Source organism: Natrix helvetica (genome assembly GCF_964273705.1).
Source record: "Natrix helvetica genome assembly, chromosome: 4".
In the NCBI taxonomy this organism is placed as follows: domain Eukaryota; kingdom Metazoa; phylum Chordata; class Lepidosauria; order Squamata; family Natricidae; genus Natrix; species Natrix helvetica.
The window spans coordinates 102446113-102558559 of record NC_138550.1 but is presented as its reverse complement, the minus strand read 5'-3'; the positions used below and the strand labels follow the sequence as shown (position 1 = coordinate 102558559).

Genomic DNA, 112447 nt, shown 5'->3' with positions numbered 1-112447 from the left:
ATCGAAAGCCGCCGAGAGATCTAAAAGGACCAGGATAGAGGAACAACCCCTATCTCTGGCCCTCCAGAGATCATCAACCAACGCGACCAAGGGCGTCTCCGTGCTGTGCCCGGGTCGGAAGCCGGACTGGCGCGGGTCTAGATAATCATTTTCCTCCAGGTGACGTGGAAACTGTTGGGCCACCACACTCTCTACAACCTTCGCTAAGAAGGGAAGGTTGGAGACTGGACGATAATTGGCTAACTCCGTCGGGTCCAGGGAAGGCTTCTTGAGTAAGGGTCTCACAACCGCCTCTTTCAAGGCGGCCGGCAGAGACCCCTCACCCAATGAAGCATTCACTAGGCCCAGGAGCCAGTCGCATGTAACCTCCCAGGATGCCAGTACAAGCCAGGAGGGACACGGGTCCAATAAACATGTGGTAGGTCGCAGACGTCCACGTAACCTGTCCAAATCCTCGATGGCAACTGAGTGAAACTCCTCCCAGAATGGTCTCTGAAGACTCGCCTCGGGCGTCTCCACTAGAGCACTGAAAGGGACCCATTCCCTCCGGATTTGAGCGATTTTATCCTGCAGATATTTCCCAAATTCCTCTGCCCCTCCTGTCGCTCCACCTCTAAACTCTTTGGGAGGGGTCACAACCTTAGCCAGCTGTCCCTACTTCCTTCTCTGACGTCTTCTCCACAGCTGTTCCTTTCTCCTCTCAGCTCTACGCACACGCACATCAGGGACAACCTCCCTCTGTTCTGACTCAGATGCCACCTTGTGGCCAACAGGCCTATCTAGTTCCTGCTCTGACTCCAAACACCCTCCAGAATCTTCCTCATCCTCCAGAGCAGTCCCATAATGGTCTGAGCTGTCAGAGTCCACCGACAGCTCAACCGGCTGCTGCTGGACCACAACAATACCAAACCGCCATGCCAGTAGCAACCCACCCGTTCACAAGGAATGAAGATGTATTCCTCACAACACAAGACACACTGCTGTTGCTGTTTTCTTAACAAGAACATACAAATGATTTTATGGGATGAACTTTAAAAAATCTGCGTTAGCAAATCATTTCCCAATTCCTGGGGTGTTAAAAAATGCAGCACATTGTTCATTGGTTAATCTGGTGGAATTTTACTCTTTACCTAGCATCCTTATGTACATTAAAATTGTTACATATGAAAAACTCATGAGAGGCTATAAAAACATAATATTCTTGGAAACGCACATGGAAAAAAATACTGAGTCAAATGACTGAATTGCATCCAGAGTTCTTCTGAGTGGAGGAATAAGGAAGGCAATATTTGTCATTTTCCCCATCTCCTTTATGCTCTGGAAGGCTGGGACATTCCCTTGAATAGAGAAGCACTAAATTAGGACTCACTGCAATGTATGCCCCATCCCCTACTCTCAGAGCAAACTGTTGTTAAATCTTGGTTCCTTCTGCCAATAGAAGAAAACATTTTGATTCTCCGGAAGCTAATTCTGGATCTTTCCCATGATTTGTACAAAATTTACCATCTGGTATGTTGTAGTTAGAAAAGGAATGGAATTTGAATAAAAATAATATTGTCTTTTTTCCCCTTGGTTTTTGAAGAAAAAGTTGGCAGTCAAGTATCCTCACTTACTTCTGGCAAAAAATACGTTTCACATCAATACAGACAAGATACTGTCAAAAAGGTATCTCCATGTTCATTTACAGAAGTAAAGCTATACGCATCTACCAAAACTGACAGGATTAAGAAGTATTTTCAATACTAGTCATGCCATTGGCTCCATGTACTGAAAAAGTAAAATAAAGATCAACAAATGGACTTTATGAGGCAAGAGAAAGGTTTGTACTGTACACAGTTTGGATTAGTGTGTACATATTGCCCAAATTCACAGAACATGTATTCTGGTTATTTTTAAAATAACCTATAAATAACCACAGTAGCATTTGATTCATTTAATAGCTCTGGGCCAAAAGAGATGTGGTGCCAGTAAACTGAGTTGGATCTCTTGAATGTTGTTTTCATTTTAAGTCATGAGGTTTAATTTTCATATTTCTGCCTAGGAAGCCTTTCATTCCAAAAATCTATTCTATATGCAGGGATAATGAAGTGCAGCCTTGAATCATGTTCAATGGGCCAGCATTCCTATAGTTGTGGCTTTCAGAGTCCCCCAGAGTAGAGGGGAACCAACAATATTACCTCTTTTAAAAAAATTTGCAGGCAGGTAAGGAGAAAAAATATATCTTAAAACACAGGGAAAGCTTAAGATACCCATTGCATGCCACAATGTCTCTTGCCTACTTCCCTATATTGGGAAAAAGAAAGTTACACTTTTTGGAATAAGATTCTTAACACAAAAATTACATCAAGCGTTTCCTTTTTCATCTGCCTGCTGTAACAGGGTGGAGAATCTTTTCCTGTCCAGTACCCATGGATTGTCAGTAAAAATAAGCACTAAAATTGGCAAGGCCACCCTTTACTTATTTTATTTCTCTTTCTGCTATCTTCCTTTCCTTCCTTCCTTCCTTCCTTCCTTCCTTCCTTCCTTCCTTCCTCCCACCCATCCTCCCTCTTTTCCCTTTTCTCCTTCCTTCCCACATTAATAACAACACCAATACTCACACCAACACTACTGCCCCCTTTAGTTTTCTTGTTTTACTTTGGTTTTTTGCTGCAAAAGAAGTACATAGCTAGAAAGTTAATGGAAAGTTAATTTAATGTTATTTTCTCAAAGGAATTCCCGGTTGTCCTCACTTAACAACCACAATTGGGACTAGCAACTCCATTGCTAAGCGATATGGGCATTAAGAAAGACATCACACGAGCACCACAGATTTATAACCTTACTTCTACCTCAACCATTAAGTGAATCATTTGTGATTGTTAAATGAAACATCACAACTGCAACTTTCAATTTTACTGCCAGATTCTCCATTGACTCCGCTTTGTCAGAAGCCAGCTGTGAAGTTCACAAATGGCAATCACGTGACTGTGGGATACTGCAAGAGTCATAAACACCCATCAGTTGCAACATGTTTGAAACTGTCATAGCTGTAAATGCAAGTATTGGACATAAAGTTACTTTTTTAACACCAACATAACTTCAATTACTTGCTAAACAGGGCTGTCCTTAAGTGAGGACTACCTATAAAATACATTCCACCTTGTATAGTATGACATATATTGAACTTATTAATGTAGTATACACCAGAAAATTGCCTTCCTTTGTCACATTCTTTACAAAATTATACTTCTTGATTAAAAATAATGTTCAACTTTGATGCAGGTCAGATGTTTCAGGGTAAGATGACCTAAATCCATCACCAAACATTGCAGATCTATTTTGTATTTGAGTGAAACTATTTGTAATTTTGCAAATGGAAGGAAAGCTAGCCAACGAAAAGAGAATTTCCTGTCTCCCATCAGAATCCCAACTTGGACTTGCTCAGCTGATTGAGCTAACGGGTCTGTTATTATTCTTGCATTGTAGATTTGATTTTGAACTGACTTGAAATGAGAGTGGAAATCAAGCATGTATAGGACACAACAGGCAATGGAAAAGACCCTTACAGAATTTTTAGAAGGAGCCAAAAATGGCATCACCTGTACACATTTCCCCATCTCTCCATTATCTTTTACATTTTAGAAAAACACACCGAGAGGTTTTTATGGACTTGCAAACTGCATATGGGACAAATATTATCTATTTTTTGCCTTCAACGAAAATAATAAAACTTGATAAACTTTCTAAATAATGGTACACTATTCAGGCACCACCATTTCCAAAATTTAGGAAACAGAGAAACGACATATTGGATGGCTTCCTACAACATTCTACACTAAGCTAAAGTGGAATTTGATTTGTTTGTTGTTTTGAACACTGCAAGAACTTAAACCTTTTCTTTTAGCATGTATGAGAAAGGCCAGCATTTAAGCCATAATATTGTTTAGTTGACTGTATGAGACCCAGGTTTTAGTTTTAATATGTTGTGTGAACTCCTCCATTTAAAAACACCCTTGCAGCTATTGCTCAGAAATGGTCTCCCGGAAGAGGGGGTAAAAGAGGGCACAAATGACGAACAGGAAGACAATATGGAAGAAAGAAGAATTGAAAACAAAATGCAGATAGATGATTTCACTGGGATTTACAGTCACAAAGGAAAAGCAAACAAGGGGGAAGTCTCCCCCCCCCAAAAAAGAAATCACCAAACAGTAAAGAAGGGAGGAGAATAGGGAAAAACCTGGGGAAAAATCAGAAAAATAAAATTAAATACCTTGAAGAAAAGATACAATAACCATAAAAATAGGAAAAGAAAAAGAAGTTAGGAGAAAGGGAGAGAAGAAAAATGATTAGAAGTAGAATTCTTGAGAGCCAAAGAGAAAATGGTTAAAAGAGGAAGAAAGGGAAAAAGAGTTATATTAGTAGACTAAAGGGAATAGTAGCAAGATTGTTAATATGTAACTAATTAAGAAATAAAGTAATTATAGTATATTGTTAATTGTGGATACAATAATGAAAGAAATGCTTTCTATGTTAAAATTGAATTAGAGGATATATGTTGTTTATAGTAAAATAGACTAGGAGAAAATATGAAATGAAAATTTGATGCAACTTTGAAGGGGCAATTGAAGATATTGATGATGTATTAAGAAAAAATAAGCATCAAGATGCAAAATAATGGAAAAGTATAATTTGGCAGAAAATGAAATCGTATTATGATGTAAAATAGATTATGTAAACGAGAGGATGTAAAAGAAAGAACCCGGACAACACTTCATTTATATAATATGTGAAAAATTGTATTAAAAAATAAAAACCTTGACATAAAAAAAAGAAAAAAAGAAACGGTCATCCTTTATGGATGTCCTCTTTTTCCAGTTCAGGGACATCACAATCACATGGTACACAATGTAGCAACATGGTCTGCTTTGTTCCAAATGTTTGCACAGGGCAAAATTAAAGTCAGAACAAATTGCAAACAAAATCCTGCCTAAAACATGATTGTATATAGAGTGTAACATTGCTGTTGCAATACTTTTACCTCAATCTGTCTCCCTCTTCATGCGTTCTAGTGAAACAATCATCCACGTTCAAGAAACGAAGATCATTAGATTTTTGGAATCAACAGATTGTTTGCTTAGGTGATGATGCTGAACAAGGGGAATTGATTCCAGAAGTTCTTACAAAATAAAGCAACCAATATCTGGGCCAGTCTACATGCTACATTTCTGCTAATCTGGGACAAATGTTGTACCTTCTGTGTACTTTTAGCATGCAAGTTCTTTGGCAATTCTCCAACTCTGTTGTGATATAGGAAAACACAGTAGAGAGTTTTGCAGTGTTAATGTTGGAGTTGTAAGACTTCCATCAGGAACTCTTTATCTTATCGCCTTCCCTCCTTGTTGAAGTCAAAGAACCATAGTGCTCCATCACTCTTTTTGTGTTCCTTTTTTCCTTCATTGGAAAATAACATTGAGACAGAATGTTAACTGGACACTTGACTTTATATATTTATAGTGCCTTAATCGATGCATCAGATTTGTTCCATTCAGGTCATCAGAATTATGATAGGAAACCATATCCCTGGCGATATGTTGCAATAGAGGTGCTTCTATCTTAACTAAACTTTCTACTGGTCAGATGCATAGAAAAATGTGGTTCTATTATTTACACCAAAATATATTTCTAATTCCCTTTTACCTTTTTCTAAACGTTGGTCCATCAATTTTGATTACAACAATTGCTTCTTTCTGCATTTCTTTACAACTCTATAGAATCCTTTGTAATATACTGTATATTCTAATTAGAACTGCACACATTCTAACTAATGCATTCCAACTGTGGCCAGTCTAGAGATTGCATAAAGGCAGTGTAATACTAGGACTTATTTTATTACTTTTTTGCATAATTTTATGGAATTGTGTGCCTATTATGTAAGAATTCATTATTTTTATATAAATCTACAATGATACACTAATGGACTTTCTGTTAACGGAAAGGCATTTTAGTTTTAAACAAGACTTAAACATGTAGATTATCTTGAAATGCAACGTGCTATGATTTGTACTGTCTGTATATGATTTCAGAAAGTGTCTTTGAAAATTACTGTATATATTTAAGGAATCTGTCCTAAATTCTTAAGCTTTTTAGATCTTGGCCTCTTTTTGTCAGGAACCTCTGGTTTCAATTCAGAATCCATGTTCATAACAATGTGATGGGGATGTGTTTCTTGCATACCAGACATTCTTTTGTCATAATGATGAAGATTGGATGATTTAAGGAGGGGCAAATAATGGAAGTCTTGTTTTCTCTATAGTTCACACTAATTTGTGTTGAATATGTCAGAAACTGAAAACGGGTTGCTAATGGTTTTGTAGACCAAGCAGTTTATCTTCCAGTTCCAGAAGAGAAATTAGAATTAAAAGTGAACAGAGTGAAAACAATGACTACCCAATTAAGCCTTAATCATTATGCTTTGCAATAGAAGGAAATAGCATAGTGTCAGTTTCCGTATGCTAATTTCTCACCCACACTTACTTCGTTGACTGCCTATCATAAAGCATACCACCATAGAGACATACAGTATATGGAATTGCCATAGCCGTGATGCAAACCTATGGCACGCGGGGCACAGGTGGCACGCAGCACCCTGTGGGCAAACTGTTGCCCCAGTTCAGCTGCACCGTGCATGCGCGCACGGCTCCTGTTGGCTCATGCTGCTTATGTGTGGGGGGCTGGGCCCAGGTGGGGGGGGGCTGCGCATGCATGTGTGGGGGTATGGCATGTGCACAGGGACCACCTATGTGTGCACAGGGGGTGGGGGACATGTGCGTGGGGTGCATGCACGTGGAAGGTGGGGCAGGGCACGTGCGTGGGGCCATGCATGCATGCAGAGGGAGCGGGGCACATGCATGCGGATCCACAACACATGTGCAGCATCTGCACGCGCATTGCATTGGGGGGATTCAGGCGCGAAATGGTTAGCCATCACTGTGCTATGGTATTGATTAAATAACATAACTTTTCCTATTATTTGAGAGAATGATGTATGTATTTGTTTTAATAAACCACAAAGCCCAAACTGAGTTTCTTCCTCACCAAAATGCATGGCTTCAAGGGACAAACGGCACCCATGTGTTTTAATGACTGTGTCGATTTTTTTTTTAAAAAAACTACAATGTACTGAAAAAGCTCTTGTGGTTTTTTTCATCAAAAAATAAGCTGTAATTGGGGTAGTTAGTCAGTTTGGTATAGTGGTTAAGGCACCAGGCTAGAAACCAGGAGACTACGAGTTCTAATCCTGCCTTAGGCATAAAGCAGGCTGGGTGATCTTGCACCAGTCACTCACAGATCCAGGAAGGGGGCAATGGCAAACTATTTCTGAAAACTTGCTAAGAAAGCTGCAGGACTCGTCCAAGCATTTGCCAGGAGTCAAACTGACTCGAAGATTCACACACACTCATAAGCTATAGTCAGATAATACAGAACCATCAACAAATCAAAACACAGTGTACAGTGGGCAGACCTAGTCATTGGTTTAATTCCCATACTGTGCTATGACATGTCCCATTGATGGCGAAGATCAAAACAGAGAATTTGAGGCACTCTGGAATTTTATTAGCCATGGAACAAAAAAGAAAAAGATTTTTCTTAAAATGTTTAGGGCAAAAAATGGCATAATAATTACTGTAAGGGTTAGGGTTCAGAAGGGGTGTAATTTACTCTACAACACAGCAACCTTTTAGCTGCATGCATGCATTTAGGAAGGGAACGAATCCACAATCTTCTCCCAGTATGTCAGAATTGAGGGCTAAATAAGAGGTATACAGGCAGTCCTTGACTGATGGCAATTCAGCCCAAAATTTCTGTTGCTAAGTGAGATAGTTAAGCCAGTTTTGCCCCATTTTATGACCTTTCTTGCCATACTTGTTAAGTGAACCACTGCAATTGTTAAGCTAGTAGCACAGCTGGGAAGTGAACCTAGCTTTCCCATTGTCAGAATGTCGCAAAAGGTGATCTTCATGACCTCTGGACAGTCCAACTGTCACGAGTCAGTTGCCAAGCATCTGAATTTTGATTATGTGACCACAATGGTCATAAGTGTGAAAAAACAGCCATAAGTCCATTTTTCCACTGCCGTTGTAACTTTGAGCAGTCAGCAAATGACAGGACTTCCTGTATGTGTTCATTCATTCATTCTGCTATTAAAGATCAATAGAAAGCCCATCCTGTACGTCAGGATCCCATTCTCCCTTCCTTTAAGCAACTTTACCAACAAGGAGAAAAAGGCTTGACAGCAGTTAAGACACAAACATTCCTTGTGCGATGAATAAATAAAAATAAAATAAATCCACCCCTTTCTGGCGGACGGGGGGGAGTTGATCACAAGAAGCAGCGGACCCAGGAGGAGGAGGGAGGCTGACAAGTGAAGAAGGAGGTCAGAGAAGAAAGCAGAAAAGGGGACAAATTATTACGGCCCCATTGTTGCAAACAGGGCTACAGGTGACTTCGTGATCTCCAAAATTCAGACCAGTGCTGCACCCCAATTTCTTAAGTGAATTATTCAATCCTTACAAGTCATAGCTCAGTGTTTCTCAATCTTGGCAACTTTAAGACCTGTGGACTTCAACTTCCAGAATTCCCCAGCCAGCATGGCTGGGGAATTCTGGGAGTTGAAGTCCTCAGGTCTTAAAGTTGCCAAGATTGAAAAACACTGTCATAGCTGAAAAGAAACAAAGAGTGCAGCAGATGTGACCTGTGTCCCTTTCAAACGACAGGTAGTCCTCAACTTACAACAGTTCATTTAGTGACTGTTCAAAGTTACAAGGGCACTGAAAAAAGTGACTTAAGACCATTTTACACACTCATGACCGCTGCAGTATCCCCATGGTCACAGGATCAAAATTCAGATGCTCAGCAACTGACTCACATTTATGACAGTTATAGTGTCCCGGGGTCACGTGATCCCCTTTGCAAGCTTCTGACCACCAGTCAATGGGGAAACCAGATTTACTTAACAACCACGTGACTAATTTAACAACTGCAGTGATTCAGTTAACAAATGTTCACTTTTAGCATTTGAAAGTCGTAAAATGGGGCAAAACGCATTTAACAAATTTCTCACTTAACAAAATAGGTTTTGGGCTCAATGGTGGTCGTAAGTTAAGGACTACCTGCATTTCACTTTCCACGCTTTCCCTCCGCGCTGGCAATCGCTGCCGCGCTATTTCACGCCCGTCCATGTCCCCGTCTTTCACTGTCCGCCAAGGACAACCCGCAACCTTAAACTTGCTGCTCCGCCGGGTGGCTCAAGCTGTACCGTCACCGCCCGTCCCACTTTTCAGTCTTGACCCCTCCAGAAGGAGAGAGGAGAGAACACGACACCTCGTCTTCTACCCTCGCCGCCCCCCCCGCCCCCACACCTTAGAGACGCGCTGGACTGCGCTTGCGCCAGCCGCCCTCCCGGCTGGCGGCCCTGGGAAACTTCGCGCATGATTTTTAGCCGCCCTTTTGGCCAGTTGGCTGTGCCGTGGAGTCTCCTCCCGCCCCCCTCACCCGTCGCTTCGCTTCTCAGGGGCGAAGTCGCTCGGGTATTTCCGACAGCGGCCCACGCTGCCCCTCCCCCCTCCCCCCCCCCCGAAATCTCCTCAGGGCAGAAGGGACTGAGGCAAGAGCCGCCGCCGCCGCCGCCGCCGCGGAAGCTGGAAGATGGCGGTGGCGGGGGAGAGGAGGAGGAGGAGGAGGCGGCAGAGGAGCTTGTCGCGCAGGCGAGGCTGAAGCGAGGCGGCCGCCCCGGCGTCTCTGGGAAACTCTTCTCCCGCGGCCGCTTCTCCTTCTCGACCTTCGCGCGGCTCCCCCCACCCCACCCGTGACTCCCACCCCACCCCACCCGGGCCGGGATGAGCCTCGTCGGCGCCGCGCTCGTCGCGCTGCCCGGGCGGCCGCGGGAGAGTCTCTGCGAGCGGCTGCCGCGGCTCTGAAGGGTCGCGGCGAAGGGGGAAGGAGGCGCCAAGACCTGCGTTCACTTCTGCGGCGAGGATTCACCCTCGCTCGCCGGGAAAGATGTCGGATACCAAGGTGAAAGTGGCCGTCAGAGTCCGGCCCATGAACAGGCGAGGTAATAAATCCGATGGAAGAATTAAAAATCGTGCTCGTTTCTCCCTGAAACGGTCCCCTCTCTTCCTCCTCCTCCTGTTATGATCCTCCTCCCTGGCCAGGCTCTTTGCAGAATCCACTTGTTTGCAAAAGGGGTTTTTTTTGGGGGGGGGGGAAAGCAAAAAAGGGCTGCAGAGTTGCAGCTTTTGGGGAAGGGGGGTGTTTGTCGTCCCACCCTTTCAGTAAAGTCTTTGCAACGGCGGAAGGTGGTGGGAAGCGGGGTGTGGAGAGTGCGAACCTGCGAAAAACGGAGCTCTCGGATTGTGCGGTGTGTGCGAGCCCCGAGCGTTTTACAAGCAGAAATTCTCGAGTGTCTTGCTGGGCTTCACCCCGCCGCGCTCCTTTCAGCATTTTGGAGAACAACGCCCATCTCGTTTCCTATACTTTTCTAGTCGCAAATGGGAATGGTTTTTGCTAGGAATGAGAAAGAATCGGGGAAAGTTCGGCTGGCTAGTGTATCAATCAATCAATCAATCAGAAGAAAGCTGGAAGGGAAGTATGCCTTGTGGGGAGACAAAAGTTCTGAAGTGCCCTGTGTTGCATTCTAGAGTTGGAGTTGAATACCAAGTGTATTGTGGAAATGGAAGGGAATCAGACTGTCTTGCATCCTCCTTCAAACAACAAGCAAGGAGAAAGCAGGTAAGGAACAAATCCAAACTTGTATTCTGGAGCACAGCATCTTTTGTTATCTGTACATCAGCTACTTCCATAATCTGCCTTTAAAATGTCAGTTTTGGGCATGATCCCCTTCTGGCTCAGGCAGGTGCCAAATAGAAATAAGGTTAAGTAACCTTTAACTTGAGGAGTATTGAGCTGCATGAACAAAAAGTTAATGCTGTCTTCTAAATGATTTGCACTACAGTAGTATGTGCATGATGTTTGGGGTTGATCTGAAAGATAGTTAGAATTTCAAGCAAAAATGGATGTTCTTGGTGCTTAAATGCAAAAGTTCGTAAATATGTGCAGATGCCTCTCCTGGATTCCTTATTAATTGTGGTTTATTTCAGTTGCGAAAATATATCAGAGATTTATTTATAAATCCCTGAAAAGAACAATTGGAAATGATCCAAAATACCGAAATAACTTTAAAAATAGTTGGATTTTCCCCCATTCATTTGAGATTTATAAGGAGGACTTACACAGCAAAGGTACAGAAGGAAAATTTACATTTTTCTACATTTTGAGAGTGATCTCCTGACTACAATAAGAATCTGTGTCTCTTGTGTGTTTTTATTCAGTGGACCTGAGTTACAGCTTTCTTATAAAAAAGGGAGCTTATATTATTTGAGCCTACCTTTACATGTCTTAATTATGGACATGAGAGATAAGTGACTATTAGATGTGTAAGGGATACTTCTGTATAATTTTAGAGTTTCTTGTGTTACTTATATATTCCAGTATTTTATATTATCAAGACACAGTTCCAGGGAATTAAAGGAAATATTAGGGCTGTAAGAAATTTGGATTCAGAGATTTCATTTGAAGGTTATTAATTTTATTCTCCTAGTTGAATTAGCTTTCCAAATCTAATCAGAAGGCCAAAATGGATGGCTTTAAGGTAAAGGTTCCCCTTGCACATAGGTGCTAATCGTTTCTGGCTCTAGGGGGCATTGCTCATCTCTGTTTCAAAGCCAAAGAGCCAGCGCTGTCCGAAGACGTCTCCATGGTCATGTGGCCGGCATAACTAAATGCCAAAGGCATATGGAACACTGTTACCTTCCCACCAAAGGTGGTTCCTATTTTTTTCTACTTGCATTTGACATGCTTTCGAACTGCTAGGTTGGCAGAAGCTGGGACAAGTCATGGGAGCTCACTCTGTTATGCAGCGCTAGGGATTCGAACTGCCAAACTGCCAACCTTTCTGATCAATAAGCTCAGCATCTTAGCCACTGAGCCATCTTTGGATGGCTTTTCATTTATCTAAATTATGTCAAAGCCTCAGCATATGCCCAGAAATATTTTTTTTTAATTCAAATGACAATTCAAAGCAAATTGACCCAGTTAAGCTCAAATAACTGAATTGAATTGATTTTCTGAATCTCTTTGATTCATCAAGTCAAATCTGTTTTCTAAATCAGATTCATTTGAATTGAATCAAGTTGATTATATTTTTGAGCAATTGAGACTCTGTCCTCTATATCAATGCAATTGTATATTTAGTATGGATTGCTGTTACTGATTTACAACATACTAGGAATGTGGCATTGACATCTGAATTTATTAAACAGTAGGGCTCCATATGGATAGTTTGCTTCAATGAAAGATAAAAGAAAGCTCACTCTGGAATCTGTTTCATGAAGAAACGTGGCTCCTTCACTTTTCAGAATAAACTGAAGTGGCCATATTGCTTTGCTCTCTTCCGCAGCATCCTGCAGTTCCTTTGGCACTCATAATTGGTAGAAGTCTTCCAAGTCAGCTAGTAAAACAATTAGAAGAAGTTTCTGCACAAGTACAGTATCTTACAAAAACTGTACTAACTTTTGCAAGCGCTGGAGGAAATTGCAAAGGGATGTGTAATGCTTGTTTGTACAAATGTTAGTTGCTACATGTTACTAAGTACGTCTGCAAATAACTCGCCAGGTAGCTTATACTGTGCTGAAAACATATACACGTAGTCCTCGACTCATGTTCATTTAACAATGGTTCAAAGTATTGACAGCCTTGGAAAGAGTGTGTCAGGTGCAAGAAACCATAATCACTAGTGAATATACCTAGGTAAATATTTTTGTTGATCACTTATCGGAATCTTGTCAGATTGACTGCATTCCCTTGGGAGTGGTCAGAGAAAGCTTCGGGGATTCTGAGATAGGTCAAGTCTGTGGAGATTTCTGCATTGCAAGGATTCTAAGCTTGGCTCCCTCCACCATACTAACGTTTTGACCTCAGACATTTTCTCTCCCAAACTGATTCCAAGCTGGAATGTTTATTCCCCCTAAAGGGGCTCCCTCTCCTTCTGTCTGTGATTCCACCATACTTATAATCTATACTCCACTTAAAACGGTTGTATCACCTCTGCAGTCACGTGGTCATAATTCAGGCAGTTGGCAGCTGGCCAACTGGCATTTACAACCAGTTACAGTGTCCTATGGTCATGTAATCATGATTTGTAGCTTTTTTTGCCCATTTCTGGTAAAATATACCTTTTACGGAAGCTGGATTGACTCAATAACTGTGTGATTTGCTTAACCACCACAAACCCTGTGGTAAAATTGGGCCTTATTCAACCTATGACCACAACAAAATGAAAATTCTGGTCCCAATTCTGGTCATAAGATGAGGACTATCTATACAGTATAGTGCAGTCTAATAATTGAACAATGAAACTATTGTGAAATAATGCAATAGGCAAATTAAATACTCGCTTTACAGCTTTATCAGATGAGAGACAAAGATAAGACTCTTGCAGTAGGTAATTGCAGAGTCTGCTGTCCATTGATGAGAAATATTCATCCCCTCCTGTCCATTGATAGAACTTCAAATGGAAGTAAGCTATGAACAGGCATTTCCAGAATATCACAACAATATTAGGTCTGGCTGCATTTTGTACCAACCACGGATTCCAAATATTTCTGAAAGCAGACCTGTGATTGATGATAATATACTTGCTTTAATAACAGCTCTAGGTGTAGTATCACCAAAAGCTGAGTGGAAATTTTTTGAGCCAAAGTGGCTATTAGCCCAGGAGTAATGACGGTTCCAGAAGTGCTCTCAAGATTCTCATCTATCCACTGACTTTGTTGTAGTTCTTAATTTGTTACCAATGAAGCCCTAGCTCAGTCTCATCTAAAATTAGATATATCCAAAGATTGTAAAAGTAATAAGCTTCAATATGTCCAGTTTTGCTATCAAGATACTACTACTTACTCTTTCTCTTGCTTAGTTGCATGGTCCATTTCTTTTGTATTTCATATGCTCTTCTAGTAAAGCTTACAATGTACAATGTGAAAAGACGGATTGTTTATCAGATAGCTGACATTGATTTGGCTTCTATGTCTAAGAGAAGACTAAACTTGGGTCTTTCCGCTCTGAGTTCATTATTAATCATTGCACCATGCTGGCACTTACATAGAATCAAGTTGATAACAACCAAATAAGTCCAATTGTAACACAACAATTTATATGTCTTTAAGAATTAATAATAATTTATGTGTGCTTAAGTCCTAATTGTTTTCTGTAGACTCCAGTGCAGATTGAAATGATTACTATATTTTATGTAGGAATGTGCAAAACATTTTAAGTTGAAACCCCCAGTATGAGGTTCAAAGTAAGTTATTCAGACCAATCTGAAAGTGTTTCAAGCTCAGAAGAGTTATTTCCACATTCAAAATAATTGCTTTAAGCTTGAAACGAGGGCTTCTAAACATTTATACGGTGATTAATAAAATGTATTTTGGACATGAAATATTTTGATTTTAAAATGTGGATATCTCTAATTTTAATCAGTTAAATAATTTGTATTTTTTCATAGAGTACATGTTATGCAGATATTTTTAAAAGATATATTTAGATAACATGTTTAATTATAACTTTTTAAAACCACTTTTTCATTAGAAGCAATATATGACATTTATAGTGGCTGATGTGGTTATTTATCATAGCTTCAAGCTTTAGACCAAGTTAATAGGTAAAAGTTTTAGCTGTGGTGAGTTGGTAGGTCATTGTAAAACCCTCAGTTTCATCTTATCTAAGTGGAGTGTCTGGTGAAATGAGACAGATACCAATTGTTTCTTTATCCAACGTATTATCAGCCAGATAGAAGCTGCTATGCAAGCCCTCTTAAAATCACCTGCCAGAAGCAGCGGATGGAGTAACAGCTGACTGCATCCTTAGCCTTTATTTATAGAAAACTAAAAAAAAAGTTATTCTGATTTCTTTTAAAATGTTCATCCTGTTCATTTCTTCAGTTTATAAAATATTAAACTATTGTTAAATATAAACTTTTCCCCATTAACCATGTTACATTTGTTTCAGATGTTGGGTGAGATACTAATTACAAGGATGTTATTCTAAAATTATGAATTATTAAAACCCTAGTCCTAAAATGGCATATCTACGTCAATACTATTAAGATATTAAAATAGGGATCCTCTGTAGAAAAACTTTCTCTTCTGGTAGTGGCCCTTATTTAGAAACATCACGGTAGATTCCCCCCCCCCCCCCCCAGCATCTGTGGAGGTAAATCTCAGTTTAAATAAATTATACCTTCTGATATTATCTTCTGGGTTTAATAGATCAATTTACTCCAGAAATTACATTTTTGGCTGTATGGAAATTTGATTCATTGAAAGAAAAAATGTTTTACAAATGTTGGAAATGCAGTTTAGTTATGAAAGAGCAAGCATCTCACTTTTAATAGTGTTTTTCAATATTTATTTGCATTTAAGGATGAGTTTGGTTAAGATACAGTGAGATATAAAAGCAAAAATGATACATCAGCCGGGACAAAAATATCTTACATAGCATAAGGATGATTCTTTTAGGGATATCTAACTTGCAATGATGCAGGGTATTTGGCAATAGCAAAACACAAAACAAAACCTTACAGGTAGTCCTTGACCTATGACCGCAATTGTTCCTAAGTGAGACAGTTGTTAAGCCAGTTTTGTCCCATTTTATGATCTTTCTTGCCCCAGTTGTTAACTGAACCTCTGCAATTGTTAAGTTAGTTACACAGTTGTTAAGTGAATCTCGCTTCCCCAATGACTTTATTTGTCAGAAGGTTGCAAAAGATGATCACACGTCCCTGGGATATTGCCACCATCATAAACATGAACAAATTTTGAACACGTGACCATGGGGATGGTGCAACAGTCATAAGTGTAAAAAACAATCATACTGTAAGTCACTTTTTTCAGTGTCGTAGCTTTGAATGGTCACTAAATGAATGGTTGTAAGTCGAGGACTACCTGTAATTTGTAAACATTCAAAAAAAAAAATTGAAGTACTGCTCTTCCATTATGTCTTGACTCTGTCTTGAATCAAAGGGAAATAAGTTTTAAATTTTTCTGTTGAAAATATAGTAGCATATGAATAACTACATCTGTTACTTCAGACTTAAAGTTTCCAAATATAACACTATTTTCAGATAGAGATTTTGTGGATCTTCAAGAGAGGTTTCAGAAAAGTATTCAATCAATCCAAACTAAAAACTTTTGTTGAATTCTTGGACATCTTGCTGTACATAAACATCTTGCTGTAGTATCTCTCTTTTTGACCAGAAATTTTAAATTCAGATTTCATATATGTCTTTTCTTTAAAACCACTCTGGCACTCTCTATTCTTAAAGAAATTAAAACTTGGATTGAAAAACTAGTGATAGATATCCATCATAGAGAATGAAGCATATATATTTGAAACACAGACATTACCAGCACATTTCCTTTGTGCCATGTTTTATGACAAAATTAGTTATGTAAGGACTGGCATTTCAGGAACAATTTAATTTTTGATATCAGTAAGATATCACAGACTAAGACTAAGACTGTGCCCAGGTGCCCCTCGTTAACCACCAACATCTTTGTACAACTACCTGCCCACTTGCCATTTTGTTTGTGACTATTTACATCTGATTCTGAGCCAACTACTGTGTGCGCCTGCGTGATTACCCCCACCATTTTTTCATCAACCCACTAGGAAAAAAAAAAAACTCATCAAACATCTATTTAATTCGTCTGCCTACTTACATCATGGACTGCCTCCCGGCCTCCATCTTTTTTACCATCTTCCTGCTGTCTTCTCATTATTCCTTTATTTACCATCTATGTGGAACCTGGCCTGCTGCCTCATTTTATCATCTATGGCACCCTGGCCCTGATTGCATCGCTTTTAGCATCATTATATGTACTCAAGAACAGACCTCATCCTACTGCGGGAGTCCCCCCTCTCGCAGGTGTGGCCCTCCGCCCTTTCGAGGGCCCACCTTGATGACGGATTTATTAATCTCGAGAGGTGGAGGAAGCGGAGAGCTAGGGGTTTTTTAGTTAATTGTTTTTAAAATTGTATAGGGGTTCCGGGGTTGGGGGGTGGGTGGGTCAGGTCAGGAGCGAGGACAGAGCCAGGTCACCAGGTGTGGTCACGAGCAGAGGGGGCAGTAGGGAGGAGGAGGGGGAGGATGTCGTTCCTGTGCAGGGCTTTTTGATTCCAACGGTCGTAGGGAGGGGCAGATATGAGGACAGATTGAAAATTCGCAGTCGGTTGGGAGACCGTGGGTGCTGGTTACACCCGGTCGCTTGTACCAACCCCCGCATGCTAGGTGGTCAGGAGCTCCAGACCCAGGGCCTGAGGCTGGTGCTATGCAATGCGAGGTCCGTTGTTAGCAAGGCCCCCCTCATTCACGACCTAATCTCGGAGGGGGAGCCGGACCTCGTGGGAATAATGGAGACCTGGTTGGGCCACGAGGGAGGTTTACCCCTTGTGGAAATGTGCCCGCCAGGTTATCGAGCATTTCACCAGCCCCGGGCCCAGGGAAGGGGCGGTGGGGTAGCAGTGATTATCCGGGAGGACTTAGAGCCGAGGGAGTCCACTGTGCCACAGACATCCGGATGTGAATCCCTTGTTGTGAAATGGGGCCCTGGGAGACAGTTGGGCCTGCTGATAGTATACCTGGCTCCTCGCTATACATCAGCAGCCCTGCCCGAACTCCTCGAGCTGATCGCATCGGTGGCGGTTGAGACCCCCAAACTTTTAGTGATGGGGGACTTTAACCTGCCATCGGTGGGAGAAGCATCCGAGGGGGTTCGGGAGTTCATGGCCTCCATGACAGCCATGGACCTTACTCAATTGATTCAGGGCCCGACACACGAGGGAGGTCGCACCGGAAAATACTAGATGGTTCCGCCCCAGGCGCCTGATGGAACCAGAGAGGTTCCAGATGGAGCTTGGGCCACCTTCTGCGGCCCTGACCCGCCCTCGGGTAGAGGACCTGGTGGTCGCGTGGAACAATGCGACTACCGGGGCCTTGAACCGGGTGGCGCCTTTGCGGCCTCTCCGGCGGCAACGCTCCACCCTGGCCCCTTGGTTTACCGAGGAGCTAAGGGTGATGAAGCGCCGCAAGAGATGCCTAGAGAGTCGTTGGAGATCCTCTCGTTCCGAATTTGACCGGACACAGGTACGAGCCCATTTAAGGACGTACCTTGTGGCATTGAGAGTGGCCAAACGTCAATATTGTGCCACTCTCATTGCACCCGCAGAGAACCGCCCTGCCGCCCTGTTTCGGGTGTCCCGCTCCCTCTTATTTCAGAGGCCGCGGGAGGCCCCTTTACAGGGTAGAGCAGAGGAATTTGGGAAATATCTGCAGGATAAAATCGCTCAAATCCGGAAGGATTGGGTCCCTTCCAGTGGTCCTGTAGAGGCGTCCGTGGCGAGTCTTGAGAGACCTATCTGGGAGGAGTTTGACTTGGTTGCCATCGAGGATTTGGACAGAGTGCGTGGACGACTGCGATCCACCACATGTTTATTGGACCCGTGTCCCTCCTGGCTTGTACTGGCATCCTGGGAGGTTACACGCGACTGGCTCCTGGGCCTAGTGAACGCTTCGTTGGGTGAGGGGTCCGTTCCAGCCGCCTTGAAAGAGGCGGTGGTGAGACCCTTGCTCAAGAAGCCTTCCCTGGACCCTACGGAGCTGGCCAATTATCGTCCTGTCTCCAACCTTCCCTTTCTGGCGAAGGTTGTAGAGAGTGTGGTGGCTTATCAGTTTCCACGACATCTGGAGGAAAATGATTATCTAGACCCGCGCCAGTCCGGCTTCCGCCCTGGGCACAGCACGGAGACGGCCTTGGTCGCGTTGGTGGATGATCTCTGGAGGGCCAGAGATAGGGGTTGTTCCTCTATCCTGGTCCTATTAGACCTCTCGGCGGCTTTTGATACCATCGACCATGGTATCTTGTTGCGCCGACTGGAGGGGTTGGGGGTCGGGGGCACCGTTTTACGGTGGTTCGGCTCCTACCTTTCCGGCCGGACGCAACGTGTGTTGACAGGGGAGCAGAGGTCGACTCTGTGCCCCCTTACCTGTGGGGTGCCACAGGGGTCGGTCCTCTCGCCGCTCCTGTTCAACACATATATGAAGCCGCTGGGTGAGATCATCCGTGGTTTCGGGGTGGGATACCATCTGTACGCTGATGATACTCAGCTGTACATTTCCACCCCGAACCACCCCAACGAGGCCGTCGAAATGATGTCCCGGTGTGTGGAAGCCATACGGGTCTGGATGGATGACAACCGACTCAAGCTCAACCCCTCCAAGACGGAGTGGCTGTGGGTTCCGGCCCCCCGGTTCAACCAGTTAATTCCATCTCTGGCCATCGGGGGCGTTCAACTTGCCCCGGTGGAGCGGGCGCGCAATTTGGGCGTCCTCCTTGATGCTCGGCTGTCCATGGATGACCATGTGACAGCCGTGGCAAGGGGGGCGTTCCACCAGGTTCGCCTGGTGCGCCAATTGCGCCCCCTATTGGACCGGGATGCCTTGCGCACAGTCACTCATGCGCTGGTGACGTCTCGCCTGGACTACTGTAACGCTCTCTACATGGGGCTTCCCTTGAAATGCACTCGTAGACTACAGTTGGTCCAGAACGCGGCCGCGTGGGTAATTATGGGGAGTACAAGGTACTCCCATGTGACACCTTTCCTGCGTGAGCTGCACTGGCTCCCTGTGGTCTACCGGGTGCGTTTCAAGGTCTTGATAACGATCTTTAAAGCGCTCCATGGCTCAGGACCTAGCTACTTGCGGGATCGTATCCTGCCCCATACATCCCTGCGACCAATTCGCTCGCACAGAGAGGGACTCCTCCAGGTGCCGTCCACCAGACAATGTCGGGGGGCGGCGTCTAGGAGTAGAGCCTTCTCTGTTGCGGGCCCAGCCCTGTGGAATGACCTTCCCCCGGATATTAGGACTACCTCTGACCTCCGCGCCTTCCGGATAAAGCTCAAGACGCACCTATTTCAAGTAGCTGGCCTGGCTCAACCATAGTTCGTTCACACTGCTCCTGACGGGTTTTTTAATTTTTGTGACTTTTAGACTTTTATTAGGGGATTTAAAACTATGTTTTAACTGTCTTTTCTTATCTTTATACCTCCTCCATGTACGCGTGTTCGTTTATTCTGTGTGTGTATTGTCCATATTGTTTTTTATGTGTTTTATTGTACGCCGCCCCGAGTCCTTCGGGAGAGGGTGCGGCTAAGAAATAAATTTATTATTATTATTAGTAGTAGTAGTAATGTCTGTCGGCATGAAAAGTACAGATAAGTCCTCACTTACTAACCTCAGTTTGGACTGGGAACTCCATTGCTAAGCAACGTGATCATAAAGTAAAAAATGTAGACTCTGCTGACTTACAATATCAGTTCCAGCCAGTGGTGGGTTCCTGCCGGATCGCACCGGATCGCGCGCTCCCTTTCGGCGCTGAACCCGGAAGTACGTTCTTGCCCCGCCCCTGGCGACAGGACGACGCTTGCCTGCGCTCCACCAGCTCGGCTGGGACCGCAGACGTTTCTCTGCTCAGCAATGTCTTCAGTGGAGCGGTGGCAGCCTGACAGGCTGAGCCTGCGTCCCTTTCAGGCGCTCCGCTCCGCTGAGGAAACGTCTCCGGTCCCAGCCGAGCTGGTGGAGCGCAGGCAAGCATCGTCCCGTCGCCAGGGGCGGGGCAAGAACGTACTTCCGGGTTCAGCGCCGAAAGGGAGCGCGCGATCCGGTGCGATCCGGCAGGAACCCACCACTGGTTCCAGCTATGGTCATTAAGCATGATTTCATGTGACTGCGACTTTTGACTCCCTGCTGGCTTCCCCATTGATCTTTGCTTGATAGAAGCCAGCTGTGAAGTTGCAAATGGAGATCATGGTCTACACGAAACTGCAGCTGCCACTTGCTGGTTGTCTACTGTCTGAATTGTGGTCACATGACTTCAGAGATTTTGCAGTGGCCGGGTCTTCGAGTACTGGTCACAGATTTCCATTTTCAGTGTTGTCTTAACGGTTGCTGAATGAGTGTCGGTAAGTGAGGTCTATCTTTATGTAGACTTATGTATTTGACACTCCATGTACTTTAAAAGGAAATTTGACTTTCTATTACAAAACAGATATTAATATTTTTATATCTCAGGTATTTTTAACATGAAGTTTTCTTTTTTCTTCAAAATTTCATGATTTGTATCAGCAACGCTGGAAGCTTTTTACTTAGAAAATTTTAACCTCCATAAAATATTATTTCATTAATTATTCAAAGATTATGCCCATTACTGTTGTAAAATCAGGTGTAACTCAGTTAACTATTGCATTGCAAGTTCCAGTCCCAATTGTGGTCATAAGTAGGGGATTTCCTGTATTCAACTTTTCCTTGAACCGATCCAATGAAGGAAAGTCTACTTTTCTGGGTAATTAAGCTACATTAGAAATCAATTATCTTCTCTTAAGTATTTTCTCCATCTTCTTATCCAAATTGTTTATGAAATGTTAAAGGGTTCAGAATCTGACTGAGCTTTGTGGCACCCTATATTATCAATTCTTCCAAAAATAATTAATTACTATTGTTTGAATAATAAATTTAAGTCTGCTATGTATTACCTGTCTGAAATTGCAGAATTTCATGCCAATTAATATAAAATTGATCTAAAATTGGTGGAAATTTAACTTAGAAAAACTTTTCATTCAGCAGCAAATAATACCAACAATCTATAGTCTCCTTTTGGATAGTGAAGTTTTCACTTTCCCCATTGTAATCTTTTACATGCAGTTGAATATAGACATATTAAGATATTGTAAGTCAGCCATTCCCTAAATCCTTAAAATAATTTAACCCACTAAAAACACAGTGGCAACAGCAAATGGCCTATTTAACAAAAAGAGACTTGGATGCACGCTTAAAATATCTTCCAGTGTTATAATCTTGTTTCAGTATCCTCTTGTTTCAAGTGTACAGCAACTAAATGTAGCCCATAAACTTTGGACCTTGAACTTCCACAAAAGCATTATGTTCTCAATTACATAAGAGTGTGGCCCAGATGGACACATGCAGTAAATAATCACTCCCATACTGACATGAGGTTCATTAAATAATAAGCAAAATATAATGTTAGTGGGACTACAACTGAACAAAATTAGGCTTGAAGGAAAATTGATGCTTCCAGTGTTATCACCCATAGATGGCAGTACTGACATGCTAGAAGCTCTGATGTGTTCTTTCGCTTTAGTTGGCAAGAGGTTAGTGAGGGGAAATTGCTATTATTTGTGAAATCGAAAACTGTAGTGAGTACTTGTCAGTTGCTTCAGTGATATGCCATGATTGAATTTTTTATTGCCAAAAGAGGCTCTCTTAATGATATTAATTGTTGAATGCAGGTTATTTATGGTGTGTCAGCGTTCCAAATATCATGCAGAATTAAATCAGAGTCCAGGGCAAAACTATCCTTAAAGTTCCAATTTAATAAGTCAGACATGTTTGCACATCTGTGGAATCCCAAATCTAAAGCTTCCTGGGATTCCACCCAGTTGAAAGTTCATGGTCTTATCCTCACGCCCATAAATCCATCACATGGTCCAATCTTCTTTGGCCACGCTGGCATCTCCACCCAGCTGGTTCCAGTTAGGTGTAGAGGTGCGGAGACAAAAAGATGACCTTGGCTTCCAAAAAGGAATGACAACAACAAATCCCACAATTCTACTCCTTTCTCTTCCCCCTCCCAATTACTACACTAATGAAAGGAATATAACTGCAGGCCTGACATGGTGATGATGATGAGTACTGTGCACTACTGGGCCAAAAAATAAAGACGTGAACCAGGAAGAGCTGATTTGTGTGATTAAGAATCAAGTGGAAGACCTATTATGACAGCTAACAAGTTTCATGTGGAAAAAGGTTGACACGATTAGACAGTCAGCAAAACAATCAAAAGAAAATTTGTGTCTATCTTGGTATTTCACAGAAAAGTAATGTTTCCATTGTTAATGTTCTTCAATATTGGAAAGTCTATGCAAGATAGGCTCTTCACATGCCTATGGTAGAGATGAAAGCTTTACAAGTTGAAATTTGCTCATAATTTTTGTCATATTATCAGCATAAATATGAGGAATTGTTGATAGAGAAAGAGAAATAGACCTCAGGTCTAATTGCATATGGGAGGTATATTGGATATTTTTCACATTGATTTCTTTCAATCTGGCACAACAGTCAACTCAATGCTATATTGTAACACTCAGAACTTTGAAACAACAGTTTAATAGCATTCAGAAATACGAAAAAGAAATTTTTCTGCAGCATGAAAACACTGTGCCTCACAAGTCACTCAAGAGGCAGTTGTGATGTTAATTTTCACTGCTACATTATGCAGACTGGGTGCTTTACAAATTCTACCTTTTTGCACAATAGAAAAAATACCATTGTGGGTATCTTCTTTGACTCAAATGAAAGACTGGAAGGTTTGTCAGGATCGGGTTGAAAGGGCAAAGTGTGGAGTTCTTTCACTATGGCTGTAAAAAGTTTGTCCTTTGTTGGCAGAAGTGTGGAGCAGGTGGTTGTGATTATGTGGGAAAGTAAATACAGCAACAAAAAGCTTATTTCAAGAATTATTTTCCTGTTTTGTTTATTAGCACACCCCAAATTAAAACTAAAGATATGGAGGTGGAGCAGTACTTTTCATTCAACCCATCATATAGTAGTATTTTCTTCTTCCTTTAAATCATGTCTGGTTTTTGTTCAGGCTGCCTGGACAAATCCCTGCAGTTTTCTTGACAGCATTTTTGGTGGTTTTGGACAGCATTGAAGTGGTTTGCCATTGTCTCCTTCCTAGGTCTGAAAGAAGTTGGCTGGCCCATGATTACCCAGCTGCTTTGTGCCCAAATCAGCACTAGAACTCATGGTCTCCTGGTTTCTAGCCTGCTGCCTTAACCATTGTACCAAATTGGCTCTCAGTAGTGCTATAGTTAATGCAAATGTTTAAGCACCTCTGAATTTTAGAAGGGCACAATCATAATGGAAAGCAACAGTATACCCTGTTTTCTCAAAAATAAGACCTCCCCGGATAATAAGCCCAATCGGGCTTTTGAGTACATGCTCTAAAATAAGCCCTCCCCAAAAAATAAACCCGCCCTGAAAATATTGCAACCCAGCAGCAGCCATGAGGTGACTATGCTTGCTGTCTCCTGCACCTCAAAAATAATAAGACCTCCCTGAAAATAAAACCAGGTGCTTATTTCAGGGGTCAAAAGAAAATAAGACCGTGTCTTATTTTCAGGGAAACATGGTACATTCAGATTTACTGAATCACAGCTTGAATATAATTGCTGCTTTGGTAGGTTTCACAATTGCAGCTAATAATTGAAGATATATAACATGGATCCACATGGTTTTTCCCAAGCAATGCGGTTCTCTAAATTAGCCATAGTTACCGAAAGTTCTTGCTGCTCTTTCATTTTAGAAAGCTAACCCAAAGTATAGAAGATAGTAAGAAAAAAAGCTGGCAAAAGCAGTAAGAAAATAGCATGCTTGATATGCACACGTGTACACAGCTTACAGTTCCTCTTTTCCATTTTATAACCTAAAAATATTGGACTCCGACCAACTGGTTTTTATCAGTCTTGCCTTGGAATAATGTTACAATTTAAATTTTATAATTTCAGGTGGGGTCTGGCTCTTTTTAAGCAGTTCTTGTATCATGGAAGTTCATGTCCTAACACTTGGCACTTTAATCCATTAGTCATACCTTGACCAATTTCTGGTTTGTGAATATCATTGTTTTTGTCTACCCTAAGGTTAAATGATTATTTGCTGGACAAGGCTGCAAAGAGGTTTCATTATTCTGAAACATAAATTCTCTCTGGTTGGGCTAGCAATGTCCAAAGTACCCTTCCAACTAGAAGAAGCTGATGCAATGTCTACATACAGTATCTCTGCAAAGCTGAATGCAAACTTACTATTTACTATTTCAGATGTTGAATAAGAAAATAATGAATATGAAATTGCAAAGTTTGAATGCACTGTCAGATAGTATACTGTCTACTACTCAACTGAGCCTTTCAGATCTTTTTGTTGGATTCCCCCCTCCCCCAATTTTAGTTGCAGAAATATTCTCTATCTTCTTGGGTGTACCACATGTTGAGATTGCACAGATTTTCAGTAATAATCAAAAAATTTCAAACTCTTTACTTTTTTTTCTTGTAAAATACTTCATGTAGATGTGGAGGCATCTTTCACCTATTTGACTTCTGAAATATCTAATACCTTTTCAGCTTCAGTTTCTTCACTGAGTGTGGGACATCAGCTTCTAGAATAGGTTTATATACATTTTAAGACACTTTTATTTATCTGTGAAAAAATTTGGCCAAGAGTTTTCTGCCAGTTTTCTGTTGAATTTACTATTTTTTTCAGATTAATTATTTAACCACAGAGTACCCATTATCATAGCATTTTTTATAATACACTGTTTCCTTCCATGGAAAAGCTGTCTATCACATTAAATGCCACATGACAAATCCTTCTTATGTTCCATGTGATTCATCTCTCCACGCAAAGTACATACAATATGTACAACTCATCACTAATTTTTCTTCAGAAGGAACAATGAGGAAAAAAATGGTTGATCAAATATTTTCTCCATCTGTTAAGCAATCATTAAAATGTAGACTACAGCAGGTCATTTTATTGTTCAAAACCTGAGTCTGAGCTTTAATCAGAGGTTCCAGATAGAATAGTGTATTAGGGAGATCTGAAGCGCCTATAGGTAGTCCTTGACTTACAACTGGTCATTTAACTGTTCAAAATTACAGTGGGTATGTGAATGAAACAGTAGCAACCAGTGATCTGTGCAGCATCTCTCTCCCCGCTTCTCCCTCCCTCCCCCCTCATGTGTTCTATTAGTGACCATTTTGTTTCTTATTTAAGAAAGGAATTGTGTTCACCAAATGAGGAGAGGATGTAATGTTACTAGGGTGCTAAGCAGTTATTTTTTGTCTAAATCTTATTGGTGTTACTTTACCCTAACTTTTTTCCACTATCAAAAACCATGTTTCCATTATCAATAAATATTAAATTCAATTATCTTTCACACTAGAAAAAGTATATTAAAGTGATTTAATAGTTACCAACACTAATCAGATTTCAATTCTTTTTAATGCTTACTCATCTTCCACTTGAATTTCCACACCACAGAAAATTACCAAAGGTAAGCAACTTATTTCTATTCTCTTTGATTTTGTAATTCCAAATCAAGATCATTTGCTTACAGTGATACATAATACAGTTCTTAGTTTTAAGCACTAATAATGTCACTTTGCTCTTAGATCAATACTTTGGTAATCTAATATGATGTAGTGCAGCTTCCTGTATTTTGTTAATTTGTTAAATAGGAACAGAGAAAGGGCTTCAAGAGTCTGTGCTTGCCAATGAACAAAGTTTCAAATAATAGTAGATATTGTGATATTTTTTGAGGTGAATGTTCAACCATGTCTCCGTTTGTTCAGTGTATGTACTAGATTATATATTATTGAAGGTCAGTTCAGATGGAATAGCCTCTAGATGTATGTCTATATTTGATGCAGTGTTCTATGGTATATTTAAATGATTATATGAATAACCTTGATATGCTTTCTTTTCACTTTTGTTTAAGAGATGAAAAATGGGAAAATACATACATTTATACGTATGAATTGTGTTCTCTAATAAGCAGAAACATATGTATCTTCTACTTGGATTTAGTTTTCATTTATAAAATAGAAATGAGAGGCACTTAAATTGGAAGAGCAGACTAGGGAATAGGAGTATTAATTTTCAGTTCAAATAATGCCAAACCTCTGAAACTAATACTGAAAATATTTTAAATACATATACAGTGGTATGAAAGAGTTTAGGCACCTCTAGCCATATTCCACGTTTTAGCTAGTAATTTTAAAATGAACAAAATCTGAGATAATCTCATACAATACAAATTTTAATATTAAATATCTCTAATAATAGTTTTGGAATGCATCTCAGAGGCCACAGATGTGAATATTTTGGAGATTTATAGGACGATCCCAGACACACAGTATATACCAGGAGTACTAAGAATCTTTTAAGCTAGAAGATTTCTGGAAGTAAGAGTGGGGACAATTGCACAATCAGGTATAGAAATTTTTTTAGGAAAAGTTTGGAAGCTGTTATTTCTACAAAAAGAGATGTGGTGTAAGATACAAATTTAAAGGAGCCTAAACTTTGCTTGTCATATCAAACTTTCTTTCCTTGAATTTGCACACAATTGCACATAAAAAGTAAATATATATTCCAAATTGCAGAAAAATGTTCTGTTTAACTTTATGTCATGAAGATCTTACATTCTGTTCACATATGAATTCACTGAAATACATAGTTTTGATTGGGAACTGGATGCCTAAACTTTCACATACACCTGTATTCATATTAACCTCTAAGTATGAAGAATCTTATCACTATCACCCTATCACTGTAGCGATTTATAGAAGAGTATAGGACTAATATGAAATCTTCACTAGGAATAAAGGATATTAGATTGGATTTTAGTGTCTTATTTTTTATAAGAAATCAGTTGAAATAAAGGGAAACTAAAAACTAAGTATGTAAGCTTAATTATCTTTTTAAAACATGGTTTGAGGTTCATTTAAGTGTAAGTAGTGATCTAAAGTATATTTACCTACAGGTATTTGCCTTTGATTACTGTTTCTGGTCTATGGATGAATCAAACACTGCCAAATATGCAGGTATGATTTTTCATTACTACTATCTTTAGCTGATTCAAACATTTCTTTTCCATTCCTGTTTAACATAAAACATTGGTTTCTTGCTTTCTCAATTGTTATGATATTTGTGCTAATATATTTGGGCTGTACAAGTAATACTCATTTAATGACCACTTGTTCAGCAGCTGTTCAAAATTGTAGTGGCGCTGAATGAGTGATAAATTGTTTCTCGAAGTTTCATTCATTACAATGCTGCCACAACCACATAAGTGTGATTTGGGAACTTGGCAACCAGCTTACATATACAATGGTTGCAGCATCCTGTGGTTATGTGATTGCCATTTGTGACTTTCCCTGCTGGCAAAGCAAAGTCATTAGGGAAGCCCAAAAGGAAGTTTGCAAGATGATCTGTTAAGTTCTATCAGCCCTCCAATCATTGGCCACACACCTTCAGCCAAGTATCAATCCTAACAAACTGTCATTTAAAGCCTCAATTGGAACAAAATTGCAAGAACAGTTGCAGGAACTGGGTATGTCTAGTCTGATGAAAAGAAGGACTAGGGGTGACATCATAGCAGTGTTACAATATCTCAGGGGCTGCCACAAAGAAGAGGGAGTCAAGCTATTCTCCAAAACACCTGAGGGTAGGACAAGAAACAATGAGTGGAAACTAATCAAGGAGAGAAGCAACTTAGAACTAAGGAGAAATTTCCTGACAGTTAAAACAATTATTCAGCGGAACAATTTGCCTCAAGTAATTAATGCTCCAATACTGGAAGTTTTTAAGAAGATGTTGGTTAACCATTTGTCTGAAGTCATGTAGGGTTTCTTGTCTAGGCAGGGGGTTGGACTAGAAGACCTCCAAGGTCCCTTCCAACTCTGTTATTCCGTATTCTGTAACTCATGTGCTAGCTTTGCATTAACTAAATTTTGGATACCATTAAATGAACTGGTATCAATGTACAATTCACACTAAATTGTATACTACATTATTTGTACTTGTTCCTTCCATATATCAACTAGACTAGCCCAAGTTTTCTGCCAAATTTCCCTCTGCCATCTTTAGCCTTTTTATTAAGCAGGGACAGTGAGGGTTCTATCCTTTTCTTCCCACCAGGCAGTGGGAACATATCAACTTCAGCCAACAGAGCAGCAAGAGACTATGGTTGATTCTCTGACATGTACACATCAGTAAAAATTAAAAACAAACTAAATTATAGCTCAACAGAATCTAAGTCACTTAGTTGAAATAGGCAGCATAGAAATACAGAGAGTTCTTGACTTTTTTTGACAGGTTAGTCTTCGACATGACCACAATTGAACCCAAAATTTATGTTGCTAAATGAGACAGAGTTTTGTCTCATTTTAGGACCTTGCTTGCTATAGTTGTTTAATGAATCACTGCAGTTGTTAAATTAGTAACACAATTGTTAAGTGAATCTGGCCCTATTGACTTTGCTTGTCATAAGGTTGCAAAGCGCGATCACATTACCTGGAACACTGCAACTGTCATAAATATGAACCAATGTGTTCCAACAGTTAGAATTGCTTTCGGTGAAAAGCAAAAGTGGTAGCTCCATGAATGATTGATTGATACAGAGGGGACAAAGTGCATCGCAGTATAGATAATTGCATTTCAGTTATTCCCCCCCCCCCTTTTTTTTTTTTGTAGATCAACAAGTTGTGTTTAAGTGCCTTGGAGAAGGAATTCTTGAGAAAGCCTTTCAGGGATATAATGCTTGCATTTTTGCATATGGACAAACAGGTAAGAGTTATATTTATAAGTTCCAAATGGAAATGATATATTTTGCAGAGGTTGTAACCATCTTCTGGGAAAGAAGAATCACTCACCAGTGTCTTCTTCACTGTGTGAACCTCTCCTTAAGGGCAGGATTTGACTTAGGTACAATAATTTCATCCTCCCTTCCCACCATTCTGCCTTAATAGGGCTTTTTAAAAATATATAAACACAAAGGCCCTGTTCTCTCTTGAAATCTCCTTGGTCCAGTTTTTTTTTCTGGATTTCTCAACCTGCTTTTCTATTGTTACCTTGCTTTAACCCTGGTGGTTCTCTAGAATGGGCCCCCAACTCACGGTCTGGACTGGCACCGGGATGCAACATGCCAGAAACCAGGCTGCACAAACAAGCATCCATGGGATGTAGGCAGCATGGGAAACCACACTCCCTCTGGTCTGCTGAAAAACCTCTCTCCACAGAACTGGTGCCCGAAGGTTGGGGACTGCTGCTCTAGAATTCTTGGAAGCTTTCAATACAATCAGGCATGGTAATTTTCTGAGTGAATGGTCAGGGCTGAGTCTTTGGGGCATAGGTTTGCCTTGTTTCTGATCTGCCCTGTTGGGTGGTAAGGAAAAACTGTTTGGCAGGGTTATGTGAAGATCTGGAACTAAAAGGTAAAATGTGATTGTGAGTATGTGTGGACATACATGTAACATATTTTGGGAACACTTTAAAGCAGCCATTTTTCTTCCTGAGCTTATGAATCTTCCCTTTGTAGCTAACGTCTATTCTTGGGAAATGATACTTTATTGAATGCTACCTCCTTAACTCAAATACACGTTTTTCCTGAGATGGTGCAATTTGTACTGTTTATTATTTGTGACTTGTCATTTTTGAAAGAGACAGCAATTGATAACTTTTCCATTTTTAAACATAAAATGCATCTTTACATTTCTCTTTTAGGCTCAGGAAAATCCTTCTCAATGATGGGAAATGCAGAGCAGTTGGGTCTGATCCCACGCCTCTGCTGTGCTTTATTTCAGAGAATCACTTTAGAACAAAATGATTCACACACTTTTAAAGTAGAGGTGTCCTATATGGAAATATATAATGAAAAGGTCAGAGATCTACTTGACCCTAAAGGGTGAGTGACCCTTCAACCCTTTTTAATTCTAAATGTATAGTATATTTGAGGGAATTTTGGTACATATTATTTAGTTTCCCTTTATGGTTTGTATTTTTCATTGTTTTTCTAACAGTATATAAACATTAACAATGATAATATTTTTTACCCTGCTAGTTGCTGTGGCAGGTTCAAAAAAGAATTTCTTTTTAATTTGAGAGTCAATTACACACCATGGCTGTGTCAGTCCATCTTTAAATTTAACTGTTCTTAATGAGGAAAATATATATGGACAAGAATGGAAACTATTTTTTTAACTGATAGGATTTTCATTTGTTCCCCTCTACCACCACTTTATCTAAATTGTGGAAACCAGTTTGAAGTCACATCTCTGCTGCTGGGATGTGTAATGTAAGCCTGACCCTGTTTATTATAGAGAGCTATAACTATTCAAGCAGAATTGCCAAGAGTCTCTAGTGAGTAATGTTTATTAAGGTTGCTAGTTGTAAGATTTTGTCTTAAAAAGAGTATATAGGCACCAATTTTAATGGAACAGTGGGATTTTTTAAAACATTTATGGAGATGTTAGAAAGGTTACTTAGTACCTTTACAAAATTTGTAAAGGAACCAGATTTTTTTCAAGGAGGGTGTTAATGTCATTGTTTCATTTTCTGTTTCATATCTTTTTACCATGTAAATATGAACATATTTTTAATGAAAATAATATTTCTGTTAAATGAATATTTATATTTCTGTTAAATGAATTTTCCTTTTGAGAACAAGTTTATATGTTCAGTGGTCTATAATGAGTTAATTTTACTGATTCATTTTCCTAACAAAGTTTAAATTATAACAATATTTTTGTCTCAAAGGAGTCGGCAATCCCTCAAAGTTCGTGAGCATAAGGTTTTGGGTCCATATGTAGATGGTTTGTCTCAACTAGCTGTTACTTGCTTTGAAGTAAGTAAAGTGTAAGAATTTGGTCAATATAACGGTATTCTTGGGTTGAAGAATTAATCTGCACTTCTATGCTTGTACTGCAGGGTGAGGAAATAACAATGGGGGCTAATTTATATAAGGACAGTATTTGTAAGAAAGTTATTTGTGGTAAGACAGATTCACTTGCATAAAAATATGCATGTGTTAAACATATTCTTAAAAAAACAGACAAGGAAAATGTGCATTAGAGGAGAAAATACAAGTTATTTATAGTAATGAGTATTTAAACACATTAGCCACTAATACATTTTAGATGTACTGATAACCAAACAAATTTTGTTTAAAAATTTAATTTATATTAATTTATACATTTTAAGTTAACTAAGCTATTTTGGAGGTACGTTTTGAATTAGGTATATCAAACATTAAACTATTTTGCAAATCGTATATGTACAATTGAATTTTTATTCTATACTTGTGGAAACAAAAATATCTATAGTTGCAATAACTTGGAGCCAGTTAAATGAGGTTAATATTAATGTAAGTGGGATGACACATTGTTTTCATCTGAAATGATGAAATGGGTTTGTGTTGGCCTCTTTGATCTATTTTGGAATATGCACTTGGAGATGATTTATAAGTTCAATTAAGGACAGGCAAAAGTGTTGTGAGTTTAAATTTATTTATATAGCACATTATAAGGGCCTAGGGCAAGTGACACAACTCTCTCTTTCCAGTCAGCATAAAATTATATTTACAAACAGGGAAATATCTCCATCTTTCTAGGGTTATTTTGAACAACAACCTCAGATAATAGATCTTAACTGTGCTGTTGAAAGTACTGTAGATGAAACTTTAGCAAGTGTAGAGTAGAAAGGCATTCCATAAGAGTAAAAATATACACATATAATATGCATATAATGTTTTAAGTTGTATTTGTTTGTTTACATCTAAAATGATAAATTGCAAATGTTGCAATTGGAAAAAGGAAATTATTGTGTCCAATATTTTATCTTATTCATCAGGATATAGAGTCACTAATGTCAGAAGGAAATAAGTCCCGGACGGTTGCAGCAACCAACATGAATGAAGAAAGCAGCCGCTCTCATGCTGTATTTAATATTATCATCACTCAAACACTTTATGATCTGCAGTCTGGCGTAAGTGAATTGAACATAAAGATATGTTATTATTTGGGTAATATGTTGAAAAATTTAAATCTTATCCAGTTGATTTCAGTGGCATTTGCCTAAAATTGTATAAATGACAATTTAAATTAGAGTGTTGGTCAGTAATCATATCTTATGTCTGTGATGCAAACCTTTTGGACTCTACATGTCAGAAAATGCTGTGAGTTTTTACTTCTGTAAATCGTAATGTCCATTAATAAAACTTAAGCTTTTTTCCCCTCCACTTAGAACTCTGGAGAGAAAGTGAGCAAAGTTAGCCTGGTTGATCTGGCTGGTAGCGAGAGAGTATCTAAAACAGGAGCTGCAGGAGAACGTTTGAAGGAAGGCAGCAACATAAACAAGTAAGGCATTAATGAAACTATATTATCCAAGTAAATTGATTCTAGCTGCATTTATAGGAAGGCCTTCAAATCAAGTTTCTGATCATTTTGCTACATGCTAATTGTATTTTTATATCGTGGATGTCTTAATTTTTTTCTGCATTTATTTTATATTGATGATCTAGAAATATAATTTAGACAGGATCTTCTGCCTTGAAGCAAATTCACTGAAATCAACCCGAGCAGTTTTTGGTATAGCAACAAGGAGAAATTAGGTTCATGAATACAAGAGTTTTTCAAACTATTCTTTCTAGGGGTTTTAAAATAAAATTATAAAATATAAGAATAAATAACTGTTGGTGACGTAGAAAAAGTAGACGCAGACAGGAGTAAGGTTGTGCTGGGAAGGCCACCCGATGGAAGGCACCCCGAAGGGCACCCACCCAGAGCATTGTTCGGGGCTCCCTTTTATTGTCAAACTTCTCAGAATAGCAAAAGCTCATTGGACAGAAAATACACTTGGCAACTATTGATCGGTTTACAGATGCATGCTTTCCTCATGGACAACTCATGGACACTTCATGACTCTCTACTTAGTTAATGTTTTGCTGCATGGATTGTGATGTCTACATGTAGATTCCATCGTACCTTTCTTGTAAGCAAAAGAGATTAAGAGCCAAAGGATTAAGAGAGGAAGGAATGTGGATTTTGACTGATTAATCAATGAGGTTTTCCAACTACTGAATAACCAATTAACCCTACAATAACAGAGTACAGAAACATGTTTTCAAAATGTATAGCTGTTAAATAAATGGGAAGAATCATAACTGAAGGGCTCCTTCACACAATTAATGTACTTTTCAGAAACAACTAAATAAAAGAAACAAGTTTTAACTAAATAACTTTTTTTTTCAAAAGAAAAGATTCTGATCCTAAAACTTTCTTATTTGATTCCACTAAAGCTATTCGTACTGTGGTCTTTTTTAATGAAATAGAGGATGGCTGATTAAATAATTATTTCTTATATGCTTTTTAGCAGACCTATTTTATTATATATTTGAACGTACGTGCCTATTTCTTCTTAATTCATTTTTTCCCTGAGCAGTGTTACCGTACATTTAGAATTGTTGCAGAATTTGAAAATAGCCACAGATCATGTTTTCTGTTTCTTCAGCCCTGTCTTGTATGAAAACCTCTCTCCTTCTCCTTGTCTGGGTTTGTTACGATGGCACATTTTATCTGGATCAGCACCGTCCAATATTTTGATCAGTATAAGGTTTCTAATCAGGCTTGTAGCTTCTGCCATTATTAGAGGCATTTTCCAGTAACTTGATCAAGCAAGTATTTTCACAGTATAATTCCGTGTGTAATTACTTGAAAATAAGTCCCAGTGAGCCCATGCGGGTTTTTTTTTTCAGGTAAGCAATTTTATACTACATAGGATTGGAGTATTGCATTGTGAAGCATAGTATTTGCCAAAAGGCCTGAACTGCTTTAACTCTTTGAGTTTCTAAATTGCTTATGTATGTCTTGATTTGAATTTTGATTTTATGATACTTTTTTTTGCAAGACGAGACAGTAAGTCTTTAAAAGCCTTTTCCCATAATTATTCTTTAATCTAACTTGAAAGTACTTCAAGTCAGCCACAGTAATTAAACTTGAATTATTGAGTATTTATAGCAGATCTTAATATTCATTTAGTTCTAAGGATATAATGATAACTGTCCTGGGTTAGCTTAAGGGTATTTTTACCTACTTTGCTTCTTTGGGAGGCTCATAAGCAATAGGTGAATGTATGCTCTTCTTTTGCTGTGCTCCCACTCTAGCTGATATTTGAGGGCTGCTACTACCCCTCAACTGAAGGTAATGTTGAGGTTTCAGAAACGATAGTCCTCAGTACACTTGTGTATCTTTCCAAAGACTGTATTACCAGATCTTCTTTAATACCACAGGCTGATTATATGCTGTATGACAGGCAAAACATTTTTTCCTGTTTTAAATTGCTTCCAGTCAGTTAGGGTTTTCTTAATCTGCTACAGATCACTGACACAAAGAGCAAGTTTGGGGTTCAAAACCCTCCTCCCCAAAAGCTGCTTTATAGAAAATTAAACTATTATATTTTACTTCTACTCTTAATGCTAATTCTATGCTTGTTTCTATTTTCCTACCTATCTTAATCTAACAACTTCCCTTCACTATTACAACTATTTTTTTACCTCTGCATACTGTCTCTATGTTTGTAGCAATACATTTTTCTGCCTTAGCTATTTCCTGTTGAAATATTTCCCTTTCCTCTAGCTCTTGTCACAGAGTCATTTGAAGATCCTTTCTGCTCCATTCTAAACTTATAAATATTTTTTTCTCCAGGATTCAATCTGGGTTAGTCACCGGGACCAGAGGTTTTGTCTTCCAAGCCTCTAGACTCATTCTGGAGACCATCTTAAGGGAATAGCAGAGTGTGTGCTGTTTTTTTCTCCACACCCCCAATCCTCAGAGTCCTTACTTTCTGGAGCTAATTTGTGGAGCTCTCTGCCAGGTCGTTGCACCTAATGGGCTTCCTCTGAGCTGTTTCTTTTGCAGAATCTGGTCACTTTTCCTTCTCCTTTCTTTCCCCTCTGTCTCTCGGCAGGTCTTGGGGCATCAGGAGTTGCAGTTTTGTTTCTCTATCTGGGGGCTGCCGCTGAGTTGTTTGCCTCAGTGCTTTCCCCCCACTTCTCTGCTGTCTTCCTGGCTTGATTCCTTTTTTTCCACACCCACACACATGCCTGATTCATCTGATCCATTTTATGTACAAAGTCTCCCAATTAAGGAAGGGTTGGGACTGTTTTAACCTTCCTTCCTAGGCAGCCCCAAAGCACTGGATCCCAGGAGGAAAGGAGTAATGTCTGCTCACTCTGGGTGGTGAGTTCATTCTCCCTCCTCAGACAATTTTTTAAGTTGATTTCTGAGCCTAATATTTTGAGCAAGCAAGACATTTTCCATATGGTTTTATATGATCATTGATTTGTGATATGGCCTCCCGTCTCAAATATAATACAAATGAAGATGAATATACGTGTCCCAAAATAATGTCGGTCACCCGAACCAGAGGTTTTGTCTTCTGAACTTTTGGACCCATGCTGGAGCTCATCTTCAGGGGACTTCTCTCTATCAGAGTCTGCGAGAGAGACTCTACTAGATAGAAGTTCCCTGAAGATGGGCTCCAGCCCAAGTCTAAAAGCTTGAAAGACAAAACCTCTGGTCCCAGTGACAGACCCAGATTGGATTAAATATAATAATTTAACAGCAGTTGCAACAAATACAAATAACTTTAATTGATGCAATTCAATGCCATTGAGATCTGAATCAGCCCCTCTTCCTCAGATGTACATCATAAAACCACGTTTAATTAACATCCTGGCCAAGGCATAGGGAGACAACTAGTTCTTAAGACTTTGCAAAAGACCCACAATGAGAGACCATCCAGATCACAGGGGAAATGGTGTCTACAGGGCAGGCAATGTGATGGAGGAGGCACACTTCCAGGATCCCACATTTTCATGGTCACTTTCTTTGGGTCACTCTCAACAGTCTTTAGTTAGCTTCTCTATGGACACAGTAAGAGTGGAAAAATATTTACCTTTTGCTACCCATATGGCCACAAAGTAAGCCTTAAGAAAGGTTCTTATCAATGCTTGGTCAAATTTATTCTTCATCTATTCTTCATCTTCTCTCAGTGGCATTCTAGAGCCAGGTTTCTCAACCTTAGCAACTTTAAGAGGTTTGGACTTGAACATCCACTAATACTGTTCTAAGCATTTTGATATAATCTAGGGACTTGGACAGATCACTGCTTACCCTATTTCTTAATTCTCTCCATTAAGGAAGGATTCTCAGGTGGATGGCATTTCAGACCCAGGGATTTGTTAATTGTGTAGTGTCTCTCACGATATCCTAAGATATCTTGTTATTTTAATTTTCTGTCATTGTTCCAATTCCCTCCCTGAAAAAGTCAGAACTAGTTCAAGAATCACAAATACTAATGCTTTCCATATGTATTTGAAAGGATATGCATTCCAGTGTATGATGTGTCTTTCCTCTGTTCTATGACACGCTTATGTGTACAGGAATGTATTAGCTTTACATTAAATATAACAAAGTTTTACTTGGTCAAAAAAAGAGAACAAAATGCGAAGTCTTAAAAAGGCATTTTTAAAATGTGACTGGTGTTATTATACTACAAAGAATTTTTTTCTTATTGTATGCATGATATATGACACAATTTAAATTACAAATAAACACTATTGGACATCACACTCTACCAAAACTAATCATATTTGTCAATAATTCATAACATTACTACACTTTAAATAATTGATGTTAAAATAGATTAAAATATTAAAATATTTAAAAGTCTTTAAATAATTGATCTTAAAATAGATTCATTTGGATATTTTTTTTGTTATAAAGAAGTCTTAAATTTGCATGCATGAATAACGTCTTATACTTCTACAGATTCCTGTTCCTCTTCAAAAAGTTTATTACATATGTTCAGTCTGCTTTTTTAGACTAAGGCATTGTTAATTGTATACATTTTTCTATTCCAGCTAGCCGGCTTGGCCTAATTCCATCTTCCCACCTCAGTTTTATTTCTAAAATTTTTAGGGTCTGTTTTTAATGTTTTTAATTTTTATAAATTCGTACAGGGGTTGTTTAATTTGATTTTTAACTATGTATATGATTGTTTGTATGTTTTTAAATTTATTCCTGTACACTGCCCCGAGTCCCCCCGGGGAGAGGGGGCGGTCTAGAAATTTAATAAATTATTATTAATTAATTATTAATTATTGAATCATAGGCACATGCTCAAACTGATCACATTTGCTGTTTTCTTAGGTCCCTTTCAACACTAGGTTTGGTTATTTCATCCCTTGCAGACCAAGCAGCAGGAAAAGGGAAAAATAAATTTGTGCCTTACCGAGATTCTGTACTCACGTGGCTTCTCAAGGTAAACTATAAGAATAGAATAACAATATTCTATTCCTATTTAAAAATGGAGATATCATTTATTGCCCTCAAATAACCTTTCACATAGGTATACTTAGTAAAAATGGCTAGTATTAGTAAAATGAGCATATTTAGTAAAGATGAGAAATACTGCAATAAGATCTCTTCTGGGGTTTGTTTGTTTTTCCTTTATGACCTTTGCAACAAAACTTGTCATTCTAATTTTTACGTAGTCATTTCTAATGCTGAACGTTAAAAATGTCTAAGGGTAAGAGGATCAATAACAATCAAAATAGATTTTAAAATGGCATCTGTTAAGAAGAAATAATATATTTCAGGCGTAAGAATAATTTTGTTTACACATTTTATCTATTCCTTAATAAACCTTCTAGGACAATTTGGGAGGAAACAGCCAAACAGCCATGATAGCAACAATCAGTCCATCAGCTGATAATTATGAAGAAACATTGTCTACATTGAGATACGCAGATAGAGCTAAAAGGATAGTAAATCATGCTATAGTGAATGAGGATCCCAATGCTAGGGTTATCCGAGAACTACGGGAAGAAGTAGAGAAGCTGAAAGAACAACTTTCTCAGGCAGAGGTAAAACAGATAAAAATTTAGTTTTGTTCAGTAATATGTATATAAAATGAGTAAAATGGAAATAAGAGAAAAGGACAAATGCATTTGCATTCTGAAATTCGTTTAGATAAGATTAATTATTTAGAGTTTTTTGTGAACTTTGTATCAGAAAAGGGTTTGGTTGAAGATTGCTGTTTTGAGGTTCTAATGCAGGGCGTCAAACTTGATTTCATTGAGGGCCGCATCAAGGTTGTGTTTGACCTCAGGGGGCCGGGGTAGATGTGGCCAGCTCGACATCACTCGTGTTGGGGATGCCTGTGGTGGCCCAAGGAGTCTGCCAGCGAAAACGGGCTCCTGAGCTGCATTTTTGGCTGCGATGGCCTCCTGCAAAGAATCCCATTTTCAAATCCCGAGCTCCATTTTCACTGGCAGAGGAATTGCAGGCAGGTCCTTTGCTGTTTTTAGGGCAACCCTGCGGGTCAGATCTAGGCATCTCCCGGGCCGGATCTGGCCCCCGAGCCTTGAGTTTCACACCCCTGTTCTAATGGAAAAGAAAGAGAGAAATGTAATTCAGTATTCATTCTATGATTCTATGAAGGAGAATGAAGAGTATTGTCTGCAGTTTACAAATATACCCTAAGAGAGTGATTTGATCTGTGTTCTCTATTTTCCAATTTGTTTAATTATAATTTTGAAATGAAAATATTTTGTATAAACCATTCTGGAATTTTGAGAAAGTTGTAACAAGTGTATTTTGAATATTAAAGTCTATGAAAGCACCAGAATTAAAGGAAAAATTGGAGGAATCTGAAAAACTAATAAAAGAACTCACCATTACCTGGGAAGAGAAATTAAGAAAAACTGAAGAAATTGCACAGGTATTTATGCATTTAGTACTTAATTGAAATGGACTACATTTGTATTCCTAAACATGCTCCAGGCACAACATATTTTTAATTTTTGTAATAATATTATAGAGCCAATACACAGTGCTGGGATTGAAGAGGCTTTGAATCTTATATATGTTGTAGGTAGTCACAGCATTTTGAAGGCAAGTTTTTCTCATTATAACAGAAAAATGCAACTGTTCATTCTACATTATATTAAAATTAGTATTTGTACATGTTCTTCAAGGAAAACTCTGCACTTTTAGTTTCTCCACATTTGCTGCTGTTCTCTTTCTGTTATTGTCTTTGAAGAACAGTGATTCTGCTCTTAGCAAAATTGGGTGTGCGGGTGTGTGATAATTGAACACTATACCAAAAATGGTTCTGCTCGAATGGCAAATTAATACAGTATCTTACTCAATACCCAACACTGTACTGCATGAACTGTGGCATAAGTATTTATAGAGAACTATTAGCAAGTATATTTCTTCCACTTGCGATTTTTTTGGACACAGTTTATAATATTTAAGTTCATTGTTGTGAAGATAATTAACGGCTATTACTTCAAACTTTCTATGAATTTTACAGGAAAGACAAAAGCAATTAGAGAGCATGGGCATTTCTCTTGAATCTTCGGGCATCAAGATGGGAGAAGACAAATGTTATCTGGTGAATTTAAATGCAGATCCTGCACTCAATGAATTGTTGCTTTATTATTTAAAGGTAAAAAACAATAATAATTCACACTTACAAGTTCTTTAAAGCTTCCTTTTATTGATGTTTGTTGAACAGGATTTGGGGGGAGGAAGATTACGATGACTACTGCAACCAGGTATTACAGGTATTCTTCGACTTAAGATCACAATTAAGCCCAAAATTTATGTCGCTAAGCAAGACATTTTAAAGTGAATTTTACTCTATTTTACGATCCTTTTTGCCATGGTTGTTAAGTGAATCACTGCAATTGTTAAGTTAGTAAATGGTTGTTAAGTGAACCTGACTTCCCCATTGACTTTACTTGTCAGAAGGTCACAAAAAGTGATTGACTGACGCTGGGTGGGGCACTGCAAGCAGCATAAATATGAACCAGTTGCCAAGCGTCCACATTTTGATCACGTGACCATGGGGATACTGCAGAAGTTGTAAACGTGAAAAACAGTCATAAGTCACTTTTTCAGTGCCATTCCTTGGAATAGTCACTAAACAAATTGTTATAAATCGAGGACTACCTGTATTTTGAAAGTATGAGTCATCTATCCATACACTAGTTAGTGTTTAATGAATCCCTTATGACAGGCTAGCATATGAAGCTTTCTCATGTGATTATCAAAGATTTCAAAATAGGTGTTTCTGACATACTTCCTCTCGGTATACATGAGGCACGGAAGAACTAAATAAGAGAAAATTAAAGGAGTTTAAGGCAGTGCTCTGTAGAAAGATGCAATATCCCTCATTTCACATTTTACAGTAAATATAAACATTTTGAGTTTGGATTAGATTGCACATACATTGTAATTTATAAATCTTTATTTAGGATGATAGAAACAACAGATTTTATTTTCACTCTATTTGTCTTAATCAGGACCACACCAGGGTTGGTGCGGATACCTCACAGGACATACAGCTATTTGGGATAGGAATTCAACCAGAACATTGTGAGATAGACATTGCACTAGATGGAGAAGTTTCTCTCTCACCAAAAGAAAATGCAAGGTAAGGGCATCTGTAAAATTGGGAGCCTTTGTAATTTAAACAAAGGGACCTTGCATTAACAAAGAGAGGAGGACTCTGTAAACTTGCCTAAACTTTGAAAGCTACAGTTTATTCTAGCTAGTACTAATTTCTGTTCTTCCCTCAGAAAAACTTGACAGCGTGCATACATTTCACAAAGTTTGTGCCTAATGGTTCCAAGTAGTTTTGAGGTTAAGAGCCCTCCTTATTTCACATCATGCAATATTAGTATCAGTAATTTTGGGATTGAGTGCTGATTTGTGTTCCCCTACACATTTATCATTCGTTACACTTTTGACACTTTTGAAATCCAAAAACAAAGCAGGAAAGTATTTTTCAGGAGGATTTTAGTATAATTGCTTTAGAGAGAACTTACACAAATATTATTATTCTTTAATTGGGGAAGGCCAGCTGTTTGGAAACATGTAAATATATAGAAAATTAGTTTCACTGTGGTTTTGTATAAGACCTGAATTTGTCACCATGAAAGTTTCAGGCTTAACAACAACAATATTCCAGACAGATGGGATTCAGTGTTATGATAAGAGTTGCATTGTGAAGAATTAGTCATTTTGACTGGCAACAATAAAGAGGCATGTCATTGGAAAAAATGTATAAATAAATAAACTTTGTTTAATTTGTGTTTCATCCAAGATTTCTAAATACGCACAAACTACATTACAGAATTACAATGACAATCAATGGAGTCAGTTCATTGTTGATTCTTATGGAAAAAGCAATTAAGTTCTTTATGATTGGAAAATGAATTTAAAATGGGGATTTTTTTTACAGTTGAAGTACTGAGGATTATTTATATTGTCAGACACAAAACAAAGAAATTGTGCCTAAATATCATCTGCTTGAGAAAATTAAGATGGAAAATTATTTTCCTGGTTTATATGCCTCGGTTTATGAGCAGAGTAGAATATTATACAAAAGCTACTTTTTTAAAAATTACATTGCAAACTGAGAATAAAAGGTATATTTTACTTCTTTTAGCTTATACAGGGAATAAACTTTACTTTCACAGAATAACCGCATATTAGAAGAATTCATATTACTGTTGAAGTGATTTAAGTAAATGTCTCATTAAGGAGATTTAAACTAGGTTTCTGCATATGGCTTGCAGTAAACATCCTGTGACCCAGTTACTTAAATACATTCACTGCATTGGCTATTTCCCCATTTTTTTTTACAGCAGGGATGTACTGCAGGCAAATATGTTTTTGTCAGGAAGAATTGAAGTCTTAATTAAATCCTTGATGATTTAACACTGAATAGAAAGTTACTATTTTTATTTCATTCATGTTTGTATTAAGTTAAGAAAATGAGTAACCTATTAATATGCTCTCAAAACTGGAATATATAAGCTATTAAAATTTCTGTCTCATTAGTTTGCAAAATATTGTAAAATACAGAAAGATACCAATAGTAAAAGTTAGTAAGGGATAAAATGGTAGCCTTTGATGGGGGCTGCTCATTATCAAGTAATTCTAGTTGTAATTATAAGATCTCAGTAGAACTTCATACAATCAGCCACCAACAATCAGCTTCAGATGGAGCATCTGCCGTATGGGTTTCTCATGACCTTATAGGTCTCATTTCAATGGGGAGTTGGGTGGTCTAATGGAGAAGTATCGTATGATTCTACTATGGGGTGTGTAAGGCCATAATTTATACCTTCCAACCGGTCACCTGTATGCGCAAGAGTCAAATCATTTTTCTCTTCAGGACTGCCCTTTTTTATTTATACAGCCACACACCAATTCTGCCCCACAAGCATGTGTACAAATCCCTATCTCCACTCCATTGCAACCTTCACTTTGGGGTGGCTTTGAAAGAGCTTTCTATACACTTTCCAGAAGAGCAAAGATATTGAAGTTCAGGGGTGTCCTGGTTAAGATATTTTCTAGAAAGTTTATGCTAGTTCTCCTTACCCACTCATTTCCACCCCATGTGTGGCTCACCCGATGAGCTAAGCAGTTTTCTGATTTTCAGCTTTTTATTTTTCTCTTTGCTTCTACCATACATACTACAACAGCTTTGCTGGGTTGAGTGTAGCTATTCTAGCATCAAATCAAATCACTTGGATGAAGTCTTGGGGCAGGCAGCCTACAAAGACACTAGAGCAGTGAGAGATTTGTCACTTCTGTATTCCATTACACTTAATGGCCACATAATTGTATTTAGCCTATCAAGCAGTGAGCTGCATCAATTTAGTTTAATATCATAGTGACCCAGCAGTGATTTGAAATGGCTGGTCAATCCAGCACTTACTAAATATAGCCTGTGTAAGGGGACATTTGGAACTTATCCCAGATTGTTGGGGAATGAGGGCAAATTCACAGCCAAAAAGGCAGTGATTATACACTCTTTCACTAAAGGACAAAAGAGGGAAGAGACATGACCAGGCTTTCTGTTTCTCCCATAGAAAGAGGGAGCAAATATCTAGTGCTTACTCATCCTGCTTGATCTTACAGACTAGAATAATTCCCTGGTAGACTGGACTTTGTTGAAGTAGAGTGTGGGAACTTGAATATGAAGAGTGATTTTAGTCTTATAAACGTGTTTTATTTTTCAGATCATGCGTAAATGGCACACTGATAAGTTCTGTAACTCAGCTGTGGCACGGAGATAGAATCTTATGGGGAAACAACCACTTTTTTAGGTATTTGTCTTTAATGTTCCATAGTAGTTCAGTTGTAATACTGGGCAGCAAAGCAATACCTAGCCAACCCTTTTCTGATGTCATAAAGTTAAGCATGAGGGGAACGGGATTGTACTTTGCACTGATGAGAGACCCCTAAGAATACCAAAGGCCAGACTTTGAAGTCAAAAAAGCATCCCTGAAGAAGATAGCAGCAAAGCACGTATTTTTCCTGTGAAGAAAAATAACGTGGACTTGTCCATGAAACCACCAAGAGTCAAGGTCAATATTTTATTTAGTTTACCATATTTATATAGATAATATACAAGTGAATGGTTTTGCTTTGCTTGCAAAGGATAATTCCAAACAGCATTAATTTCAAAGTTACTACATTTGAAAGTTCAGAATTAGTTTTTCTCAGTTTGAGATAGTGGTACAGTATATAAGATCCAGCAACTATTTCTAGGATTTTATTCAGCCCACTTGATATTTTTAAACTGTTTTATAGCTGTGACAACTATGTAGAAGAGAATTTGAAATTAATTTAATCTAAATTCAGTTAGATTGGTTATCAGCTTTTAATCCATTAGTTGTAGGAAGACTGACACTTCCAACACAGTGGTTTTTAGAATGTTCGACCCAATTACTCCCTTTCAGAAATTAAATAATAGCATTATCTCCACAAAAAAACCTACGGGCTTTTGCTTTATACAAGTATCTCCGTGGTAGCAGTTCCAAACTGGATCCTTGACTCACAAGAAACTATCAATTGTTCCATTATCCCCAGGCTACTCCTTGGGTACCTCCTTGGAGAATAATTTTCCATGATCTAAGAATCTCTACCATAATACAACCTGGCTTCCTGCAACTAGTGTAAGGCTGTCTTCCACAATGATCCTCCATAGTAACCATTTGGTGATATTTCAAGGGCTTGATGGGCAGCTAGCAGTATACTTTTGTATTCGCATTTCATAGGCTGAGCAAGGACTATTATCACATGTTTTGCTTCCTGTGTTTTGGAGCAAGTATGTCTGTTCCTACTGTCCCCAGTTCCTTCATATAAGTTTATTTAAAAATCATGTTGGCAGTTTTATACCTTTTTATTTTTCATATAGAATTAATCTTCCTAAGAGAAAGCGTCGAGATTGCTTTAAAGACTCTGAAAAAGAAAAAGAACATGAAACAGAACTGGATTTAGATGCAGCCAGCGAAGCTTCTTCAGAACCAGACTATAACTATGAATTTGCACAAATGGAAGTTATAATGAAAATGCTAAACAGCAATGGTGAGAAGATGATGTTCAAGGATGCCGATACCAAACAGGAATAGACAGGTTTCTGGGTTCTCTTGATAAATAAGAAAAAAGAGACAATCTGTGATTATAGTGATTTTTTGTAAGTAGATGTTCTAATAGAAAACTTGAAGTACTTTTTCCCAAGGTTATTTTTTTCCCCTGATAGATGGAACCTAATTATATTTCCTGAACATTTATGGGATTTAATCTTTGAAATTGAGTCTGTCTTGTGCTTTTTTCTAGAATATATACTACTTTGGGGGGGGGGGGGGGGAGTGTCATGTCCTTTATTCCACTTTAAAACATTGTAGCTATAAGAATGTATGAAAATGTTCCATGTTAAGAAGTATCAGAGCCAAACTATGCAAAATGCATATAGGGATAGTATTTTAATCAGGTGAGTGCATAAGGTTGTGAAGCCTAGGAGGATTTTCAGAAAGTGATAACGTTATATTAAGCATTCCCACAGGAAGTAATTTCTAAAATGGTGTGGATTCGTTTCTGTGTAGATCCATTGCAAAATGTGGTCCAGGTGTTGGAGAAACAGTATTTGGAAGAAAAACGTAGTGCTTTGGAAGAGCAGCGGATAATGTATGAGCGGGAGCTGGAACAGCTCAGGCAACAGCTTTCTCCAGAGAGGCGTTATCAGCAGTGTGGTGGCAGCCTTTCAGATGGTGCCCAGACCGCTCAGCAGAAGATAAACTTCTGGTCAGAAGAAAGGTAAGAATATTGGTTTTTAAGCAACCGAGAGATTGCGCTGGAGGACAAAAAGAAGTCTTGGAATCATTTTGAATCAATAGTGATATGAAAAGTTATCTACTTAATTTGTTGCTCAAATCTGTGGCAATTAATTTTTTCGTATTCTGTGTCTGTGAGGCCTTCTAAACATTTAACTGGGGGATTTTTTTTTTGCACGATCTCCACTTTAAATATTGTGTAATCCAGTTTACTAAGAGGCTGTATCTGCCTTGATTCATTCTAACAGTCCTTGTTTAATAATGGTAATTGGGATTAGCCATCCTGTCGCTCAGCGACATGGTCATAAAATGTGATGTCACCTGATCGCATTGATTTACCAAAACAGTTGCAGCAGTTCCTTTGCTATCATTAGGCAAATCCCGAAGAATTTCAGTATCCTGTAGTCATGTAGTCACCATTAGTGACCTCCTGCCAGTTTCCCCATTGACTTTGCTTATTGAAAGCTGGCAGTGAAGATCACAAATGGCAACGATCACATGATCACATCATAATTGAGGGCTGGCTGCCAAGTGCCTGAATCACAATCCTGTGACTGCAGGATGTTGTGATGGCTGCAACTGTGAGGAATGATGAGAAACAAGTGCTCTTGTTCAGAGTCATCATACCTTTGAATGGTGCTGAGTTAGGCCTATTGTATGTCTGTGGAGGTTCTCAATAATTCAGGTCATGGTTGTCCCAAAAGTGCTTTAAAAAAAGGCAACTGAACTTTCTTGATGTTTCTTGAAACTGAAGAAGCTTCTTGGATGAGAAGTGAAACATCTCCCAAGAAAAAGACCAGTTGCCTTTTTAAAACATTTTTGGAATTGGCTGACTGTACCATGTGGTCATTACATACTAACGTTTAAAATATTTTATCCTGGTTTGTGGGATAATTTGGAGAGACTTTTCTTGTTTGAAATCATTGAATAAAAACAGTTTAAATATTTGTTTAAAAATAGAAAATGCTCTTGATTTTATCAGAAGGCTCTAATGTGGCCCTGAACCTTTGTTCATGTGTTATTTGTAAAATAATAAAATATAGAGTCTGTAGACTTAGTTTAAGTTTGGTCCCATAAATCAAGTAATCTAAATTCCAGCTTCCAGGAAAATTTAGTTGTAAATGCTGTCTCTTAAAACATCTGTAAAAATATATTACCATATTTTTCAGAGTATAAGACGCACCCTTTTCCCTCAAAAAAGAGACTGAAAATCTGGGTGTGTCTTATACACTGAATACAGCATTTTTGCCTCCTGAAACCTCGCCCCCTTCACCAAAATGACCATGCATAGCCTTTAGGAGGCTAGTGCTTCTGGGGGCTGGGGAGGGCAGAAATGAGCAAAAAATGGACCATTTTTTGATCAAGGTTGCCCCTCTGCCCCCAGGAGCACTCTATAAGCCTCCTAAAGGCTATGCATGACCTTTTTTTGGACAAAAAACGGACCTGTTTTCACGAAAAACGGGCCGTTTTTTGCTCGCTTTGGGCCCTCACACCCCCCCCCGGGAGCATTCTACAAGCCTCCTAAAGGCTATTCATGCCCTTTTTTTTGGAAAAAAAAACCAGGCCGTTTTTGGGAGGTCTGCAGAATACAATTTTTTAAATTTATTTTGCCTCTTCAAAACCTCGGTGTGTCAGAGTTCCGGTTCCGGCGGCGGCGGCGGCGGGCAGCTCTTTGCCCGCTCCGGCTCCCCGGTGGGCTTCCCCACTCCTTGGGGGGCACAGGACACCCCGCAGAGGGGTCCTGCCGGAGGGGCGGCATCGCAGAGGACTCCTGCAGCGGCGGCGGCCGGCGGGAGGTCTCTCGCGCGCCCAAGGCACCGGGGAGCAAGCTCGGAGGGCGCTTCGCGTTCCTGCGCCTCGCGCCTCGCTATAAGCTGACCGGAGAATGCAACAATTGAAGGAAGCAGCTGCAGTGCGGTGAGGTTGCTTCTCTCTTCATCCCTTATTCTGCATGAAGAATTACTCAGCTTTTTAAAACTTTAAAATAACTTTCGGAGCATTTTGGAGGTGCGGCTGGAGGGAGGGGTTTCCCCCCCCCCTTGGACAAGCGGCGAGGAACAATTTTGCTCTCAGCCCCCGGGGAAGGAGGAGGGGGGAGAGCCAACGAATGAAGCCTCACTCAGGCTGAGATGATTTTCTTTTCAATTTAATCCTACATATTACAGTGATTTGAGGACTTTTGGAACTTTTTAAAACTTTGTTATGCCTCTGTGCCCAAAACTGGCAGGGCAAGATGGCACACTTCCGTTGTCTTTATGAACTGTGAAACCTGACTCCACCTTTAAAATTCAGGCTTCCGGTCTTTGTCTCCGTGTCTCCCAGAGGAATCTCTTGTGGATTGGTATTTTTTAAACTTTCTAGGGGAAATTTTCTATCTATTGCCAGACTTATTGGAGAGATTCTCTTCTGCCTGGTTCTTCTGCTCCCGGATTCACCTGGCTACCCTTCTTTTCTAACTGTTTATTTCATATTTGGACTGAACTTCTAACGTTATAAAGGATGGCACCCAAAAGACCCCCTCCTGGAAAACCTGGTTTTGCCACTTCTGCTCCAACATCCGCAACATCCAGTCCAGCCACACAGTCAAAGATAACAGAACTGATGCAACATAAGACTACAGAGATGGACTTTCAACAAATGCTTCAACAAATTTTACAGGGCCAGGAGGAAATCAAGAAACAGCTAAGGGAAATGAAAGATGAAATTAAAGAAAATCAAGCCCAAATATATAAGAACTCACAAAGACTGAATCTTGTGGAAGGGGGGGTGGAGGAGGTGAAGGGGGTGGTAGAAGCTGTGCAGAAAGGGAACAAAGATCTTGACATCCAACAGATGAAAATAGAATTTGAGAGAATGTCCTATTACCTTAGATTTCAAAATGTTATAGAAGAAGATGGGGAAAACATAAGGGACATCATGATAAACATCCTGGCTGACTATACACACAAAGAAAAACAACAGATGGGGTGGGATATAGACCTGGTTTATAGAGTGAACTCAGCTTATGCTAGAACTCACAATGTACCCAGGGAGGTTCACATTAAATTTCTTAGAAAAAGCACAAGAGATGAAATTCTGGGTGTACAAAGGGGGTAAGCATTGACATACCATGATATGGAGATAACCATTCTGAAGCAGATCCCTAAGAAGATTAGAGAAAAAAGGAAGAATTATTCGCAATTAGCGAATAAATTATACCAGAAAGGGGTGTGGTTTAGATGGTTGATGCCTGAAGGTATGCTGATATTCTGGGAGGAGACAAGAATTAGAATCAATTCACCCATAGAGGCGCAGGCCTTTATGGAAAAAAACAGAACACTCCTAGAAAAAACATGAGACACTACAGCGGACACGCAGGACACGGGAGGGGCCAGAGCTCTGCCAGTGGAGGGAGATGGGGCAATAGCAAGAAGACTCAGATCACAAAAATAAACAAGAAAATCATATTATTATAAACTGACCGAAAGTGATAATGGAATTATATCTGGATTTTATACTGTAATGTCTAATCTGATTGAATTTAGTAATAGAACTAATATGCTGATTGTAATCAATTATATACCAATGCATTATATATAAATGTATACTATGAGTATGGAGAGAGGGGCGCCTGTCACACTTTGCAACTGCCATAATTTGTATACCTGTCCATTTACCCTTTTCCCTATAAATGTTGAAAAACCAATAAATTTTTTTGTTAAAAACAAAACCTCGGTGTGTCTTATACTCCGAAAAATACAGTAATTTATGCAATTTATTTGAATTTTAATTATTAATGCTGCATATATTAATGTTAGTACTATTATGCTTTCTGGATGCATGATTATTCTAATTTTCATCAGAACTCTACATCTGGTGACTAAATTCATGCTTTTTCATGGAGAATTTATTAAAAATAATGTACTAGTCTCCTCAATAGTATTTTAAATAATATTTAGAAACTGGGTTTCTAAATTACATTTTTTGATATATTTTTGTCTTGTTTCCCTTGTAGAGATGAATTATTTCGACAAAGCTTGGCAAAACTAAGAGAACAAATCGTTAAAGCCAATGCATTAGTAAGGGAAGCAAACTTTTTAGCTGAAGAAATGAGCAAGCTAACAGATTATCAAGTCACACTTCAGATTCCTGCTGCTAACCTGAATGCCAACAGAAAGGTAAGAACATTTACTACTTATATAAAATAGCTTTATATAACATGTCCAAAAGTCCACAATCATTTTGCATTCAAGATAAAATTTAGAAGCTGATTTTGTGCATGAAGTGGATAGAATGAGAACAGTTATACACCCAGAATAAGCACCTTCTTTCATTTTTGTCTCTGTAACCTGTACATATCAATATAAATAGAGATTAATACATGTACTGCACTGAAGTACTAAAATATCCACGGGTAATCACAGTTGCATAAAATTAAACTAAGAACTTGTTGGTGATCATATTAGTTCACATTTGATAAGACTTGTATATACAGTGAGAGCACAGACCACTTCCATTAATGAATATGTCTGGAATACTCAGAACATAGAATCTTAACATAAAATGAGATCAAAACTTTCGTTTTCCATGCCACTTTTCACATGCAGACATATTCTGGTATGGTCATACAAAAAAGACTGTTAGAAAACTGTGCTGTACTTTGCCCGCATGTTCAGCTCCCCTAACAAATAGCTGACTGTGATGTATTCAGTGAAGTGGATGTAACCATGAAAGATTATGCCAAAATAAAGGATTCTTTGTTGATTGCAATACATTCAGTAAGGGAGATTTGTATTCATGCATGAAATCTTAAAACTACATTTAATTGCAGTAATTCCATGTGATTAACTTTGAAAACAGATTCTCAAATATATTCCTTCAAATATAAAAAGAGAAAGAAATGTATGTTGAGCATCTGAGAAACATATATAGAGATATACATATTTTTAAAAATGTTTTTGCCACCGAACTTTCATGTTTTAATAAATTAATTTTAAGTATTAATGTTATATTGTTATTAAATGTTTTGCTATTATGGTAATGTTACATTATTAAATATAAACAATTTGATCCACATTAATTAACAAAATGCTGTAATATTTTCTTATTGAGGATGTTTTCAGTGTTGATTCATGATTTTACAACACCAGAATACCTTGGCAGATTTTGGAAGTACGCACTTTGAATAAATACTGTAAATAAAATGTTTGTGTTTATTCAGAGAGGAGCAATTGTCAGTGAACCAGCTATTCAGGTAAAAAGAAAAGGAAAAAGCACTCAGGTGTGGACCATTGAAAAGCTAGAAAACAAATTAATTGATATGAGAGAATTATATCAAGAATGGAAAGAGAGATTTCAGGAGGTATTTAACTATTTTTCTAATATGTGATTTATAAAAGTGTGCTTGCACAAAGCCCCCTGTAGACCCCATTTACCTCATTCATTTTTATGTTAGTTTATTCTAAACCAGTGATGGCAAACCTATGACATGCTTATCAAAGGTGACTTGCACCACTATGTTTTGGGTGATGTGATACCTGAAAACAACTAACTTCAAAAGCACACAACGTTCTCATGATTTTCGGAAGCTGTAGTGGCTACATGAGAGTGAAATACGGTCTTGTGTAACTCTGACTTCAGGCCTTTGACTTCAGGCCCAGCTTCTGTACTTGCTCCTCAGTGCCGCTGTTCAGGGTGGCCTAAATAGCGCATGAGGGGGAGATAATTGTTCCTCCTTTGGGGGGAGGGAGGGGTGACACGTCAACAGATTCAAATTAGATATTTTCAAAATTTTTGACACATTGTGGCCAAAGGGTTCACCATCACTGGTCTGGTTCAGTATGCTACCTATATTACATGGTTAGTACTCTGAAATATCACTGTTTTTTGTTGGGCATTATAAGATATTTTGCCTGCCTAACAATAAGAAATAAGCATTATTATGTTTTATTATTACATTTACATTTCTATACTGACAGTTAAAATGATCCTAATCATTACATTGTGTCCTGTGTTTGGGAGAGAATAGAGATGGTTTGAAGTCTTCATTATTTCTGTTTTAAAGATAAATAAACTGTTGGTCCTTTAAAAAATTTTTAACTGATATAAATTTTAGTGCAAATAATATGTATATTTCTGCTGTGATACATAATATAATTATTACAATAAATAATGATAAAAATGAAAATAATATTGTAATTGTTTACAATAAATGATATATATTTCAAAATATAGCTTATCATTTCCATGTTGAATCATTCTGGTAAACCCTTCATGCCTTTGAAATTCATATCTTCTTTTTTAAAAAATAGATGAAAAGACTCACGGGAAAAAGAGGCGACCCTTTCTATGAAGCCCAAGAAAATCACAATTTAATTGGTGTAGCAAATGTCTTTTTGGAGTGCCTTTTCTGTGATGTTAAGCTTCAGTATGCAGTACCAATAATTAGTCAGCAAGGAGAGGTGAGGCTTAATCCATAATAAATATTGCACTTTGTTGGTGAAAGAAGTATCTTTGTTATACATGTACATTCCTGCCCTTTCAGGTTTCTGGGGGGCCTTGAAGACTTGGCTCTTCCCCCAAGCATTGAGCTAGGATGAGGTTTTTGAGGGGAGGCTTGTTTGGTCTGGTGTCGAGGGAAAAAGGTACTTCTGGATTGTGTCTTTGTTTTATTGATTGTTATGAGCCACCCGGAACCATTATATGAGATAGGCAGCCATATACATCCTGTGAATGATTGCTTTGACTGAATGAATGAATTGCAAATAATGGCTCATGTTATGTATAGCACAGTTGGAATTGCCATCTGCTGTGTTCCTGTTTTTCTCTTTGTTTATTTGGTGGTGGTGCTGTTTGCCGTCTCTATTAGCAAAGGGTTGGAAAAGGCAAAGGATGTGGCTTAAAGGAAAAAACACCAGGCACACTACATTGTTGATCTGCGGAGTGAAAGCCTGAGGAAAAGAAAAATCATCCGCTGATATCCACAAATAAACAGGACATCTGTGGGACACATGGACTAAACTAAATTTCATATGCTGACAAATAGTTTCTGCACACAGAGTTCTAGTGTGTTTAGTTTAAAGGCCATATCGGTGAAAGAACAGTATCTATACAAAATGATTTTCAAAATAATTATTTATGTTAGAATATGTAAATTAATATTAGGTTTAAATACACTGAAATTGGGTGTACAATGATATACTGTGAGGATATATGGGACTTCCTCCTCTTCCAAGGTCATTTCCATACATAGGAATCTTTGTAGTATAAGTTTATTATCAATGTTGTTTAAGAAGACTAGTATGTCAAGCTTGAACATATTAGATATGTATTTTTTTCTTTTGTTTAGTTGCTGAAGATATAGTTGTATGATATATAAATTGTGTGTGTGTGTATCTCATCTGCATTTTTGATATTAGCTGTTAGGGACCTCTTTAACAATATACTATTTTTGTAATACAGGTGGTAGGCCGTCTGCATGTTGAAGTGATGCGTGTCACTGGTGCTGTCCCAGAACGTGTTATGGAAGGAGACGATTCTTCTGAAAACTCTAGTGAAAGTGGAAGCTTAGAAATCATGGATAATAATGGAGAAATTATTCACAGACCAAAAAAATTCACATGCAGGGTAAGGGCTGCATCATCTATGTTCAGATGATTTTTAGGGATAGATGTTTTTAAAAAATACAATTTGGTAATTACACAACTTAGAATACTGCAATAGGAAATTGTTTCTGTGGTCAATATTTAGAGCTTCAGTTGACTGACAATATTAAAACATATGTGATACATGAAGCCACTGGGAAAGGTGGTCAGGCAGCTCAGAGCTGTAGAACATTTATATGCTGGTGTATATCTTCACCTAAGCTTAGCAGCTAATAGTGTGAAAAGTCTTGACGGAGTAGTTAGGGTTTGTGTGGGACTAGGTTGGAAGAAACAAATAGGGGTTTAATTCCAACAAGATCAAGTGGCTGTTGATCCTGGTCTGATTCCAAGATAGGCCAATCTTGAAGAAGCAACTTCAATTTAAGATGTTGGGGATTACTTATAATGTACAGCAACACAGAAATGACACAGAAAGGATTCCAACACTACAGGAAATAGGTGGAGCAGGACCTTGGAAACAAGCCTTTCCTTTCTCTTGGAATGCTTGTTTCCCAAAGACAGGGTGGCTCCTTCCGCATTTATGCTCTGGAAAGTCTGGTTTTCCATTTACATTTTCTAGGGTTAAATCTATATCTGAGTTATGTTATACTAATTGCCAGTTACATGGAAATTGTTAATAAGAGGTTTTCAGATTGTATTCTGTACTGACCGGTTGTATTCTGTGCTGAAGACAAGAGACAAAATGAAGCTTTGGGTGGGGGCCAGATTCATGTCCAACACACATCATTCCTTAGGCCCTGCCCCTGACCATAGCACTGAAATAGAAGAAAAGCTCTGTCTGCTTTGTAATCAAATGGGTAGGATGGGGACAAAATTATTTTCTCTCTGTCACCATTTAGAAAGGGTTGAAAAATAAGTCAGTTTCTTTAGCCCTGAACTGAAAAGGGAAACTCATCTCAGAACTGAGCAAGGAATAATTTCCCTCAGCTGCTTTGTCTGAGCGAATAGAGAAAGTAGGGCTGGAAATACGTGTCTGTGAGTGAACATGCATGTGTTAACAGGGAGAATATTCATGGTTGCCTTACCTTCTGCTGGTATGCAGCCTCTAGTGACTTCCTCTCGAGTTAACTCAAGTTCAGCTCCTTGATTGGAAATACTTCCCAATCCTATTCTTACAAGAGTTTTGATTTCTTTCTCTTGGAGATGTATTCATATTTCAACCAACACTTTCACGATCAGTTTTAGAAAAAGCTGCTGTTCTCTGAATAAAAAACAAACAAACCCCAAACCCCAATTTGAGAGTCCATTTGTTTTAGGAATCATTTTTAATTGATATGTACTCAGTTGACCCTTTCACATACATCCCCTGCCTTCTCTGTCTTTCTATCTCAGGTTCATGCAACAATTTGGATTCTGTGTCAAAAAGTTTTTTGGAGCACAGACATAGCAATTTTCTGCAGCTCATTCAAAGCAGCTGCAGATGACAGCTTGGGAGGGCATAGTTCCAGGAAAATAAATAAGCATTTTAATAATTTGCAGAGAAGGGCCATGTCTGAATCGTAATGTGCCAAAAATACCTTTGGAAGTACCAGAAGAATCTTTGGAATCAAAACACTACCGTGTTTCTCTGAAAATAAGACATGCCCTGCTAATAAGCCCACTCGGGCTTTTCAGAGCATGTGCCATAATAAGCCCGCCCCTGAAAATAAGCCCGCCCCCAACTATTTAAGCGCATGCGCAACCGGTCCCCGCCATTAACACTGTACCACCTATCGGTACAGCTTGCAGAGCAAAAAGAGGGGTCGCCGCAAAAACAGCGGCAGGCCAGCAATGTGATCACCCCCTCCCGCCTGTTCCTTCTCGCGCAAAAAAACACCGCCCACCCCAATGGCAAAGGCAGCCTGCCTGGTTCCCTTCCTCGCATTCCTCGCCATTGTGCTCAGCTCACCCCTCTTATCTTTCCAGCTCCGTCGCATTCCTCGCCCTTTCACCCATTGAATCCCCTTGTAAAAAAACCCACATTGGTTCAATTCGCGAGGTTTTTTACAAGGGGATTCAATGGGCGAAAGGGCGAGGAACGCGACGGAGCTGGAAAGCTAAGAGACGCACCTCGCGACCCAACACCGCCCACCTTGCCCCAATGATAAAGGCAGCCTGCCTGGTTCTCTTCCCCGCCGTTCCTTTAGCAAGGAGTGGCAGGTGTGTGTGTGTGGGGGAGAAGCGAGATGTGTGTCCTAGCGCTACCAGAGACTGACAGGACCATCGCGTTCCTCGCCCTTTCGCCCATTGAATCCCCTTGTAAAAAAAATCTCGTGAATTGAACTCATGAGGTTTTTTTTACAAGGGGATTCAATGGGCGGAAGGGCAAGGAACGCGACGGAGCTGGAAAGGTAAGAGGCACACCTCGCTTCTCCCCCCCTCCCACCTGCCACCCCTCGTTAAAGGGACAGTGGGAAAGGGAACCAGGCAGGCTGCCTTTACCATTGGGGCGAGGTGGGTGGTGTTGGGCCGCGAGGCGCGTCTCTTACCTTTCCAGCTCCATTGCATTCCTCATCATTGTGTTCAGGGAAGCCCCTGGTAAAAAAAAACCCTTCTCGCGATTTCAAGATGTTTGATTGAACTCAAGAGGAGGTTTTTTTTTACCAGCCGCTTCCCTGAGCACAATGGCAAGGAACGTGATGGAGCTAGAAAGGAAAAAGGCCTCGTTTTTCACCTGCCCCCAAAATAATAAGCCCTCCCCTGTAATAAGCCCAAGGCCATATTTCGTGGGGCAAAAGAAAATAAGACCTTGTCTTATTTTCGGGGAAACACGGTAGTACTGTGCTAATTAAGAGATATAGTTTTTCCCATCGGAGACATATTTCTGCATTTTTGTAACTAAATACTTGTTTAGAAATGTAAATATTTTGATTTATTGAATTTATGTTTCATAATTGTCCAGGTAAAAATCAAAGAAGCAACGGGACTACCACTGAATCTTTCAAACTTTGTCTTTTGTCAATATACGTTCTGGGATCAGTGTGAACCAACTGTTGCAGCACCAGTTGTCGATCCAGATGTGCCTTCACCTCTGGGCAAAGATGTCCAATTTACAGTGACTTTCTCTCATTGTAGGGTAATTATTTGTTTCTCTTCAGACCATCATGGTTATGTTTTTGACTTGTACATTGCATATACACTGTGGGGTAAAGGGATTTGACTCAGTCCATTTTTGTAAATGCAAAATCCTCAATATTTATTCATATGAAAAACAGAATGCAAATTATTTAGTATCTATTTGCAAGCCCCGTTCATTTAATTGTCTACATCAAACGAAAAATAGTTTCTCAAAAACAAGTACCCACAATGAGCATTGCTTTTGCAACATATGTAATTTTGTTTTTAAGACGGAGGCTTCTCTTCGCTAATTTTAAGAGTAGTCTATGCAAAAAGAAATTATTTCAGAGAATAGCTCATTTTTCTGCCTACTTAAAGTTAGTAATACACTTTTGGGACTGCCTGTATTATAATTAATTCTATGTTTTTCCCTACATTTCCCATCTAGAAATTCCCTACATTTCCCATCTAGAAATGTAATCAATTGTCGATTTTATTAAACCACCAGAAACTATAAGCTATTACATATATCAAAGAGAGCCATTGTGTATCCTGCTTCTGGTAGGAATTCCTACAGATAGGTCTTGACTTACAACAGTATTTTTGACTGGAATTTCCATCATTAAGCAATGAGGATTATGGTTATTAGGTGAGACAAGGGAGGCGCAGGTAAGGGAGGGTGTGCAGGGGTAAATGAGTGCAGCACAAGCACAGAGAGGTGTGGGTGGATGCCCAGATGTGGAAGATTTATCCCAGAGATTTCTGACCTTCCCTGATGGCTTTCCAATTGACCTTCTGAGGAATCAGTAAGGGAGATTGCAAGTGATTTGCAAGTGATTATTATGGGGTGCTGTGACTGGTTGTCAGTGGAAACAGGTTGCCAAACACCCAGATCGCAATCTCATGACCACAAGGGTGCTAGAAAGCTGTAACTCTGAGTGCCATCATACAGTAACTTTGAATGGTTGCTGAACTAATGGTCATGGGTCAAGGATTAACTGTAGGCTCATTTAAACTTCTGAGAAAACCAATGAAAAAAGGAAGTTTTAAGAGGGGTAAAAAGCCGTTTTCTTTTGAACAGTTGGTATCAGAGGATAAACATGAATCCATTTTATTGATTCGACTTACATCTACTGTTCAAAAAAGCTTTTCTCAATTTTCAGTTAGTTTTAAACATATGCAATTAATATAAAATAATTAGTGAAGGGAACTAATTTGGTATAGTGGTTAAAGACCGCCTGCTATAAAACAGGAGGACATTCTCTTCCTGCCTCAGTATAAAACCAACTGAGGTCCTTGGACCGCACTCTCCCTCTCAACCCTAGGAAGAAGGCAGTGGCAAACCACTTCCAATTTTTTTTGAGGAGATAACTGCAGGGATTAATTAGTACAGTATGGCCAAAGTCAACCCTGACTCAAAAGCACAAACACATGCATGAACACTTCTAGCTAAAACCAACAGAACCAATGAAAAACATTTTTATGTTTTTCATCGATTCTGTTGAACCAGTGAAAAGCAGAAAGAAATCACACATTATGGTGTAATTAATCTTATAATTGTATAATTTAAAAGATAATATAAGTAATCTGGTAATTTGTAAGTTAAAGTTTGTGGGAGAGGGGTAATAGAGAGCAATCATTTCAAGTTCAGCTTGTCATTCTGAGGTACGGGTTTGAATACAAAATATATTGTATCCGCCACTATAAAAACTGTTTTTTATTATTTCTAAAAACATTATATTGTTATAAAATAGAAATTTGTTAACTATATCTTGGAATCTGCGTGGTACAACATGCTGGTGCAGATGAATTGATTCATGGAATTATCCATACAGCTTTAGCTGCATTTTTCTCTACATTTGCAATCCAGTTTGAGTCTGGGAATTTGATTAATTTCTTCTTTACCATACAGAGCATACATTATGTTTGCTGTGGTCAATGTTCCCATTTTTTTAGGATTTTGTGGTGAATGTAACAGAGGAATTTCTGGAGTTCATTGCGGATGGAGCTCTTGCTATTGAGGTCTGGGGTCACAGATGTGCTGGAAATGGGACCTCCATATGGGAAGTAGATTCTCTTCGTGCAAAATCTAGAACCTTGAGAGACAGGTATTTCATTATCCTTGAACCTTTATCAGGAATTAGTTGTTTTGAGGCTCTTGAAAAGTATATTTATTGATTTCTTTTACACGTTTTTAGGTGGAATGAAGTAACACGTCGAATAGAAATGTGGGTTTCAATTCAAGAACTAAATGAAATTGGTGATTATGCAGCTGTGGAGCTTCACCAGGCAAAAGATGTAAACACAGGAGGAATTTTACAACTTAGACAGGTATAGTGGATGGGATTTTCTCTTCTAAAAAATAATGTTAGTGTGTTAATATATTTTTAAATATTTATTCCCCTCTTCCTTTTTTTAATTGTGCAGGGTCATTCTCGTAGAGTCCAGGTGGCAGTTAAGCCAGTGCAACACTCAGGAACATTGCCACTTATGGTTGAAGCTATTCTGTCTGTGTCCATTGGCTGTGTGACTGCCAGATCAACCAAATTGCAACGGGGCTTAGACAGTTACCAGGTAGGCCTTTTTAAATATTGAAATATTAAAGCACGGTGCAAATTTAGTCTTTCAGTGGTGGCATGTAACACAGCTACATGTGTATTTGACATGATTTCTCAAAGTTTATACATCGTAACTTATAAATGGAACATTGCATCAATATTAGAATGAGTACTGTGTACACCACTTCCTTCTGACTCACTTGTGACTTTTGGATCATTATAAGATCATTATAAGATAAGATTATTGGGAGATATGGAATGATAAATAGACAATCCCTGGGCAGTATGGAAGAAATATATGTGCCAGCCAATCTAAAGTCATGGGCTCTTGATATTCTTATTTTCTCCCTCCCTTCCTTTCTCTCTTTCACATATCTCAAAACTCAGTGGTGTTGTTCGTGTGATTCCTGTTCCCCATTTAAATAACTTGGTGATTTGTAGCTATTTTGAACTAAAACTCCCAGAGTTTCTGACCATAGGACAGACTGGCTGGGGCTTTTGAAAGTTTATCTCCAAAAACTTGCAAAAAAACCCCACAGGTTATCCTGATGCAAACAATAACTTAGAAGTTCTTAAACAAATTACGTTAACACTATGAGTACATGTATCTCTACTTACAGAATACCATGGGCACATAGGTGTTAGCTTTTTTTTCAGATGCAAATGGTAAAAAGTTAGAACACTTTCATTTTTGATTTAGAATGAGCTATAGCGCTCTACTATGTACATACTTCGAAGTATGGTTGGTACTAAACTACCATGTTTCCCTGAAAATACAACCTACTCAGAAAGTAAGTCCTAACTTGATTTTTACACATGCGCCTAATATAAGCCCTACCCCCCAAATAATCCCTGATTAAGACCCCACCCACCCCAGGGTGCACAGGTAAAAATTAAGCTAGGGTGGGGATGAGGAGGTGAAACTGCCCTACTACTTACTTTAGGATAGTTGCAGCCAGACCTCACACACCTCGGCTCATTTCTTCTACAGCTGGCAAGGCTTTCCTGAAGGCCTCTCTAGCTGATAACAGAGCTCCGGATTGATCCAGAGCTCTGTTATTGGCTGCAGAGGCATTTCCGGAAGGCCTCTCTAGCCGATAACAGAACTTCGGAGAGGAGACACACTTGATTGCTTCCTTGTGTGTTAGTCAACTATTAAGGCTAATTTGGTGGGGGTTCCCTCCCCCCCCCCAAATCTGCGTTGCATGTATCTTGCATTTGTTGAGGTGTGTTACCAATAATGCATGTTCTGTGTGTTTATAAAGCTTATTTTTTTCCATCAGAAAGGAGATGATGATGATGGTGATATGGATAGTTATCAGGTATTGCTGCTGTTGCTATTAAATCACATGGCATGGGGCACAGCTAATGCTAATTGTCATGAAAGCATTTCTAGAATATTAGCACAAACAGTGCTAGCTTTTGAAGTACTCTCTGGATTTAAAGACCTTTTTAATTATTTAGATTAAATTTGACCATAAACTATATTGTTTCACTTGACATCTATAACTATCAATACACCATACACTTGTATTTGTTTATGGATAATGCTTTTAGCTAAACTTTTTGTTAAAAATTCTCTTAATGACTTGCAAAATAATTAGAACAACAATAAAAAAGCATATGAAATAAACGCGATAAATTGAATAGGTGCTTCTTTTATAGATAAAAAACCATGAGAGGTTTTTATACATTGATGGAGTTCAGGCAAGCAGCACTGGCTTTCTTAAGAAAGCTGCCTATATAACCTAACCACAACTCTACAATATTCTCAACAATTTCCAACACCATTCAGATTTGGTGAATTACTTAATAGAATAATTCTTGCACAAAGTTGAAAGCTTTTTAAATGTATGGATATCTACATTTTTAATCTCATACAAAATCCTATTAGATTTTCAAATATAGTAATCATCCAGAATTTATTTTAAGTTTTATTCTGATTTTAATGCTGTACAAATCCAATTTTTAATCATATATTAACTTTTTAAGATATCAATGAATTCTTTTTTAAAAAAAATAATAGCCTATAAGAGACTTCAGAATTAAATAATACATTTTAATGCAAATCTAAGAGAGGCTTTTAACTTTTAGGAAGCAGCAGAATTAGCCCAGGTATTAGTTTCAATATATCCTCCTAAAATAGTTTAATAGATTGTACAGTTACTTATTATGGAAACTTAGCTTAACTACTTGTAAATCTTTATGCTGAGACTCTTATCATGTACAAATCTGGATCCAATTCAAAGGGTTTAGAGGTAATGAGATTGGAACCCCATTTCCTTTCTCCAGTGCAAGGTATTAATAAATTTCTGCAGGCCTTTCCCTAGTCAATCCTCTGTGATTAGATACCTTCCTGATTCTAAAGTGGATTGAAGGGAAGGTGGCTTCAGGGTCAGAATATGGGAAAGTAAAAGTTATATACTTTTACTCCTGTTTGATTTGCATAGATCCAAATTTAAATACACAACCAAGCTGCTCTCACAAGTAGTTTGAGCCCAAATTAGCTACTAATGTGCTTCAAGCTGCTTATAGTGCTTCTTGATAATATATGCTAAAGAACAGATGAAACATTCCAGTAATGTCAAAAAGCATGAATGACTGCATGGTTTTTGGTTTTGCATGGGGATGGTTTAGTTGCATTGGTAAGAGCCAAATATGAAAACTGATGCAGTTTTAAGGGTTATATTGATTTAATCAACACTTCCTTATGCTGTTAAATAATTTGTTGACTGCTGCATTACTTTCCTGCTTAGTTTGAAATCAAAAGATTTACAAAAATAAATTTGAAATAGAGAAATATTTTTATGAAAAACCTGGTGCATTTTCCAGCTTTTCTTTCTCTCTGCTATTTGCAATTTGGGTGAGCTTGCCTTTGGGGGCAATTTATTGTGACTGTTGTAACTGAAGTATTTATTCTTCCCTGTATCAATAAGAAAAATGATTAAATAATCTTCTCCAATCAAACCTGAAGCTGAGAAAACTAAATATATACATTTTCATTTCAAATATATGCTTTTTTCCCACTAGGAGGAAGATTTGAACTGCGTAAGGGAGAAGTGGTCAGAAGCGCTAATAAAACGCAAAGAATATTTAGATGAGCAAATTAAAAAAATCAACAATAAAGAAGGTTTGTGAGTCTTGTGACTCAGCTTCCTTTATAACCCTTTATAATTGTTTGCAGATAGTGCATAGTGCTGTCATGGCCTCCTACAAATATTTATTTTAATATTTAAAAATCATATAGTTCAAAAAGAACTTTTAATATGGCAACCATGATGTTGTTGATTATAATGTGAAACAGGATAGCTATTTCAGTGACAATCATTATCATCATCATCTTCATCAGAGTTAGAAGGGACCTTGGATATCTTCTAGTCTAACCTCCTGCTCAAACAGGAAATCTTATACCAGTTCAGACAAATGGATGTCCAGTCTCTTCTTAAAAGCCTTCAGTGATGGAGTACTCATAACCCCTGAAGGCAGGCCATTTCACTGGTGGATTGTTCTCACTGTCAGGAAATTTCTCCTTAGTTCTAGGTTGCTTCTGTCCTTGGTTAATTTCCATCCATTGTTTCTTGTTTTGTGTTCTTGGTGCTTTGGAATTTAGCTTTACCCCTTTTCTTTGTGGCAGCCCCTCAAATATTGGAACACTGATATCATGTCATCCCTAATCCTTCCTTTTCATTAGATTATCCTAGGGCAAGCAACAATTCCTGCAGCCCCCTAATCTTTTTTTTTTTTTTTTGCTATTCTCTGCACCTTTTCATGAGTTAGGTTAGAGCTGAGTTTTGTCCAGGGTTAATTTAAAAATAATCTGCCATGTATCACTCCACAATATTGAACATACTGTTATCTTTTTAAAAATTGCCTCTAATATGCTGTCTCTTGCCTCCTCTGTGGGTTGCTTTGCATTATAGAGAAAACAGACGATGATCTAGAAAGAGAAGCCAGGCTTGTAGAACAATGGGTGGGACTTACAGAGGAGAGAAATGCTGTGCTGGTCCCAGCACCAAACAGTGGTATTCCAGGCGCTCCTGCAAACTGGTAGGTGGAGAGAGTCACTGCCTCACATTGCGCATTCAGTGTAAAATAAGTTCACATGAGTATCGAAATGCGGGGATAGGCGGTTGCTGTGTTACAAAGCGTGTGGGATTATTTTAATGTTGAATTTTATATCACATCAAGTTGAGAAAAGTTAAATAATGCAAACACAAACAGAAGCAACCCAATTGCAATAGGGTAATATCTCATCATATAATTAAAAATAAATCATTTGATCTCTTTTTCTCCCGTTGTCTAGAAGTGCACTTAGGCCTGGTGAAGTTTTTTAGTGCTTATCTTTAGAATAGTTTTTACAAGTCTGATTGCAATAGAAATTTGGGGGAAATAAAAAATTATATTTAATTAATTAATCTAATATAGTTAGTTAATTACTCATTTACCAATTTAGTACAGTAGTTATAAATTTAGATTTATTCTACTTTGTCATTCGGGCCAGTGTGGTATAAAATGTTGGATTAGGATTTGGGAATTTCAGTCATGAATGGCTTTGGCTAATCACACACTCTCAGTCCAACCTATTTTACAGACTTGTTATGTGATAAAATAGAAGGAGCAAGCACCTTTTGGGTGAGACCAATGTTCCCTCTAAGGTGCGCGGCTGCGCGGCCGCGCACGTGGCAAGAAAACACCGCGTGGCAGTTTTCAACTGCCGCGCGGTGATTTCTATTGCCACAGGCTCCCGAAGCTGGGGAGGTCCTTTGCAGGCAGCTAGAACGGGCCGCCCGCAAAGGACTTCCCCAGACTTGCTTTGATGAGCACGGGGCGACTGAGGGTAGTTGTGAAGCCCCAAAGCCCCCGCCGCCACCGGAATAACTGCTGCCACCTCCTCCTCCTCTAACAGCACTGCCGGATTTGCCTCCCGGCGCTGTAGCTGAGGCGAAGCCGCCAAAGCTCCAGCTGGCATCCCCGCGCGTGGCAGTGGCGCCTCCCCTCTGCTCGGAGCACCTGAGCTCAGCGCCGCGTTACCCCTGCCCCCTCCTCCTCCGCCGTGCTTTTGAGGAGCCATGAGGCTGCGGGAGCCAGTAGGAAGGCGGGGGGGAGCAGGGGAAAAAAAGCCACATGGTTCCTCAAAAGCATGGCGGAGGAGGAGGGGGCAGGGGTAACGCGGCACTGAGCTCAGGTGCAAATGTGGTGGTGCTGTTGGAGGAGGAGGAGGTAGCAGCAGTTATTCTGGTGGCAGCTCGTCGGCATCTTCAGCAGCAGCCCTGCCCACGATGAAGAAACCAAAGATGGAACAGATCCACGCAGATGACGTCGCTGCAACATGACTGGAGGAGGAATTCTGGGAGTTGAAGTCCACAAGTCTTAAAGCTGTCAGGTTTGAAGATCTCTGCGTTTTTTTTCTAAAGGGTTAGGGGTGCAAGGGTCTTGTAACTTGACAGCTTTAAGACTTGCATGCTTCAATGCCAGAGTTCCTGAGCCAACATGACTGGAGGAGGAATTCTGGGAGTTGAAGTTTACAAGTCTTAAAGCTGTCAGGTTTGAAGACCCCTGGTTTTTTTTCCCCCTAAAGGGTTAGGGGTGCAAGGGTCTTGTAACTTGACAGCTTTAAGACTTGCGTGCTTCAAATGCCAGAGTTTCTGAGCCAACATTTTGGTTGCTAAGCAGGAGCGTTGTTAAATGATACTGATATTATATAACACTTTTAATTAAGCGGGTACCTTGAAGAAACATAACTTTGAGTTTCAAATAATACTGATTTCGTTGTTGTCTTAGGTGACATCTGTGAAAAAAATTCAGGTGCTCAGGCATGAAAATGTGCCGCTCAAACACTATACTTTTTTGCTCACATTGAAACAAAATTAGAGGGAACATTGGGTGAGACCTTAATTTATTTTGAGACAAACAGTAATAGGCTCATCCAGATGATTTGATTGTCTTTTATCCAGTAATTCAAGATGACAGCAGGTTCTGCATATAGTGTTGATGAATGCAGAAATGTACTCTTTGTTAATAGTTAAAGGAAGTGTTACTGCATTTTCTAAATAGTCCTATAAAGATCTAAGGATCACGATTTTCAAAATGATTAGAATTTAAGGCTATTAGAATGCATTTAGAGGAAGAAGTGGGGGAAAAAGAATTAGGAATGGAATGGTCAGGTTTGAGTCAATGGTGGGGCATCTGTATAATTCCTAAGTGAGAACATCTCTGACATCTGATGAGCTGATCAAATCTCATCTGAAATTCCAGAGTTATTGTGAAATCTTATATTAGGCTGCCCATTAGCTGGGACTAGTCGCTAAAAACATTAAATCAGTGCTGCATGCTCTGAATTGATGTCTAAGTGTCTTTCAATATGTTGGCTTTAACCCACAACTTTTATGTAGCCTGCATCAAGATAGTGTCATGGTTTTAAACCATTCAGTACATTTATTCCAAGAGAAAGTTTTAGTACATGAAGTTGGAGATGCTTTACTGTTCTAAGGTCAGGAGATAGTGTGTCTTTATTATAGGCCCAGTCCCTCCTATCCCCAACCTATGGAGGATACTATGGTCAACAGTATCAAAAGCAGCCAAGCAATCAAGAAGTACAAGGATGGATGCACCACCACCACCCAGGCTCTGCCACAGATCATCAAGTGTGACTAAAACTGTTTCAATACTATATCCTGGCCTGAAACCTGTCTGAAACAGGTCTAGATAATCTGTTTCCTCCAGGGTTTTCCACAGCTGATGTCAGTCTTACCGGGTAGACCAGACAGGAAACACAAGCAAATAACTGAATTCTGCTTTATCATAAAGCTACATTAACAGAACTTTACATATCTGAAATTATATTTCTCCCATCATCACATTTATAGTCCGAGAACCTAGGAGGGTCCTTTCTGTGCCTCTTATTCCGCTCACTATGCTATAACAGGCTATGTCCTCCCTTATCTGCTGGTTCCCTAGGCAGCATCTCTTCGCCCATCTCGCAAGATCATTCCCATGTATACGATTACATCTGCAGACTGACAACCTTGTCCAAGTAGGGAAAGTTGGAGATTGGACAATAGTTACCAAAAAGCATTGGGTCTAGGAATGCCCCTTTGAGGAGATTGTGAAGCCTCTTTCACAACCCAGGAGACCTATAATTTACCATTAAAATATCAATGCAAATTATGATTCAATCTATTGATTGATATATTTCTTTCTTATTAGGGTCCCTCCTCCTGGAATGGAAACACATGTCCCTGTACTTTTCCTTGATCTAAATGGTAAGTTCCATCTTGGTATTCATGATACTGAGCTGAATTCATGATACAGTTTAGTGCTGCATAGATAATAGTAAGTTTTCAATTGGACCCTGGACCTGAAGTGACTTGGCAAGTACAGCATTTGTTGAGAATAGTCTAATCTTGGGCAATGAAATCCCTTTCAAATATGGAAAGATATACTTAGGTATCTTAATAAAAATATTGGCCATCTAGATGTCTTTCTGTTGAGGCAGTGCAGTGAAATAAACTATGGTAACTCATAAATAAAAAGTAGCTTATGGAACATAATAATTTAAAAATACAAATCTGTTCAAAAATTGCATGTAGGTTTTCAGCTTCTTCATAAAGGTGGGTGATAAATTAAGCAAGAAACTGGCTGTTGTTGAAGACATCTATTCTGCTATATTTAGTTGGAATATGGATGTTTAGATGAAACATGGAAGGATTATTATAGACGTTTCAATCAAGTTTTATCAAGTATTGTGATACATTTAGATTGCACTTAAAATAACTTGAATACCTCCCTATCAGCAACTGTCCTCATTTAAGAATCCAGCTGTTGATATTGATTGCCAATCAAGCAGAAATCTATTTCTCAGCAGTGTCATTTGTATTTAGGATTTATTTTATGGTTTTTGTGTGTTTTTATAGTTCTACCCACATGATCCTGGGTAGAATTTAAAATTAGTTCTGCCTTAATTGTAACTTCATTTTCTTTGTGGGTAGCTGATGATCTTAGTGCCAACGAACAGCTAATAGGTCCACATGCATCAGGAGTGAATTCAATACTACCAAAGGAGCATGGAAGTCAGTTTTTTTATTTGCCGATAATAAAGCACAATAAGGATGAGGTAAATAGATTTATGGTTATTCTGGTTCTATTACTAGGGGTCTGTTATACAAATAATATTATTTCACTCAAAACTCTTAATACTCATTATTTCTTGCATTTTATTTGTTGAACAACTATTCCTTAAGAATAAAATTTAACATATCGATGTTTAAAGAGTATCCTAAAAAAAACCTCTCTGTAGTTTTCAAATCTTATTATTGTAGCCCTTTTGTTGAAGAAAGGAATGAATGAATGGATGGATATTAAATTATTAGTTATAATGACTTCACTCAGTTCTCTCAACATCTGACTGACTGCCATGGAACATAAGATGTTGACTAAACTTCATTAATCTTCTGTTAGCTAGATATGTTCAGACTATAACTTTTCAAAATACAGATATTATGGCCAATAGTTGGGAATTCTGGGAGTGGCAGTTCTAATAAGTATTTAGTAACCAGTTTTATGAAAGCAGTTAGAGCTTCACTGTAATCCAAATGAGGTTGTATTACGTTATGTTAAGTAAAACATACGATAGCATATTTTTCTTAATGTAAAAATACATAAAAGATCTTCCTCACACTGCAGAAAGATATCCTAAAACTAAGTTGCTCCTCCCACTTGGCCTAGACTTTTCAATGAGGAAATGATAAACGTGAAAGCATTTAGGTCAACAAAAGAAGATAATATTTGTAGTTTAGGGCTGTACTGTGTGAGGTTCTTGGTGCTCTCATGAGCTTTGTTGTTTTCTTGCAGAGTTTTCATTACTAACATCAGTTTTAGAAGGAGGGACTAGCTCTCATTTTATATACAAATATATATTGCCCTGTCAGTGTTGGTGGGAATGGTCTTAGGATGGCAGTTAGAAGCATAATTATGAATTCTAGCACCAGCCCCCTCTCAACTTTAACAGGTAATGGGGTATTGCTTTAGTCTTCTGTTAGATGTCTCATTGTACACTTCATTATCCAGGATAAATAATTTTCTTCAAGAAAAGGTATCTTTACCCTTAAAATCCACATAGAAATGAGTTGAATTTTCTATTTCATCTTCAACCAAACTATCCCTTTAGATTTCAGCCACTGCAGCCTGGGACTCTTCTGTACATGATTCAGTTCACCTAAACAGAGTAACACCTCAAAATGAGAGAATATATTTGATTCTGAAAATTACAGTCCAACTCAGCCATCCTGCTGCAATGGAATTAGTGTTACGTAAAAGGATTGCTGCTAATATTTATAATAAGCAGGTAAGTGATATCTTATATACCCTATGTCAGTGATGGCTAACCTTTTTCTAAAGGTGTGCCAAAACTGTGTCCGTGTGCTCACCCACCCGCACATGCACGAGTGACCCCCCCCACCGCTCGAGCAACCTCCACGCGTGGGGGGGAATTTTTGCCCTCCCCAGGCTCTGGAGGCTTTCCAGCGGGCTGGGGAAGCCATTTTTGCCCACTCCAGGCTTCAGGAAAGCCCCCAAAGCTTGGGGAGGGTGAAAAACAGGCCCAAACAGAAGTTTGGGAACGAACTTCCGGTTGGCCTGTTGGGCTGTTTTTCGCCCTCCCCAGGCTTCAGGAAAGCCTCTGGAGCCTGGGGAGGGTGAAAAACGGGCCCAACGGGCCAACAGAAGTTCATTCCCAAACTTCCGGGTGGGCTGTTGGGCTTGTTTTACGCCCTCTCTAGGCTCCGGAAGTTTTCCTGAAGCCCAGGCAGGGGGAAAACGGCCCTACCAGAAGGCCATGCGTGCCAGAGCTAAGGGCTGCTGTGGGTTGCCGTGCCGGCAAATATAGCTCCACATGCCACCTGTGGCATGCGTGGCATCACGGCCCTATGCCATTTCCCATCATACATTTTAACATTATAGTTAAATCTCATTCATCCTTGGAAAGTTCACATTTAACTGTTTTATGTTCTATCACTTACTAGATACATTCCCATTTAGTTTTGCAGTTTGGAAGCATTTCACGTGGACTTAAATGATTGATGTGTGTGGAACCATATGGGGAAAAAAACATACTCTTTCTAAAAGTTCATATATGTGCTGTGCCTGAAGTAGATTTGAGAAGAAATATTCAATACATATTTGATACACTAGTTTTTGCTCAATTGCGGTTTAACTTTCTCCCTAGAGTTTTACACAAAGTCTCAAACGAAGAATATCTCTTAAAAATATATGGTATGCTTGTGGTGTGACCTATGAAATAGTATCCAACATACCAAAGGTAAGTACAATTGTGCTCCGATCAAGAAAATGGAATACCTAATAGTTTTTTTTTTCATATTAAGTCATTCTGATATGAACCTTGTTGCAGACTGAACTATGTAAGTTTGGAATCACGCATTAAATTTACTTTTTAGGCCACAGAAGAAATTGAAGACCGAGAGACTCTAGCTCTGATGGCAGCCAGAAATGAAAATGAGGGTACCTCTGATGGTGAAACATACATTGAAAAATATATACGTGGGGTATTACAAGTGGAGAATATTTTGAGTCTTGAACGTCTGAGACAGGTGAATAGAAAAAAAGCTTTAGGCTTTATTGCATTTGGTTGTTAGGTATGACGCGTATTTGAATCTGAATCAGAAAAGGTCAAGGGTTCATGGTAAAGAAGCACTCATATTTGAGACAGGCCTGGGCATGCGGTTAGTGCCTCCTTACTCAAACATGCTTTGTGGACTTGACCCGCCCCCGAGTGGAGGACCTGGTAGACGCATGGAATAGTGCGACTACCGGGGCCCTAGACCGGGTGGCGCCTTTGCGGCCTCTCCTGCGGCGACGAACCACCCTGGCCCCTTGGTTCACCGAGGAGCTAAGGGTGATGAAACGCCACAAGAGACGCCTAGAGAGTCGTTGGAGATCCTCCCGTTCCGAATTTGACCGAGCACAGGCACGAGCCTATTTGAGGACGTACCTTGTGGCACTAAGAGCGGCCAAACGTCAACATTGCGCCGCTCTTATTGCGTCCGCAGATAACCGCCCTGCCGCCCTGTTTCGGGTGACTCGCTCCCTCTTGTCTGAGAGACCACGGGAAGCCCCTTTACAGGGCAGAGCAGAGGAGTTTGGGAAATATCTACAGGACAAAGTCGCTCAAATCCGGATGGGATGGGCCCCTTTCAGTGGTCCAGTAGAGACGCCCGTGGCGAGTCTTGAGGGACCGCTTTGGGAGGAGTTTGACTCGGTTGCCATCGAGGATTTGGACAGGTTGCGTGGACGTCTGCGACCCACCACATGTTTATTGGACCCGTGTCCCTCCTGGCTTGTACTGGCATCCTGGGAGGTTACGCGCGACTGGCTCCTGGGCCTAGTGAACGCCTCGTTGGGTGAGGGGTCTCTACCGGCCGCCTTGAAAGAGGCGGTGGTGAGGCCCCTGCTCAAGAAGCCTTCCCTGGACCCAACGGACCTAGTCAATTATCGTCCAGTCTCAAACCTTCCTTTTTTAGCGAAGGTTGTAGAGAGTGTGGTGGTACAGCAGTTCCCACGTCACCTGGAGGAAAATGATTATCTAGACCCGCGCCAGTCCGGCTTCCGTCCTGGGCACAGCACGGAGACGGCCTTGGTCGCATTGGTGGATGATCTCTGGAGGGCCAGAGATAGGGGTTGTTCCTCTATCCTGGTCCTATTAGATCTCTCGGCGGCGTTCGATACCATCGACCATGGTATCTTGTTGCACCGGCTAGAGGGGTTGGGAGTCAGGGGCACCGTTTTACGGTGGTTTGGCTCCTACCTCTCTGACCGGACGCAACGTGTGTTGGCAGGGGAGCAGAGTTCGACCCGGAGGTCACTCACATGTGGAGTGCCACAGGGATCGGTGCTCTCGCCTCTCCTGTTCAACACATACATGAAACCGCTGGGCGAGATCATCCGTGGTTTTGGGGTGGGATATCATCTGTATGCTGATGATACTCAGCTATACATTTCCACCCCGAACCACCCCAATGAGGCCGTCGAAATGATGTCCCGGTGTTTGGAGGCCGTACGGGTCTGGATGGATGGCAACCGACTAAAACTCAACCCTTCCAAGACGGAGTGGCTGTGGCTTCCGGCCCCCCGGTTCAACCAGGTGCTTCCATCTCTGGCCATTGGGGGCGTGCAACTAGCCCCCATGGAACAGGTGCGCAATTTGGGCGTCCTCCTAGATGTCCGGCTGTCCATGGATGACCATGTAACAGCCGTGGCAAGGGGGGCGTTCCATCAGGTCCGCCTGATGCGCCAATTGCGCCCCTTATTGGACCGGGATGCCCTACGCACAGTCACCCATGCGCTAGTGACGTCTCGCCTGGACTACTGCAATGCTCTCTACATGGGGCTTCCCTTGAGATGCACTCAGAGACTACAGTTGGTCCAGAACGCGGCCGCGCGGGTGATTATGGGGAGGACTAGATACTCCCCTGTAACACCTCTCCTGCGCGAGCTGCACTGGCTTCCTGTGGTCTACCGAGTGCGTTTCAAGGTTTTGATTATGATCTTTAAAGCGCTTCATGGCTCAGGACCTAGTTACATGCAGGATCGCATCCTGCCCCACACATCCCTACGACCAATTCGCTCACACAGAGAGGGACTTCTCCGGGTGCCGTCCACCAAACAGTGTCGGGGGGCGACACCCAGGAGCAGAGCCTTCTCTGTGATGGGCCCAGCCCTGTGGAATGACCTCCCCCGTGACATCAGGATTATTTCCGATCTCCGCTCCTTCCGTGTACAGTTGAAGACCCACCTTTTTCAACTATCTGGCCTGGCTCAACCGTAATTTTTTTCGTATTCCCCGACTGTCTTTTAAATTTTAAATTTTTATTGTATATTGGGTTTTATTATTGGGGTATGTTAATGGTTTTAATTGTCTAAATGTTGTAATTTATTACCTCCTCCGTACATGTATGTCTTTGTATATATGTATGTTTATGTGTTTGTACACACGTGTTATGTTTTATATGTTCTAGTGTACGCCGCCCCGAGTCCTGCCTGGAAAGGGAGCGGCTAATAAATTCAATATTATTATTATTATTATTATTATTATTATTATTATTATTATTATTATTATTATTATTATTATTATTATTATTATTATTATTATTATTATGTCATGGGAGTGAATGGCTACCATGTGAACCAAGATAGGATACAGTTTCTTTGAAGGAGGTGTCAACAGGTGTGGCATGTCTACCCATGAGCCCTCCAAAGCATTGTTTCTCCATCTCGTCTGAAGCACCTTGCATCCTGAACGTTTTCGTAATGTTGTCATTACTCTGGTATTACAGGTAGTCGCCGACTTACAATCACAATTGAGCCCATAATTTCTGTTGCTAAGTGAGACATTTGTTAAGTGAGTTTTGCCCCATTTTGCGACTTTTCCTACCACATTACTTTTGCTGCCTGCCGGCTGCCTGCAATTTGGCAATTTGAATCTCACCAGGCTCAAGGTTGACTCAGCCTTCCATCCTTCCGAGGTCGGTAAAATGAGGACCCAGATTGTTGGGGGGCAATATGCTGACTCTGTAAACCACTTAGAGAGGGCTGTAAAGCGGTGCATAAGTCTAAATGCTATTGCTGTTTGTTAAGTGAATCCCCGCAGTTGTTAAATTAGTAACACGGTTGTTATGTGAATCCGGCTTCCCCATTGACCTTGCTTGTCAGAAGGTTGCAAAAGTTGATCACATGACCCCGGGACACTGCAACAGTCATAAATATGAATCCGTTGTCAAGCATCTGAATTTTGATCATGTGACCATGGGGATGCTGCAACAGTCATAAATGGGAAAGATTGTATAAGTCACTTTTCTCAGTGCCATTGTAACTTTGAATGGTCGCTAAATGAACTGTTGTAAATCGAGGACAACCTGTAGATGGCAGATCACTGTAAAAACTTACTTTTTGAAATATATTTTAAAGTGATGACCAGTCATTGCTACATCTTGAAGTAATAAAAATGGTTATCACTGGATATGCAACAGCAAAGAAAGAACATTCTATAAATAAATAAAGTTCCTATTTATCCTGAAACATGATTTATGTTGCCATCTTCATATATTCTGAGGCTGGAGCCTTGTTTCTAAATAGATATATAAACATACAATATTGCTTGTTAATTGTCTAGCTCTATTAAAGTAAGTAGAATTCAGCATGTTCCTTCTATTTTAACACAGGCAGTCACTGTTAAAGAAGCTCTTTCTGCTAAGACTCGACACCTACAAAGGAGTATTAGCACACCAAATGTTCACAATGTAAGATAATCTTCTAAAATGTTGCACTCCTGTATTACTATAAATGTTAATGGCAAAGTCAAATGTGTACAAATTTCAGATTGTGTAATAAGTGGGAATTTCCTGCAATACAAAATTATCAATTTCTGCTAGTTTATTTGGGACATTTTATTTATTTATTTACTCACTTTCTAAATCTGCTCAATCCACAGAGCAGCTCAAGGTGGTTTAAAGAGGATTAAAAACACATTGTAATAACAAGGAAGAATAATAACAAGGAAGAATAAAAAAGATAAAGCATTTATGCACAAGAAAGAGAGAAACTTCAGTTATATCACATCCAGCTGGTCCACAAACTGACCCTACCTAATATCTGCCAGCTTTTTGAAGGCATTCTGAATTAAAAACAGGGTTGGGATAGGACAAGCATACTCCTGGGCCCATTACATGTTGTTTAATTGATGGGACCTTTATGTGCAAACTTTGCCTACTCTTATAGGATGGGCATTGGGCAGAAAAGTGGTCCTGCTAATATCCAGATTAAGTTATAGAATGGAAAAATGGTTTAAGATAAGTAGTAGTTATAAGAAGAGCTGTGGTGGCGCAGTGGTTAGAATGCAGTATTGCAGAATACTTCTGCTATCTGCCAGCTGCCTGCAATGTGTGTAAAATGAGGACCCAGATTGTTGGGGGCAATATGCTGACTCTGTAAACCGCTTAGAGAGTGCTGTAAAACACTGTGAAGTGGTATATAAGTCTAAGTGCTATTGCTATTAGGAAATTTCCCTCTAAAATAAATTGCTTTCTAAGCCACCTATAATCTTTCTGTCAGTGGTTGTCTATGTCAGTTGAGTAAATGTTTTAAAAAGATATTTAGAAATCTTAGTTGTATTTTTTAAAAATCCAGGAACTATTTGGTAGATACGCTCAAAATTGCATTTAGAAAAATCAATGCTAAATATAAGATAAATTGTAGATTAAGCTTAGTTTGATCATGTACAAATATGTCAAAATTTAGTAGTAGATAGCCCGGGAGTGTACTGCAATTTCAAAGCAGGTTGATAACATTAATTATATTAAAATTTGTTATGATTGTTATTTTAGGTATCTTCTAGTCGATTAGATCTTTCTGGCTGTGATGAAGATAAGGTATTGGAATTATTGGCAATATATTTAGTATTTCAAAATATTTTGAAAATATGATTACAAATCCTTTTTTTCTTCATTTTTAATACAAAATTATATAGGTATCATTTAAAATCATATATAGCAACAATTAGGAAAATGATTGTTTAGAATAAGTACTTGGTATTGGTAGAAAAAAATTCAGTGAATACTTGTTAAATTCAACAGAATGTTTCCTTTTGATTGATGGGGGAAATTATAAAAATAGCTACAATGCAATTGTACCAATTACAAAGATACCTAGAAGTTTTTTTTTTAATTTCTTACACACCAATAGTTATAGGATGTTTTTGCACAATATGCCACTGTAAAGCATTGGATAGTTGGAACCATGTTTATTCAGTCAGTGCTGAAGGATAAGTCTTTTAGCTTGCAATACCATTAAAACAGTTAAAACAATATAAATACTTGAATTGTTAATTGTTTCATGAGTGTTAAAATATATAATCAGTCACAGATTAGTCCTTGTTTAATCATCATTTGTTCAATGACTGACCACTCAAAATGATGATGGCACTAAAAACTAGTAGTTATGGCTGGTCCTTGAAGTTATGACCATTGCAACAATCCTGTGGTACTTGGTACCCTGCCCATGTTTATGACTACAGTGAACGTTTCAACTCCCCCTACCCCATGTCTTTTGGCCTTGTGAAGGGACAGGGGTTGCCTTGGCTGGGCACACCTCGTCAGCAATGGAATCTTTGTCGCATAAAATATAATCTAAAATATATTGAAATGTTTGACCTTGATATTAATACTTCCCATGAAGTAGGTGAAATAGGAAGCTTTAATTTTTATTCCATTCAGTTAATGAAATTTGCATATAAAATTGAATAATTGCTAACAGTGTTTTATAGAAGTAATTTTAGATTTCTTTGTGTCATAAGATTTAATAATCACTTGTAATAGACCAGGGGTTTCCAAGGTTGAAAATGTTACAAATCCAAATGGAGATTATCAGTAGGTTTTGTAATTGTAAATACTACCGGAGAGTCATACTAGATAGGCAGCTTTTGTCATTTGGATGGGATAATGATAAATATTAATCACTATTAACTAAGTGGTCCCTAACCTTTTTGGCACCAGGACCGGTTTTGTGGAAGACAAGTTTTCCATGGGGCGGTGGGAAGGGGGAACGCATAACTTAGATCCCTCGCATGCACAGTTTACAGTAGGTTTCATGGCCCAATTTCTAACATGGACGGACTGGTACTAGTCCGTGGCCTAGGGGTTGGGGACCCCTATATTAACTGATCCAAAGCCATACAATCATAAAACATGATGTACTCCTCCAAACCAGCAGTGATGTGAAACTAGAGAGGAAAGAGGAATTTCTGTTGAAAGCAAATGAAAATGTTGCTATTTTACTTGAAAAGTAATGCATTTTTTTTCTTTGTTTACATCACAAGGGTTGGCTGGAAGGTCATCTAGATGCCATAGACTGTTCTAGTTATCAAGATATATCATGTTATGGTACTTTACCAAGGGATTCGCCTCATAAAAATAAAGATAACAATGGTAAGGTTTTCTTTTGTTTCATTTACTAGACTATTGATGAAATTATAAACTAGTAAAATTAATAGTGTGAAATATAAACCCCGTTGCAGTTGTTTCATGTGCAACTTATACAGGCCAGGCAAGTTTTATACTGATGTAATCTAAGCAAATAATATTTTTGCACAGCCACAGATTTAGGACACTCTGAATTGCCAGAGATTAACTCTGATTAATCTGTCTTTCTAGGATTCTCTTGGCAACCTTAATAGAAGAACCCTTTTCAAGAAATAATGTTGCTAAACACAGAAAGTCATTTCTTGTCCACTGTTTTTTTTTTAAACAAAGCCATACCATACAGGATTTTAGATGCCAAGTTGAAAAGATCTTTTAAAACATGCAGATTTTCCCCCTAGCATGAATCTACAACTCCTAAAATGAGCTGTATCTCTTTGAGATTGTGTAGCTGCCCTCCATGGCTGCAACATAATCACAGGAAAATATACATTTGGCGCAAGGAGTTGAAAATAGATATTGCACGATTACTCCAAAGTGCCTTTTGTCTTTGAATCCTAAGTGGTACATAGCCCTATTTCTTACCTTATCTTGATGTATTGTTATTCCTTCAGATTTCTCAGGTTCTATATTTGATTTTTCCATATCTCATCTCTGGCTTAGATCCAGTTTTCTAGATACTATTTTCTGATGTTAAAGGTGTGGTATTAATGTGTACAGATCTGAATCTGTAGGACTCCAGAGGATTAATGCTTAAACTATGTCTTTAATTAAGGGAGGTTTTACATTCATATGCTCATCCAGCCAAGCAACGCATCCTCCAGGCATTATGTGTTGACAGTATTATCTTATAAAGTTAAAGGTGTAATAAAAAGGATGCATCACTGTTATCCTGGTCTTTTGCTAAAACATTTGAAATGGTAAAAGGCAATCTATTGGGAATCACTTAAATAGATATAGATGGTGATCATTTAAATTAATAAATACAGAAAAATTCTTTTTATTTTCTCATTATACGTATGAGTATTTTACTGTTATGTGTTGACAGTATTATCTTATAAAGTTAAAGGTGTAATAAAAAGGATGCATCACTGTTATCCTGGTCTTTTGCTAAAACATTTGAAATGGTAAAAGGCAATCTATTGGGAATCACTTAAATAGATATAGAAGGTGATCATTTAAATTAATAAATACAGAAAAATTCTTTTTATTTTCTCATTACACGTATGAGTATTTTACTGTTATGTGTTGACAGTATTATCTTATAAAGTTAAAGGTGTAATAAAAAGGATGCATCACTGTTATCCTGGTCTTTTGCTAAAACATTTGAAATGGTAAAAGGCAATCTATTGGGAATCACTTAAATAGATATAGAAGGTGATCATTTAAATTAATAAATACAGAAAAATTCTTTTTATTTTCTCATTACACGTATGAGTATTTTACTGTTTCATAGTAGGCAATGCATTTTTGTTTTTATACTGTTCTTATTGCCCACAATGTTTTTTTAATATAGGAATTTACTTATTTTTAAATTAATAACATGTAATATTTGTTGGATTTTCCAATGCGTATAAATGCCCCCCACTGATTAGCACATTTTATATAAAGCAGTCTCCATATTCATTTGAATTTGAGAACCTGGGTTACAACTTTTTCATTGTTTAACAAATTATTAGCAAATTATTCTGTGTTCTGCCATTAGTGCATGTTGCATTTGGCATAATAACATTACTACAAAGAGAGAAAATTCTCTGTGAATTCTACAGGAGAAAATTCTATAGAAGGGAAGCATAGGAAGAATGTGCATATTTGTGCAGTATGGTTTCTTAAAAAGCTATTTAAAGAAAAAAAGCTAAAGCAGCACTGTCAAAGATAAATGTTATTGTGTATTTTTAATTACCTATGTAAATGAGTATCACATAGGTGACAAGATAAAGGAAACAAAACCACAAAAACATATTTAATGACGGTGTGGGGCAAAATAAATAAATAAAAAGAATAGTGAGAGAGCATATTTCCATTCAGGACCATACTGAGTTAATTAAGATGAAATCTTTCTGAAAAGCTTGTTCCTGCAGCTTTGTGATCTCTTCTCACCTTTAAATATTACTCCTCTTTTGTTCCTTCCCACAATGCTGCACACCACAAATGTTAACTTTAATATGCTCTGGCTACCTAGTAACAGTTTAGTAAACTGAATACAAAATTAGAGGAGGTTTTGGTGAGAAAGAATCTTATGGTTCAAAAAGTATTTGCTTACAGAAATTTCCCAGCAGTTGGATACTTATTCATGGAACATTTACCATCTGTTTGTGTTAAAAACAAAAACAAACTTTGAAATGACATTTGAAATGGTGCTTATCAGTTTCTGATGCTGCTCATTCTCCTTTCCTCTTAGTTTTCTGAATAAACAGTGCGTTGAGTTTAAGAACAAAACCACTAGAGACATTAATAAACTCATGACAAAATATTTTGTGCAGCTTTATTTGCCTTTAAAACAGCATTTGCTGATTTATTTTTCAGTTGATGTTCAAATAATGAATGTTTGTGGTGTTTTTATTTTGCAATCAGAGAATCTGCAGACATCAAGTATCAGTTCATTTAAAGCTTTCACTCCACAACCACCCAAATTTTTCAAACCATTAATTCCAGTAAAAGAAGAGAACAAAAAGGCCTCTCTTGAGACGCAGCCTCTACTTAGCAAAGAGGTAAGTAAGTGGTACCTCTTTGTAGTAGGAAGAAATATTTCTATATAGGCATTAGTAACATTATATTAGTAACAATATTAGACCTCATATGCGGATAGTAATTATTTTTACCTAGGAAGAAGCTCACAGCTTACGAAAGCATTTGGAATTGGGTGCTAAACTTGGTCTGTTTATTTAAATGGGGTACTATTTCACTGTCACCTCACTTTGGTAAATATTCTTGCATGTATTATATTTTTGCTTAAACATGTTTGCATGTATAAATGTCTAACCTGAGCTGCCATATCTGTAGCATTGTGTTTGAAGCAATGTTTTTAAAGTCAAGGTTCATTTTGCATGTATTTCTATAATTAATTTGCTATGCCTAGATTATTTTAATAAGAGAATAAGAACCTTTTGTGTTGTGCTAACATGCATGGTTGAATGTCAGTATTTTCTTTGTGTGATGTTTTGTGTATCTTAACCTTTGCAGAGCATGCCATCCTCTCAGGTATATAATGCTGATTGTGTTGTGTTGTCGTCAGGAAATAATGGCAATAGCATGCCATTAGAACTCAATAACATACAAGAGGCAAAGACTGTAAGTGTTGCATTTGTTTCTGACTTAAAGTCTGGTGGCCATTGTAAATAAGCATTTACGCTCCAGCTATAAAGGGAAAATGCATGTATAACAGTATTCTTTATTGCATGGTGGTGCTTATAAAAGTGATAAAATCCATACATTGATATTTTAGACGGATCATTTATTTATAATATTTCACTTTTTTAAAAAAGGATAGGATTTAAAGATTTTTTTCATTCCCCCCACCAAACTAGGAATGAAATCTGAAAAATTGATTCTGATTCAACTTTTACCAGTCTTCTAAGACTTTTCATTTTTAATTTATAGAGTACTTAATTGAAAGTGATAACTTACCTTAGACTGAGCACAGTTAGTATTAAAAAGTATGTAACAGAGAAGTTTGGCATTCACTTTGCATTCACTTTGTATGTATGTATATGTGCACACATTCATGCATGCATGGACCAACTCAATAAAATATAGAAGGCAAAATCCAGATTTAACACACATAACAGGGCGTTAAAATAGATTTTCCTGCTCTTCTCACAACCGGCCTTTTAATTCCTTGACAATAGTATATAGAAAGTCAAGGGACACTATTGAATAAAGATTTATGTGGAGCACGGGGCAGAGAGAGAAGTGAAAAGTCCTTCAAGAAGCAGGGTTCTTCCTTCCTCCTCTTCACCTTTGCTCTAGAGAACTAGGAATTTTTTTGTAAAGTGTTTTTGAAATTTGAGAGGTTCCCTATCCTGTTTTTTTGGTGAAAACCAACAGAAAATATATGTCAAATCTGTTTTAAGGCTCATCAACTCTAAACATACTTCCAGAATGCTTAAAAGAACAACTAAAACCGTGATGGTGAACCTATGGCACGTGTGCCACAGGTGGCACGTGGAGCCATTTGTCAGGGCACACAAGGACTTCCGGGTTGCTCATAGTGTCGTTTTTTGCCATCTGGAGCCTTCAGGGAAGCCTTCTGAGGGCTCTTAAACTCTCTGGAGTGCTAAAATCGGCCCTACGAGCAGCCTGGAAGTCACTTCCGGTTTGCTTGTAGTGTCATTTTTTGCCCTCCGGAGCATTCAGGGAAGCCTCCTGAAGGCTCCTGAAGGCTCTGGAGGGCTAAAACTGGCCCTATGAGCAATCCGGAAGTGGCTTCCAGTTTGCTCATAGCGGTGTTTTTTTGCCCTCCGGAGCTTTCAGGGAAGCCTCCTGGAGGCCCGATGGCTTCGGAGGGCCAAAGCCGGCCCTACGAGCAAACCAGAAGTCCATTACTGAACTTCCTGTTTGCCCATAGGGTCAGTTTTTCATGCTCTGGAGGCTTTAGGGGAGCTACCTCCTCCGGGGGGGCAGTGGAGGCTGTTTTTGCCCTACCCAGGGTCCTATAAAGCCTCTGGAGCCTGGGGAGGGCGAAAAAAGCATGCCAAAAATGGGAGTGCTGGTCTTGCGCGCATGTACACTAGGGTCATGCACAAAGCATTATGGGTGGCCCGCACATGATTCCCCTGCGCTCCTCCCGCTTTTGGCATGCGAGCCAAAAAAGGTTCATCATCACTGAACTAGAACATGCTTATTCTCTTCTATGTTTAAAAATCTTAGCCCTATCTTTCCAGTTGCATTCCATTATATTAAACAATTATACCCGTGGTCCCCAACCTTCCCAACTCCATGGACTGGTAGTGGTGGGGGTGGTAGGGTTGGCAGTTTTGTGCATGTGCACACCACTTGCAAATATGGAGCTTCATGTACCCACCCGTTCTGGCCACTTGTTCTGCCCAGTCCATGGACCAGGGTTTGAAGACAATAGTATAACTATATATAACTATAATCTATGACTATAGGTAGTCTTTGACTTACAACAGTTCATTTAGTCACCGTCTGAAGTTACAACAGCACGAAGAAAGTGACTTATGATCATTTTTACACTTATAACCGTTGCAGCATCCCCTATGGTTATTTGATTTGCATTCAGATGTTTGACAACTGAGTCATATTTATGACGGTTGCAGTGTCCCAAGGTCATGGGATCCCCTTTGCAACCTTCTGACAAGTAAAATCAATGGGGAGGCCAGATTCAGTTAACAACTGTGTTACTAATTTAACAACTGCAGTGGTTCACTTAACAAATGTGGCAAAAATTGATGTAAACTGGAGCAAAACTCGCTTAAATTTCTCACTTAGCAACAGACATTTTGGGCTCAATTGTGGTCGTAAGTTGAGGACTACCTGTACTACATTTTCTATTACATTTATAAGCCAATTTCTAGCTGAAGTCATCTAGCCATTCTTACTCAGTGTCTTTTTCTGCATAGTAATTCAGAGTATTACTGCTTAATGTGACAGGAAAAGCTGAATATTAAATGCCCAATAGATATTGCAGCAATACATTAAAAATATACTTTTACAAGAAAGGAACGTTATCCATTTTGTTATATAGCCATGTTTTTGCAATTTAAGATTGAGATGCATGAGATTTCCTTTAATATTTTTTTTATTTTTAGTGTAAGCATCCAGAATCCTTTGGGAGCTGGGAGCTCTAAATTTCATAAATAAATATGTTGAATATTCCATGTGAACATTTCAATTCAGTAATATGAATATTGATGAAACCTTTATTCTTAAACTGTTATAAAAATCTGATGTGTGCACCAGCTAACTATTATGAATAGAATCCCTGTGACATACATACAAAGGTAATAATACATATATTTAGATTCTAACATAACAACAATTATGTTAGAATCTAAATATATTATGTAAATGTGTAATGTAACTTAAACTCATCTGGAGTAATCAATGTTCTAAATTATCATACTAAATTTATAGACAGCTAAATATTATAGCCTATACCACAAATTGCCTAGTTCCCTTTTTATTTAAAAGCATTTATCAAATAAAACCACTTTCTTCATGCACAAAAAATGTGGGTTTTTATTGTCTTGTTGATACAATGCTGCCAAAAACTAATTTTCCCCTGGCTTTTATTTCTTCTCTGGAAGGATTCTTCAGAGTAGAAGAGGGTTGCCAGGAATTTCCCCCTTGTTCCAGGACATTGATTGGATATGTTGTATTGTTGATAACTTAGCTAATGAAGGATAAGACAAGAAGATTCTGAAATGATTAGACCATTTTGGACTAGTTTTAAAAAGTTTACTGAATGGTGAGCCCATTTTATAGATTACTGGATCTAAGACATTGAAATAAATTTTAGTAACAGTATGACTGAAGTTTGGCCAGTATGTTTCAAACCACTTTTAGTACTGATACATTTTCCAAAATGGAGTCTAGTATTGTATTTATTTATTTATTTATTTTTTCAGAAAATTTTTATTGGTTTTTTAAAACATTTATAAGGAAAAGGGTAGGTGGAATGGTATACAAATTTTGGCAGTTGCAAGTATGGCAGACGCCCCCTCCCTCCACACTCATAAGATACATCTATGTATAAAACATTAATACAAAATCGTATAAAATCAGCATATTAGTTCTAAAAAAATTTTCAATCAATTTATATAGTTATAATATATAGTCTAGAAATAATTTCATTATTACTTTCGGTCTGTTTATAACAATGTGGTTTTCTTATTCATTTTTGTGATATGAGCTTTCTTAGTGTTGCCCCATCACCCCCCGCTGGCAGAGCTCCGGCCCCTCCCGTGTCCTGTATGACCATTGTAGAGTCTTCTGTTTTTTCTAGGTGCGCTTTATTTTTTTCCATAAAGGCCTGCGCCTCTATGGGTGTGTTGATTCTGATTCTTGTCTCCTCCCAGAATATCAGCATCCCTTCAGGCATCAACCATCTAAACCACACCCCCTTCTGGTATAATTTATTCGCCAATTGCGAATAATTTTTTCTTTTCTCCCTAATTTTTTGGGGGATCTGCTTCAAGATGGTTATCTCCCTGTCATGGTATGTCAATGCTTGCCCCCTTTGTACACCCAGAATTTCATCTCTTGTGCTTTTCCTAAGGAATTTAATATGAACCTCCCTGGGTACATTGTGTGTTCTGGCATATGCTGAATTCACTCTATAGACCAGATCTATCTCCCATTCCATCTGCTGCTTATCTTTGTGTATGTATTCAGCTAAAATATTGGTCATAATGTCCCTTATATTTTCCCCATCTGCTTCTATAACATTTTGAAATCTAAGATAAAAGGACATTCTCTCAGACTCTGTTTTCATTTGTTGGGTATCAAGTTCTTTGTTTCCCCTCTGTAAAGCCTCTACCCCCCCCCCTCGCCTCCGCCACCCCACCATCCACAAGGTCCAGTGAGTTCTTATAAATTTGGACTTGATTCTCTTTAATTTCTTCCTTCATTTCTTTTAATTGTTTCTTAATTTCTTCCTGGCCCTGTATGAGTTGTTGAAGCATTTGTTGCAAATCCACCTCTTTACTCTTGGGTTGCATCAGTTCTGTAATCTTTGACTGTGTAACAGGACTGGATGTTGCAGATGTCGGTGCAGAAGTAGCAAAGCCAGGTTTTCCAGGGGGTGGTCTTTTTGGAGACATGGTTTATGAAACAAAGAGATCAGTCAGTATAGAGACTGGACAGCTGGAGAAGTAGAGCAGACAGATGAGACCAGGAGGCAGAGGATCCAAACAGATGGGAACTTCTTTAGTCAGTCTAGCAATAGAGAAAGGTTTTCTCTCCAAGGAGTTCAAAAAATGACAATCCACAAGAGATTCCTCTGGGTGACACGGAGACAAAGACCGGAAGCCTGAATTTTGAAGGTGGAGTCAGGTTTCAAAGTTCATAAAGACAACGGAAGTGTGCCATCTTGCCCTGCCAGCTTTGGGCTCAGAGGCATAAGAAAGTTTTTAAAGTTCACAAAGTTCTCAGAGCATCAATAAGTTCTGGAACTAAGTCCAATGAAAAGCACTTTTACTGGGGTGAGGCATCCTTAGTTGGCTCTCCCCCCTCCTCCTTCCCCTGGGGGCGAGAGCAAAAATTTTTCAAGCCGCTTGTCCAAGGGGGGGAAAAAATCCCCCTCCCTCCAGCCACTCCTCCAAAAATAATCCGAAAGTTTAGCTTTTAAAATTACTGAAAAAGTCCATCAATTCAAAAAGCAAGGGAGTGAAGAAAGGAAGCCTCTCACCATACCGCCGCTGCTTCCTTCAGAAGTATGTTGTCCGATCGGCATGAGGTGAGACGCCAACGCGCCCTCCGATACTGCTCCTCAGTGCCTAGAGCGAAGCGGAGGAGCCCCCACCAGCCGCCGCCGATGCCAGGGCCCTCCGCGAGCCGCTCCCTCGGCAGGATGCCTCTCTGGGGCGTCCTGTGCCCCCCCAGAAGCGGGGGAAGCCCACCGGGAGAGCGGGAGCGGGCAAAAGCTTGCCCGTCGCCGTAGCCGCCGGAACCGGAAGTCCTAGTATTGTATTTAGATTACACAGTGTTGTTTTGACATGCTCAGATAGTTAAAATAGATAGCTATAATGTGTAACTTTGGCTATATCAGAAAATAGCAACATCTGCTATACTAATAAGTGAACAGTATTGTCCAAAAATCACTTGATGGGGAAATTGTTGGCCAGAGAGTGTTGCTTTAATTTTTTGAAGCTGCCTGAGAAAACAGCACAAGATTTATGAGATTTAAGCCTTAAGACAATCATAACGTCCTTTTTTAAAATACAACAATCCCCTCCCAGTGATAATAGTCAAGAGGTAAACAAATATAAAATAGGTAAAACGCGGAAAAGAAGAACTTAACTTTATTATTGATCCTGTTCAAAAGGCCAGATTGAAAGAGAAAATTTGAACTCTTTTCTTAAAAGCTGAAACAGCAGATAAGAGCAACTTCTAGTTTGGGATTGTCTCCTCCGTGGCCACCCAGTAGTAGATATCTGAACTACTGAAGGAAAGTCTCTTTAACAGTAGTGCCTTCATATTGAGGAAAATTTGTTTGGAGCTTTAGAGATTATAGTTAACAGCATACATTCTATGTGAATTATCTGTTGATGGCTGCTGCTGATTTAGCAAAAATACACAATGATATTGTAGAAACAAAGAATCGCTCTGCAATGGAAATTCTGGAGCTAAACCATAGGTTAGCGGGTGTAATTTGCTTTGGTGGCCAAAGGTATAATTTATGTCTTCTGTTATGATAGAAGCTTTTATGTAAATTTTAAGTTCCTTGCAATAATGATGGTTGTAAAGCCATATAAAAATTACACATTATTATGAGAGGTAGGAACATTCCTTTTATCTTGATTGCCTGTGGTTGATAATTGTTACCTACTGGTCATATAAGGTTTAGGTTTTTTAGCAACTGATCTTTTGAATAGTGCCATAGTAAGTAATATTTCACTTTAGGCCAGTTTAGATGGTAGCACCTAGCCAAGCTAAGCAAAGCTGGTTCCGGTTAGTATTAGCAATAGCACTTAAACTTATATACTGCCCTGACTGATATACTGCTCCACAGTGCTTTATAGCACTCTCTAGGAGTTTATAAGATCAGCATATTTCTCCTAACAATCTGGGTCCTCATTTTACTGACCTCAGAAGATTGGAAATCAACCTGTCAACTTTGAGACCATCAGCATCGAACTCCAGACTGTGGGCAGAGTCAACCAGCAATACTGCATTCTAACCACTGTGCCAGCAGGGTTCTCACCGTTAGTCCCTAGATAGATAGGTCAGAACTAGGAGGCCCCAGACCAGTGTTTTTCAACCTTGACAAATTTAATCCATGTGGCGTGCATGCTGAATGTGGAAATCTGACAATTGAAGCCCACGCATCTTAAGCTAGATTAGGAAGTTGAAAGAACCAACCTGGAAGAAGATAATGGCAGACTATTCATATTGTCCAGAAAACTGCTAGGTCTTATTTCTGTATTCACCAGAAACTGAGTGTGTTATAAGACTTTTTTTTCTTCAGCACTAAAAATATTTTTGGAAGTGTGCATTGCTTTTCCAACTATAAATTGTAGAACAAAATTCCATTGGAAAAAAGGAAAATTTTCTAGTGTCTGAATATCCATTAAATACTATAGTTTTATGAATGCCTGATTCATTGCATTCTTTTTATAATTCAGATTTTTAAAACTGTGATATTCTGTATAATTATGTTAGGGCATAAAGTTGTAAAATGGGTATGTTGTAAAAGGTGTAGGCATTTATGTTAGATTTTTTTTCCTGGATTTTCCATATTTTATTGTAATTGTCATCCCGATACACTTGTGTTATGGTTATATGTGATAGTTAATTGCATATTTTCATTTAATTCCAGCATTAATACTGATTGTCTTATTATCTTAATAAATAAGTTATAGGTACAGTTAACAGATTATTTGTATTTTTAGAGAATGATATTAACATCTATGTTGTGATAATAGTTTAATCAGAATGAAATAATAGATGTTAAATTAGAACTTGATATTATTCAAACTCTTAGATGCTAGAATCTGAACTTAGTTTTGCACCACATAGCTTCATGTTCATTTTTCTTAAATCATACTGTATACCACGTAATCCATTCTGGCAAACTGTTAAAACAGAATGAATATTTTTTTAAAAAAAAAAGTATGAGGAGTGAAAGAATATCAAACATCTTGATGGATGCATGCCATTTTCTGAATAAGCTTTATACAGCTTTGTAGATTCCAGCTGTAGAGCTTCTTAGACCTGGCAAATAGCAACTCTCATTAATACAAAAACACATGTTGAGTATAATATGAATAGCAGATTCTCTTTAAAAGTAAGACTAATAAATTCCACTAAAGTAAAATAAAATGAAATTCATGGCAGGAGGATTTTAGTATTTGGAAAAATAGCATTATTTTCCTAGTTCATTGTAACAGGGCTAACATGTAATAAAGAAATTATTCTTTATTAAAAGCGAATTTAATGGGAGGTACCCATTACTGTTAGTTATAAAAAGAGTTTCAGACATATATTAAACCTTTTTGAAAGTTTACAACCTGAATATTTAATAGCTTCATTCTGTTTTATATAATAGTCATTTATAATTTTATTAAAATATAAGTATTTTTTTCTCTTGATTCTACATGTTGGAAACTGCCATAACCCAAAGCTATAAATGAATTTAATTTAATGATAACACAATTAACAAAAGTAACAATTTATTTAGATCAGTTGTTGTAATATTTGCATGTATAATTTGACATAATTACAATTCAATATAATTATAATGAATGAAGTAAATAGTTACTATTCATGTTTTATCTAATGTAATAAATTACTAGTTTTGAAATGATAAGACTACTACAATTGTTGAAACATTACACTAGGTTCTCACTATATGCTGACTAAACAATTAATCAATGGAACAACTGCCTCCAGAAGTTGTGAATGCCCCCGCACTGGACGTTTTTAAGAAGATATCCATTTGTCTGAAGTGGTGTAGGGTTTCCTGTCTAATCAGGGGGTTGGACTAGAAAACCTTCAAGGTCCCTTCCAACTGTTATTCTATTCTATTCTATTCTATTCTAAACAATATCACAGTAACTTCTTTACTTAGGCATTAATCATATCCCTTGTTCATTGATGACTTATCTTTCCTTTGTTTAAAATGTAGGAATATTGATATCACATTCTTATTCTTTAGCAGGACTCTGAGGAAGATGATGATTTGGAAATTAGTAACAAGAAACCCTATGTGCCCGTGGAATTTGCTGACTTCAGTGTTTACAATGCTAGTCTGGAAAATAAGGAATGGTTATCCACTAAAGGAGATTGTACAAACTCTTGTGTTGCTGAGAAAGAAGTATCTCGTAGCCCCACCACAAGCAGTATTACGAGTGGCTACTTTTCTCATAGTGCCTCTAATGCAACTTTATCGGATATGCTTATTCCATGTAGTGAAAGCACGGACCAACTAGCCAATCAGACAAGGGATTTGGATTCAAATGACCACGCTGTAGCACACCTAACCCATGTTTTAAAATCATCAAACCAAGGAGCTTCAGAAGGAGAAAGGGACTTTGCTAAATGTAAAAAAACGGTATCGCCAATCACATTAACTTGTGCCTTAGCAACAGAAGTTCAAGTGTCTGAAAGCACAAGTGTAAATGCTCCAAGGTTACAGTGTTCCTCTTTGGATTCCTCTACTAACAAACTTGAGATTGAATTTCCATCTCGAGAAGCAACAGTTGAGCACATTTCAAATGTTTTTGAGGATCATGCATTTACAGAATTCATGGGTGTTGATAACGCAAAAGAATTTGATTGTTCCACCAGTATAACTTCTAACAGGAAAAAAAAGTTCTTAGTAGCTGGAATGAACTCTGTCATACCTTTCTCAAAAAATGTTCATGACCAAGATAGTGCTTTGAGCTGTCTGGAATCCGGATCGGTGGAATACGAACTGTCAAGTAGTGTTGAAAATCCTTCGTTGAACGCCAGAGAAAAAGAGTCTTCCAATTGCCAGCAGTGTGCAACTCTCCCAGCAGGTGATTGCATTGGAAAAAATCATTTAGATGTCCCACATTCTGAAGATACTATTTCTGAAGGACATCCTAACTGGTTGACAGTAGGGGAGCAAGTATATATTGATGATAATAAGACTGGCACAGTCAGATACATTGGGCCTGTGGATTTTTCAACTGGTACTTGGGTTGGCATTGAATTACACATTCAAATGGGTAAGATTTCATTATTTCTATAAAATATTTAGAATCTTATACCAGCAAATTATTTAGTAATACAGGTAGTCCTTGGCTTCCAATAACTCATTTAGTGACCGTTCAAAGTTACAATGGCACTGAAAAAAGTGACTAATGACCGTTTTTCACACTACGATTGTTGCAGCATCCCCATGATCACATGATTAAAATTCAGATGCTTGCCAACTGATTCATATTTATGACAATTGCAGTATCATATGCTTTTGTGACCTTCTGTCAATGGGGAAGCTAGATTCACTTAATAACAGTGTTACCAACTTGACTCCTGCAGTGATTCACTTAACAGTGGGAAGAAAAGACTTCTGGTGATTACATGGACATATATACATGCAGTTCTCTTGGCAATGTTTTCAGAACTGATACTTGCTTCTTAGGATTGAGAGAGTGAGTGATTGGCCAGAATCAACTAGCTAGATTTGTGCCCAAGAGAGGTCTGGAAATCAAGATCCCTTACTTGTGGTCAACACTTCTTATCTGCTACGGTAAACTGGCTCTCTCATGTTGTCTTCGTAGAGTGGAATTATAAACTTGTTAAGAGACATCTTCAGCAATGAATTCACTATCTACTAAAACAGTTCTTCACAAAACAGTTCTTCCTTTAGTTGGAGAATCTCAGTCCAGAGAAGATAATATTTTAAGGAATATTTGCATAGTTCTAGAAATCAATTCCTCTGATGGTTATATGTAAACCTTTCAATCTAATTCTTACTAAAATTGCAGCATAACAAGGTGATAATGTAACTTTTATTTGCTTTCAGGAAAACATGATGGGACTGTAAAAGGCAGAGAATACTTCCATTGCAAGCCACAACATGGGATATTTGTTCGTCCCGAATGCCTTGCTAAATCACCAGCTCAAGTCACGTTACGCAGTAGAACTTCACAATCTCAGGTATTGTCCAATGTGGAAAAGTTGAAGAGTTCAACATTTCAAGGATCATCCTCTCTCAAAGCAGAAGCCTTCTGTCAATCAGGAGATGCAGCAGCTTCTGCTTTTTCTAGAAAACAGGAGATTAGGAAATCTTGGATTAACTGAAGTGGGTTTTGGTTTTGCACTTGCTGCACATATCACTGGGGGTTGGGGGGGGGAACAGTTTTTTTCAAAACAGTTGTAGTTTTAAGATGTAATTGAATGTTTGAATCACAGATGCAATTCTATGGTTCTTTTTTTTAAAAAAAAAAGACTGTTGACTGTGTATCATTTGTCTACCCGAAAGGCAAACACGGTTGCACACTAGAGTACAATCCTATCATAACCTGAGTATGTACCCCGTTGAGCTCAATTGGATTCCTGAGAATGGATGTATATCAATGCACTGTTTGTAGATAAAACTGTGAGTTTTACTGAATGTTACTGAACAAATTGGGTTACATTTTATACAGAATATTTTATTGGGTGGAAAAGTCATGGGATGTATATATGCATCTGAGGGAAAACCTACAATATGTTAATTACCAAAGAATTTGTATTAGATTAATACACATGCTGTTTATATCATGGTTTAATGGTATGGATACGTTTTAACTGACAGCTTGGTGCCATATTTCTAGAGATTAATACGTGGCATCATGCTACCGTATATCTTTTGCTTAATATGAACACTGAAGATACTGTTTTCACTTTGATTTTATGTTTTGTCTTCCTATGGGCCTGCCACTGTGTCAACTTGACATTTATTGGAAATATTTAAAATGCCTAAATATTGTATATATGGCATTTTTGTGGGTGTACATGCCAACCAGAATTCTAAATGCAGGAACAGTATTACTGCTTTTTAAAAACATGGGCACAAGAAAGAAAATAGCAGTACAGCATCACAAGTACAAAAACATGCACTGTTTGTTGCTGGCTGAGTGACAAGATTTAGGTAAAATGTTCTGAGGTGATTTCATCTGTAAATATATTTTTATATGAACTTGTATTATGCTTTGAGGGTTTTAGGGAATTATTCCATGTATAGATACTATGTTGGATATATGTAAAGTAGCAAATGGTTCAAGAAAAAGGAAATATGAATGGCTACTGTAGTTTTGACTTTTTAGAGAGTAATTGAGATAATGGGTTCTTATGGACAAACTGCTGCTACTGCTGTTTGATTTGTATGTATAGTAAGCTAACTCCTAGTATTTTGCAATTATTGTAAAGAATGTAATTTATATTCTATTTCCGCTATACTGTATTTAATTGGTACAGGACAATTGTGTTAGAATACAGAGCATTACTTCAGATTTTTATAAATGTTTTGGCTTATTTGATTTTATATTCTGTAACACACCATTTTATTAACTAACCTGTTCAGTAATTCAAATTTTAGCATATTCTATACTTACGTCTGAATACACTTTTTGAAGGTGATAAAAGTATTAAAGTCATAAAGTATGTTCATTGATAATTTCGTCATTCTCCTTTGCAAAACCATCATTCCTCACGTTGACTATGAGGCATATGGTCTTCTGTACCATTAGGCAGCTTCCAGTTTATACATGAAAGCTTCTTCATCACACATAATTACCCAATTGAGTCCAAAATTATGGATTTCTGCTGGTGATGAGAGAAAGAAAGTAATTTTGCCAATTTTTCCTAATCCTTTTGAAGAGGGCAAGGAGGATCCTCATCAGCACAATGGAGTATGGGAGGAACTGGTGATAATCATTTGGGATTGTGGGCCCCTTTAGAAGTGATTCTACAGGGGTGCTTCACAGCACAAACAATAGCACTTGTTTGCAACTTCCACATTTTTCCCAGGATTACATGCAGCAATGGAAGATAAGTACATACTTTCAGAAAAAGATGCAGCTGTATTAAAGGGCACAGACAGCTGCTCTTCCCACATCGAAGCACTTCACATATCTAATAAATAGTTTATGAAAAAGATCATGAATACTCATGAGGTACAAATGATAGTACATTTCTTTGCTGCAAAACAAGGATAGCTTTGAAGATTAAACTTTTATTAGCCAGTTGCTTGACTAGCAAACAGAACCATTTTATGACATTTAAAAACAGCTTGTCTTTTCTTTCCATTCTTATTTATCTACCTTTCTCCTTGCCTCACGCAGTTATGTACCTTCTCCATTTTCACTGCAGCTACTCCTACTCCTGAATACATTAAAAGAGGGAAGGAAATGTGTGTGTGTGTGTTTGTGTGTGTTTTGAGGGAATGGTTGGTATATGCAGGTAGAAGTTCACTTAATTTTAGAAAGCGGATATATTATTGTACGGGCAATTTTAATCAGTAGTTATGAGTTCTGTTTTGTGTGGATGTGGCTTCTAATGCTATACAGCTAATACACTTTAGACTTATATATTGCTTCACGGTGCTTTTACAGCCCTCTCTTATGTTTATATATACATAAACTCTACATACAGACACATAAATGCAATACCCCAAAGCAGTTATTAAGGAGAGAAATCTTATTTCAACTAGAGGCTTACAACAACCATTTAAAAATTATTTTAGTATTCTTAATCTGCTACGGATGAACATCATTGTGGGTGCCATGTACTGTATGTATTTGTGGGAAGGGCATAAAGTAAGCTGGATACTGTTACCGTATTATGAAGACATTTCTTCGTGGTCACCCATCTAGCCTACTCCATATCCAGAGAAGGACTCTGAATATTTTTGCCATGGCGATATAGAATGAAATACAGTATCATTTAGTTTTTATTTGTTTCGTTTTGCATGTTTTTAAATTTACAGTGTATGGCTACTTGGTTAACGTGTAGCTTCGCCCTTTGCTGCCCCACTATATTGTGCCAGGAAACCCACTGGGAATCAGTGCTTCTAGCAACGTGCTGATATCAAGATTTTTGTTGAGGAAAGGAGTCGTGCAAAGGGCTGTAGCATGAGCAAACAACTCCATTAATGTGTGAAAATAGCCACATTTAAAGGTTCTTGTGTTTGCTTTCGAGATTGTCTCTATATGAAAATAGTTCTGCCTGGGACCAAAGGACATATAGAAAGCTGGAAATGGATTCCAAAGTCTTCCAAAGCCCTGCTTTTAAATGTTTTGGCCCAACCCTGTTAAGCAGTGTCAGCAAGTAACTTAGTAACTTCTTATATATTCTAAATTCAGTTTATCCCAACAATCGGTGCACACAGAGTCTCACCAAAATGTTCAACATCTCTAATGAATTCTAGACTTGTATTAATGTAAAAGCTACTTGCAAGTTCCGTTTCTTCAGCAGCATTTATCTAACAATAATTCCCATTTGAACTATTGGAAGGGAACATATATAATATATAGTACTTGATGAGTTTATTTAAAGTATTAGTTCCTTAACTTTCTAACTAAAAAGTTCAATGGTAAGAAATCAAGACAATACAGAAAGAGTAAAAATAGGGTAAATATCAATTGCTGTGTCTTTTTTTAAAGAATAATAGACCTGAGTAGATAAAAGTATGAAAACAACAGTGAGAATAAATAGCCTTACAAAAATCACTAACAGTTTAAGGCCTTCCATAAAAATAAGCTGTGTTAACTCATTAAGCTCCTCGTTAGAAGAGCGAGTATGCAGAAAAGCGTAATGAGAGTGATATGGAATAACACGCACAAACCAACATACAGAGGCACTGAATAGTATAAAAATATAGTAGTTTATTATGTAGAAATATAGAGGTATTCAGAGTCCGGTTAACAGTCCAAGTCATACACGGTTCAGTAATTCAGTTATCAAACTAGTCAATCTAGCACACAAAGTAGCTAACAGTAGCAAGACTCAGTAGCTCATGATACAGTATCCATGATCAGCATCTAACAAAACAGAGAGCTAACAGCCATTCTGGCTCCCTCGTATAGCTGCTTGAGGTAACAAACCAATTACATCTCTTAAACATTTAAAGTAACAGTAAAGTAATCATACCTTATATACATTGCCTAGCCTAGCCTAGGGTTACATCCCTAACAAGCACATTGCAGCAGTCAATTTGCAAGGGGGAGTTTCACAACTGAGGCCTTAGCTAGCCTTAGTACATTCCCAGAATTATTCCCATTTTGAAAAACAATGACAAGCATTTATCTGATTAAACTAACACTTGGGAGTCTGGAATGAAATATTTTCATTCTCTTTCATCAAGAAAAGAAAGTTTTGCTGTGTTTTGCTTTTCTTAAGCAAAGCAAGATCTGTCATCCCTATAAGATAATCCACATTTCTCTTGGTTTCATGTCGTCAGGATTTCCTGCTAACTTTTTCAACATAGTATTATTATGGTAAGTTGCCCAGTCAGTCAGATGTTTAGACTGGATTTGGCATTTTTATCCTCCTTTTTATTACTATTGTTCATTGCACCGTCATTAAGCAACTTAAAGTAGTGAACATACATAATATTCCCTCCTATATTCCCACAACAAGCCTATGAGATGGGTTGACCTCAGAGAGTGACTAACCCAAGGTCATTCAGGCAGTTTTTGTGCCTAAGGTGGGGTAGAATTCATAGTCTCCTATGTCTAGGCCGTCATCTCTTCATAGTACATATTACAATGTATTACCTACCTAGCCAAATAAACTAACATAGAAATACCTGGAATCATGGACCTCATTAAACTCTGCCTCATGATCTCAGTTTGATGAACAAATATACCAACGAACCAGAGGCACACCACACTCGGGACTCAGCAGAGACAATAATGTACTATAGAAACTATAGTACTCCCATACAGGCCCACCAAAAGCATGGATCTGGTATGTAAATGACACCTTAGTCGTAATAAAAAAGGGACAACTAGAGAAGATGCACGAAGCAAAGCAAGTAGATAAATAGATACCAAGAAGGTGGGAAGATAACAGCACATGACCACAGAAATGTCTTCAAAAACACTGGTTCCTTCACAATACTTGACAAGGTTACCTTTACCTTCAAGTCTTCTAGGATTGGAACCTTTCTCTGGGTGCTTCTGAGCAAACCCTATTGACTGATTTCTGCATATATTTGCACCAAACAAAGTTCAGCAGCTCCCTTCCACCTTACATCAAAGGACTCCAAACTTGGCTACCTTAAGACTTGTGGACTTCAACTCCCAGCTCTCCCCACGGTGGCTGAGGAATTCTGGGAGCTGAAGTCCACAAAGTCTTAAAGTAGCCAAGCTTGGAATCCGCTGACCTAGACCAGGGCTTCTCAAATTTGGCAATTTTAAGCTACGCGGACTTCAACTCCCAGAATTCATAAAAAAGATCCCATAAAAGCCCGGCGCTAAACCCCGCCTCGTTGGCGACGCCTGTCAGTTCGAAGCGAGAGCGACAGAGACGTGACCCCCCCTCCCACCGCTGCCATAGCAACCCCAAAAGGGCCACTCGAACGACGATCGCCGCGCGGGGGGACGTGCCGCCCTTCACGCAGGGCCTCCTCGTTCGCGCGGCGGGGGGCCGCTCTGGCGGCTGGGCGCGATTGCCACTTCCTGGCAAGCTGCGGTGGCGCTGGCTGGACGGGGAAGCTTGAGGTAGGGCTCGAGGTGAGTAACGCGGCCGCTCGGTCGAGACTCGCAGTCTCGGGGAACCGGGAGCGCTGGGCTCCGTGGGTTTCGCCAGTTGGCTCCTTTCCCGCTTTCTGACGGACCCGACAACCAGGTGTGGCGCCGGGCGGGGAGGAAGGTTTTGTTCCTGGTTCGGCTGCCTCATTACTGGAGGAGGAAGAACCAACTCCAGCCCCTCTTGGGCGAGTCCAGAAGTGCTGGCTGGCCTGTGTTGGGGGGTGTGGGGGCGGGCCCTGGTCTGTTTAGGCCTGCTTTAACAGATTAACAGAGTTGGAGGGGACCTTGTAGGTCATCTACTCCAACCCTCCGCCCAAGCAGGAGACCCTTCACCGTTTCCAGATGGCAGTCCAGTCTCTTCTTGAAAGCTTCCAGTGATTTGATTGTTCTCACTGTCAGAAAATTTCTCCTTATTTCTAGGTTGAATCTCTCCTTGGTCAGTTTCCATCCATTGTTTCTTGTAATAACAACATGTTTATATCCCACCTTTGTAATACAGGTAGTCCTCGACTAGCAACCATTCGTTTAGTGGCCGTTTGAAGTTACAGTGGCACTGAAAAAAGTGACTTATGACCCTTTCTCAAACTTACGACCATTGCAGCATCCTCGCAGTCACGGGATTGACATTCGGATGTTTGACAACGGACTCACATTTACGACGGTTGCAAGAGCTCGGGGGTCATGTGGTCATCTTTTGCAACCTTCTTACAAGCAATGGGGAAGCCAGATTCACTTAATAACCACATTACTAACTGCAGTGATTCACTTAACAACTGTGGCATGATGGGGCAAAACTCACAACAAATTTTTCACTTAGCAACTTAAATTCTGGAGTCAATTGTGGTTGTAAGTCAAGGATTACCTGTATGTATGTACGTATGAATTGTATGTCCCTTCAAGGTGGCAAATGTACGGTTATGCTAACTAAATTTCTGGTGTTTTGCTTCTTTTCCCTCCATTAATTATATGCAGTAGGCAGAACTGAAAAAGATAGGACCCCACATAAAAAGATCTGTTGAATTTAAATAGTCATTTAATCTAGTTTTTTTAAAGGTGTCAGTTGTTCTTTAGGCTTCAAGGGACAGCTGCTGTTTCTACCTCCAGTCCTGTTTTATTGATTAGGAAGCTTTGAGTGGCTCAAATTGGCTTGATCAAAACATATCTCTATAATTTTTTTCTTCTTAAATTTTCTTATTTATTTTTTGCTTTTAGAACTTCAGTTGGAACTGAATGGGATTGCAGAATTATGTTCCACTGGGCCATTACTCTCCCCCCCACACCCCCCATATCTCAAAACAACTCTTCCCCCTACTTATTTTGGCAATGGGCTTTCTAACTAATAACATCAGCATTCCTAGTTAATTTTCACAACTAAAAGGGAATGTATGAATGCCTTAATAACCGATACATTGGGTGACATCTGGTAAGTTGTCTTGTAAGGATCTCTGTCACTTGAACAATTTGCTTTGAGTCACTTATCATGACAGCAAAGTCCCTTTGAGTCATTTATCATCACAGCAAACTTTAAGTCTCCCAAAGGTGCTTTTTCAAGAGGCAGCTGGACTTTCTGTTTTTTTCTTTGAAGATGTTTCGTTTCTCATCCAAGAAGCTTCTTCAGCTCTGACTGGATGATGGAGAAGGATTTATACTGCTTGCAGACAGCTTCATAAACCACTTCATAAATACATGTCACAACATAGGAGAACAAACCCATCAGGGCTAGATTCAGCAGCCCATTTAAAAGACAAGGGACACTATTTTGAAAATAGCAAAGCCCATATTTTGGACAGAGAGGACTGCTGGTTTGAAAGAGGGGTCAAAGAGGACATCTGTGACAAAATTGAACAGCCTTCTCTCAACAGAGAGGGAGGGATACAACATGATCTATCTTCAGTCTACAACACAGTCCTTTCAACAGTTCCCAGAAAACTCCACACCCAATTGCTTCACTTCAGGTGACCCTGACAACACAGATAAACTTCTAGGTGGCCATAACAACTTGCTGTAATAAAGCAAATGACAAGCTGTCTGCAAGGAGTATAAATCCTTCCATTTCCCACCATCCAGTCAGAGCTGAAAAAGTTTCTTGGATGAGAAGTGAAACGTCTTCAAAGAAAAATCAGAAAGTCCAGTTGCCTCTTGAAAAAGCACCTTTGGGACAACCATAACCTGGATGATCGAGAATCTTCATAGGCAAAGTTAAATCTAGCCTTTGAGAGCAATTTGGCTAAATTAACTATTAGTTTTTAAACCATTTCTAAATCATGCTAAGAATATTGCAAGGATGTGTTCATGTAAATCATCCTGTAAATCATCCTGACTCAAATGTAAGTATACTAGGCATTGGTTTAAGAAAATATGCAGTAGATCTTATAGATTTATTGAAAGGTTTTCTAGAACACAGTATGGATTTTAAAAAATCATGATAAAAAGAATTTTGTACCAAAATAAGGGAAGATGAAAAATATGGCTGCAAAGCAAAAAAAAAAGGGGGGGGGCAGTCTCTCTCTCAACCCTATTCACTTCACAGAGTTGTTCTTGTGGAGAAAAAGGAGGAAGAAGGGGTATTAGATATGCTTACCACCTTTAGTTATTTATAAAAATAAAGGAGGAATTATTATTTTTTTAAAAACCATAGCTAGCATCTGTACACTGATAAGGCAGGAAAGTGAATAATCTTATCTGAGTTGGAAGAATGTATATTGAGATAAATATTAGCATAAGATTTTTTAAAAAAGGTTTTATAAAAAAATTAAGCCTAATTAGAAGGGCAGAATTTAAAAATTAATGCTGTACGTTGCATTGAACTAGTCCTTCAGTGAATAAAATTAGACTTTTTTCTCTTCTGTGAGAAAAGATACATTTCGACAAATAAGTCCAGTTTCAGGTATTCTGTTTACTAGTGTCAGTCTGGTGAATAAGCCTTAAAAAGCTTCACCAACTTGTATTAGCAGGACAAGCAGGACAAGTGGGCAAAATGAAGAAGAAGGATGCAATCTTTGTGGAAAATTCTATCACAGAAGAGCTAACATAAAAAGCAATGTATTATATAGTACATTTATGTGCTCTGGACTAGAATGGAATGTAACTCATAATGTATTAGGCCAATGTTTTAGGGTGGTATTTACTATAGTACTATGGTAATTATTGTGAAATATATCCAGGATAAATGCAGGCAAACGCATTTTGCTTTTTTATTTTGTCAGATGGCTACTTTTCCACTTTACTCTTTTCAATCTAACAGAATACAGGATCCTAATGAAGCTTTTCAACCTTACCGTGAGGAACGTGGTTTCTCAAGTATATTGCGGGCTTAAATTTGCTCCAGCCAAAAAAGAAAGGGCATACTTTGAAATGTCACGACCCAGTTCAAGTAAGATGGGATTCTTTTATTTATTCAGAAGTTTAAAAATATTGCTTCTTTTATAACAAAGGAATTGTGACATCAGACATGCACAGCATGTGAGCATTGAGAACAGTTGATGATGGAGATACTACAGATAATGGTATTTAATTTATTTTCTGTTGTTAAAGGAATATTTTGGGTACATTTAAGGTACTTTAAAAGTAAAACTGGCAAATGCATTAGCTTGAATTTATTAGCTTGAATGAAGAGAGCAAAGAAATTGTTTTTACCATATTAAATAAGAGGGGAGGTGATTGCTTCTCCTGTGCCACTATATCTTCCTCATAATTTCTCCGTCCATGACTACTCTCCCCAAAATATCCTTTGGTTTCAAAACAACAATTGGGAGATTCATCTCCCCAAATTTGCCTGCTTCTTCCTTTCAGATAAAAAATGAGATTTATTTATAATATAAAATCTGGATGCGGGGGCATATTTCATTCTGTATTAAACTATCCATATGAAATATCCTTGTTTCTTATTCCTCAGTCTATGTTTAAAGCTAATCAAACATTTTTCTTGACTCAGGTTTGCAAGTTAACTATAGAAAGTTTCCAAAAACCAACTTTTCCCCTAGACCTTAAAATTAGTGTGGGTGGCTAGCCCTTGTATCCCTTTATATGTTAAGTGGAGTGTTTTTTTTTTCTTTTGGATGTGCTTCATTCTTTTTTTTTTTGTATTGTTTCTATTTTTTAATATTGTACATAACCCAATGATTTTAGAGTTGGACCTCCTAAATTTGACAAACAAATAGCAATTAACATTAGCCCCAGAAAGAGCATTTTTAAAATAAATTGATTAGATATGCTAGATAATCACAGAACTAAGCTGTTATTTCTTTGGCATATTTAGGTAAAAACAAGGACATATCAATACAAATTGTTGAAAAGTCTGTTTCTAATTTTTTGGATATATGCCAAGCTGCATAAGATTCCTTGGATTTTACCATGTAAAATAGGTTTCATATGTATCTAATTTTGAGTATAAATTATGTATTCTCTTTTTTAGCTCCAGTTTAAACATTCAAAAGTGCAAGCATAATTACCAGACATATTTGCCTGTCCTCCTCATAAATGTTAAGATTCATATCTAATATTTAGGCAGAGCTTATTGGATTGAATTCATTTAGGGCCACCCAGAACAGGAACTTTTATAGTTGAAAAATAATTTCACTATAAATTTTCCACACACTAATCAAAATAACCTGTGTAGTAAGAACATGTTTTTTAAAAATGTACTAATTGCATTTTTCTTATATTTTTAAGATATCGCTGAATTTCGAGAGATATTTGCAAAAGCAAAACATATAGCAATTATCACAGGGGCTGGAATCAGTGCAGAGAGCGGCGTTCCAACTTTCCGAGGTGCAGGAGGCTTTTGGAGGAAATGGCCTGCACAAGTATGTAGTATTGGTATACTTTCAGGATGCTAAATTTAATTTAAAAGCCTTAATACTTTTTAAGAACCTAGTATGACATGTGTTAAGCAACAGTTTGCTTTGAGTATGGTTTGATACTGTGGCCTGGCTCAGTGTTCTAAGTCAAAACCAAGTCCTTTGCTTAGAATGACATATCACTCTGTGGTAGACTTAAAATCTTGATATGTACGCTAGTTAGCTAATCATTCAGTGTATTACTAGATGAAACACAACACTGTAAAACAAATTATTTTCAAAACTGTCTCCGTAGATTGGAATGCTTATATGTAGTAAATGTGAATGTAGTTCTGTTAGAATTATTAACATTGATTAACATAATATAAAATCTTATTTTAATGGATTAGTTGGGAGGAAAAGGGTGCTCATTATTTATGAAAGACACTCACCTGGGGGTAATTTGCATAATATGCGTAATAATTAACTTGTATGCTGTGCAACTCACAATGATGCCATTCAGTCAATATTCCTCATTATACAAATGATGCAAATGACAAAGTATTCAGGAATGGTAATGACACAAATGGTGTTTTCATCAATATATTTGCAAACAACACATTCTAAGAATTAGTCCATTCTAAGTGAAGCTTGTGGTGTTAGGTTTGGTACATCGAGATTTCACCGAATTGACAGTATGATTTGATAAGTTATAGTAATACACCTTTTTTTCTTTTTGAGTCACAAATTGACTCTTTCCCCCCCCCAAAAAAAGATTTGTAATTTCTTTAAGACTTTCAGTGTCATAAAGGAAGGACAATTTTAGTGTCATTGAGATTGCCTTATTTGTGTATCTATCTACATATTAATTTTTTCTCAATGTATTTGTTTCTGATTTTAAGAATAGTTGATTTAAGTTAAGGGCTAAAAATAATACAGTTTAAGCTATTTCAGATTTCACCATAACTACAATTTCACTGTATTTATTGAATTTTATTATGTATTTATTGAATAATGAATATTTATTTATTGAACCAATCTTATTTTCACACAGCTTCCACATAAGTTAGTGAAGATAGTCCTATCTTTGAACTATATGCCATTGTCAGTGTAGACCCTTAGTGACCACATGAGTGGATCCTCTGCCTATGTGTGATCTGTCCTCTTAAAGATCCCTTAAATTACTCCAATAGTGCATCTATTGTGCTGTAATCTAGTCCATTTAGCTTATTGCTGATTGTCCTCTTTATCTTTCCTTCTACTTTTCCAAGCATTATAAACTTCTGAAGAGAGCTCCTTTTAATTTGAGGACTACTTGTGTTTTGTCTCATTTTCACACTGTTCCTTGACTTTCATTACTGGAACGTCCAGTTACTTGCTTTTCCAGCTTTCAGAGTAGTAGTATAATGCAGATTGATGTTTCTTCCTCCAGTTTTAATACTATGCTCTCCTCCTTCCAATCCAATCTTCTTCAGCCAGTATTTTGCACAGAGGTTAAATAAATAAATAGATAATAAATGAATGAATATAATGGAAAAAGGTTAGTACAACTTTAGCCTTGTTTTGTTTTGTTTTGTTTTTTTGGATCAACCTAGTGTCAATCCATTGTTTATGACAGGATTTTACTGACTGGTTTGTCACCTGAGCCTAACACTGTCTTGATTTTTCTAAGTGTAAATTAGTAAGTGAATAAGTGTCACAAAAATCTAGCTCTTGAATAGACTTTGAAAAACTGAAATGGAAGTTACTGCAATGGAGATTCTTTGATCTAAATTCTACATTTTGTAACACTCATAATCAATAGGCTTGACAATTCTATATTTTAAATGATGCTATATAAACCTTATATTTATATAAAAACTTGCTGTGTGGTTTTCAACAAACAGGCCAAAGTTATACTAACCTTTCCCCATGATATTCATAAAGCATTTTGAACATAGGAATACACTGTATAAATGCAAACTGATTTTAAATCATTGCAACTTCATATAGTGTTGCCAGCCTTCATAGTCAGCTATGAATATTTCTTTCTTTTAGCAAAATAACAAACCATTTTTCCTCTTACAGGAACTGGCTACCCCAGAAGCTTTTGCAAGGAATCCCTCTAGAGTGTGGGAATTCTATCATTACCGTAGAGAACTAATGATGACTAAACAACCAAACCCCGCACACCTCGCCATAGCAGAGTGTGAGGCTAAGATAAGCAAGCAAGGCAGGAGTGTTGCGATCATCACACAAAACATTGATGAACTCCACAAAAGAGCAGGATCAAAGCATGTTTTAGAAATTCATGGTAAGAATTCACAGAAAGTGCTCATTTAACCATATTTTATATTAATAAATCACTATAAATAATTACTTGTCAGTATAAATTCCACACTCGTGCGCATGCTCTGACTGGGTTCTTTCTTTGTCTTGATTCTCCCTCAGGAGAGTACCAAAGTAGCTTTTATGCTTATATTGTAAAGATTGAGAGGAAAACTTTTTCCTATATTTTAGCTGGTGAGCAAAAATAATAAGGATTTTGATTAAGGAAATAATGTGGAAGAATAAGATAATACAGGTAGCCTCAACTTACGACCACAGTTGAGCCCAACATTTCTGATGTTAAGCAAGAAATTTGTTGAGTGAGTTTTGCCTAATTTTATGACCTTTATTGTCACAATTGTTAGGTGAATCTGTGAAATTGTTAAATTAGTGTCAAAGTTGTTAGGAGAATTTGGCTTCCCCATTGACTTTGCTTGTCAGATCACATGACTATGAGATAGTGTAACCGTCATAAACATGAATCAGTTTCCAAGCATCTGAATTTTGATCACATAACCATGGGGATGCTGCAATTGTTGTAAGTGTGAAAAATGGTCATAAGTCACTTTTTCAGTGCTGTTGTAACTTTGGTCACTAAATGAACTGTCAAGGACTATCTATATTACTCCTTTCCCAACACCACTGCTCAAATAAATAGGCAATGTTACTGCTGAAAACAATTGTTTTCTTTAATATATAAGCTGAATATAAAATGTGGATTATAAATTAACATCTGAAAATAGAGAGTAAGAACTACATATATAATGTTTCAAGCTTATATACACATAACAGAATATACAGAACCGTTGGGGATCCTTTTACTCTCTGAAGCCCATTATTCATGTCCTACTTCCAGCAGATCTTGGAGGGAGTCATTTCAGCAGAAAGGGATATGGGCAATATGGTAGCTCTAGAAATATGCATCAGCATTACTTACCCAAATTACAAGTATGCAGGAACTTAAAACATTTCAGTAAGGCAAGCATTTTTAATATCTGGAAATGTAACCCAAAAAATAATTGGCTATTTACCATTCCTTTTGTAGTAGTAATTTTATAACTTGTTCATGTTGGCCCTTACATTCCATTTTCCAAAATACTACAATTAACTTTGATTTTGTTGTATGTTGATGAAATTGTTACTTCTCATTTTTTTTAGGATGTATCACGTTCCTGTAGTTTTACCAGAAATAAAAGTTTAAAAATTAATATTGAAATCTGATACTTTTGCTTAATGTCACAGGTAGCCTATTCAAAACACGATGCACCAGTTGTAGAAACGTGGTGGAGAATTACAACAGTCCAATCTGCCCTGCTTTAGCTGGAAAAGGGTAATTATTTGTGCCGTGATAGTCACAGTTTTTATCAGTGAAGAATGATAGAAATACAGGATACTATTAAATAGGCAGGCAAGCTATACTGTATGTACCTAGAGGGGGCAAGCTGCTACCCTGCATAGCTCCCTATGTCATATATGTAGAATTTTACTGTTGCCGCTAAGTAGAATTGTTAGTGGCTTTATTTGTAATTTTGGGGCACTATTCCAAGAACAGTTGGGGGATATAAACTTCTACTTGAACATTTACCCAGGTGAGCAGTTACGAGGACTGTGCAAAGACTGATATTTTGCTGAATTACTTCCTTAATTTTTAAAATTTCAAGAAAATTATATCTCAAAAAATAAGATCTCTAAAGTAGGGAAAAGGAAAGAAAAAGGAAAGCTTTATTACAAGGAAATGTGCAAAATACTGTATTCATTTCCCATTAGAGTAAAACTTTTCCTTGTTGTTGCCAATTAAGCCTATTTCTTAAAATCATTGTTGCTTTTTTCAAACTAGGGTTCAAGAGGAAAAAACTGTGCATGTCGTCGATTATCTCACTAAAATAAGATCAAAACTAAAGATTTTTTAGTATCAGGAAGAATATGATACTTATTTGGTACTTTATTATAGTAAAATGTTTGTTATTATTGTTAACAATTCTAGTGCTCCAGATCCTGAAATGGAAGAAGTTACTATTCCTGTGGGAGATCTCCCTCGGTAAGTTTTGATCTCATGTCAGTTTTCTCAAAAATAAAAATAAAAGAAAATACTGTGTGTTTGTGTGTTTATCCATAATACTGTGATTTGCCCTACAAGATCTGTGTTTCAGTTGAATGACCACAAGTTTGCAACTTTCATATTCATTACCGTAATGGTCAGAGAGGGAACAATTATACATGCTGCCCCCTCTGTTCTGTAAGAAAATTTGTTGGACGGCATAAAAGAATACACATGATGTACACTCTTGTTTAAACAATCAGAAAACATTTGCATTGACATTAAAACGCTTTGAACATGAAGGTATTAGTAGCATCTAGCTAGTGTCACGCTTGTGATAAAAATAATCCATCAGTGATAGGGATCTCTTTTCCAGGATTTTTCCCTTTATTCCTGCTCCCTACTTCTAAATTGGCTTGGGAATGGATGCCCAAGCTTCCAGGAGAAGTAGAATTGTCTCAAATCTCCCTCTTAGTTTGTCTAAGGAATGCCTTCCACCATTTGTGGATACCTACAGGGCTACTGACATCTATATCATAAACTGCATTTCTGAGTATATTTATATTTAATTCAGTAACCCTTAATTTGAAATGCAGTTGCTTAGAATTCAGCTATTCTTGTTCTGTTCATTCTAAGAAGTTTTAGGATTAGAATTTTATCAAATAAAATGTAAATGAAATCACAGTGTATTTATGCTATTGTAGATCAAAATGATGAGTTTCATACTAATATTATAAAAGTTCAACCTTTTGTTGTATGACTTATCTAAGCCAAGTATTATTATTTTTTTGTCCCAGTGGTTTTTAGCAGCATTATATATATAATTTTCTCTTATTTTAAAATCCAAAAACTTAGATTTGGTTCATTGGCTGGAATATTTATTTGCATAATAACAATATCAAGATTGGTGAAATATTTTGAATAACTTATTTGGATTAAATATACTGTATAAAGTATGAAGATTTTCCTAATGGATTTTTCTAGAATTCAAACAATATACAATAATTTTGCACTGAAGTTGATACATGTGCAACATATTCTAAAGTATAGTGATCACCTCTTTTAAACTGCTTTACTAATCTTTCTGCTTTGCTTCAATTTGTGTGTATGTGTGTGTGTGTGTCTGTGTGTGTATAATTTCTCCATATTTGGTGGGGAGACAGATGCGAACTCTGCAAAGGCCTCTTGCGACCTCATGTTGTATGGTTTGGAGAAACTTTGGATTCTAATATCCTTACAGAGGTTGAAAAAGAACTTGAGATATGTGATCTTTGTTTGGTGGTGAGTAGTTTTTTAAACTTACTTGCTTTTCTTACTTGATTAACTTTGTATCCCACTTTTAATTCAGGAGTTAAATATCTGTATACATAGTACTCCATCCTTCTGTTTTCCCTTCCACTAAACTTTGAGAGAGGCTGGGCCAAAAGAGAACTTAAGGAGTTTTCATGACTAAAAGACAACTAGGACCCTAGTCCAACATTTTAACTACTGCACCTGTTTCTTGGTGTGTTAGGACATTTAACTAAGTAAAAATGTATATAGTTTTTAGGAAAGAAATATCTCAATAAATATTCATTGACAACAATATGCATGTAGTCCTTGATTTACAACAGTTCATTGCAGCATCCCCTTAGTCATATGATTAAAATTTGGATGCTGGGCAACTGGTTCATATTTATGACGGGTGCAGTGTCCTGGAGTTATTGTGATCTTCTTACAAGTAAAGTCAATGGGGAAGCCAGATTCACTTAACAACCGGACTACTAACTTAACAGCTGCAGTGATTCACTTAACAGCTGTGGGAAGAAAGGTCAGAAAATGGAGCAAAACTTACTTAACAAATGTTTCATTTAGCAACAGAAATTTTGGGCTCTAGTCATAAATCAAGAACTACCTGTAGATGATACACTGGATTGTTTTTCATTTTTCTAACCTAGTAACCAGCCCTGGGTTTTTCTGCTCCAGCCCAGCTTGATTAGGTGCCATCAAGTCATTGTCAACTCTTAGCACCCATAGAATTTTCTCTATGGTGATCTGTCCCTATCCTGGGATTTCAGGTCTTCCAGCAGTTGCACCCATCACCACTGCCTGCTGGTTTACTTCTTCTTCTCTTTCCTTTCATGTTTCTCAGGGTGAGAGCTTTCTCCAGACCTTTAGGTCATATATTCAAAGTAGGATATTTGGAGCCTGGTCATTTTGTGCCTTGAATGAGAACTCTGGGTTGATTTGTTTGATAAACCATTTGATTGTTTTCTTGGTTGTCCACAATATTCTCATGAATCTTTTCTAACACCAATGTTCAAAAGTGTCAATTTAGGATCCCCCCCCCCAAAAAAACAATCAGCCATGGTTGCTTAAAAGCTGACTCAGGAGTGAACAAAGGTGACGTTTATGAAAAGATTTATTAAGAGAGACAGCCATTTGTCCATAATAGTATAGGATCTCCTGCCTTGGATATGGGGTTGGATTAAATGGCCTCCAAGGTCCCTTCCAATCCTATTGTTCTAAAAAATATTACTAAGTTGAGGCATCCCAAAATTAACATTGTATAGGTCAACATTGTCAAATTTTATTAATTATAATTAAATTATAATTTCTTATAATCAGTGATGGCCAGTTAGATGCAGTGGTTTAAAGCACCAGGCAAGAATATTGTCAGTTCTAGTCCCATTTTAGGCACAAAGCCAGCTTGCTAACCTTGGGCCAGTAAATCGTAGAAGAAAGCAGTAGCAAAGTATTTCCATAATCTCACCAAAAAAGCTGTGTGGGTTTATCCAGGGAGTTTCCAGGGTCAAAAATGACCCAGACACACATGTGCCCACACAAATTGGTGGGCAAAAATAATTGTATATAAACTGATTTGATGTTTGTGTTAATATACTAAAATTTACTGTACTGGGCTGTGAGGGTAACTTTGAGGAAGACAAGGAAGAGCTGTAGGCGAGGCAATGGTCAGATAGGAAACATCTGAGTGCAAAGCAGGAATGGCATTTGAGAAATGGCTTGTAGATCTGTGGCCAAAGGCTTTTATTACCATTTGTTTAATCCTTATGCTGAATTCCTAAAGTTGGGGTAAAACTTCCTAGTTTAAAAGAGATTGAGAAAGCAAATATTTGCCTCGGGCAAAGTTAGAAGGCAAGCCAGGTGAATGCTTTATTAGTTCTGTCAACCTATTGTTCACCTTGATGCAGCCATGTTTTGTTTCTCTTTCACAGATTGGAACTTCTTCTATAGTATATCCTGCTGCTATGTTTGCTCCTCAGGTATCTGCCAGGGGAGTGCCAGTTGCAGAATTCAACATGCAAAGCACTCCGGCAACGGATAAATTCAGGTAACACCTTTTGTTGTTATGATGACATCCTGTTTTTGCAGTAATGTAAATAGAATTGGAAGGATTTATCAATGCTTGTTAGAAAGACAAGGTCACCTTCTAGTTTACAGTAGTTTGTTATGTCTTCTTAGTAACACAGTAGAACTTAATGGAAAAAACAAATGTAGATCAAAGATAAATGAATAAGAAAAACCTTAGCAGTCTCTCTTTTTATAGATTTCTTATAAGGGATCAGACGCCTCTCTCCAAAGTTTGCCTGGTTTTTTGATTGAAGTTTTGATTTAATAGCCAAAATGCAATTATAATAGGTACTGCTGCAGCAACTCCATAAATGGTTTAAATTAATAAAATATATACTGTGTGTATAATTTATTGAAAAACAATGTAAATCCCAAATCTTCTTTTTCAGATTCCATTTCTCAGGTCCTTGTGGTACTACGCTGCCCCCAGCACTTGCCTCTGAAGAAACTGAGACCACCTCTTGAATATTTATGAGAAGTAAGAAAGAAAAAAAACTATAATTTCCCATTTCAGTAATGGTGCAGATGTGTGGTTCTCCTGTGGAAAACACCTTGCCTGAAACTGAACAATGGAATGTCAAGATTACAGTGAACGAAATAAATCATGATTCTCAGATGACAAGAATGAGCAGTGGAAAAGGATGATGGACAAAGACATGAAAAGTAGTTATCACTGTTGGGGGAAAAAAATTATTGAATTGAAAGTATAAATATACAAACTGCCCAAATATGGTGAAAAAGAGATTTGTACTCTTAAGAGTTTCAGGTTGTATCTTTGATAAATGGCAAGCAAAGAGAGAATGTTACAATTATTCATATTTCACAAAATTATTTTCTGAAAACGGGGGTAAAACTGAAAATGTTAAGAATAAGCTAGCTTTTAATAGAGTCTACACTCCAGTAATTTTCAGGAAATCAATAAACAAAAATATTCTCTGTTATGAGATGAAGTGTTTAAGATTGTAAGCAATATAAAAATAGTAGATTAATAGCTTCAATTTACATATGGTTGCCTACTTCCAGAGTTGAATGAATGTATGTATGAACTTTATTACAGCTTTAATTCTTTGCTGTTCTAAGGCACTAAAATAAATCAATGCCTTTTTAATTGATTAATATTGTTTTGTTGATACAAAGTGAGGCTATATTATGTTAGCAGGTAGTATACAGTAGACTGATTTTATTCTGCCCTCCCTTATTAAGAGTAACACTGATAAACACATTGAAGGGGAATGAGCTTGATATACAAACACTCTAAAGCAAAGGTAGCAATCTTTTATCTGCATAATTTAATAGGTTCCATTTGCTAATTTAATATTTAGACTTTGGATTGATTAAATGGAAAACAATGCTTATCAGAAGTCTGCTTTTGCTACAGGAAAGAGCGGAGAGGTAATGTTTTGCAGCCCCTGGTTACTTGTGAAAAGCTGCTGTGGAATGTGGAAAACAAGCCGCAAGGTGGCTTCCTGCCCCTTCCTTCCTCCTCTTAGGATGCTCCGCTGGTTTCTTCCACAGTGAGCCGTTCTGAATGCCTGTAAAGTCATGCATTATAGAGATGCCATTAGCCACGGTTGTTCCCCTCTCGTTTTTAGCAATCATTTTGGCTGGGTGAACTGGAAAGAAAGTATATTTCACAAATCCTAAAGTTACAAGGGGCCAATCTTGCTCAGTGCAAGAATCCAAATTCAAGCATTCCACTGAAATTGGTATCAAGCCTCAGATCACATCCACTGTCTCTTTGGATTATGATAATTTTATAATGTGTGGTTAGTGACCAGTTGTATGACAAAAAGATGTAGAAAGCATAAATAATGTTTCATAATTTCAAAATCCTAAAAGCAAGACTGAATCCTATCATCCTGAAAGTAGGACAGGATTTTCCTATGGTAGCTGTAATAATTGTGCTGGTCTGACAAAATAAAGCAAATAAAATCATGCTTGGAATAAGTGCAACGTCTGCTAGCAAGTGCCATTACGAGGGTGGGGTACAATTTGCTCTAGAAAAAAACCTAAAGGAACAGAGTTTCAAACTGCTCCAAATGACAAGGGCAAAGTTCACTGTGCAAAAGGGGTATTGTTATACAAATATATCATAGAAGACTAGATATTAAAGTGGGTCAAAGAGAGCACCACAGTGTTGGAATATGTAATATCAAGTATGCAATCTTGCTGGTTCAAAGGCTTTTCTGTTTATGTCCGGTCACTGATTGGTTACCTAGATTGTCCTGGTCCACATGAATAGACATTGAAAACATGCTGACAAATTACAGTTCTAGCTCTTAATAGCTTGATGGCTAGCAGAGGTTGGTATGATAAGGAACACTGTCATACTTAATTCTGGATTCTGGTTTTCTGGAAAGGAACAAATTGTCAAGAGTCATGGTTGGACAATCGTTGGAAAAATGAACAAGCCAGCCCACACATGCAGATTTTTGGTACCACCAGCAGGATCACCTCAGTTTTAAATAGATTGCTGCATTTGAAACATAGCAAGGTGCCTAAAATAGGGCTCTTGGGTATCTAGATTGGATAGTATTTTAAGGGCTTATATACAGCAATAACTCACATAATGAAAAACCAAATAACATCTGGGAAATTACTTTAAAAGGTCTTATGGCAGCGAGTATGAACTTACTTTCTCCAATATAAAAGAAACATTGCCTTAACAATATTAGTGACCCTCAATGGGTTGTGAAACTTACTATTAAGATTTTTTCTTTTCCCTATCATTAAATTGAAATCTGCTTTTTTGTTACTTTATTATTGTGTGTCTTGCATTCTTTAATGAGAGAACAAGTATTTATTTTCCATATGGCATCCTTTCAGGTATTTGAAAAGTGATACCAGATTCCATTTCAGTCATTTTTCTCAAGGCTTAAACTTCGCTCCTTCCAGCTTGCTTCTTTGGATTTACCTTCTAGGCCACCAACCATTCTTGTTGGTTCCTTGCTTGCTTATTAACCAATCAACCATATTTAGAGGCAGCCGGCTCCCTCTTAGAATGACTCTGTGGTCTGGTCTTTTCTAAGCCTGTTCCAATTTCTTTGAATCCTAGTACTTAGAACTGTGTACTTGAGATGGAGCCTGACCAATGTGGCTTAGAATATGATTTGGAAACATTGTTTTCCCAAATGCACGTCCCTTTTCTCCAGTAAATTAGTTGGCAGTTTTTTCACAACCACACTTAGCAAGATATCTCTGCATTGTTTGTGCACTTGATTTATTTCCTAAAGATTTTCGATGAGAAATGGAACTCTTTATTTTCAGCCCATTTCTCAAATATCATTTTGAATTTTATTTATGTCCATAAATATCCATTCTAATGTCTCGCCCACAAATTGCTAACTATTCTCCGCTTTTCATCCAAGTCGTTAATAAAAACATTGAAGAGTAGTCAGGCAATAGGCTGAGCCAGGGAGGCAAAGGTGCGGCACAGTAGCTGCAAGGAGCCTTTTCTTTTCCTGACGACAATTTAATCAGTGGAACGACTTGCTTCCAGAAGTTGTGGGTGCTCCCAACATTGGAGGTTTTTAAGAAGAGATTTGACAACCATTTGTCCAAAATGGTATAGGGTTTCCTGCTTGAGCAAAGGGTTGGAATAGAAGATCTCCAAGGCCCCTTCCAACTGTTAATCTGTTACAGACAGGGTCCCTGTTTGGTGGAGCTTGATGATGGCCAATGGCAGTGAGCCCAGTGAAGGAGAAGCAAAGAAGAGAATGGTCAGTTTGGGAAAGAGAGCAGGCGGCCGCAGGTAGATAGTGATGGCCCAATACAGCGATGTCTTCATCTTTGCCATTCTGTGCAGGACACCAAAAGAACAGAGATAGGCAAGTGGGAGAGTTGAAGCAGAAGCAGTTTGTGCAGGACAGGAAAATAAGAAATCCTTGCCATGCTCAATTCTCGTTTAACCACTGCACTACAACTGCTAAGCAGCATACGCAATGTTTTAATAACTGCTTTGCTTGAGAAAACAATTCTGGCCCATTAAATGAGGGTTATGTATAACGGAACTTGCACCCTTTAATTCTTGTCTATGTCTCCTACAACAGAAGAGGAAACGGTCTGAAAATGCTCCAATCTGCTAATGGAAAAGCAGCCAGCAATTCTCCATTGTGTTTGAGAAAGGTTTTTATATTTGGACCACCAAAACTAGTGGTCGTCCGACTTTTCGATCCAATTACAATGGCCCAATTTTGGACTGCACTTCTTACTAATTCCAACTCCCACTACCTTAGTTTGCTGTTCAAGAAAAAGATGGTCAATTAAAAGAAAAATACGTTCATCCAATGCACAGATACACCGAGGGGGCATGAACCCGACTCCTCTTTTCATTTTGGGAAGAGCGGGAAACATAAAAACGCTGCAATTGGCGTAAGAAAAATA

The 112447-nt window shown here is 38.3% G+C and overlaps 2 protein-coding genes and 1 long non-coding RNA gene across 12 annotated transcripts; 2 read left to right on the top strand and 1 right to left on the bottom strand.

Annotated features, from left to right (window-relative positions):
• Positions 1–9521: 9521 nt before the first annotated feature.
• On the top strand, positions 9522–91512 carry KIF13A (kinesin family member 13A). 8 transcript variants are annotated; one of them, XM_081952091.1, is made up of 40 exons: positions 9522–10096; positions 10683–10773; positions 26267–26279; positions 27768–27828; positions 29480–29572; positions 30509–30689; positions 31541–31628; positions 32633–32767; positions 33026–33138; positions 37993–38104; positions 38496–38708; positions 39455–39565; positions 40163–40297; positions 41157–41287; positions 43887–43973; positions 45068–45237; positions 45756–45966; positions 49978–50140; positions 51184–51324; positions 52274–52423; positions 53424–53588; positions 56508–56681; positions 58619–58770; positions 58861–58993; positions 59090–59236; positions 60504–60542; positions 62251–62350; positions 63141–63267; positions 66427–66482; positions 67209–67333; positions 68387–68563; positions 69443–69535; positions 69672–69824; positions 73452–73529; positions 74613–74657; positions 76103–76211; positions 78729–78913; positions 79386–79493; positions 88045–89077; positions 89878–91512. In XM_081952091.1, exons 1-40 carry the CDS (start codon positions 10042–10044, stop codon positions 90153–90155), a joined length of 5931 nt encoding a protein of 1976 aa, XP_081808217.1. In that variant the 5' UTR covers positions 9522–10041; the 3' UTR covers positions 90156–91512. The 8 variants fall into 8 exon arrangements, with proteins under 8 accessions (XP_081808217.1, XP_081808216.1, XP_081808218.1 ...); XM_081952090.1 differs by having other exon boundaries at positions 88042–89077; XM_081952093.1 differs by having other exon boundaries at positions 9523–10096; positions 78777–78913; positions 88042–89077.
• Positions 90007–95174, bottom strand: LOC309391540. 2 transcript variants are annotated; one of them, XR_014175307.1, is made up of 3 exons: positions 94978–95174; positions 91451–91661; positions 90007–90117 (listed from the first exon to the last, which is right to left on the bottom strand). It is a non-coding gene; the product is annotated as an uncharacterized lncRNA (long non-coding RNA). The 2 variants fall into 2 exon arrangements; XR_014175308.1 differs by lacking the exon at positions 90007–90117 and having other exon boundaries at positions 91451–91658.
• A 175-nt stretch (positions 95175–95349) lies between these two features.
• On the top strand, positions 95350–110012 carry SIRT5 (sirtuin 5). 2 transcript variants are annotated; one of them, XM_081952101.1, is made up of 9 exons: positions 95350–95572; positions 98835–98963; positions 100262–100395; positions 102436–102661; positions 103918–104005; positions 104660–104713; positions 105877–105994; positions 107929–108044; positions 108454–110012. In XM_081952101.1, exons 2-9 carry the CDS (start codon positions 98849–98851, stop codon positions 108527–108529), a joined length of 927 nt encoding a protein of 308 aa, XP_081808227.1. In that variant the 5' UTR covers positions 95350–95572; positions 98835–98848; the 3' UTR covers positions 108530–110012. The 2 variants fall into 2 exon arrangements, with proteins under 2 accessions (XP_081808227.1, XP_081808226.1); XM_081952100.1 differs by lacking the exon at positions 95350–95572 and adding an exon at positions 96949–97545.
• The last annotated feature ends 2435 nt before the right edge of the window (positions 110013–112447 follow it).

Bases quoted from the DNA above. Each gene is read 5' to 3' on its own strand.
- KIF13A (XM_081952090.1), top strand. From the start codon at position 10,042: ATGTCGGATACCAAGGTGAAAGTGGCCGTCAGAGTCCGGCCCATGAAC. The intron at 32,768-33,025 runs GTAAGTGAATTG...CCCTCCACTTAG, and splicing joins TTTATGATCTGCAGTCTGGC to AACTCTGGAGAGAAAGTGAG. The intron at 67,334-68,386 runs GTAAATAGATTT...CTATCCCTTTAG, and splicing joins TAAAGCACAATAAGGATGAG to ATTTCAGCCACTGCAGCCTG.
- SIRT5 (XM_081952100.1), top strand. From the start codon at position 97,470: ATGATCTATCTTCAGTCTACAACACAGTCCTTTCAACAGTTCCCAGAA. The intron at 97,546-98,834 runs GTGACCCTGACA...TCAATCTAACAG, and splicing joins ACCCAATTGCTTCACTTCAG to AATACAGGATCCTAATGAAG. The intron at 104,006-104,659 runs GTAATTATTTGT...TAACAATTCTAG, and splicing joins CCTGCTTTAGCTGGAAAAGG to TGCTCCAGATCCTGAAATGG.